A 144179-nucleotide genomic window follows, 5' to 3' on the forward strand; every position below is an offset into this window, starting at 1 on the left:
GCGGTAGTGTGGGCATCAGCCAGTGGCCGACACCCGCACTCCAGAGGTTAATGTCAGGGCTACAATTAGGTCTGAATGTTGTTTGAAAAAGGGGTTGTTTTTAGATCTGCCTGTTTTCCTAATGTGCCTAAGAGGATTCTAGTATAGACTTTGGCCTCCACATCGAAGAGTGCAATTAGGCACTAATTGGAGGGATCCAATCTATTGTCCTTCTTAAGTAACGGATGCAAAATAGAACTAGGGCAAGAGTCTGGCATCCGTGCCAAACGGAATGAGGTGTTAAATACTACAAATACTAAATTCACTCAGATATCTATGTATGATTTGAGTAGTGAGCCTGAGATGCTGCTGAGGCTGGAGCCATTAAATCCTAGGTGCCTTGACGACTGTCAATTTTGTGTTCTTAACAGTTATTAATTAATTAATTAGAGACTGAGAAACCATCTGCGTTAGTAATAGGGTAGTTCTTGTGGCTATGTAATTATACATCTCTATACATGTTCTAATGTGAACAGTGCTGTTTCTATGTTTCACCCATTATAAATGCCTATCCTATTTTTATCCACCCAATTGTTGATGTTATCTAGACTGTTTCCTATTGCCAAAATTTGTCCGATCTCTGTCACAAAAGATTGTTTATTAACACTGCTCAGAGTATTTTCCTTTCTTTTCCAATAGCATTTTATTATGACTTCTTCTGAGATGCAGCAAGTTGGACAAACACCTCTGGGCTGTTATCATTCTTTTTATGTAGTATCTGTAAGCTCATAAATTCGGACCTAAGTCCCTTTAATGTAGGTGTATACCATTCTTTCTTTGAATAGCATGTGTTCTTTTGTGAATAATTTTGGTTCATATTATTGTTCAGAGTGTCAGTAATTTAAAGGCACAAAGACACATGGAATCCGCGATATAATCAAAACCTTCCAGTAATTCAATATTTCTGGTTAAGTACTGCCACTCTTTTAGTTTTACTGGACTCCTGGAGCTCCACTTTAACCTCTTCAATTGACCTAAACCTTCCATGATTTCTACAATGTCAATACACTTGACCTTATAAAGCTGGAAATCTTAGGTTGATAGCAGATGGTAGTGGTTACTTCCATTTTCCAGCAAAATAATAAAGTTTGCACAGGTAGAAATAACAGTTCACAAACAAATGTGTAACCCAGAGTAAACCATCTTCCATGTGAGTGGTGTGGATTCAAAAGAAGATTTGAATTTACCACAACCTGCTAAGAAGGAAAGGGTAAAAGGGTTGAGCTTGGTGATCCATGGCCCTTCTGAGTCACGCCTATCTTCCAGTTGATTGACTACAGTTACAAAGGGTTGTAGATCATTGGTTCTGCCTAGTAGATTGAGATTACAATCACCAGTTACTATCACTTCACAGCAAGAATACAGATAAAGTCCTCAATCATCTTAAAAAAATTTTTTTTTACTTTTATGATCATCATTATGTAGGTTCAACTAAACAATGAATAAGAGAATAGAAACCTTTGTATGGAAAAAGGCTTACATAATGTGTATAAAAAATATTTACAAATTTATAAATGTACAAGTTCCATCAACTTATAACGGCTACAGGCTCCCAGGGAGGCGGGAGGGCGCATGTGAATCTGCAGCATCTCATGCCACGAACAGATGTACCCTGGGTAAGTGACATTTTCCGTTCGATGGCATGTGTAGCTGCAGATACACATGCTGTGCATAGACTAGTAAGCAGTTATCTCCCCAAAAGCGGTGGGTTGGCCTGTAGGAGTTGAAGTTGTTTGGAATAATGTTCGTAATACAGCCTGTCCTACTGTGGCTTGTTGTGCTGTTAACACATCTACACAGTAATGTTTTGTGACTGTATGAGGCGTACACCATGTGGCTGCCTTACAGATTTCTGTCATAGGTATATTTCCGAGAAAAGCCATTGTGGCACCTTTCTTCCTAGTGGAGTGCGCCTTTGGCATAATAGGCAGATCTCTTTTTGCTTTAATATAGCAGGTCTGAATACATTTCACTATTCATCTGGCAATGCCTTGGTTGGATATTGGATTTCCTGCATGAGGTTTTTGAAAGGCTACAAACAATTGTTTTGTTCTATCAATGTAATACATTAATGCTCTTTTGATGTCTAGCGTATGTAAGGCTCTTTCTGCTACTGAGTCTGGTTGTGGGAAAAAGACTGGGAGTTCCACTGTTTGGTTTAGGTAGAACGGTGATATAACTTTTGGTAAGAACTTTGGATTTGTCCGGAGAACTACTTTATGTTTATGTATTTGTATAAAGGGTTCTTGTATAGTGAATGCTTGAATTTCACTTACCCTTCTAAGAGATGTGATAGCTATTAGGAAGGCTACTTTCCAGGTTAAGTATTGCATCTCACAAGAGTGCATGGGTTCAAATGGTGGACCCATGAGTCGTGTTAATACAATATTGAGGTTCCACGAGGGAACTGGTGGTGTTCTTGGGGGTATGATTCTCTTATGACCCTCAATAAATGCTTTGATGACTGGGATTCTAAAGAGTGATGTTGAATGTGTAATCTGCAGATAGACAGATATTGCTGTGAGATGTATTTTGATAGAAGAAAAGGCTAGGTTTGATTTTTGCAAGTGTAATAGATAGCTTACGATGTTTTTTGCAGAAGCGTGTAGTGGTTGAATTTGATTATGATGGCAATAATAAACAAATCTTTTCTATTTGTTTGTGTAACAATGTCTTGTAGTAGGTGTAGGAGGCTGGCCTGGTTTGTAGTGAGCACCAAGGGGTACTTACACTCTGCACCAGGTCCAGGTATCCCTTATTAGTGTAGATGAGGTGTTCTAGCAGCTTAGGCTGATAGAAAAGGGTAGCTTAGCAGAGCAGCTTAGGCGGAACTAGGAGACATGCAAAGCTCCCACTATACCACTGGTGTCATATGCACAATATCATAAGAAAACACAATACACAGATATACTAAAAATAAAGGTACTTTATTTTTATGACAATATGCCAAAAGTATCTCAGTGAGTACCCTCAGTATGAGGATAGCAAATATACACAAGATATATGTACACAATACTAAAAATATGCAGTAATAGCAATAGGAAGTAATGCAAGCAATGTACAGTCACAATACATTGCAATGAGAGCACACAGGTATAGGGGCAACCCAAACCATATACTCCAAAAGTGGAATGTGAACCACAAATGGACCCCAAACCTATGTGAGCTTGTAGAGGGTCACTGGGACTGTAAGAAAACAGTGAGGGTTAGAAAAATAGCCCAACCCAAGACCCTGAAAAGTAGATGTAAAGTGCACCTATATTCCCCAGAGAGCACAGAAGTCGTGATAGGGGAATTCTGCAAGGAAGACCAACACCAGCAATGCAACAAAGGTGGATTTCCGGGTGAGAGTACCTGTGGAACAAGGGGACCAAGTCCAAGTGTCGCGACAAAGTCGAGATTGGGCAGATGCCCAGGAAATGCCAGCTGAGGATGCAAAGAAGCTGCCACCGGATGGTAGAAGCTGTGGATTCTGCAAGAACGAAGAGGACTAGGAACTTCCCCTTTGGAGGATGGATGTCCCACGTTGTGAAGAAGCTTGCAGAGGTGTTCCCACGCAAAAAGACCGCAAACAAGCCTTGCTAGCTGCAAGGGTCGCGGTTAGGGTTTTTGGATGCTGTTGTGGCCCAGGAGGGACCAGGATGTCGCCAATTGCGTGAGGAGACAGAGGGGGCGCCCAGCAAGACAGGGAGCCCTCACAGAAGCAGGCAGCACCCGCAGAAGTGCCGGAACAGGCACTACGAAGAAGAGTGAACTGGAGCTCACCCGAAGTCACAAAAGGAGATCCCACGACACCGGAGGACAACTCAGGAGGTTGTGCACTGCAGGTTAGAGTGTCGGAGACCCAGGCTTGGCTGTGCACAAAGGAAATCCTGGAAGAGTGCACAGGAGCCAGAGCAGCTGCAAATCACGCGGTACCCAGCAATGCAATCTAGCGTGGGGAGGCAAGGACTTACCTCCACCAAACTTGGACTGAAGAGTCACTGGACTGTGGGAGTCACTTGGACAGAGTTGCTGAGTTCCAGGGACCACGCTCGTCGTGCTGAGAGGGGACCCAGAGGACCGGTGATGCAGTTCTTTTGGTGCCTGTGGTTGCAGGGGGAGGATTCCGTCGTCCCACGGGAGATTTCTTCGGAGCTTCTAGTGCAGAGAGGAGGCAGACTACCCCCACAGCATGCACCACTAGGAAAACAGTTGAGAAGGCAGCAGGATCAGCAATACAAGGTTGCAGTAGTCTTTGCTACTTTGTTGCAGTTTTGCAGGCTTCCTGAGCAGTCAGTGGTTGATTCCGTGGCAGAAGGTGAAGAGAGAGACGCAGAGGAACTCTGATGAGCTCTTGCATTCGTTATCCAAAGAATTCCCCAAAGTAGAGACCCTAAATAGATAGAAAAGGAGGTTTGGCTACCTAGGAAGGAGGATAGGCTAGCAACACAGGTAAGAGCCTATCAGAAGGAGTCTCTGACGTCATCTGCTGGCACTGGCCACTCAGAGCAGTCCAGTGTGCCAGCAGCACCTCTGTTTCCAAGATGGCAGAGGTCTGGAGCACACTGGAGGAGCTCTGGTCACCTCCCCTGGGAGGTGCAGGTCAGGGGAGTGGTCACTCCCCTTTCCTTTGTCCAGTTTCGCGCCAGAGCAGGGCTGGGGGAATTCCTGAACCGGTGTAGACTGGCTTATGCAGAGATGGGCACCATCTGTGCCCATCAAAGCATTTCCAGAGGCTGGGGGAGGCTACTCCTCCCCAGCCCTGACACCTTTTTCCAAAGGGAGAGGGTGTAACACCCTCTCTCTGAGGAAGTCCTTTGTTCTGCCTTCTTGGGCCAAGCCTGGCTGGATGCCAGGAGGGCAGAAACCGGTCTGATGGGTTGGTAGCAGCAGCAGCTGCAGTGAAACCCCGGGAAAGGTAGTTTGGCAGTACCCGGGTCTGTGCTAGAGACTCGGGGGACCATGGAATTGTCTACCCAATGCCAGAATGGCATTGGGGAGACAATTCCATGATCTTAGACATGTTACATGGCCATGTTCGGAGTTACCATTGTGACGCTATACCTATGTATAGTGCACGCGTGTAATGGTGTCCCCGCACTCACAAAGTTAGTGCCAGGGTACCCACACACTAAGTAACTTAGCACCCAACCTTTACCAGGTAAAGGTTAGACATATAGGTGACTTATAAGTTACTTAAGTGCAGTGGTAAATGGCTGTGAAATAACGTGGACGTTATTTCACTCAGGCTGCAGTGGAAGGCCTGTGTAAGAATTGTCAGAGCTCCCTATTGGTGGCAAAAGAAATGCTGCAGCCCATAGGGATCTCCTGGAACCCCAATACCCTGGGTACCTCAGTACCATATACTAGGGAATTATAAGGGTGTTCCAGTATGCCAATGTGAATTGGTGAAATTGGTCACTAGCCTGTTAGTGACAATTTGGAAAGCAAAGAGAGAGCATAACCACTGAGGTTCTGGTTAGCAGAGCCTCAGTGAGACAGTTAGTCATCACACAGCGAACACATACAGGGCACACTTATGAGCACTGGGGTCCTGGCTGGCAGGGTCCCAGTGACACATACAACTAAAACAACATATATACAGTGAAATATGGGGGTAACATGCCAGGCAAGATGGTACTTTCCTACAGAAGGTTTTCTAGCTTGCTTAATGACCTCCATACATTCTTGTGTAAGGTCTAAATGTCCAAACTCTAAGACTTCAGGAGCCAGATTGCTAGATTGAGCAATGCTGGATTCGGGTGTCTGATCTGTTGCTTGTGTTGAGTTAACAGATCTGGTTTGTTTGGTAGTTTGATATGAGGTACTACTGACAGTAGTAGCAGTGTTGTGTACCATATGGCTGGCGAGCCCAGGTTGGTGCTATTAGTATTAGTTTGAGTCTGTTTTGACTCAATTTGTTTACAAGATAAGGAAGGAGTGGGAGAGGGGTTAAAGCGTAGGCAAATATCCCTGACCAACTCATCCATAACGCATTGCCCTTGGACTGAGGGTGTGGATACCTGGACGCGAAGTTTTGGCATTTTGCGTTTTCTTTTTTTGCGAATAGGTGTATTTCTGGTATTCCCCAGCGTAGAAAGTAAGTTTGTAGTATCTGGGGATGAATTTACCATTCGTGTGTTTGTTGGTGATCTCGACTGAGATTGTCAGCCAACTGGTTTTGAATTCCTGGGATATACTGTGCTATTAGGCGAATGTGATTGTGAATCACCCAATGCCAAATCTTTTGTGCTTAGAGACACAGTTGTGATGAGTGTGTCCCTCCCTGTTTATTTAGGTAATACATTGTTGTCATGTTGTCTGTTTTGACAAGAATGTGTTTGTGGGCTATTAGTGGTTGAAATGCTTTCAATGCTAGAAACACTGCTAACAGCTCTAGATGATTTATATGCAGTTGCCTTTGTTGAACGTCCCATTGTCCCTGTATACTGTGCTGGTTGAGGTGTGCTCCCCACCCTATCATGGAAGCATCTGTTGTGATCACGTATTGAGGCACTGGGTCTTGGAATGGCCGCCCTTGGTTTAAATTTATAGGATTCCACAATTGAAGCGAGGAGTGTGTTTGGCGGTCTATCAACACTAGATCTTGAAGTTGACCCTGTGCTTGTGTCCATTGTGTTGCTAGGCATTGTTGTAAGGGACGCATGTGTAGTCTTGCGTTTGGGACAATGGCTATGCATTTCCAGTTCATATTTTTACATGTTACTAATTTCAAGCATGAAATAAGAATATAGGGCATACCTTGATTCCAAAACTTGCAGGAAAAATATCCCCCTAACTCTCCAGACTAAAATGGAGAAATAATGTGAATGGTGGTCTTAATCCATAAGAACCTCCTTGGTGTTTAAGGCATGGTGGTATCAGCAGCTAGTCTGAAAGGGGTCTCTGCCAGAGTAAAGTAACATTCCCAACAGGCCCCTTTACACAAAAACCTTGGGAAAATTGCATTCATAGTTTTTAGATTCTGTAGATGGAACGAGATGTGATTTCCATTATGTGCCTACTTGTTCTATTCATACATTTTCTAAACATTACATACATTTCATAAACATAAAGAACTAACAAATGCTTGTAGAAAAATAAACAGATTTAATTTGTTTGCACATTACTTTCATTATATTGAAATTGTGTATCTAAAATAAACAGAGCGTTGTCATGTGTTTTCTTTCAAATAAATGTTAATACTGTACAAAACATAGAAGAGGCATACAAAAATAATGCATATTAACAGCAAATTCAAAACTTTTTGGTTTTTTTTCTAAAAACAAACTCATTTTCAAAACCCCATCTTTTCAAAAATGTCATCTATATCATCTTTGTCAATGCTACATTCAATTCCTATCTTTTTACTACTCCCCGTCTTATAAGGCTTTACAAGAAGTTTTCCAGTTTCCGGAACAGATTTGGTAGGACTTAATGATTCCACTGTTTCAGTGACCCTGTATGGAACAGTTCTATTTTCTGGCTGAAAATGTTCAGGAATACCTTTGTAGTTTTTCTTTGTGGATATTTTAATGTCTTGTGCAGATTTCAGTCTGGACGGCTTACGAATAGCATTATTCCACTTAAATCGCATTTGTATGCATTTCAGTGTTCTCGAAGTAGACTGTTTGGATGCTACAGTCCCAGTGTCATGGAGAAGGTATCGACAGACTGATGCTTTGATACACCGCAGTTTCTTTTTCCGACTTAAAAAAAAAGGTTGGAATATATTATAATTAGCAACTAGAATTATTAATTATACAAATCACAGACCAATCAGACAAAAACAAGCATAGGTTTATGAACAATACTTTTAAAGAATCAATTTTCACAATGAAGTTCCAAAGACACCACCGCCCCCCATTAAACCTGAGCAGAAGCACTATTTTCACCAGTTCTACCACCACCTCTCACTTGAGTCCCATTTTGACTAACAGCTTTTTTTTTTTTTTTTTTAACATCCCTCAGTCACCCAGATGAGTCGACCATTTTGAGAGAACAGCAAGCTGTAGCATCCTTTGGCATGAAGGTCAAGGGTGGCTTATCCATGAGGACATTATGGATCTACCATTCCTTCCATCCCCCTGACAGTCTCAGGGGTCAAAATATAAATAGTTATTTTTCCCTTATGTATCACAGAGTTGTCCAAGACTTCAAAATGTATGTGTTCTGTTGAGTCATTTCATGGAACCATCAACAAGTCTCCGTAATTAATACTTTTGTCCAGGGTTTTTTTTTTTTTTTGACCGGTTCTGAGATTCTGATTCTTTGATCCTTCATGGGTGGTTCAGATGCAGAACGGCAGATTACATGCAAGATTTAAAGTGTAGGCTTCCAACTGAAATACTTTTTCTAAAACAATTCAGATCTTTCAACAACCAGCCCCTCTTGACCTTACATTAAATAGGTTTTACTGGGTAGTATTTTTTCACCAATACATTTGGTTCTCAGTCACATCTTACTAGCCAATGCAAAATATTGCATTTATGTTTTCAGTTGAAGGAGTTCTACAACTGCTTGGTTTATCCAAAGTCCGATGTAGTTCCATTTACAAAATCAACCAAATTTTTATATAAGCCTTCCAAACAAAAGCATCATGCCAGACTTACCTGTATCCTAGGGATTCCACATGACTCAATCGTTTACTTTTTAAATATCTGTTTCCTAGAAAGAGGACTTTTGATTTGAGCTTTCTGCTACGGCACCATTTCACAGCAGTTTGGAGTTCTAATGATAATTCCTTGAAAGATTCCACTCTCTGAATCTTCGGTACGAAAGATGTAATAGATTCCCTAGAATCAGATTTCAAACAGGCTGATGAAGAAACAACAAATGATTTGGCTCTGTATTTTTTCGACAAATAAATCTTTACTGCAGGTGTGGCTTCCTAAAAAATGAACAAAGTAAAAATAAAACATTTTCACTACAAAAACAAACCGCAATAAAATACATTTTAGTGCAGATATTCTATTGGTATTAGTAAATAATATTCATAAACTTCTACCAAGATATTTGTGCACGAAAAAACAATGCATGTATTCAATTGGTATGTTAAATATGTATTTCTTTTAATTCATAGAGTTGTGAGCGAACTGTTGCTTCTCTTTCAAAGTCATAAGGCAGTAGTAAAACATTTTACTTAAGAAAAACACACAACAGAAGCCACTGGTCTCAAAGGCAAAGAGGGACCTGCAGATATTACTTCTTAAACGTGAAAAGGCTACAAAACCCCTCGATTAGGCCAAGTAAATGTCAACTTCAAGCAGCACCATCGCGGCAGGGCAAAGACGAGAGGGAGGTGGATGTTTCAATGGCTAACTATAAGCAGGCTGATCGGTCAACCAGACTACAGGAAGCAGAACTAAGGAGCAAAAACCATCCACGTGAAGTCGCTAACTTGTCTTGAAACACGTGCCTGTGTTTAACTTCCCCATTACACTGAAACTGAAAAACATCCATTGTGATGTGTTTTTCTACTGTTCCACTAGATGTAACAATCGTTTAATAACTATTTATTATTTTCAACATGTAACAAAGCGTTCCCCAACAATGAGGTAACATCGGTACAGCTTGTGTCGGATCAGAGTATAGAATTTCAAGTCAAATAACAACAGTATCACATCAGTAATCCACGTTATGTCCACCACCCAACCTAAATCTTACATTGTTTTGGGGTGCAGCCCCTTGCATCATAAATCAGCTTCCCCTGGCGCACAAACAAGCCGCCTTCCTTCCTCAAGACAGCCAATGCAGAGGGGTTCTGGCCTCTTCCAGGCACGGGCAGTGTCTTGATTGGCCACCAAGAAGGCCATGCCTATGAAACTTCTTTCGGCCCTCAGCCCAGCTTCCTCCAGGAGACCCAGCAGGGCCATCTGCAGACCTAAATCTTCGTAGCCCAGCACCTCAGAGATCTTCTGCCTCACTGCATCTCAGAAGTCAGCCAGGACCAAACTATATTAAAAAAATAAGTGGCAGAGAGAGCGCATCTTCTACACGCAGTCTGAGCAGCAAGGCCCATCCTCTGCAGTTGTTGGGGTAGGGAGATATGTCATGCAGAGGTAGTGGATTTGAACCTTCCGAAGTCGTGAAGAGATTACCAGCTCTCTCCGGGCCAAGCATGCCTCCCTCCAATCATCGTCATCCATCTCACCCACCCAGTTCTCCCACATGTGCCACAGGAGGAGGAAGCAGTCAGGTGCATTGACCATGAGGCTGTAGTAAAGGACAGCGATGGCTCCCTTGCCCAATCTTCCCATCAACGGTTTAGCCTCCAAAGGACTGTATTTGGGGATTTGGCTATCTACCACGATGTGGGCCAGCAGGGCATGACACAGTTAAAGGTAACAAAAAAAACTTCATGTGGGAGAGGCAGCATTGGTCCTTCAGCTCGTGAAATGACATCAGCGACACCCTTCGGCAAACATTCTTCAGATAAGTAATCTCTTTTGTGCCACCGGGCGAACCCACACAGACCCATAAGCTGCTGGAGCCAGGTACCCTGCCGCAGGAGCGTCTTTCCAGTGAGGCGACCATTCCAGTAAGCTCTCCAGCAGAGCTATGTCACTTGGATTCAGGAGGGAACAGCAAGAGATATAGGATTAGCGTAAAGCAGGCAGAGAAGACGATCGAGACCCATGATATGTAACTCAACACGATATGCGGGGTCATCCCAGTCACCTGTGGACCACTCATTAAATCGGGACCGGATGTGCAGCACAACAGTATCCGTAAATATCTGTCATTCCAAGGCCCCCATCATACGTGGACTTTCTTGCAGTCCATGAAGTTGTCCTCCTGCCCAAAATAAGGAAGTCATTCTAGGGGTGAGTGAGTGAAACCACTGCCGAAGGATCGGGTGAGGGACGTTTGACAAAACAGAGATGGCCAGAGAGACATATCATTTTAAATAAGGCAATGTGCCCCATCAGATTAAGAGGCAGGTGACTCCACTTCCGCAAATCCCAGCCCAAGGCCGACATGAAGGACCTAAAATTGAGGTACCATACCAGGTCTGGAAGAGAGGAAACGTGGATTCCAAAGTATTTGAAGAAGAAACACGGTATTGGCTCCGTGGGGCATCACGCATGGTCAGCCGCTTCTCTGGCCACCGGTACCAGTAGTGACTTGCACATATTAATCTGCAGACCAGAGGCCTCCCCATACAGATGGAGGATTTGAAGGTATCAGGGGCCTGAAGACTGGGAGGGCCGATGACAAAGAGCAGAAAATCATCCGTCTAGAGGGCAAGGGGGTCCTCAACACCACCTTCTCACTGCCATCCTTGAATGAGAGAATCGCATCTAAGCAGACGGGCAAGGGGCTCTATTACAAGAGCAAACAATAATGGAGACAAAATTAATCCCTGATGAGTCAGGAAGGACCGGGAGAGGACCCCATGTACACAGACCTCTGCTGTAGGGGCATTATATGGAAGACCCACAAGACTAGGGAAGGACGATTCAAAGCCAGCTGCTACAGTACAGCCTACAGAAACATCCACAAAATTGTGTTAAACAATTTTTGAAAATCAATGGGGAGGAGAACCAAGGAGCCTCCTAAGTGGCTTGATTGAAGGAGGGCCAGTTGCACTCTCCGTAAACAGTGGTGGGTACTCCTACGAGGCATAATGCCACATTGGTCCGGATGTATTAAGTAATGCAATGCGCGACCCGATCAAGTCGCAAGGACCTTCACAAATATCTTGATGCTGACATTGATGAGTGAGATCAGTCTGTATGAGAAGCATCAGTCTGAGGGCTGGTAGACATTCGGTATAACACAATGGTGGCGTTATCTAAGCAAGAGGCAAAAGATCCACGTTTCAACACTTCAGTAGAGAGGGCCAACAGATAGGGTATCAGATGGCTACAACAGAGTTTAAAACGCTCAATGGAGAACCTGTCAGGGCCAGAGGTTTTGCCTGATTAGAGAAAGACAAGTCTATCTCTTCTGCCATAAGGGGCTGGTTGAGTTCAAGAGCCAAGGACGTGAGGATGGAGTGGAGGATATCTCGAATCAGCGGCGACTCAACCTCTTGTGGAGAGCTCCATATAGAGGCTTTGATAGTTGCCCGCCACTTATAAGGTCCTGGCAGAGGGCACCGAGCCACAGTTCATTTTAAAGAAGTGCTGAAGTTCCTCCTGCACAAAATCGGCACACCCTAGAGCCATCAGGTGTCATGCATTGAAATTCCACTTCGGACGGAGGGTGCATAATCAGATATACTACACAGCAGAATCTGGACGGACTGGAGTGATGGGAGATCGCATGCCGGGAGCCAGATTTGATCAATTCTTGATTCCGTTTTATGAGCCGCAGAAGCGTGCATGTAGCTCCACCAGGAAGGATTCCACGAATGCCAGGCGTCACAGAGACTCCTGGAGTTCGCCAAGGAGAAAAGGTAGGCGTAGTGTGCCATTCAACCCGGGCGGGGCGTCAGAAATATCCTGTGCAGATCAGAGACTTCATTTACCATTGGGTACTGTTAATCTGTCTACCTGATGTACACTGTGGTCACTGCGACTACCCCCGTAAAGTTGGTTTGTATGAAAATGAAAAATAAAGGTTTTCAAAAAGAAATGAAAAGCCTATGCTTTATCACTATTTTTCTAACTTTATCAAATACATTGTAATAAAGGTTTATTATTGTAACTATCTGCTATCATAACTGTGCCTTTTTGGTTAACAGCTTTTCCCTTGTTTAGCCTTGTCTTGTGGTTCTTCAAGCTGATGCTTTTTTACAGAGTCTCTCTTCAAATTGTTGCATTATTCTTTGTTGAGCCATACAAATATCATCCTTGCCTGAACAATTTGCTCATGTATTAATATCAGAGTTAAGGAAGACTTTAGACCTATTTAGGTATTTGCATTAGAGGCGTGTGACAAATCCCCTATTACTAATCTAAAAAGTGGATCCCATCACCCATGTACATTGTAGTTGGTTGTCAATTTGGTTCAGCTCTTCAAAAATCATCAATTCTTTGAGTTTGTCCTATTTATATTCCATATTGATAATCCATAACTTGTTTCAGACCAGACCTTTCCTAATTGATGAAGTCTCCGAAGTGTGTCTCTTTACAAATACCTACATGAAGGATTCTGCATAACGTGTTCATGTTTGACTCCATCACTGTACCTGATAACTGTAAAAAGATAATCTCACTGACTCTGAAGTCATTGTCAAAGATAAGAAATATTAATTGCAACAAAAATACATGGCTCTATTACCCACACCTATCACAGACAAAAAGTGGTACATACCTTGAAGATACAGGAGACTTTGAGAAAATGAAATACAACTAAAATGGCAAACGAAGAAGCTATATTGTTAAATCATTAATGTAGACCTCCTTTCCTCTTAAAGCAGTGGGGACAGCAGAATGGATTTTGTTAAAACGTAACATTAAAGCTAACAAGCTGTTTTACTGTAACTGATACATCTCATTATTTATATTACTTTAAATCAATTAGATATTTTAGAGAGTTTTGCAATTTCCACTGAGTTAACATTCAATTCTTTTCAGAAGCACATGATTTGCTCCCTCATTACAAGGTCTCAGGAGATCAAAGATACCTGAAGTATAGAGAGAACTGATCTACTTCTACATTGCCTTACAAAATTTGAGTACTATTAACAGGCTACATTGCACACTATCCTCTGCTGCAGTTCGTCCTTGGACCGTTAGATTGATATCCTTCTTCATATGTGCTTCAGATTTTGAAATATTTATTCAGTTAACTCTGCCCTATATCACTTAGTTTTTGCTACTTTAAAAAGGGTGGCTTTAAAGATTGTCCTATGCCCCTAAATGGATTTTGTTATTGCCTAAATAAGGGGTATGTGGAGGCTGCACTTTCTTCATGGTGAGGACAAGCAGAGAAAGAAAGTAATGGTTAAGAGGTGCTTTCTCAACTTTAGCACCAGTTCAAAGTTTTCCAAAGTTACTATGTAGGTAGTGATTAGATCGGAATATCACTCCCACCACAAGAATTTGGGGGAGGGGAGGGTGTTTGAAAAATAAATACATATACAACAGAATCTAGTTGCTGGTTTGTTGCAGTGGTGTCTTGGTGACAGAATTATTTTGCATCATTTACACAAATGTGGTTAGAGAGCGGTACTTAAGGTTAATTAAGCATTTGGTCTTCTGTCTCAGTGAACTGATACTATTGGGTGGACCGGGCATAGTTCCCTGCAAGATAGTAACAAGAGTCTTGCATCCGAGAGGCATGCCAAATACAAAAGATGGCTACTCAAATGTTCATAATGCTAAATGTACAGGGTCTTATATTGTGTCAAATGTAAAACTACTGTGCAGTGACTAAGGAGTTTGATGACAGACCTACTATCTAAGTCCCACCTTTTCGAAGGAGATTGGTGCGGATAAAGCATAAAATTCTTAGAAGTCCACTTTCCTCTTCATTTACTTTCAAGTCCTCTGATGTAGTTACCCCGATCAGTCACAAGAAAAACTTTCCGCTAACTAAGGTCTTTAGATATGGGTAACCGACTGGGTTTAAAGTGTGCTCAAAGGTCATGGAAATCACAAGCTGACCTCTACAATCTCACTAAATGGCACCCACTGAGGATACTGCAAAGGTGGTTGAGAGAGGAGAATTGAATAAGTTGACTCCAGCTTTAAAGAGACCCATTATGGCAAGGAAGGGTGAACCTGAACAGAGAGCGCACAAACTGGAAGATTAAAATAAGCAGTGAGGATCCCTCATCAGTTTATAGATGCTTGAGAAAAGTATGGGCCACTTAAAATCAACCTTTACTCAAGATGCTAAGTATAAGTTATTATAAACTAAGCAACTACATTAAGATAGGAAAAAGCTTTGACAGTGATTAGTCTGTAAGATAAGTATTATGTCAAATTGAGAAAAATAGAAATTTTAGGGGTAATTTCCTTTACTCGAAAAACATAAGCTTAAAGGTCTTTACTGAGAATTATTCTAACTTACATGGGAGAACTTAGATCCTGCTTTGCAGAAGCATCATCGTGCGCGAATGCCTTCTCAAAGCTCAAAACAGACAAAGAGAAGGATTTGCCCATGTCTATAGGGAGGCTCTCTGGGCAATCGTGTCCTTTCTCACCAATGACGCCATGGTTTCAAACGCTTTTACTATATCCTTCGACAAAAGAAAGTCTCACTATTTTCATCCAAATATCTAGAGTTTAAAATTATTGCCAACAGCAGGGCTGAGTCACTCAAGTCACAAATAAATTCATGATTTCTTAACCTGGAAAGCGTCCTTCAGTTTGTATTTCATACCACCCAATTGGCCTGCTAAATTGTGTTATCAAATCATTTGCAGAAACCATTGCTGCCTATCTGAAGAGGATTCTTTCAAATCGCTCAGTAACAATTCAGTCATGCTTTATCAGAAACAGATAGGCACACACTAATAGCCAGGAAACTGTTTATGTCATTAAATTTGGTAAGCAAACCTGGTCAACAGCTTCTCTGCTTGGAGCAGAGAAGGTGTTTGACAAGACTAAATTACTTCCTGTCACTCGTTTCTCAAAAATCTTGATTTGGTCCTGATCTTTCCCATTTCATGCAAGTCAATTTTGTGGGCCAAGAATGTGTTTGAATCAAATACCTTTCTTCCTTAACGTGCCAACTGGTGAGACTGGCCAAAGCTGCTGACCGTACAGTCTCTTTTTTTTTTTTTTTTTTACTAATATTGGGACAGATGGCTTGTAGAACTGTAATGAATTAAACATGAATGGTTTGAAAACTGCAACAGTTCTACAAAACTAGCCAATTACAGAATATTTATGCTTAGCAACTTAAGAAATTCTCATTCCTTTCAATTAGTGGACCTGAGCTAGTTCAGAAGGGCTCTGATCAAAAATCAAACATCCAGGGCCATAAACTTCTCAGAACCATCGGGAGCTACCCAGCCACCTGTAAAAAATCATTTTTCTGGGACAAGCAGTTTGTCATATTTTCAGTTATATTCCAGGCTAAATACCCCAATGCTGTAGAAAAAATTACAATTTCCACGCATGATCTCCGCTTTATATCAATATCTATAAGGATTTTCAAAGACGGTGCAAACTGAAGCTTGGTTAGGTGGCATGAACGGTGACATGTCTATATCTTCTGAATAGCTGCAGACGACCAATAGTTTATATGGGCGAATAAAAAGCTGATGGTCTTCAACTCTTACAAAATAAAAGGCAACTTGGTGGCTTTATGGTACCAGACACCAGATGTTATACTCATGTACCGCTACTGAATCTTCCCTTACAGCAGAGCAAAAAATGATAACCAATGGATAGACATTTAACACAGATATCTATCTGACCCATTTCCTAATCTCTACTTCCCCACGAAGCAAAGGTCTGGGTTTGTGGAACTGCTTGCTTCCAAGCCCACTCTCTGGTTTTGGTCTAAGAAATTAAAGCACAAAACAGCACCTCCTTCCTGCACCCCCCCCCAACACTCTTCACCACAGATTTAAGAAGGATGGCCAATTATATACAGATTACCCAAAGAATCTCCTCCTTGCACAAAGGAGTTTAGGTTGCCTAAAACAGCCTCAATTCAATATTTCCAAATGGGACACTGAATCTTTCAAAAAGAAATTAAATAATAGGATTAAGGAAACTCACAAACACAATGAATGGATGGCATTCCTAGAGAACACTGCTACCCAGAATCAAAGTGTTACGGTGCACTTGTTTTAGCAGCTCCTACCCAAAACTTCAATTTCAGTACTGTATAAAACTCCAACCTGTCCCCATTATCCCTTTTATACAAATATATGGCAAATTTGTCATGTGATTGGCAGAAATACCCGAAATTTCTCTAGTTATAACATTTACTCTCAGCTATGAAATCCAATATTTGCATATGACAAATAGAATGCAAGAGATTGGTTTTTCAAAGGTATCTAACTGGCGAGAGAAAGGGCAAACGTGTGGAGTGGCTCCCCATTTAAGGATAAAGTCTGCAAATAAATTACTAAGATTTGAACTGTATTATTTTTCTGCCATATCTACGTAACTCATTAACAGCATAATGTTATTCTGAATATACGGGAGGTGCGAACATACTGCTTCAATGTGGTTGAGTAAAATGCACTCCTTTTTGGGCTAGTTTGTGCTGCCACACTTTGTATGTGGTGTTGGTCTTGCTGAAGTCTCAAATCTTAAAACTCAAAACTCAGAACTCAAGGTCCACTTCTTGAGAAAATATCAACCTTAGTTGGAGAATATGAGAGCACAGATTAACATTCCCATCTAAATAGCTATAAGTGGAGAGAGTCCTTAGGGAGGAGTAATATCAGGTTGGGCTCAGGGTCAGCTATCAAGAGTGTGAATGGGGTGGGGGGGAACATGCAGAGGCAAGGGGGGGCAGGGAGACTTCAGGATTTAGAGACAGGAATGCCAGTGAGGTGTAAGGGAGTAGCCGTTTCTAAGGTAATCCCTGAACTATAGAACAGCATTTGGATAGTCAGGTGGGGCAAGCCCTATATCGGTCAGCGGGTCTGTAGGAGAGGAAAGGGGGATGGGATGGGTGAGAGAGGAAACATAGGGGAAAATAGGGGGAGGGGGGGAGACAAGAAGGAAATGGAGAGAACAATTTAGACATCACCTCCACCACCCGATGAGGAGTAAAGAGTGGGACACCCTCCAGGAAGTAGGAATTATCACTGATGAAAGATGCCCAGGTTTGTGTGAAGTGTCAACTGATCTTGCAGGGCACATATGACCCGTTCATGGGCCACAGTGCGCATCATTGCAACTGTTTTTTCCTCTGGGGCCAGAGGGGTAGTGGACCTCCAGTGTCTTAGAATACAAGTCTTAGCCGTTGCGAGAGCCATATGTAGAAGATGGTGATGAGGCTGTGACAACTCACGAGTGTCTTCAAAGTCATGGAGGAGAATAAGCAAAGGCAATAAGGAAATCCGTATGGGCATCACAGTTCCTAGTGTGGTTCCGACTTCCTCCCAAAAGGAAGGAACAGAGGGGCATTCGCAAAGGATGTGCGCAATGTCACAGCGAGTAGCCGTGCACCACCTGCATTTCACATGCGGCAGCAGTACCACCCTATGTAGCTTCACTGGCATCCAGTGCCAATCGTGTAATGTTTTAAACTGGCAGAATTTGAATTGTGCTTCCTGTAAGCCTCTATCCAGTGCCTCCAGGAGGTCCATCCAGTCCTTCGCCTACATGTTTATTTGTAGGCGGGTGAGCCACTAAGTGCGATGGCTGTCGAGAAGAGGTTTTGAAAAAAGTTGGCTGGTAAGAACTCCGTAAAGACCCAACATAGCCCCCTTGAAGCGGCCCCATATCATAAGATAGGACACCACTGGTGAGGAAGCAAGAGTCCTGGGGTAAGTCTCAAGGCAACAACACAGGCAGTGCAGTAGCTGCAGGTGTCTCCGTTTTTGCTGAGAAAGGAAACCATATTCCTCCTGTAAGCGCTCAACAGTTTTAAACCGGTCCTCAGTAAGAAGTTGATCAAGAGTCTAAAGACCAGTAGTTCTCCACAGTGGCCAGTTGAGGACTGAACCGCCAATTAGTAGACTAGCATTACCCCACAGGCTTAGGGAAGGCTGGGGTGGGTCTCTAGAAGTGTGTGCGCCCTACGCCAGGCTATCTGCATGGCTTGGATCATGGGGTTAATGAGTTGAGGCCGGGGTGGGCTGTCCTCATATAGGACGCAGAGGCCCTGGCAAGTCGGGTTGGACAGTAGATGTCGTTCAGTGGTGACCGTCTGTGGAGGGTCTGGCACCACAGGAAGCAAAAAACGCCAGCTCGGATAAGTAAGGCTAAAGCATAATGTTCCACTAATGGGGCCCCTAAGCCTCCACTGGTGCAAACCTCATGTCGACTAAACTCACCCACTCCTCCAATAAAGGTAGGGTCACTGCTAACCCAAGCAATCCCATGGGTTGTTTTTAGTTTTTCGGTTTGAGCACTAAGGGCCATATGTATTAAGCAATTTTGCAGTTGCAAACCCTACAATTCGCAAAAGTAGAGGGTTTGTGACTGCAAAAAAGATTTTTTGTGTTCACTCAACCCATTTTGCAATTCAGTGAAGGCAGACTGAATCGCAAATGGGTTCAGAAATTGATACAGACTTGCAATTTGGAAGTGGTGTGTTTAGGATGTTCACCTTAAATTGTGATTTGATATCAGATGTATCAATGGCTTGCACCTGCAATTACGGTTGCAAGCCATTAAAATGTTACCGACTGAGCTAGTAACATTCACAAACAGACCTTGGGGATGAGTTTCTCTGTGAATGACGAACAAAGTATGTTAGGACCACTGTCAAATTTGGAACAATTAAAAAAAATAAATGTAAAAAAAAAAAAAATTATTATTTTTTTTTTTTTCAGTCCGTTTTCTCGTGTGGAAATAGGGCTACATTAGAAAAAACAAAAGTATAAATCCAATTACATTATGGTGGTCTGCTGTCCCTAGTGTGCACTATCCCTGTGATGGCCTTCAATCAGAAGAATTAGCAATTTGAAATATCCCTCATTAATAGTCATGCGGTAGGTTGGATTTCTACCCACTTTGAATGAGAATTTGGTGAATCGACCTATTAGTACGTAGGTTGGTTTGCAAAATCAGTATTGATTCACAAAGTCTGTGAGAAATATGCAACCCCTTTTTGTGAATCAGTTCTTAGAAGATCTAGCCCTAAATTATGTTCCTCTTGGGTTTATTTTTGCTTACAGTGGTGCCCTTTGGGCCAGGGTTCCCAGCAGCTGTCTCTGCCTCAAACTAACTTATCTTCTGCTAAATGTGTGTTTTAGAATCACAATTACAGGATTATAGGATATCAGACCATGCAACTAAGCTACAGAAGTACATTTCTAGAATCTTGAAACATTGTTTGTGACTAGACTATAGATATATTCCATCTGGGGGCACGAGTTGGTGAGGCAAAAACAAGTCAACTTTGTGAAGGTTTCCAGCTCTAAGCAGGAAGGCACATGACAAGGTTCTCTGATCTCTTAAAATCAAGGCTGTACAACTGTAGAATCTATCACCTCTGGCGAGCTAACCTCAGTTATCGCCCAGAGAATACTGAAGACTCTCATAGTTGTGGATAGATTTCCAATCTTCTACAAGAAGCCACACCTCAGTGTCACACCTTGGACTTACTATGAAATTCAAAGAGTCATTAGGATACCAATTGAGCCTAAATCAAAATCAAATAAAATCAAATCAATGTTAAGTGCAGCTACTCACCCCTAAGGGTCTCAAGGCGCTGAGGGAGCTGCAGCTGAAGAGCCAGGTTTTAAGGTTCTTCCTGAAGTGATGCAGCGAGTATGTTGCCTGCGGGGCCGGGGCAGGGTGTTCCAACTCTCTGCCCAGAGGAAGGCAAAGGATCTTTCACCAGCCAAGGTCTTCTGTATGCAGGGTACAGTGGTTAGTGCTTATTGAGTGGAGCGGTCTGGTTAGGGCTGATGTAGGGGGGGGAAATGGAGGGTATTGTATACATGTACGAGAAGTTAATCTTTTTCTCGAAAAGAAGACACTGAAGGTCTCTTAGATGACTGGAGATGTGTTTGCAGTGGGTCATGTCCAGTATGAGCCTGGCAGATGCGTTTTGGATGCGCTGCAGTTTCTTCAGGTTCTTTGGGGTGGTGCCGGTGTAGAGGGTATTGCCAATGGCGAGTCTGCTGGTAACCAGGGTGTGGGTCATGGTTCTGCGGCAGTTCTTTGGGATCCATGCCTAATCCAATCTTTTTGGTTGTGGTGCTTATTTCAGACACTATTTTCAATGAGGAATGTTAAAAGGGCCATAGATTTGACACATCCAAAATGGCACCTACATCCAATGCCATCTGTAGTAGGGAGCGGTTTATAAAACTCATGGACCTGTGTTGGACTTCCTTCCATAGTTTGCTATCAAAGCACTGAGACAGCAAATTTAGGGCAACATTTGGGGTGTGCAGAGTCCACAGACTTGAAAAAAAGAGTGAGAATAATAGTCTGTGTACCAACACATTTAGGTGCAGGTACAAATTATGTCTTCATAAAAATGTCCACTGAGGTGTGGACTGGCAACAGAGCTTAATATTTTAATTACAAAGCAGGTGGGGGATATTGTGGGCTATCCCACTTAGGCCAGGAAGTGCTCAGCATGCCCCCTTCCCTTTCAAATTTATTTTGCTTGACACACAGACCATGTCTTGTAATGGCGACTGAAAAAGAATGTTCTCTCGCAGCCAGCCAGCCAGCCAGTCAGTCAGTCTTGTAGTCCCTGGTTGCTATTTTGAGCCCCCTGGGACTAGAATGGATGATGGTATGTTGTCCAAAGAGGTTTCTTGTTTGTGATGTTTGACTTCACAAAATGTGCTCAAACTCCAGTTCAAGGAGAGTTCAGACTAAAGGTTCAGATATCTCTAACTTCTTGGCACATTTTGTAAGGCTACGTTCTTAAACTCTTAAACACATTTTCACCAAACCAAGCAACAGTACTAGCAGTACAAAGCAAAAGGTCCCAATGGGAGTTAAAAGCTAAAAAGTAACTTTCTTTTAACACCCTCTTTATTATCCTACCTTCCACCTCAACCCCAGCCACTCCATCCTCCCCACCTCCTGCACAACATATCAGCACAAATCCTGCTTTGCCAAATCCAATTGAACTTTTTTTTTGTAAAGTTTGGTCCACATTCAATTGAATGGCATGCAAACACAGAGTATTTGTGATAATCCAATGTCTATAAACAAGCTGTTTGTTGACCATGGGAGAGGACAGTAGTTATGCTCAAAACCACTAATGAGATGTGAAGATCAAGGAGGTGGGCTCTCATTTTAACCCTAGCTTCTGAAATAAGGATCGATAAGTCTACTAGTCAGGTATCCTACAGGCAAATGTTTTGAATAATTAGTTAAGAATACGGTTGGCTGATGTAGAAAGTCAATTTCAGAAAATTTGCAAAATGTTTGATATTCACCTAAAATGTCCAATTAAAGTTCAACTACTCTTAAGCATCCATTGCATGAATAAATTTAGTACAACACCAAGATAATAGTTTGAATATAGCATAACGAGACTGCCGATCTGAAATTGTATTCACTATTCCTCAGTTTAGCAAATGGAGGAGCTGTGGGGTCAGTGTGGGTAATGATGGGTACAGTAAAGAGGATAGAGGAAAGGGGTCTTAGATATGTCATGGATGCTCCGAGCTGCTTCTTACAATGTTCCTATTGTTGCATTACACCCTTGAAAAGGATGCCTTTCACATAACAGAAATAGCAAAAGAATTTTAGTAAGTTGTATTTATAGTAAAGGCTACTTTAAAAATCACAGTTTTTTGTAGAGCTCACTTTTTTTTAAGTCTTCAAAGCTATTTGGATAGTTAAATAAGTAGCTACTTTTTATTCATGGTTAGTGTTGTTGTTTGCAATGGTGTTCCAACCGTTTTGTGGCAAACTTGCGTAGGGTGTAGGCTGTTTTCTCCGTTTATAAACACACAAACATTTTTTAACTTTTCATTCAAAAATAAAATAGACTTTCTGTAATACCTTCTTGTACAAACATTGTGAGTACAAACCTGTGTGGGATTCAGCTGACGCTTTTTGCACAATGACTTTATATCAAACTCTGGCAATTTCTCTGCAAAAGACAATATGGTAAGTATATTATTTTGAGTAACAGATTACAATTTAGAAATTACATCTGTTAGAGGCAATCCAAGAGGGCCTATGTCATAAAGCACTGAGTGGATCACTTTCTGGCATGCTGTGGTAAGGGTGGATACACATTGTAAGGCTTTCTCTTGGGGTTGCGGAGCAGTCAGAGGTTAGTTTGAAATATTTACTGTGGTTATTGTTATTTATCAGTGATATTGTAAAGCCACAAAACTGTGACTGAACGACCAAGGACTCCCTTTTAGAATTAGACTCTCTTAAGGTAATGGAATATGCCTTGACTGCATGAACCAAGCAGTGTAATGGGGTTAGAAAGTCAAAAGCAGCCTTACACTTTAAATAAACTTAATTGTGTGTGTGTTTGGGGGTTAGAGAAACCATCCTGCTCCTAAGTGGCTATTATCGGAGCTTTGAAGTGTTTCCATCCCTGGTCTCTGGCACAGTACTTGGGAGCCCAGTGGATGGCCAAGGCTGTGCTGGGGTATGCTGGAATTGGTGGTGAGATTGTTGGTGTACCAGAGAAGACCCTGGATTGTGAAACTCTTTCCCTTTAAAGAATAGAGATAAATTTGGTGGTATGTGCACTAGGTCAACTGGAAGGCGCCATCCTGGAGGTCACAGAACTGTGGGACAGAGCTGCCACTGGAGCAACAATGTAGTAGGATTAAGGGTGCTGCCAGTACTGAAACAAGGAGTACTCACTACATGCTTGGCATTTCACCCCGGGTCAAGGATGGCCATGGAAACAGGCAGAGCTGGAGAGCAGGCTCAGAAGGCCTTGCAGAGCATTGCAGGATGTAAAAGCCCTGGTAAGCCCCCTTGCAGAGTTATCTGTGTCGACAGGATCACCTGCAGTCTATCTGCTATGTCCATAATAATATGGGCTTAGCAAAAGGGTAACCAGCATCTACTCTAAATCTACAAAGCAACTGACAAAGGCTTTCTCATTTTGTACTTAGTAAAGAGATCTTTGGCTCACCCACTGGACACAACCTCACTCCAGTGGACAAACAAAGTAAGTTCCACTTTTGGGCAAACTGCCAACCTGGATGTACAGCAGTCCTTTGAGGGTTCAAGGGTTTTTATTATTTTGCAAGAATAGTTAAAATAATTGCAAATCGTACATTTATTATGCAATGTGAGCAAACACAAGCTAAAAATCAATGAATATAAAAAGAAGAAAAGTACAAAGGAGTTAAAATAAGACAACTACAATAAAAAAAAAATTTTTTAAAACGAGTCACTTATTCTCAAGGAGGAAAGGAGGGAGCTATGGGATCTTTGAAGTGGCAATAAAATAATTCAATAAAGATCATATCAGATTCTATATGCACTGATCTGGCCACAAGGCAGCAAATACAAGTTAACAACCGATGGGAGGTCCCTTCTAAATCCTAAAATGCAAATGCTGTGCAGTAGAAATCCCATCAACTGTCCCAACTATAGCTACAAAGTGGGACTCCCTCGTGAGATTCTAAGTGCAAGTGAAGATGTACAAGTAAACATCAAGGGGGAGTTTCGTCCTAGAATCTACAGTGCAAAAACTATACAGTGAAAATCCCATTGTTCATATAAGCTGTGGCTGCTAAAGGGTGGTCCCACTTTTTTGATCTCATGAGGAAATTCAGTGCAGTATTAGTATCCCTCATAATTTCGAAAATACAAATGCAGTACAGTGCCACTTCCTTCGTAGTTACAAGTGTGGTCATTAACCCCCACTGTCTAGGATAAAATGGAATAGGCAGCATAATTTGAAAAACTCATTCCATGAATTCTGTGATCTTTGCTCAATCCAGGAAGCGTGGAAGAAGCGTGCAGCCGGGGGACCTGCTAAGTCCACGATCTTACATTATTCAGCAGTGCTGATGCAGCCTTCATAGATTTTACAGATCTGGCTAATTGGCTCTATTCCCTTTCAAAGCACTCTTCACCCGCATCTTACAGGCACTTGTTTTCTATTGCCTGAAGATGGTTAGAAGCCTTTAGTGTCTAGGGGAAGGAAAGAAAGGGGCATAGGCAAAAAGCATGTAGCAGAGTTTTTTGTGGTACCACGTCCCCTGCTGTCCATTCAGTATTCTTCAGAGCACTCCCTTTCGTGGTCCTAAAAGGCTTGGAACTAGAACAAAGGGTTGTGATGTGGATCTCGTTTTTATACATCATTTCTAATCAGGGGGTGTGCAAAACTGGTCTCCACCTGTAGAACACGTCTGGGGTAGTTCTTCTTTTAAGAGTCCTTTCCAGGGTGTTTGCCAGATGCAGCCTTTGCGTACAGTGAGACTTCTCACCATAGGGAGCCTTGGGAATGTCTCCATCTTGAAGCAACCAAAACAGAGGCACAAAAGAGGTGTGCGGTTTTTGCCCTGGCTGTCTTCAGTCCAACTGATGCAGTTATCAGGGAAAGACAAAAGGGCAGGCCTCACCAATCCATGTACCCACCACTCACAAGAGTCTGCAGTCTTGCCCCCTCACTCATGCCATCCCACAAAAGGCAGTGCTCATGAAGCCTAATCAGCTAACCAAAAGGGTTATAGAATTTCTAAAGGCAGCTCTATCTCCACTACTCACTTCAGTGTCTGGGACTCTTAACTAGCTACAGGAATGCCTGCGATTGTCTGGGTATTTAGCCCCCCACTCCAACTTGTGCTAGGCAAGGCCAAGAGCATCCAAACTGAATCCCACTGTCTTTCATTACTCCGAGCATGATCATAGAGGTGGACCTTTACGAGTAAGCCTCAACCAGAATGCCCAACATAAAATATGCTATAGTCACACAGGTAATTATCTTAACCACGGTGTGCTGCAGCCACCGCCACCGCCACCTTAAGCACTATACTCACTAAAGGGGGAGGTGCCCACTCTTAGTACTGAGGGTATACCTGGTGAACTCCTCCAGCTCACAAGACAGGTCCAGGGCCTTTCAAAGCCATGGACAGGCTTTTGCCTCTCTGCACATGCCTAGTTTCGAGTGACTCCAGAGGCAAAATAAAAATAAAATGTGTATACTAAATATATAAGCAGTTGGGCACCAAGGGCGGGGACTTGCACTCATATACTATGCATGGGACATAGCCTTCTTAACAGGGAGTAATGTTTAGCCTTGATCCACTGCTGTAGCGAGGAAGTCACACTTACTGACCTAATAAATATACTACGGATCAATGAAGGGTGAAAACTGAAAGATGGCCTGCACTACACGTGCATAATATCTTCATATCTAGAATTAAAGAATATTCTGGCATCGCAAAAAAAGAAGAAGTACTTTAAAAAAGACAACAGACGTCACTGGTATAGAAGATGGGAAATGTTTATGCATGCATTCCAGGATAAGGAACTGAAAATGATTTTAGATTTAGTAGAGAAAGTGTGGGCAGTGATAACATATATCTAGACATTAACTGTGTGTAAACTAGAGAAGAACTGCAATGAAGTGCAACAACGCCATCAGGCAGGAGTTCTCAGATATATAAAGGCAAAATGTGGTTGATACTTTCATAAAAGTAAGCAGGAATGCCAGAGTCAAATAAAAACAACTTAGCCATCTGCATCACATCCGCTATATATGAAACAAATGAGGTTCAGCAAGACATATGCCCCATGTGTAATGTAGAGGAAGCAAACAACTGTCATGTCCTATAGGGACATGCTGAGGTGAAAAGATCTTTAAGTCAAGACAGAACTTTGTAGCAAAGATAAGGTTGTTAGATGGCACACCAGAGATGTGGCAGAGTATGGCCAAACATTCCCCTTTCTTCTTTCAACTGGCTAGGTTTTGGGTCTGTCGTTGAGGCACAGGAGAGATTGTCCCTTAAAACTAGGCACTCTGGCACTTTCCATATGAAATACAAAACTGATTTGAACTTTAATTGTCCATACTCCTCTGGTAACTTCACACAGGAGTTAAAATCATATGATATGCAACTGAAATTGCAGTACAACTGAAATACTGTGTGCATCTATGAACTAAACTAGAAATATTGAAAACTACAATGGTTAAATGGAATGGGAGACCAAATGAGAACTGATGCACAGCTCCCCAAATGGCAGGCACTCATGAATATGGTTGAAGTAAATGAGTGATAAATCCAACACTACAATGGTCATAATTCAGTTAGAAACCAGAAAGATTAGGTCTGAGTCTCACAACAGGCAAACTACTGGATCTTTGACTGTAGCCACACAGCCCTCTTTCAAAGCCAAAAGTGCCCAATAACATAAGAATACAGGAAGAGAGACATGGAAGACCAGGATTACTGCACTGGGGTACACTCCTGAGTCATTTATTGAGACCATGTGACTATGGACCTATTTAAAGAAATCCTTTAGTTGGACGTGGCAAATGAAGGGTGCTGATTAACTGTTGTAGATACTAGGTACACAATAGGAAATATGTAGCATGCATATCCCACTGCGTCATTGGGAAGGATTATAAAAATTGTGTCTGTGACTAAAGTCAGACCATTGCTTTCCTGGGAGAAGTGCGACTTGGTAGCAGAGGGAGATTACTGCTAATAAGGTTAAAGACAAAACTGTATTTAGTTTGCAGTGCAACTTTACATAATGATGTCATTTGTATGAGGCAGCAAGCAAACACGTGTTTCACGTCTTAAATATGCAATTCACAACATTGCTTTAAACGGTGAATGCTCCCTTCTTTACTTACTTTAAATATACAATTGAGAAAATTTAGTTTCTAAAGGTACAGGCTTACCTTTTGGGCCAATGTATATGTTTTGAGTAGTTAAGCCATGTGAAGTTCATTGGACAGGTGAAGGGATGAAGCTGCCCTGTGGTGGGATGCAGGGCGGTGCATGATGAGAATGTTTAAACCATGTGAACTTTGTAGGGAACTTTGCAGATGCCCCCACCACTTTTTGCTCATTTTTAGAACTACTAGATGGTGCTTTTCAACTCTGACAGTGCACTGAGGACTGCTAATCAGACCTCAGTGCCAGTGCTCTTTCCTTAAAACAAAGAGTGTCTCATTTTTTCTCAATTGGCACAGGACTTTAAGACCCCTATAAGTTCTTAGTAAATGGTACCCCTGGTACCTAGGGCATGGGTACTAAGGAGGGTTCCTAAGGGCTGCAGTATAACTTATGCCACCGAAGGGACTCGCGCACCAACTGCACACAGCCTACCATCGCAGACTGCGTGTCAGGGTGCAAAAACTGAGTGAAAACACAACATGGCACACAGATTGTATGCCATGCCAAAGTCACTGCATGCATTATATGTAGGTCACCCATACAGCAGGCGGCATTGTAATACATGTGAGGACAAGAGGACCAAAGGTGTTCCTACGTCTCAATGTGAGAACATTGTGAGCAATGTAAGAACTGAGCCCCCTTGTTGGTTCCCCCAGACTAGCTCCCCAGTTCCTGCTTGCAGCCTCTTTCTGACCTGATCGATCTCCATTGAAGTAAATTGGACATCCTACGCCATAACACACCTCTTCACCTGAATGCCCCAGAACCCCCCCCCCCCCAAGCCCCTCCTTCCCCCTCCCAAGGTGACCTGTTCGGAGTGGCCTTGGGTCTTGCCCCATGATCACTTCAAGTCCAGAAGAACAGTGAAGTCACTGCGAAGTGAACAAATGCAGCATGTTTCTTTCCCATAGGAAAACATTGGGGCATCCGATGCTGAAAAACACCTCTGCAACCAGACACAACAGTGCCTCCCGAAGTGACTTGTTAGTACTGCCTTGGACCTTATCTTACCCCATACTTACCTTACCGCCAGAAGACTAGTGCTGCAGCATATGTTTCTTCCCCATAAGATAAAATTACCGTTCCAGAAATTGCATGGGCAACATTTGAAAAGTGTAAAAATGTATCTCTCTAAAAGTACTTAGCAGATTCTGATGATCTTGGTATATGAATTCATATAAAAATAGGTGTTACTTTTATAAATTGGTGCCGGATTTCTTCACTGAATGTGTGTCTTGCTAACCAGCTGTGTGTGTGGAATAAATGCTTAACACTGTCCTCTAGTAAGCCTAACTGCTTGTCCACACTATCACAAAAGAGAGCTTTTAGGGGTATTTTTTTTTAACCTGTCAGCCATTTAGGGTTGCCCTGGACTATCTGCATAGCGCCCCCTTACATTGGTACATTACACAGATTGCCAGCTTCCTACAAAGTTCTTTGCACAGATATGATGGTATGTAGATGCCGGGGACATGCCGGGCAGAGGGTTGCATGCAGTGAATGGTTACACCAGGTGAAGTACATTAAACAACAGAATGAGATGTAGATGCCGATGCTCAAGCTGCATTCTGTGAATAGTTATACCACATGGACATTGGACCGATGTTGTGATACAGATGTCGAGGTTAGCCATAGAAGCTGTGAATGATTACACCATATGAAGTTCACTGGACAAATGATGGGGTACAGATGCTGGAAAGGGGACACGCTGCGTGCTGCTAATGGTTACATCAAGTGAAGGACAGTGGACAGATGACAGAGTACAGATGCAAGGGTTTGTGTTGTATTCAGTCACCACATCGAGTACGATGGAGTGATGATAGGATGGGAATGTCGGGATGTGCTGCACACATTCCCTTGACTTTGCTTTAAAAGTTAGCCTCAAAGAGTAATAGAAGTTCGATTTTGTAGGAAATGTAAATGTTAAACTTCACTCATGGTCATGTAAATGAAGCATCTGTCTTAAGAGATCTTTCTCACTACTCAGCTGTACAGATAAACTGGTGTCTGGTACACAGTGGTATTACAAGTTTTGCATGTCACAAACCCAGCGCTCACTCATACTGAATATTACATTATGGTCTGGCAAGAAGTATACCTCCTCTGCACAGTTAGTCTGCGCGTCCTGGTTATTGGAATGCCCTTCCTTTCCTAACACTTCCTAGCAACATAAGAGATGTTTATGTGTTAATCCTACATTTAATAAGAAGGCAAGACATAGCACAATCCATGTTGCGATGGATGGATAAAATCAGTTGCTCGGTTTTTATAGTTAGGGCCATGTGTTCAAAGGAAATGGATTATTTGGTTTGTTAAAAACTTTGGCGTAGTTTGAAAAATCTTCACAATACTTTCCCAAAAAAACAAAAAAAAAAGTCTCCTCCACCTCTGCGCCTTCCTGGAAAGGACCAAGGTGATGCTTCAAGCGGGGGCTGAGAATTATTTTTTGGTGAGGGGGTTCCAAAATGTGTTTACTTCAAGTGGGGGCTAAGAATGTGTGTGTTGGGGGGGGGGGGGGACTTTTGCACCCACCGTGCATATCTGCTTTTTGTGATCTGGTGTAAATAGTTTTGATAAATTAAGATTTGCAATTTATGTATATTACACACACACACACACAGGTTGCCAGTAGGCAGTTATAGTTTCAACATAGTTCCATAGGAAATGTTTTTTTGTTACTTGCCTATAACTTTGGTGCAGTTTTACGAATCTACACACAATTTTCACAATTTGTATGACAGACGGTTCAGCTGCTGTGTAGAAAGTTTTGAGGTGACTCGCCAAGCGGGGGCTCAGGAAAAGGGGATGGGCTCTCAAAATACTTTTTCCCCATGCAATTTCCCATAAAGATTTTGAACACGGCTACAGCCTGAACTGCTGGACAGAATTACACCAAGTTTGGCAGAAATGTAGGTCTTGGTTCAGAAACTGACTTTTTGTTATTTGGTGTAAATCCTTTCAGTAGTTTTTAAGATAATTAAGGAAAAACTAATTTGTATATCTAGAGGCGCAAACACTCTGCGAATCCGACAGATCTCATGAAGAGATCTGATTGGCTGTCAACACTTCAACCAGGAAGTGTTGGCAGCCATTTTGGGACTCCGATTCAGCTGAGTCCCAAACAAAAAGTTAAAAATAAATAAAAAGGGGAGGACAGGAATACCCTGACCACCTAGGTCTTGTGCGGAGGTCACCCAGGGGTCCCGCCTGGGCCAAAAAGCATTCAGTGAAAATTTATAAAAAAATACAGTCTTCTGAGCTTTTTTAAAATAAGTAAATAAATATATATAGATATATACACACACAGATATATATCTATCAAAAACAGTCATCATATTTTTGCGAGTTAGTCACCCCAGGGCACGAGAGTTTTAGTTATTTGAAATAACTAACTGTAACAGCTGAATTTCTATGGTTTTGTGAGGGTGCCGTTTGATTAATCTTAATAAGAAAGCAAATTCACTTCAGTTCCTTCCTGTAAGGTCTTGGATTGACCGTCAAGCAGGGCCTGTAGGAAGTTGGCTCTGTATGCACTATTTCAAAGTAAGGAATAGTATGCACAGAGTCCAAGGGTACCCCTTAGAGGTAAGATAGTGGCAAAGAGATAATACTAATGCTCTATTTTGTGGCAGTGTGGTCGAGCAGTAGGCTTATCAAAGGAGTAGTGTTAAGCATTTGTTGTACACACACAAGCAATAAATGAGGAACACACACTCAGAGACAATTCCAGGCCAATAGGTTTTTGTATAGAAAAATATCTTTTCTTAGTTTATTTAGGTTCAAGATTTACATGTAATACTTCAAATGAAAGGTATTGCAGGTAGGTACTTTAGGAACTTTGAATAATCAAAATAGCATACACAGTTTTCATATAAATCACATATAGCTATTTTAAAACTAGACACACTGCAATTTTCAACAGTTCCTGGGGGGAGTAAGAGTTAGTTAGTTTTTGCAGGTAAGTAAACCACCTACGGGGTTCAAGTTTGGGTCAAAGGTAGCCCACCGTTGGGGGTTCAGAGCAACCCCAAAGTTACCACACCGGCAGCTCAGGGCCGGTCAGGTGCAGAGGTCAAAGTGGTGCCCAAAACACATAGGCTTCAATGGAGAAGGGGGTGCCCCGGTTCCAGTCTGCCAGCAGGTAAGTACCCGCGTCTTCGGAGGGCAGACCAGGGTGGTTTTGTAGGGCACCGGGGGGGACACAAGTTAGCACAGAAAGTACACCCTCAGCAGCACGGGGGCGGCAGGGTGCAAACACACGTCGGGTTTCCAATGTAAATCAATGGGAGACCAAGGGGTCTCTTCAGCGATGCAGGCAGGCACGGGGGGGGCTCCTCGGGGTAGCCACCACCTGGGCAAGGGAGAGGGCCTCCTGGGGGTCACTCCTGCACTGGAGTTCCGATCTTTCAGGTCGTGGGGGCTGCGGGTGCAGAGTCTTTTCCAGGCGTCGGGATCTAGGAGTCAGGCAGTCTCGGTCAGGGGGAGCCTCGGGATTCCCTCTGCAGGCGTCGCTGTGGGGGCTCAGGGGGGGCAACTCTGGCTACTCACAGTCTCGTAGTCGCCGGGGAGTCCTCCCTGAAGTGTTGTTTCTCCACAAGTCGAGCCGGGGGCGTCGGGTGCAGAGTTGCAATTCTCACGCTTCCGGCGGGAAACGCAGTTGTCTTGAAGTTGCTTCTTTGGAAACAAAGTTGCAGTCTTGGGTGAACAGAGCCGCTGTCCTCTGGAGTTTCTTGGTCCTTCTAGAGCAGGGCAGTCCTCTGAGGATTCAGAGGTCGCTGGTCCTGGGGAAAGCGTCGCTGGAGCAGTGTCTTTTCGAAGTGGGGAGACAGGCCGGTAGAGCTGGGGCCAAAGCAGTTGGTGTCTCCGTCTTCTTCTGCAGGGTTTTTCAGCTTAGCAGTCCTCTTCTTCTTAGGTTGCAGGAATCTGAGTTCCTTGGTTCTGGGGAGCCCCTAAATACTGAATTTAGGGGGTTGTTTAGGTCTGGGAGGGCAGTAGCCAATGGCTACTGTCCTTGAGGGTGGCTACACCCTCTTTGTGCTTCCTCCCTGAGGGGAGGGGGGCACATCCCTAATCCTATTGGGGGAATCCTCCATCTGCAAGATGGAGGATTTCTAAAAGTCAGACTCACCTCAGCTCAGGACACCTTAGGGGCTGTCCTGACTGGCCAGTGACTCCTCCTTGTTTTTCTCATTATCTCTCCTGGACTTGCCGCCAAAAGTGGGGGCTGTGTCCAGGGGGCGGGCATCTCCACTAGCTGGAGTGCCCTGGGGCCTTGTAACACGAAGCCTGAGCCTTTGAAGCGCGCTGCTAGGTGTTACAGTTCCTGCAGGGGGGAGGTGTGAAGCACCTCCACCCAGAGCAGGCTTTCTTTCTGTCCTCAGAGAGCACAAAGGCTCTCATCGCATGGGGTCAGAAACTCGTCTCTCAGTAGAAGGCTGGCACAGACCAGTCAGTCCTGCACTGAACAATTGGGTAAAATACAGGGGGGCTCTCTAAGATGCCCTCTGTGTGTATTTTGTAATAAATCCAACACTGGCATCAGTGTGGGTTTATTATTCTGAGAAGTTTGATACCAAACTTCCCAGTATTCAGTGTAGCCATTATGGAGCTGTGGAGTTCGTTTTTTAAGACTCCCAGGCCATATACTCTTATGGCTACCCTGCACTTACAATGTCTAAGGTTTTGCTTAGACACTGTAGGGGCATAGTGCTCATGCACCTATGCCCTCACCTGTGGTATAGTGCACTCTGCCTTAGGGCTGTAAGGCCTGCTAGAGGGGGGACTTACCTATGCCACAGGCAGTGTGAGGTTGGCATGGCACCCTGAGGGGAGTGCCATGTCGACTTAGTCATTTTCTCCCCACCAGCACACACAAGCTGGCAAGCAGTGTGTCTGTGCTGAGTGAGGGGTCCCTAGGGTGGCATAAGACATGCTTCAACCCTTAGAGACCTTCCCTGGCATCAGGGCCCTTGGTACCAGGGGTACCAGTTACAAGGGACTTACATGGGTGCCAGGGTTGTGCCAATTGTGGAGACAATGTTACATTTTAGGTGAAAGAACACTGGTGCTGGGGCCTGATTAGCAGGGTCCCAGCACACTTCTCAGTAAAGTCAGCATCAGTATCAGGCAAAAGGTGGGGGGTAACTGCAACAGGGAGCCATTTCTTTACAGGGCCCAAGAACAAAAAAGGGAGGGGAGCAGGTGTCCCAAAAGCAACTTTCCCCATGCATATTCCATAGACTTGTTTAGGCAGCGCAACTGCAAAAACTCCTGAATAGAATTATAGCAAATACGGCAGAAATCTAAATCTTGCCACGCAGATTGTGATTTTTGCAATTTGGTGTAAATCCGTTCTGTAGTCTTTGAGAAATTGAAGTTAAAAAAAACAATTGTATTTCTGGACAGTTGGATCCGAGGGACTCTCGCAAGAGTCCCTCAAAACCATTTTTTTTTTTTTAAACATAGAACCTGCTAATTGGCCCAAAGAGCTTTTTCCCCCTTGGGCCAATTTGCTCCCCCAGGGGTCAGAATCAAGCGGGAGCGAGAGCTCCGACTGGCTGCCAGTAACATGAGAAAAATACTGCTGGCAGCCATTACAAAAATCTGGGATTTAGTCCCGCCCTGAAGTAAAAAAATAAAAAAGATAACATAAGGGGGAAGGGTTGGATATACCGCTACCCTAGGACCTGTGTTGGGGTCCCACAGGGAGGCCCAAAAAAAAAGAAAAAGAAAAAAGAAAAAAAAACACACAGAGATGGCAGCCTGCCATTAAATAATAATTTGGGAAGGGGAGGCTTGAGTAGACCACCCTTTTCCCATACTAGACCTGAGGGGCCCCTTCGCCTGGGACAGAAATGTAACAAAATGGGTAGGAGGGCCCCCTTTCCTATGCCTTTCTAGGCTCTGGGGACACCATCCCCTGGGATCCCTTTTTTTGTTTTGTTTAAATAAGGAGGGGCAGCGTGGTGGCCCATTCCAGAGCCTTTAAAGGCCCTATTACCTCGGGCTGATTGGTTAAAAACTTGGGGAGGGCGGTCGCATACCCCCTCCCAAACCACTGTAGGTCCCAGGGACCCTACACCCATTTTAAGCCTACTCAGCCCCCATCCCTGAGCCTTTAAAGGCACTGAGAAATCCACCTCACGGGCCAGCTAATTTATTGTGTCCCCGGGAGCCCATCCCTGGGTCTCTGTAGTTTCCCTGCCTGCACCAACAGGTGTATGGTAAACATCTGTTTGCTCCAGTATTTTTTTCAATCTCCTGACAAATGGAGCAAGTAAGCAAGTCTGCTCCCAGACCACCAGAGGTTTCAAAATGCTCCTGCCTGCTGGGATCAGACTTCTGTTTCGTTTCCCTGCCTGCAGGAAATCGAACAGATATTTCTCCCACCCAGGGGACTGGGCATAAATAGCTGCTTCAGGGGCCCAGTGACCACCCCCAACCTTAAACCATAACCCCTCCCCTGTCCCCTTTTGCTTGGTGGGCACCAATTTAAAATAAAGAAGGGCCCCAGGGGATGGGGTTCCAGAGCCTAATAAGGCTTGGGGAGGAAGCCACATCCCCTTCCCTTAATTATGTACTTTGGACTGGGAAAATCAGGTCCTCGGGCCCAATAAGGCTCAGGCAGGGGGGCAGCTGACGGCCTCGTATTTTTTTAATCCAATTCCACCCTTGGCGAGGCGGTCCCCGGGGGCCAAGAACGCTCGGGAGAGAGGTGGGGGCACACACTCCCTCTGTTTAATTATGGAATTTGACCACGGCGTATTGAGTCCCTGGGCCCTAATAAGTCTCGGGTAAGGGGTCCCACCCCATCCTTTAAATAGTTTTTTTTTTTTAAAAGCCCCAAGGAATGGGGTTTCCACAATCCGAAGACCCACGTACGCTGCTCCACCCTGCTGGGAGGCTACCTAGCTATCTGTCGGGAGGTGGGCCAGCAACCCGTGGTAAACTAAGGCCATGCGCAACGAGGGCTTGTTTTACATCTGGTAGCAAAATATTAGAAATTCACCAGTTATAGGTAGCACAGCCTGCTATAACTTGCCCCCGTCATGCACTCCATATAACCTCACATATTACATCATTTATGACATGTAATAGGACACCATTTATGACATCAATGAGGACATTTCAAATGACACCATTGCTGACATCTCTGATAGGTCATAAGCAGTGCATGGTGAGGTGAAAGTTATTGTTAGCTGTGCTAACTATAATTGGTGAATTTCTGTGCAATGACAATAGCCCATATACTTAGACTATGCTTTCATGGGCATGGCAAACAGACTACAGATGGTGGTCTATTAATTATGTTCCTTGTAAACAGAAATTCAAATAAACATTGGGGGAGTCGGGAAAATAACAAGTATAGTAAATGTACTTGGGTATCATACTGTACCTGTGGGATACTGCTAAGAGCGCTGGCAGGAACAAAATAACAGCTACAACCACTGCCTCAAATGAGCTCCTGTTAGAATAATCTCAGAAAAGTGACTGATCTTGGGAACAGTGCTTCACCCTGGTGTGGCTCTCTGGCTGTCTCCTGACACCTATTCATGTGGGTCACATTAGCATTACAACTTCTCAAAACATGACAGGAAAGACAACTTACTACGTGTTTGGTAAGTCTCAGATGGGTCTGTAAACATGAAGATATAAGCAAATAATTCACACTAAAGAAATGTGTACAAAAATGTGTGGCAGCAAAACATATCAGAATTGCAAGAACACCTTAACGTAAACTAAATAAAAACAAGCATTGGCAAAGCAAATAGATCTGGCCTTGAGGAACTATTTCCTTTGTCATTGGTTTTAGTTACGTGGTACAGCATCCCCAAAGATGTGTTGCATGGCTAAGGATTTTTTTAAAAAGTTTTTTGTCTGCTTTTTTTTCTTTTTAGTTACCAATCTGAGTTGGATCAGTAATTAAAACATTTTTTTTTTTTTAAATGTCAAAAGATTTATATTTTTATGCATGTAGACGAAAGCAACACGGGGGTCATGGGTGGTTGGCGTAAGCAACACAGGAGATGAGGGGTACAACACATTATGTGGGTGGAAGCAACAACAAAGCGTGGGTAGGAGAATAGGGGGGGGGTCACACGGGGTCTAAGTGGGTGGATCAAATGGGCAATGTGGAGCTGGAAGAGAGAAAGCATACAGGCAAGAAGGCAAAGGGACAGAGTGGTGGAGTGGAAAAGTGGCACACGTGGGAAACGGTGAGAAAACACATGCATTCATGCAGAGTGCTTACAGAGTGCTTAAAACACAAAGAAAAAAGTAGCACCCGAAAAAAATGTGTTCATGCTTGGGGGGGGACAAAAACAAGAAGGGGAAGGAAAGCCAAAATGTGATTAAGAAATAAGCAGATGACAGCAACAATTAAGCTAATCAACTGTAAACAATGGGTGGCTCTACGTCCATTGTAAGATAACAATGTGTTTTGCAACAGAAAGTACTTTCGCTGTCTTACGCAAGACCTAGACATACACTTCCTCACCTATATTCTTTCGCTTCTTCCATACTGGCTTTCCGACATCCAAACTCTGGTTGACAGGTCTATTTTTTGTTTTTACTTTTGTTCGGACTGCAGGAGCTGAAGTAAACCCAGGCTTGGAAAGAAGCTCTGCACCTGGAAATAGTTTATTTAGTAGTCCAGTGACGCCTTTTCGCACAGGTATCTTGGGGGTCAACCGCCGAGGCACAACCTCCGAAAAAGCTGGGCCGAGGAAGTCTATGATATTTAGTGGAAAGGTAAATCCTTTAAAGTATGGCATCTGTTGCACCATGGACACGTCTTGCAGTAAACCATATAGTGGTTCGTAGATGGGAATGAGGCTTTTCAAAATACCTCTGAAAAGAATCCTGAAAAGGTAAATAAAATCCTTATAACCATAAAATACAATTATGACATTTATCACCTATATTTGAACTAACTTTGATTATCACCCATGCACCCGAACTGAACCTGACTGTTACTAAGGACATTCGCCACATAGATCTCAAAGTCTTGAGCAAACAGAATAGTGTGCAATCCTGAGATAAAGGAAGGCAAACAAGTAGCAGTCGATATCCTAATGAAAGTAACCTATCAAAAAAGTATAGAGAGGGAGCTGTGTCTTGAGCTGCCTAGAGGACATCACCTTGCTGGTGGATGTGGAATTTAAGAATCACATGTATGCTCCCAACTAGGAACAGCAACGGAGTGGATGGAGTCCTTTAAGCAGAGTCTTGGGGATTCTGTAGCTTATATGAAACACTCAAACTAGACCAAAAACGACAGCCAGCAGCAGCTAGCTCAATTCATTGAGTGGCTATAATATGCTCTAGCTCCAACAAGTGATAATAACAAATGCCTTCTTGGTAGACTGTGTTATAAGATTATAGTGCTGTGGAGAGAAAAAGCCTTTAGAAGTAGAATTGGGCATACAGAGCTAGAAAGGCCTCATGACCACTTCACCAATCTAGGATACCAAACTGAAGAAATGAGTATGGTTTACCCTATTTTCTAATATTTTCACACAATATCTGACATCACCCAAACACGTTCCCGATTAAAAAAATCTTTCTTTAAAATCATTTTGAAAACATCCACCAAGAAGGTGCTGAAATCTCAGGAAAAAAAAAACCTGGCCGAGATCTAAATCACAAAGTGACACAAAATATATATTTTCCCAGAACCATTAAATTTTCTATGTAACAACATTTAACAACCTTGACACATACCTTCTACAAGTAGGAGCATGCAAAGTTATGGTGACAGCTTGTGACTGTCCATTTAATAATCTGTGCACTTTTAAGCTAAGGCTTAAATAATGCCCATATTGGATTAAGAACACAATGGATTCCTACCAGATGTGCAGATATTTCGAATACTTCCAACAATTATTTCATCGAGACAATCATTGCTGTTTGCCATCTGTTACAATACTCAAAATCCATGATAACATCTAGTTATTAAGTACAACAGATTGTTGGAAAATAAATTGTGGTTTAAAGATGTGTATGTTAGGGCCTAAAGTGCGAGAGTGAGCCCACAATGATTATGTCTTGACAATAGGTCAGGATACAATCTCAAAATGTTGACGCAAAACCAGAGCAGCAGTAAGGTTTGAGCATGCTGCAGTCATAAAGGACAATTCTAATGGCTAGCCTGCACCCAACTCAGTCCATTGAGAGAGTACAACTATACAAAAACAGGTGAGGTTTGGCAATACAATACTCTGCACTGATGCTCTGCTTGCGACATATTCTTGCCTTCTGGATATCTTCCTTCATCCCCTCTTAGCAAATATTCCTTCCAACAATGCTAAAGAAGTGTGTTAGACATTATATACTATTGATTCAAAGAATATGAATGTGACTGATACAAACCATAATCTACTGAGCAATCCTAACACAACAAGGTTAAGTACTATGTATTCACCAAGACACAGATGTTGAACAGTCAAGCTGAATTATCAAATTAAGGATAATTAAATATTTTATGAAAATTACAATAAATACCCAAGGAGTACACCAATATAAACTTGCAGTATTGAATGCTAAACATGTTTCTCTGTCCATCTCTCCCTCCCACAACTTGACCAGAAAGGACTAGGATGGTATAGCCTAGTCATTTGACTGCTACCTTGACAAGATTGGTCGCAAAACGTTGTTGTAACATAAAAAACAAAATGGAATGGGGATCAAGAGGACGGGCTGGGTGTTTATTGCATGTCATGGGTGTTAAAAGAAGCTCTGAAAATATTGCATAGGCACAGGTAGGTGATGTCATTAGGACTAATGGGGTCACTGTACACTAGTCCCAGTTAAATCAGATCAATCTGCAATACTTGTAAGTTACACAAACAGTTACATCTATCCAAGTACCATCAAAGTGCAATTACTGTGTGGCTTGGTTTGAAAGGTCTTAATGTTTAGAATGTACTACCCTCTCTAATTTAGAATCTTGGCATTATTAACATGGCAACCACTGGAGGCCCTTTGGGCCCAGGCAGAGCAGTGCAGCACTGTCACTCTAATAACTAGATTAGTGTCACTGCTACATTCAAAGTCGACAAGGGCTACAAATGTCAAAAATATTCCCAAAACTGAGCCTTCCAAGCACTTCATTCAATGGAGGCTGAATGCTAATATTTCATGCTTCTCCACAGAGCATTCATAAATCCATATGCCCAACAAAGCACCTCAGAGCCATTTGAATCCATGCTACAATGTGATCTTTTGCTCCGTTCCCAGGTAGGCAAAAACTTCATCCCAACATTGAAATTACTTGAATCTCACTTTGAAAATTAGGCTAAAGAGAATAACTGGCTACTAAGCTACCTTTAGGCAAGGGACCAGCATCATATTAATAGAAAGCAAAGAACTTAAGAACCTAATACAAGACCCCAGCTCCCCCAAGAACATTATAAGAAGTGGTCCTGGGAGATGCATTCGGCCACACAAAAGACAGAACCGGTCAGCAAGTTTCTACCTTTATTATTTGCAGAATGGTATCTTTTAGGTACACACTGCAACATCATTGAAGAACTCGGCCCAAACAAGTCAGTGCTTAGTAATTCCGTAGATAAGCACTGGATGAAAACGGACCTATGCTGCTGGGTGCGATCCTGAACATCTCTGTGGTTAATGTTCACGGAGTGGCCAGACTGAACCAGTGACAGTCGGTAAAGAAAGTGGGCTGTGAGGATCCCTCAGATTAACTCCTGGATCTCTGGTAATAATAATAATTTCACAGGTCAAAACTTTTTTTTTTTTAACCAAAACAAACAACTCAAACTATGTCCACTGTGCATCACTACACCTATGTGGGTAGGCTTAATGCCTTCCTGTGGTACGCTGGAATTGATCAGAGAGATTTGTGCCTTTTTCATCTTTCACAGACATTGCCAAAATGACACTGTCAGGCACAGCAGGCTTTTTGGCACTAGCCACTACAAATCATTCAAAGGTCTTCAGTTTAGTACAGCTGCTCAAAAAATAAATGGTAGCAGAGGCAGAACAGCAGGCTCTGTAAACCGATTTTGTTGTTAAGTTCTCTAGTGAACTACCTTGCCCTGCTTCATGACAACAAAATGTCACACATGCAATTAGAAAGCACAATCCCCAAAGAATTGTACCAGAGGAGATATACCTGTTGTCCTTTGAAGAAGTCAACATTTGGGAGCCAGTTTTCTGTTGTGAAGGAAATGCGGACTCAGTAAGAAATCAATATTGTTCTAGCCACCTTGACTAAAACATCCATTAGAAAAACATGGCATGGCATGACAAACTGGGAGGATAGAGCACAAGGAGCTTATTACCTACAGGATCAAAATAGTGAATCAGTTACATCCAATCATCGCCGAGCCAAATCCTGAGTTTCACAAAAGGTTTCTCCAAATTTTTATATCACCAAAGTGACTGATCGTCCAAACATTTGAGGAAGAAGATCAAGGAAAATAAAAAAAAAAATTAAAAAAAGATTTAGATGGCGAAAGGACTCTAAAAAATGTCTTCTTTTGCCATAGGGTAGAAACAAAATCTTCAGTAACCAACAGAATACACTTGACATTAAGGCTTCCAAAGTATTCACTGGCACAATCTTTTCCATCTTCAGATGCTGTTGCACTTAGGGGACCCTTCATTCTCAAAGGTGTCAATGACTATGATTTTAACCAAAGAAGCTTCAGTCGGTGCCCAGTATCGATTTAAATTGATAAACTTAAAATAATCTGAAAAGTTGACGCCTGGAGTAACCCAGTTCCTACAAGTACTGCTATGTGAACACCAGTTCCAGGGTTAAGCAATTTGGCCAATCGTTACAGCTACTGTCAAATAGTTTGCTCTAAAGCCCTCTCTATTAACAATTACCCCAACCTATCGATCCCAGTAGCTCAAGCCACAATACACCAACAAGAACATCCTTAAGAAGTGTGTCAGGAAGCTGGGAGCTTAACTTATTCCAGAAGGTCACACTAATCCACCCAACATCTTGTATCCCATGGCATCACAGGTTTCAAAATCCCTGATCTGATAACCTAGATGGCCCCACTAATAAAGCACCTTTTGGCTCCCAAGACCTAAAAACACATTTAATGAATATAGCAGAAAGAGACTATTTGCCTTTTCACCACAACTTCACATATCCATAAATTCTTACAGGTGACCTCGAGAAGAGCTATGAACACCTGCAGATCACTAGATTCAAAGCAATGGCCTCTATATACCTAGATATAGTGACACAGCAGAAAAGGGATACCAGAGCCATCTAGCATTCATAACAATAGGCCTGTTTTAAAACACAGACACAACATATTCTACATAATTTCATACCATCATTATTCCACCACACGCATTTCAGTCTTTTCAAATGTAGCTCTTTATTTTGTCTATTCAGCTTCTGACAGCAAAGGCAACTACTTTGTTTCCTGTGAACAAGAAAATCTCTACGTTACTCAATTAGCCTTTACCTGAAAATACTCATTCTGACACCACAAAACCCGTAGAATAGGTGTGGTCCCTCTGCAGTACTTATAGGTCTAAGGAATGTTTAATTTTCCATTGCACCTTCCCTTCCTGTCTTTGCCTTTAGTGCAGAACATGCAACATCTTAGTTGATCTCTTCAGAGATGTATTCTATGTCGGGGTTCCAAGTGATTATGACATTTAAAAAGGCAGGAAACTGAAAAAGACATCTGAAATATTAATGCCATGAGTCATGTGTACATATGGTGCAATCCTTTCAGGGGGCCCGGGTTCTCAATATTTTAATTCCACTGTGTGCACAAAAGGTTGTCAAAAATACTGAAACTAATGTCAATGTGCCTATTTTGATTACTTTAGTATTTGAGGCACTTCTCCATCTGGAGTTTCCAACAGTTTGTTGTTAAACCTCACAGTTGGACTCTTTAAGGTCTGAGCATTCTGAACCAGGTCTGCTACTACTTGCTACGGACAGGTTTGTCTGCAACCTCACATACGTGTCATTTAGTGCATAATTAAGACGCATATTGAGCTCTCCAAGGACCTACGGATCTAGTACGTCCTTACCAGTGCCTTACTTAACCTGGCCAACGTTACTAGAATCTACAAAAAAGAAGAATACAGCCCATCAAGCTATACTGGATCCTGCACCTTACCAATCAATTCAGTGGTAAACAGACATGCTGATACATCTCAGAAGAACCCAGCATGCATAATCACAAATGTAATAAGTTATAATAAAAGGATTCAGTGTGGTAAAATATAACACGTGCATATAGCAGAGATTCCATTGAGAAGTATGGCTCAAAAGCATTTTAAGTCATTCCCTTGGATCTGAAATCAACCTAAGCTATTTAAAGCGGTATTTAAAAAAGGCCTGAGCATTCCTTACCAAATATTATAGTTATTCCCTTAAAGAGTCGATGGTGAAATATGAGCCAAAGTCAGATGATTACATCCATTCATATACGAACTAGGACGTAGATGTAGGATGATACAGGATGAAACACCAGGTGAAAGATTTTGAGACTCAATTTAGAAATGGTGGTGATATTATAACCTATTTTAGAACAGAAACATCGAATTCACCATTGGAATCCACTCTACAAAGTTATGGCCAGTTAGGAAAAAAGCCTGTGCTCGAATGGCAGTGTTTCAAAAAATATTAAATCAGTTATAAACATGTCTTAAATATAGTCAATAATAGAAAACCTGCCACTGACCACAGTTTTGATATTACCCCTACACATTCAGGTGATCAAAAGATGAGTGATTTTATTGATAGGGTCGATGTTCATGTGGAAAGTGTGGTTACACCTAGAAAGTGTTTTGACCAAGTATATTTATTGTTGACTGAGAACTACCAAGGTCTTAAAATGTGCTAAAACATATCATGGCAATCGGACATGCTTTTTGCACCGTATACAACCTGTGGGGCAGCATCAGTACCAAAACAGAAAGCAGAGGGTTTGTGCAAAACAAACTTGTGTTATGGACAACCATTTCACAACAATTGTCAAATATACTAAATTCCATCTATCCTTCCTCTGCAAGACCTCTAGCATTTGCCCTAACCAACCACGGAATTGAGATGCCCAAATTAATGGCGTGAATTGTATTGACCCAGCATTCCAAAAGCTAATCTGGCTACGACACCCTGCACAAAGTCAAACAGCGACCTAGAAACTTGAAGTATGGGTATACATTAAAGTAACTGTAAAAGCACTGTACCAGCTGGCCCTTTGTGGAGTTTCACTGAACCAATGAAGGACAAGCAGAAGCGGTCTACAGAGACACTTGCCCTGGCCCATTACCAGCCTATATGAATGTAATTCACCAACCAAAGTTCAAGTAGCAGAAACACAGGAACCAGTGTCTAGGAGTAACATGTCATGGCTCTGGAAAGCATAAATTAACCCTGATATCTGTCCCAAATCAACTGAACTTTAAACGAAATCGGAATAATCCAGCACATCTCAGGATTTGCTTCTGAAGTTAGGTATGAAACAATTTTGTGTGTGTGCCTTGTGAAGAAGTTATTACTTTGTTTAAGGGGTGAAGGGAGTGAGCTACTCTATTTTCAAGCTTCATCTAGAATCTCTTTTGAGGAATGGCTGACTAACAGTTTGTTGACAGGAAAGGCGTAGATCACGCAATTGGTCTGAATATAAAAGTGAAAAGACACAGTAGACCTAAAGGTTTGTAACTTGTACAGCGCTTGTCTTCGACGCTGAAGGGGCAGAGGGACGTTCAGAACAGAAGATAAGCAATATGTTTTTTGGAACATGTAACATATTGACTGACGGGGAGAGCATTCCTACTTCAGATCTCATGCTCTAGGAAGAAGGAGATGCAATGCTGCTGCATTCTGTTATGCTAAAGGCGGCTGTGGTGTTTCTGGAGACACATTACATGTGTTATGTTGGTACATGCATTTGTTAGCCAAAAGTAAGTTTGGACACAATTGCACCGATCTGGCTTATTGCCAATTCATGCCAAACTTAATAGGTCTTATGTAAAAATTAAAGACATTCTAAAACGAAAAAGGATACTGAAAAGCTTTACAACAAGAGTCCAGAAGCCGCAGGAACAGTTTGCAGCCACCCAAGATCTTCACTGCCACAAACTCGATCAAAGGTTGGCTAGGAACTGAGAAGATTTCGGTATTTCCCAAATCTTTTTTACTGAATAGAAAGAAACAAACACACATGGGTCAAATTTACAGAGCACTTTTTCAAGGCACCAATAAATAAAAAATAAAAAAAACACAAGCTGTGTGCATAATTCTAAGCACTGATACTTACTTTGGGAACAACTCAACGAAGTCTTGAATTGAACCTTCTAAATTCATTCTTGTCAAACGATTCAAGCATTGCTGGACCTGATAAAGAAAAGATGCAGAAATTGGAGGGGTTCGGAAAGACCTCTGAAAAAAATGATACAATCAAGAAAAAAACATGGGTAATCTAATGCTGTCAGTTTTTACTTACTAGGTCACCTTTACTTCAAGAAAAACAAAGGTGAAATAGCAGGAAATGCCTGGGCCAGATACATTCTAACTCTACATGTAACAGATGGAATGTGCATACTGCACATGCAAAAATGTATTAAAATGTAGGCAACAAAGCACAAATACAGGGCTCGTGGGCTGCACTGTTATAAGAGTTCAACTTTATGGTCACTGGCGCAAGGCCAGTGGGAATTCCATCAGGACTAAGGAGGGGGCACTTAGGAGAGCACCACCAGCACTCGTTTCCTGAACTCAGCGACTAAGAAGTTCAGAGATGAGTGTATTAATCAGGGCCTAAGCTAACATATGTCTTCATTTTTAAGACATTCGAATGTAACTGGGGTCTGCTCATGGAAGACAATTACCCTTCTGTGGGCCTGGAACGGTTATGGCATGCCCTCTGTGTTCACTGGTGTAGACCAGTAATCCTAACCTGCGATCTGTAACACCTACTTGGGGTTCTGTGGCTGTTTAGAAAATTAAATAATAGCAATTTAATTAAGTATGTTTAAATAAGAAAAAGGCAAACTTGAAACATTTTAAACAAATGCCAAAATGTGATACTACCTTACTGCATATCATTTTGACTGAAATAAAACTACATTTTTTAAACAACCCAACATTTCGATTAATACAATTTAGATTTTTGGAAAAGTGTTGGTTTGTGATTTGAATAAACTATTTCATAATGTGTTCATTTGTGTGAGTCACACACCACTGATCTAGACTAATAAATTCAACACAGAAAGGCGACCACACTCTGTGGCCAATCCGTAAGTGAAATGCCTTTGTTTTTATACTAAAATTGAATCTCTCGGAAAAAAGATACCTGATCCAATTCCCCATATTACACAACCAACCAGGGTGATGCATCTGTGCATCCGAGCAAGAGGAATCAATTTAATTTTAAAGGTGGTAATAATCTAATCATTAAACAAAGAAAGGAAAGGCTGTACGTAGTTTTAAGAAGATGACAAGAGACAAGCAGGCTCACGCTAAACCGGTGACTAGGGCCTAAGTATACAAAAGCAGAAAGATGACTTGTGTCCCCCTTTGTGCAACAATGATGTGCACCACTGTTGGAAGAGTTATGCAAGGTTGTTTTCCTCTACCTCAAAGTGTTCTCCTACTTGCACTATATTTCACTTTATGGCGCAATACCACAGTCCAGGTAGAGGACAACAAAATAAACACACTTCAGTGAGTCTTGGGTCTACGAAAGGAAACTGCATAAGCAAGAGGCTAGGAGGAAATTAACAAAGCAGATAGGCCTGGAGGTACACCTCTTTCATAACTTCTGAAGTAAGCGTGAATGTAGCGTGTATTAGACTTTATATATTAAACAAAACATTTTTTAAATTACCTGGAACTTACGGGAGGAAAAAAAAAAGCCACACACACAAGGTGCACGCAGATATGGAATAGTTGTACCTTAGACTGCTTCCTCATATGAACACATCATATCATCTAATGGATGGGCACAGGTGCCAAGGTACTGGCACCTTTGCAATATTTCTAAGGGAACAAGAAGTGTACATCCTGTTTTACCATTGTATTTAATTCAAACTGAGGTGAGGGACAGGGTTTTCGTCTTGAGTAAGGCAGTTGGGTGCAGTGTTAAAAAATTAGGCATTTTTGATACAATGCATACTATTACAAATAAAAATCGTCTCGGATAGAAAACCAAAAAAAAAAAAAAAAAAATCTAGTTTCCCCTCACACTCCAAGGCTCCGGAGGTAAGGGTCGGTTACTGTCACTACTGTCCAATGACACATACACAGATTTTAATTTCCCTTAAAAAGACTTTTTGAAAGAATACAGATTTTTGAATGGGTAACAGTTCAGCATCAGCCTCCATCCTCAAACCCATGTGTTCCGGATGTCAAAATGACTTTGGCAATGGACAGAACCTTAAATCGGTCCACATGAAAAACGGTGCTTTTCTGAATCTGGGTACAGGTTTCAAGAAAAGACGAGAGCAGAGAGTGACACGCCTAGCTGAAAAACTGGGTCCTCTCACGCACAGACATTAGCAGTAGCAACATCCAAATACAACACAGGTTAAAGTGGTGGGCAGCAACTAAGCAGAATTACAAAAGTCCGGTCATATGTGTAAAGGTCAATCAAACCTACATAACGGTTAGTCAGACAGTCATTTTACTAAAATAGCAAAACAATCGAACATATCAGGAAAAATAATTGAAGAAATACAGGTGGAACTTTACAACTCAACTAGAACATACTTTTACGGTTTTTCCTATTCACCCGCATTACTAGCAGTAGGCCTTGCAGGATTCCAGGTGTACTACTGTGATGTATCCCAAGGGCTCTTATTCCTGCTGTGGGGAGTTTTCATAGTGGAGAACTCCCCACAAGAGGAATGGAGCCTCTAGAACAAATGCACATTTTCTTTGTCTGCAGGGAAAATATTTTTGCACCAAGCAAATCTGGGGGGGACCTGTTTCTACTCCCGTCCATTTCCAGAGTGAGAAAAGGCCAGAAACTACTTTGGGAATGCCCACAAATGTACATCATGATGTGTGTGCGCAACTTTCAAGGCAAGCCAGGCTTTGGAACACCCCCTTCCCATTCCTTGTGTGGGATTTACTACTGTGGATTTCTTCACACTCATGCGGGAGAAAGACAGTAGTAAACGCACTGATGGCCACTAGCAATCATCTTTATGGATTCCTGGTGGGTGTAAAACTATATTTATGTTTGTGAATTGAGTGCAAGTAAACGAATTAGTTATTAAAAATCATTACAAAATCAGTGTTGTATTATAAAGGGGAACCGTTCTTCTGAAAAGCAAGATCACTAGATATATCGATCCCAAATTAAGCATCTATCAGGGCACAGTCATAAAGAAGCCTGTAAACAGTGGCATGTATTTCTCTTAATACCAGTGCACTGAGTCACCACGAAATTACTGCACCAAAGGAGTTTAATGATTCCAAAACTCCCTGAATCTGTATGATTCATCCTGAACACACTGCAAATAAGGATGATGAAGGCCACGAGTCACAATTGCATACATAAGTAAAGCTTACCTGTTTCAGAGCAAGGTACGTGCTGTGGGACCCCAGCGGATTGTGGTTTATGTACAGAATGGACCCCAGGACCTTCACTTCAGATGCCAAAACTTTGCTCCTAAGCAGTGCACACACTACGTGACATCCTTTGGTAATGGCTCCAACATAGTTTCCTAGGTGGGAAAAAGGAAGCCAGGATCAGTTTCAACATATGAGTACATACAATCTGCCCACGTGTTTTCTGACTTAATACACATCAGAAATGTACCCCACGCAGCCAATAACAGACAGTACCGTATATGATAACTCCCGCAGCAGCACAAATACCTCACGCTACAGTTATCAGCCAAGGACGTACAAAGAATGGTGGTGGGCATGCCCATGGTTAGAATTAAAACGTTTGGGAATCTAACATGGGCCTAACTTGGGAAGAAAGACCTAGGGCAATTAACCATGCAAACTGATTCACTAAGACAACATGATCAAACTTAATAAGGAAAATAATGGAGAGAGAGAGAGATCGAAGGTGGTCAGAGGCAGATATGATCAATCATGTTCACAAGGACAACAATCTATGATGAATTTCTAATCACATCCTAGGATGTAAATGGTAACTGTCCAGCGAAGGTATTTGCACTTCTCTTGTTGAAGGGTGTCTTTGTAAGCACGAAAGAGGCAATGGACACAGACCGTGCTTGAAATTGGCACACCCGCCAGCAAGAGTCAGAACATGATCTTTTTCCTCAATTAGCTACAATGGTTCTACAAATATTATTAAACTGATAGATGGACTGTTTGTTACTCAGATCTTTTCATGAAACTATACTGCTACCATCGTGGTCCGACCTGCACTACATAAATGCATTTAAAAACAGATAAATAAATACAAAACTATACTAGGAGTTGCTCTACAATTTGTGTTAGGAAACCAGGACGGCAAAACTTGTAGAAACCAGGTCGCAGATTGGCAGATCTCGATAAAAAGGATATTCCTAAAAAAATAGAATCACTGCACCTGAAAATACAGCTTACTCTGCCAAAATGGAGCTACTTGCAAATTAGTCTTGACCCTGCTTCAATGGGAACAGTCCAGTCCAGACTACAGAGTAAGGTGCTCCCTGGACCAGAATGCAAGCAACCCAGGACCGGTTTCACCCTACTTAGGGTCAATTATAGTTTTGTTCCAGTGACAGTGTACACAGGACCCATGTCTGCGCATACCTCTTCTTCTTAGGGCAACACACTAAAGATTACAAAGTTAGGATGGGTCTCTTGCTCACTATGCCACTGGAACCAAGCTACACCCGAATGAAGAGCCCCAATCAGGGCAAAACTGGTCTTGATTTGCTTGTGTTCATTTCCGGAGAGGACTTGGCAGTTCAGGCTGCACTGTTCCTACTGGCACCTTGGGGATATTCTAAAAGGTGAGGAATCTGAGCTTAAAAGTATCCATTAAAAGGGCAAAATCAGAGCAAGTTTCCCTTGTGCACACTGCAAACGGTGGGCATAGAATGGCATACAAGGTGTAGGAGCACAATCTGCAAGGAAAGAACTCATGGTGTCTATGAGGAGCAAAGTATGTATGGAGCAAGAAGAAAGGGAGATACAGAATATGCATGTGTTGTCTACAAGGTTAAATTGTTCCATGTATGGGTGGGTGCACCCAAGCTGTCATGTGACACCATGTCATACGGAAGATCAATAGGAACACCTGGCTTTTTTATCACTTTGTATTATCAGATTTTTAGTTCCACCTTTCAAATTGTTAATATGAGTAAGTCAGGACTGACTGCAAGTCAACATTCAACACACAAAGTCCAGGGGCCTGATTACAACCTTGGCGGATGGGACACTCCAGCTCAAACGTAATGATATCCCGCCCACCATTTTACAAGTTCTATAGGCTATAATGGAACTTGTAATACGACGGATGGGATATCCTTCATGTTTACTTGCCTATTTTCTACTGGAGGGATGAGAGGGATTTGAAAGGGCGGAAGTAGGTTAGCCTGGTAAGCCTGGGTAGAAGGGTGTGCATATAGAGGATCTAGCAGCAGGAGAGAGGTGAATGGCTGGTGAAAGGGCAGGATGCAGTGGCTTCAAGAGCCTGCCTGCAAGTGTGCCTGTGTTGTGTGACACCACTGGCAAGTTTGGACTGTTTGGTCAAGCGGTATGAAAGCTGGAAGTTTAAATCTCACACTTGCAGTTATAAAGCAAAGCTGCAGGATCCAGAATGCAAAGTGCCTAAGATAAAAAGTCAGGATCTACTAAAGTTGTTGCACAAGACACCTGGTTACTTGCAAGCTATCAATTGCTTCTTTCCCAAAACAATGCAACTCGGCAATAATACTCTTTGCAAGACCATACCCAAAGAACATTTAATTTGGGTCTGGTGACTCATATACTCAAGTTCCACTTGACCATGCTTTACTTTGTTTTCCAAAAAATATAAATAAAAAGTAAAGTCAAACAGATTTCAAAGAAACATTCAACAAATAAAAGTAAAGAGTTCTGAGAATTACAAATACATTAATACTAGAATGAACCCCACTAGGTAAACAATAAGTGCAGTAAGCACTAATCATAAATAGGCCAATTTTCTATTTATTTCACCTGCTGCTGTCATGTCTTAGTGATGTTTGAACAGGAAAATTCAAGTACAATACAAAGTCTCTTTATTTCAGCTGTAAGCCATAAAAGCAGCATAACGACAATCAAATCATAAATACAAAATTAACTAAACCTATTTACAACTTGAATAAAATTCACTGGTTTTAAGTTAAAATTCCTCATCAGTAAAATTCCTTCTACAACAAGGTAAATATCCTCTACAACAAAATTAGCTTCGTCTATTGAATTTCGATAAATGGATCAAACGGAAGGCAATTAATCGCTGAAGTTAACAGGCATTTGGAACCATTTGAAAACTGTCAGCTAGTTTCCAGGGCATGACGGATTACAGTCACCAAAGAAGGAAATCTCCTTTATTCTCAAGGTCCAAGCCCATCGTAAGCACTGGGAGACTGCGAACACAACATTTTCACTTGTGCCACTTGTTAAAATCCTGGGCATCTCCCAGTGGTTCTGAGTGCCAAAAAGCCTGCACAAGGGACCAATCCACTTTCTCCAGGGCTTCAAATATTTAGGGCAAAAGAAAACAAAATGTGCCATAGTCTCGTTTTCCAGTGGGCAATATGTGCAAATACTGCTCTCTTGACCACCAGTTTGCCATTTAACAGTGACGGAATTCAACGGAAGAATACCTGTAGGAGGCTGGACTGGCTTGTAGTGAGTACCAAGGGGTACTTACACCTTGCACCAGGCCCAGTTATCCCTTATTAGTGTATAGGGTGTCTAGCAGCATAGGCTGATAGATAATGGTAGCTTAGCAGAGCAGCTTAGGCTGAACTAGGCGACAAGTGAAACTCCTACAGTACCACTAGTGTCATATGCACAATATCATAAGGAAACACAATACACAGATATACTAAAAATAAAGGTACTTTATTTTTATGACAATATGCCAAAAGTATCTCAGTGAGTACCCTCAGTATGGGGATAGCAAATATACACAAGATATATGTACACAATACCAAAATATGCAGTAATAGTATTAGAAAACAGTGCAAACAATGTATAGTTACAATAGGATGCAATGGGGACACATAGGGATAGGGGCAACACAAACCATATACTCCAAAAGTGGAATGCGAACCACGAATGGACCCCAAAGCTATGTGACGTTGTAAAGGGTCGCTGGGACTATTAGAAAATAGTAAGGGTTAGGAAAATCGCCCACCCCAAGACCCTGAAAAGTGAGTGCAAAGTGCACTAAAGTTCCCCAGAGGACATAGAAGTCGTGATAGGGGAATTCTGCAGGAAAGACACAAACCAACAATGCAACAACGATGGATTTCCAGTCGAGGGTACCTGTGGAACAAGGGGACCAAGTCCAAAAGTCACAAGCAAGTCGGAGATGGGCAGATGCCCAGGAAATGCCAGCTGTGGGTGCAAAGAAGCTGCTACTGGGCAGTAGAAGCTGAGGTTTCTGCAGGAACGACAAGGGCTAGAGACTTCCCCTTTGGAGGATGGATCCCCCACGCCGTGGAGAGTCGTGCAGAAGTGTTTTCCCACCGAAAGACCGCCAACAAGCCTTGCTAGCTGCAAATCGTGCGGTTGGTGTTTTTGGATGCTGCTGTGGCCCAGGAGGGACCAGGATGTCGCCAATTGCGTCTGGGGACAGAGGGGGCGTCAAGCAAGACAAGGAGCCCTCTCAGCAGCAGGCAGCACCCGCAGAAGTGCCAGAAACAGGCACTATGAGGATGCGTGAAACGGTGCTCACCCGAAGTCGCACAAAGGAGTCCCACGTCGCCGGAGGACAACTTAGGAGGTCGTGCAATGCAGGTTAGAGTGCCGTGGACCCAGGCTGGACTGTGCACAAAGGATTTCCGCCGGAAGTGCACGGAGGCCGGAGTAGCTGCAAAAGTCGCAGTTACCAGCAATGCAGTCTGGTGTGGGGAGGCAAGGGACTTACCTCCACCAAACTTGGACTGAAGAGTCACTGGACTGTGGGAGTCACTTGGACAGAGTTGCTGGATTCAAGGGACCTCGCTCGTCGTGCTGAGAGGAGACCCAGGATACCGGTGATGCAGTTCTTTGGTGCCTGCGGTTGCAGGGGCGACGATTCCGTCGACCCACTGGAGATTTCTTTGGAGCTTCTAGTGCAGAGAGGAGGCAGACTACCCCCACAGCATGCACCACCAGGAAAACAGTTGAGAAGGCGGCAGGATCAGCGTTACAGAGTTGCAGTAGTCGTCTTTGCTACTTTGTTGCAGTTTTGCAGGCTTCCAGCGCGGTCAGCAGTCGATTCCTTGGCAGAAGGTGAAGAGAGAGATGCAGAGGAACTCGGATGAGCTCTTGCATTCGTTATCTAAGGAATCCCAAGAGACAGAGACCCTAAATAGCCAGAAAAGAGGGTTTGGCTACCTAGGAGAGAGGATAGGCTAGCAACACCTGAAGGAGCCTATCAGAAGGAGTCTCTGACGTCACCTGATGGCACTGGCCACTCAGAGCAGTCCAGTGTTCCAGCAGCACCTCTGTTTCCAAGATGGCAGAGGTCTGGAGCACACTGGAGGAGCTCTGGACACCTCCCAGGGGAGGTGCAGGTCAGGAGAGTGGTCACTCCCCTTTCCTTTGTCCAGTTTCGCGCCAGAGCAGGGCTGAGGGGTCCCTGAACCGGTGTAGACTGGCTTATGCAGAAATGGGCACCATGTGTGCCCATTAAAGCATTTCCAGAGGCTGGGGGAGGCTACTCCTCCCCTGCCTTCATGCCATTTTCCAAAGGGAGAGGGTGTAACACCCTCTCTCAGAGGAAGTCCTTTGTTCTGCCATCCTGGGCCAAGCCTGGCTGGACCCCAGGAGGGCAGAAACCTGTCTGAGGGGTTGGGAGCAGCAGCAGCTGCAGTGAAACCCCGGGAAAGGCAGTTTGGCAGTACCAGGGTCTGTGCTACAGACCACTGGGATCATGGGATTGTGCCAACTATGCCAGGATGGCATAGAGGGGGCAATTCCAAGATCATAGACATGTTACATGGCCATATTCGGAGTTACCATTGTGAGGCTACATATAGATAGTGACCTATATGTAGTGCACGCGTGTAATGGTGTCCCCGCACTCACAAAGTCCGGGGAATTGGCCCTGAACAATGTGGGGGCACCTTGGCTAGTGCCAGGGTGCCCTCACACTAAGTAACTTTGCACCTAACCTTTACCAGGTAAAGGTTAGACATATAGGTGACTTATAAGTTACTTAAGTGCAGTGTAAAATGGCTGTGAAATAACGTGGACATTATTTCACTCAGGCTGCAGTGGCAGGCCTGTGTAAGAATTGTCAGAGCTCCTTATGGGTGGCAAAAGAAATGCTGCAGCCCATAGGGATCTCCTGGAACCCCAATACCCTAGGTACCTCAGTACCATATACTAGGGAATTATAAGGGTGTTCCAGTAAGCCAATGTAAATTGGTAAAATTGGTCACTAGCCTGTTAGTGACAATTTGTAAAGAGAGAGCATAACCACTGAGGTTCTGGTTAGCAGAGCCTCAGTGGGACAGTAAGGCATCACACAGGCAACACATACCTATAGGCCACAAACTTATGAGCACTGGGGTCCTGGCTAGCAGGGTCCCAGTGACACATAACAAACATACTGAAAACATAGGGTTTTCACTATGAGCACAGGGCCCTGGCTAGCAGAATCCCAGTGAGACAGTGAAAACACGCTGACATACACTCACAAACAGGCCAAAAGTGGGGGTAACAAGGCTAGAAAGAGGCTACTTTCTCACAATACCCGCCTACATTTTATATACAGATGTTTAGCCTGGGATGGATGTGTTCTAGCCAGATATTGTTGAAACTTGGGATAGCACTTATGATTTAAAAATTGCTTCGCTCTATTGCCCACTGTCTGATCACACCAAAGCTGGGAAAATACGTCTTCCCAGTATAATTGCCTTAAGCTCTGTAATGCGCCTTTAGTTATTTCCTGGGGGAAGCCCATACCGCCTCCATTTTAATCCACTTACACAGATTCTTAACATGCTTGAGCCATGGAGTGGAAGTATCTTTGTCTATCGTGAGTAATTCGTATAAGTGCTCAAATCTTCAGAGGTCCATACAATACAATAACTGCTTTAGTGAGATTACCCAATGAATTTGATTGAGAGCCAAATCAAATCTGAGGGGTGCGAGTGGGGTGCGTGTGGGTAAGCTTAGCAGTGATCGAATTAAATTACTTTCAATCAGGGTTAGCCTCTGACAAATATAATATCCCCAGGGCTCAGCACCATATGTTGCCGCTGTCACTGCTGCATCGTTGTACACCTTAAGAGCAGGTGAAAGTGGCCACTCCATAGAAGTCTTGTATTTCCTCCCTACTGTCACTGTCTGCTGCTGGAGGTTAGTAATACTTTTCTCAATTTGAGGGGCCCACATATGGTTGTCCGCCAACCTTACCCCCACATAGCGAAACTGCCTAACCTGTTCAATGGAGACTCCCCTACGGCCATCTTTCCCCTGAATGATTTGTGCGGATTTAATAACAAACTTTGATTTGTCAGGGTTTATTTCAAGACCCCTGCTCGCACAAAATGCTGCAAACATATCTAGTTCTATTTGGAGGCCCATCGGAGTTCTTGCCATCAGAAGGGTGTCGTCAGCAAACATTAAAATAGGTACAGGGACTTCGGCTAACTTGGGAGCATCATGATTACAGTGGGCTAGCAGGTCAACTGCACCATTAGTGTAGAGGCTGAACAGGGTAGGTGCCAAAATGCACCCCTGTTTAACCCCTCTCACTACAGGAATTGATGCAGTGAGATCACCACCACCCCCTGAATTCCACCTCACCCTTGCAAAGGTATCCCAGTGTAGTAATCTTAGTATCCCGAGTGGATCACAATCTAGACCATAAGATTCCAAGGCCCTCCAAAGCTGCTTCCTTGGGACCAGGTCAAATGCCACCCTCAAATCGATGAAGGCGACATAGAGATGGTCTTGTTTGAAGGTTATATATTTTTAACAAAATATTTTATACCTAAATACTTGATCAAAGGTACTGACCTCTTTCTTAAAACCAGCCTGCCAATCTACTTACTGATGTTCAGTAATCCAAGAGTGCAACCTGGCCAGGTCTGGTCTACAGAAGACCGTTTGACTGATATTGATCAGACTTATCGGTCTGTACTTTCCTGGCATGTCTCTGTCACCCTTTTTGTAAAATCTGCACTATTATTGCTCCCCACCACATGAGGGGGATGCCATCTCCCCTCACAATGGCATTATTCAGGGCATTTAAATACAGTACCCAGATATCTGGGTGAGACAAATAGAAATCTCCAGGGATACTATCAAGGCCTCAAAGGTAAAACTGACCAACGGCGTTCTATGAACAACCTCTTCCTTGTCCAGGTGGGAAGTGTCACTTCAGCCCTTATAAATTAGTGTCTGCACCGTATCACAGGGCCATTCTGGGTAAAGCTCCTCAAAGTGCTTTACCCAGCTCTCAGGCTGAATTACTGGGTTGAAGCTTTTTATTGATAGTGTGCTTTCCATCAGCCACTAATTTCCAAAATAGTTTGGTGTTCCTCTCTTGCAGGGCATTTGTTAAACTTGCCCACTACTCAGCCTCCCAATGCCTTTTGGCATCTCTTAACGGTGTTTTATAGAGGCCCATTGTGGCTCTTATCTCGGCCATAGTCCCCTTTTTTATAGCAACTAACAGCAAAGATATGGCAGAATGACACATTTTTGAAAACCAACTCAGTATTTTGTTAGTACCAGCCCCTCTATACCTTACTACCATAAAGAGAAGTCTCATTTGTTCCATCAGTTCTCAATGAATCAAAACAAAACTGTCAATAACCATACTTTAGATTGAGGCTTGGACCTTTGTGTCATTTGCCACTGCTGTCCATTTTATGCTCCTCCTATTATTTGTTACCTCTATCAGGCCTCGAAAAATCATAAAAATGTTACTATACCTGCAGGTCGAGTAGCTTGAATAATCTACACGACCTAACTGTGATTTACTTGACCCGGAAATGGGTCTCAAATTGTGTGATCCTAGGCCAATATTGTATTTTACAATCCCCTTTTTCTTCATTTTCACATGAGTGCACCTTCAAATATGTGAGTTCCACATTTCTGATGTAAAAACAAAAATCCTCTTTTGTTTGATTAAGTACACTAAATGTTTGCTCCATGTATAATAAATCTAGCCCACATATGTGGTACACATAACCCATGCATGACTTGCCTCTTGGTTTGCGATCAGGGAAGGAGTGTTTCTCAGTTTATGTCTAAACATTCACTTTTAATAGATATATTACTAAAGCATGATGTGGTAGCGCACTGTCATTTACAGACATTAAATTTCCAAGAAATGTCCAAAACCCTTCCCACTAACTTGCAGCTTTACTGATAAAACTATATATATATATATATAGTGTATTAACAATAATCTATGAAAACTGTGTTTCAGAAAACATATATCATTTGCACATCACCAAGAAAAGTGTTCTGACTTTTTTCATCCTATTAAAAAAAAAAAATCATCACACAAGTATTAAATAAAATGGTCTTTCACAGCTACTGAAATATATTTTGAAATGTTTGTAAAGTTCACTTAGTTATATAAATAGTGTGTGTTAGGAAAAACCTGATACCAAAAGCCTTTCACTTCACATAGGTCAGACTGTTCACCTTACAAAATCCTGGAACTCTGCAGCCACAAGGAGAAGTATTTGCATTGCAAGAAGACAAACTGACTTTTGACCTCTGTCTCTGAACACACAGCAAATGCCACAACAATGAGATTTAAAAGCATCTTAATTGCTAATTCAGTTTCTGACTGAACAGAACACCTGCTCTTTGTCCACTTCCTTAAAAATAGCTCAACCTTATAAAATAAAACTCGCCATAGCGAGTGGTCGATAGATTTTCGAGCCCCGTCTATATTACTATCCTTTATCCATATAGTCATTCTGCTGCTTCTAAACATGGTATCTACAAAAACAGAGCATAGAGCTTGATGGTCACTGTCAGCTTTTGGAACCACAGTCATATCTAAAAGAGAGGGCCAGAGCATTTGGTCTACGAAGATATAGTCAAGGTGACTCATGAAAGAGCCTCTCTTAAATGTGGGTAAGGCTGGGGTATCTGACCTTGAGCTCCCATTCACCAGCCTCAACCGCAGAAAATGACCAAGTTCTTTAATTTGGCTGCCACCTAGTGGACCTCATCTCAGCCTGAACAGGCCCTGATCTGCATAAATGGTCCTTCTCGAAGGCATGTCAGTGGTAACTTTCCCACATCCTGTTTGATATGAGTATTGCAGTCCCCCTGTCATAATTACCCAGGTACCCCAATACAAATGGGTCAGCCTATCCGCTATGTGCTCCACTATAGCTAATTGTGTGTTTATAGGGGGAGGTCTAATGTAGATGTTCACAATAGCTATATACTTAATCCCTGTTTGGCTGTCAATCTTAAGTTCGACAGCCAATACGTCAATGGTCTTAAAGGGAATTGCCTTACCTGCTGGAAATAGGTCCTGCTTGAGCCAAATTACCAGGCCACCTGAGACGCGTCCCTGAGAATGAAGGTGCTGCGTGTACATTAACACCCTGGGTGCCTGGGACGAGCTGATCTCGCACTCAGCTAGCACTCCCCCATGGACCTCCCACCCACACGCCCGTCAGGGGTGGAAGAGGAATCGCTTCCCTTCCGCCCCGGACTCCACTCAAACCCCTTTAGCAATCTGATGACATCAGAGCGCTCACAGCGCGCCAACGTCATCAAATGGTGCCGGGGACGCGCCTGAAGCCATTTGCTTCCAGCACGTTTGGAGGAAGCCACAAAGGAAACAGGGATTATCTTCATTATAATGTTTTCAGGCAGCGACCCTTTACGCAAGGGTCGCTGCCCTGGGGGCAAGATTTTTAAAAATGTTTTAGCCCCCCGGGGCTAGATCAGCCATGTTTTCGGTCGATCTCGCCACAGGGGCGGGGGGTCAAAACCCACTAGGCCATAGGGATTGTGTTGTGTGTTTATTGTGTCTTGGGAGGGCACACCTTGGGCAAGGGTCTCACCCCCCCCCCCCCAAAAGGGGCACATCAGTGATGGCCATTTCTGCACCCCAGCAAGGGTCACCGCCCAAAGGGGGCAGTGAACTGTTGGCCATTTCTGGCTCCCTTCGAGCAGATCAGCCTATTTTTCTTTTAAACCCATGTGCCCCCAAAGGGGGTAGAATCCACAGTCACCAGGGATATTGTGTGTGTGTGTTTGGTGTAGGGGAGGGGAGACAGAACTGTTGCCCATTTCTGCCCCTCTGGGGGGCAGATCGGCCTATTTTTTTGTAGGCCCATCTGCCCCAAGGGGGGGGCAGAATCCACTTAGTCACCAGGGATTTTGTGTGTATGTGTTTTGTGTGGGGGGGGCGGCCCCTTTAGTAAGTGTCACCCACCCAAAGGGGGCACATTACTGATGGCTATTTCTGCCCCCCTTAGGACCAGATCGGCCTACTTTTTTAGGCCCATCTGCCCCCAAGCGGGCAGAAGCCACCAAGACGCCAGGGATTTTTTTTTTCCCTTTTATTTTTTTCTTATTGGGGAGCAGCCCCTTTGACATGGGTCACCCCCCAAAGGGGGCACAGAACTGTTGGCCATTTCTGCCCCTCTTGGGGGCAGATTGGCCTATTTTTTTGTAGGGGCAGAATACACTTAGGTACCATGGAAAATGTCTAAATGCTTGGTGGCGGGGTGTTTGTCAACTGGCGAAGGTTTTGCATTTCTGATTATAACAGTTTATTTCTTCTTTTTGTTCTAGTGCAAAGCTTTTGCTTCCTTTGCTGTGGCTCCTTGAGGTTTTGGCAGTGGTTGACCTGCGTTTTGCATAGTTGCATGTTTTAGGTAAGTAAAAACAATTTACTCCAAAGGAGTATTGTTGCCATGCATGAATGACATGTTTGTAGGTGGTGTACTAAATGCAGGATTGTGTGTGAAATTGCCCTTATATTTGTACACAATAATATTTGTGTTGTCTTATGTCTAATTTGCTTTACTTTTTTTTTCTTTTTTAGTGGGATTTCATTGGTGATTGCGGTGTCTGTGCAGAGTAGTTGCTGGTGAGTCTAGCTTTTTCAGGCAAGTGAGTGGTATAGTTTTTGAGTACATAACTCTTTGTGATAAAGCCACACTTTGTTTATTACTTATTTTAGACAGTGCTGGTTGTTGTTGGCGCATTTGTCAAGTTACACTTCTTAGAAAGGATCATGGCTAGCCGCAGAGTGACCGCTCAGTAGTTTGCTGGCATGCTTTGTGAGTCATCTTCTGACCATCATTATGGAACTGACTCTGCATCTGAGGCACAGGAGGAAGTGAGAGATTCTGGCAGTGAGTTTTCTGTTCAAGAGGAATCTTCTGATGAGGAAGCCACTCTCAGTGCAGATGAAGGGCCTGTTTTTAGAGGAGGACACTGATGTGCCAATAGTGCAGCAGCCTGGGGCTGAAAGGTTTCCCACTGGAAGACCTCAACTCTGGGTTGCCCCAAACATGGAGCAGCAACAGTTGTCTGCCTTTACTGGTCTCCCAGGTAGTAGAGTGAATGCAGAAAACTTTTTGCCTGTCAATTTCTTTCAGTTGTTTATGGACGATGTATTTTTGAGACAGTTGAGCAGACTAATATGTATGCGGAGCAGTATTTGAGGGACAGCGCTGCCAGACTTAGGCCTCAGTCTAAAGCTACCCAGTGGATTCCCACAAATCTGGAAGAGTTGAAAAAGTTCTTAGGTTTGACTTTTTTGGTGGGGTTGATGAGGAAGCCATCACTGGCTTCTTAGTGGTCTACTCGTCCCTTGATTGCAACGGCTATATTTCCTACAACCATGACTCGTAATTGGCATTTGCTTCTTCTTGGGATGCTGCATTTTGTTGACAATGCTTTAGCCTTGCCACGAGATCACCCCGATTGCAACGGTCTATTTAAGATTAGGTCTGTCCTTGATCATTTTGTACATCGGTTTTCAGTGGTGTATGTTCCAGGCAAAGAAATAAGTGTGGACGAGTCTTTGGTTCTGTTCAAGGGGAGTTTGTTTTTTAAGCAGTACATTCCCAGCAAGAGGGCACGGTATGGAATTAAGATATATATGCTGTCCGAAAGTAGTACAGGATATGTTTATAATTTCCGGGTCTACACTGGTAGGGATTCCAGTATTGACCCCCCTTGTTGTCCGCCCACTTTTGGAGTTAGTGCTAAAATCGTGTGGGAACTTGGTAGACGACTGTTGAACAAAATGTCACCATTTGTACGTAGATAACTTCCACATTGGAGTTCAGTTGTTCAAGGAATTGTTCAGAGTGGACACTGTTGCTTGTGGCACTATCTGTTCTAACCCGAAAGACTATCCACAAGAACTTGTCTGTTTAAAAAAAAAAAAAAACGTGAGAGGACAGTGCAGTGCCTTGCATAATAATGAGCTGCTAGCTCTGAAATTTGCAGACAGGAGAGATATGTACATGAAAACTACCATCCATGATGAGAGTACTTCTCCTGTGACTGTTTGCGGTCAGGTTGCTGAAGTACGCAAACCTGCATGCATTTTGGACTACAATAAGCACATGGATGGTGTTGATAGAGTAGATCAGAGGATGGAACCTTACACTGCTCTTCACAAGTCTTATGTGTGGTATGAAAAGTTTGCCATCCATTTGTTTCATTTGGCAACTTTTAATGCTTTTATTGTGTTCACGTATTATTTGCCTGAGTCAAGGAGGAAATTTGTTAAATTTCAGAAGTCAGTGATAGAGCGCCTTATTGTGGTGGAACAGGCAAGAGTTCCTAGAGTAGCAGTGGTGGAGGATGTGGCTAGATTGAAAGATCGCCACTATCCTAATCACATTCCTCCCACTCCCAAAAGAGATTTGCCCACTAAGAAATGTAGTCTGTGCCCGAAAAAGTATCCAGAGGGAGAGCCAGATGTACTATCCAGATTGTCCTTCAAAGCCTGGGGTGTGTGTGGCTGGCTGTTTCAGGAGTTACCACACACAGAAGAATTACTGGTAACTACCGTGAGCATAATCTGCTGTTTTATATTTTCATATGTTCAGTTTCACAGTTGGCATTACTGTCATGTATTCAGTTAGAGCTTTTGTGTTTGTAGTTTTGTACCTATTATAATTAGTGGTTTCCTTGTTGTTTAAAAACAACAAAAAAAGTGATGGCGGTGTGCGTGGAGTGGCGCTTGGCTGGCAGTGTGCGTGTGGTGGCGCTTGGCAGGCAGTGCCAGCCAAACGCCAGTTCACACACTCCCTTCAGCTGGTGTGATTGCTTTATCAGGCAAGTGGGCATATGAAAGTGATGGGCCCTTAAATGGCACTGTCTGTTTATGCGAGTGTTTGTAATGTGCTGGGCCCGCGGCTGGCGGCGAGAATGGTCTTGTGCATGTCATGTATGAAAGGTGTGTGAATGCACTGTAAAGTGCTTGGTGCCAGCTCATGAGCTGTGAGTCACTGGTTCAGTTTTTTGGCCTTTCAGTTATGAACAGTGCATTTCATTTTTGTGAAATTTTATCTACTGAACCATCGCTCACCCTCTTGCTAAATCCAACCAGTATTTGTGGTAAAAAATGACAAACCCTGCTCCGCTGTTATCATGCTAGGTGACTCTGGTGGGACCCAGATGATGAAGCATGCCACCAACTTGGTTGGTGGGCGAGGGTGCTTTTTAACATGACTAAGTGCGTTTCTTTTCACAATTTTAATGTTTAGAACATCACAGAAGTAAGTGGACACATCAAAATTATATATTACAAAACTACATGTGTTTTGGGGGGGGGCCTACGTCTTTGGTCCGGGGTGCGGCCTTCATCAAGGGAAACCTACAAAATCCAGACATTTTTTAGAACTAGACACCCGGAGGAGTCCAGGATCCCCCAAAATCTTCTTAACCAGACTCCTCTGCAAACCTCAAAATGTGCTTAAAAAAGCATATTTTCCTCACTTTTCTATGTAGCATCACTGCTCCAGCACATATTTCTTTCCACCTAGCTTTCCCCTCAGTCTCCCAAGTAAAATGATACCTCACTTGTGTGGGTCCCCAAAGCAGAGTCAGCCTAAAGATGTATAAAAGAAAAATATGTGCTTATCAACCCACTGTGCTATCCCCTTAATCGCTACAGCTTTTTGGCCTTTTTCTGTTGCAGGCACCTGGGCCACCCACACAAGTGAGGTATAATTTCTAATCGGCAGACCGAGGGGAACATTGAGTGGTATAAAATTTGTACTGGCACGGAGATCCGACGAAAAAAAAAGTGTGGAAAATGTGATTTTTTTAAGCTATATTTGAGGTTTGCAGAGGAGTCTGGGTAAGAAAATGTTGGGGATCCATGCAAGCCACACCTCCCTGGACTCCTTCGGGTGACTAGTTTTCAAAAATGTCTAGGTTTGATAGGTTTCCCTAGATGACCGCCGCACTTGGGACCAAAAACGCAGGTGCCCCCCTCCCCCCCACCATGCAAAAACAGGTAGTTTTGTAATAGATCATTTTGACGTGTCCACATTGTGTTTTGGGGCATTTCCTGTTGCGGGCACTAGGCCTACCCACACAAGTGAGGTACTATTTTTATCAAGAGACTTGGGGGAACACTGGGTGGAAGGAAATTTGTAACTCCTCTTAAATTCCAGAACTTTCCATCACTGAAATGTGTTTTTTTTTTGCCAAATTATGAGGTTTGCAAAGGATTCTGGGTAACAGAACCTGGTGGGAGCCCCACAAGTTACCCTATTCTGAAATCCCCTAGGCGTCTAGTTTTTAGAAATTTCCAGGTTTGGTAGGTTTTCCTAGGTGCCGACTGAGCTAGAGGCCAAAATCCACAGCTACTCACTTTGTGATGTGTCCACGTTGTGTTTTGGGGCATTTCCTGTTGCGGGCACTCGGCCTACCCACACAAGTGAGGTACCACTTATCAGGAGACCCCAGAATTTTCCGTCAACCGAAATGTGCGAAAAAGGTGTTTATGTTGCCAAATTTTGACATTTGCAAATGATTCTAGGTAACAGAACCTGGTGAGAGCCCCACAACTCACCCCATCCTGGATTCTCCTAGGTGTCTTGTTATTTAAAAAAATGCACGGGTTTGGTAGGTTTCCCTAGGTGCCGGCTGAGCTAGAGGCCAAAATCCACAGCTAGGCACTTTCCAAAAAAAGACGTCAGATTTCAATGTAAAAATGTGATGTGTCCATGTTGCTTTTTCTGTCGCGGGCATTAGGCCTACTCACACAAGTCAAGTACCCTTTTTATCGGGGGACCTGGGGAACACAGAGTAGAGGAAGAAGTGTTATTGCGCCTTGTCTTCCTCTACATTTTTTCCTTCCAAATGTAAGCCAGGGTGTAAAAATTACATCTATTTGAGAAATGCCCTATAATTCACATGCTAGTATGGGGACCCGGGAATTCAGAGATGTGCAAATAACCACTGCTTCTCAACACCTTATCTAGTGCACATTTTGGAAATACAAATGTTTCCTTAATAACTATTTTTGACTCTATATTTTACCAAATAAATTGCTGTATACCCGGGATACAATGAAAACCCATTGAAAGGTGCACCTCATTTATTGGCTTTGGGTACCTATAAATCCCCGCAACCAGAAGTCCAGCAGGTGTAGGTATATTGCTTTTGAAAATCTGACATGGCAGGAAAAAGTTACATAGTAAAACGTGGAGAGAAATGCCTGTTTTTTTATCTCAATTTCAATATTTTTGTATTTCAGCTGTTATTCTTTGTAGAAAAACCTTGTAGGATCTACACAAATGACCCTTTGCTGAATTCAGAATTGTGTCTACTTTTGAGAAATGTTTAGCTTTCCGGGATCCAGCATTGGTTTCACACCCATTTCTATCACTAACTGGAAGAAGGCTAAAAGCTAGAAAAAATGGGGTATGTCCCATTAAAATGCCAAAATGGTGTTGAAAAATGTGGTATTCTGATTCAAGTCTGCCTGTCCCTGAAAGCTGGGAAGATAGCGATGTTAGCACTGCAAACCCTTTGTTGGTGCCATTTTCAGGGAAAAAAACACAAGCCTTCCTCTGCAGACCTTTTTTTAAACTACATTTTCGCAATATTTTGGCTAATTTCTTGGTCTCCTTCAGGGGAACTCACAAACTCTGGGCACCTCTTGAATCCCTAGGATGTTAAAAAGAAGAAAAAAGAAAAAAAAAGAAAAAAAAGACGACGCAAATTTGGCGTGGGTAGCTTATGTGGACAAAAAGGTATGAAGGTCTAAACACAAACTACCCAATAGTAAAAAAAAGGCCTGCCACCTGAGGGGGAAAAGGCCTGGCAGTGAAGGGGTTAAAAAACAGATACCCTTGTCTGTGCACTGAATGCGTTGCCCAAGTTTCTTGTTACATAATTATATGGTGCTGATCTATAAAATTACACCATTCAGGATCACCCAGCTGTGCTCTAATACTCGCCACATTACATGATAGTAACAATTAGGTCATCATTGTACACTCCCACAACCGTCTCAGCTTAGAAACCTCTCTTTAGTTAACAAAAGCTCGTGGGGGTTCTCTTGGTGATTTAGTTTACCCCCCACCCCAACCTTCAAAGGGGCCAAGCAGGTGCAATTTTATCTAACTTGTCGGTGGTGGGGATGTTAACACCCAACTTGACCAACTGTGACTCGTCCAGCCAGTCCATGTCTGACCAAACTTTCACAGTTTCAAAATTTGTGCAAGGGGTATGATGAAATGATGTACCTTTGTACGCATTTCTGTCCATACATTTCTGGGTCAGTGAACGGGATGTTTAAATTTACCCTTATCTGAGATGCCATTTGAGGCCTAAATCTGAGTTTGAGGGATATTAGACCATCTACGTAATCTTGATTCACGAACTTTAGCCCTATGCAATCGTGGTCAGGGTCTGGGCCTCTGATCAGGGAAGCATATCTTATTTCCTCTCATATCACCGATCTACATCGCCTACTTTTCCTAATCCAATGTACTGCTTTACTAATAGGACAGTCTTGAGATTCTCTATCATCCTGGGTCAATTATGGGACATTTGTGAAGTATAACTCCTGCTGCCTTACCAGCTCCATGGGACTTTATGGCCTCCCTTGGCTTCTTGCCCATCAAAACCCCTTTGCCTAGTACTCCCTCTAGAAATCAGATTTGTTCCCCCAATTGATTTAGTGCAGGAGGATGGCTCTGTCCCTGCTCTTATTGACTGAGATGCTCTGACCACGCTATTGTTATGTCTTTGTGCACGCCTATTTAACTTCTCGTATTTTTGTCCTGTTGAAAAGTTTGTGACGGGAGCACTGTGGGCTGTGCATCATCCTCTGAGGAGATATTCTTTTTAGGTGCACAGATATCAACAGGAATTATAAATAAATGCTCAAATAACATACAGACACAACTTTGCCTGCTCCTGAAACTTAGGAGGCAGACTACGCACACCCACATAGAAGCCAGAGTAGAACTGGGAATTATCCCAGCTAATTAATGCCAGCGATAGTTTTTGGGACGACCAGCCAAAGAAGGGGCTGCTCATCCAGCCAAGATTTTCTAATGAACAGGTCCCAAGACAACAGATGTGGTCAGCAGTGGCAGTATAAGAGATGCACCTCTCTTTTCCTTCTTTTCAGGGAGAGAAGAGGTTGTGGTAGACCATCAAGACAAAGAAGTTTGCTGTTCAACCATTGGGGAGAAAAATTACCAAGTTACAATCAGCAGATCCAGATTTTAAAGCTGTTTTTGGTAGCTGAAATACTCTTCAGCGATAAAATCAGTTATAAACTTGGAGGAATGTAATGGTTGGCTAATCTCCAAACACTTAAAACAGGTGGTGTTCCATCTCTTTGTAGATGTTTCACATCAGGGAGACTGAGCAGTGCCACTGGAGCTCAAAGACGCATAAGGTAGTGGTTCTGATTTGAGAGTGTCATCAATTTCATCAGGTTCAGTTGGCCGGCAAGACACATTTATTCTCCTGTCTATCATCTGGATGGTCTTTCTCCCCACTGTGTTTCACAAAACTGTTTTAACTGGAAGCTTCCTTTTTTGGATGTCCAGGAGGGGTCTGGATGATCATTTTTTATGGACAACAAGTTGTTCATATTGGGCCCTAAAGACAATTAAGATATACTGTTTGCTTCTCCTGTGCCATTTGCAGAGAGGCTTCTTTTATGCAGACAGGGTGCCTTGCTCAAAGGAGGCTAGGACGGAGCTAAAGTGTTCGCTCAGTCACATGGAGGCCTTTATTGTGGTGAAGATGTTCCATTATTAAATGCAGTGCTGTGTTCTTCTAAAGATGTACTATTCCTTCTTCTCCTTTCCACCCAACCCTTCTCCTTGTTGCTTCTTTCCCTCCCACTCACCCCTTCTCCATGTGACTGTCCAGTCCTTTCTCCCCTCCATATCAACGTTGCTTGCTCGTATCTACACCCCATCCTCGCTTCCTTGTTTTCCTGTCTCACCTGCCCGTAAAAGTGCTAAGACAGCGCCAGCGCTATCTTAGCATCACAGTGCTTCTTTTTATTACTTTACTTTTAGTCATGCTGCACGGACATACTGCTATGCTATGGCTACAATACCCTGGGAAACCCAGTAGCTGTCGCATATGCAAGACCTATTGGCTTTGCCAATGCTTTTTTTCACTATTCCAGCAGTCACATTAAGTGTGTAGAGGTATGTATGTGCATGATGCTTTTGGAGAACAAAGTTATTTACATACACAGAACATGTATGCATCTCACCCCTCTTATAACTCACAGACAGCGCAACCAAAGTGTTCTGTTGGTGCTCTACGAAACACAAAAATAAATAGATGCGCTTCTGGAGTATTGTGCCATCTTTAAGTTCCAAAGAAGCTCTAATGGCTGTCTGTCCATGGCTAAAAAGACAGTTCGGTATTCTTTGCTGTTTTACAGACAAGCAAGTTGTGCGGAAGTGCATGCACTGTTCAGATCAATAATTTTTTTTTTTTTTTTTTTTAATATATGCTATTAAAGGGGAGGAGCCAAGATGGCGGCCAAGACGGACGCCTGAAGCGTGCGCTCCGTCTAGGGCTCGCCTAATTCATCCTGAAGGGCACCCCCAGGGCCCATATTAGCGCACCGGGAGCGGAGGAATACCCGGGGCGGGACGAGGAACGGAGCAGGGGCCGGTCACTGCCTCGGGGGCGGCCGCTGTGCCCGGAGTACCGAGCAGGGGCTGTGCGCCGCCTCGGGCGTGGCTGCGGCGCCCGGAGCGTCGATCGGGGGCCGGTCGCTGATCCGAGCGAGCCTGCGGCACTGTGGGCAGCTTGCACGGCCGGGGGTCGCGAGTCGCGGACCCCGATCTAGACGCGGCTGCAAGGGAGCAGAGCGGTGCCGCTAGATCTGACCTCGGCCCCGCCCGGCATCGCCCGAGAGGCTGTGGGGGCCGAGGGCGTGGCCGCCTGCCAGTGCCCCGCTAACTGAGGATAAACCAGCGGGTACAGAGGATCGGAAGTGGCGCTCGGCGCTATAATAACAAAAATAGGTGGGGAAAAAAATAATAAAAAATAAAAAAAGTTGGAATAGTGGAAAAAAAATAAAAAAATAAAAATAATAAACAATAAAACAAAATCATTCAGAGAGGGGCTAAGACGGGAGCCCAAGTCAGGACCACAACACTGCAGCGCTGCAACGCAACGTGCAGCGACGTTGGGAGAAGGTGCCCCCGCGCTGAGCTGACTGGACACCCCAACCTGCGTTCTAAGTGTACCACGGAATACGAGCAGTGGAGGGAGCCGGGAACGCTGAAGCAGAAAAACACACTGAGGTGAGGAGGCGGCCTGCTGGGGGACACTGGAAACACTCGAGGGGGTCGCTCTATGACTCCGACGGTCAACTCGCGTCCTTAAAAGGGTGACGTGCAGCACTTAAGCCCAGGAGGTGGCCCAGGACCAGAGTGCACCACAGGGGCCCCACAGACCTCACCTTGACAGTCGGCTCCACACTGGCGTTTGGCCCGGACCGAGAGAGCGTGGGCCAGACGGGAAATCGGCCGTCCTCTGTTCCCCGTGGACCTACACCAGCATTCACGGGAGCCGACGCGGCCCCCGCCTGAGGGCCAGACGTCCGCTCCCCTGCTTGGTTCCGCCCTGGTGTGCGCCCCGCCTCCGGTCGCGCCCCCTCTCCCCTCCGGGAGCACTGTTGCCGCCGGGCCCCATTGGAATTCCTGGGAGCATGGGCACCCCATTACTGCCCAAATAGCAAGCACCCCCAATAGGGGTACTACAAACAGGCCAGGAGCGACAACGCTGAGACCGGTGGAAGATACGACGGTCGCCGCACCGCGTAGAGAGCACACAGCCACACGCACTGGCCATTTAAAGTAAATAATAAGCTCCTACCTGGCTCCACAAGTCAGTCCTGCACCCCAAGAGGTAAAAGCACACCGAGTGCAGCAGACAAAAGCCCAGTCCGCCAAGCTGTCAGCACTAAACTGAGCGTTTCAGCACATCACAAGGTAATCCCTGGACAGCTATAATGGCCGGCAGAGCCAAGTCATCAAAGAACTCGGACCGCAATACCCCTGGAGCGACACCCAAGGACCAGCAGTCCAACCCGTCCCTACAGTCTTTAGAAAACACCCTCATGTCGCATTCTGCCCAGTTTGAGAAAGTACTACAGGCGATTATAGACACAAAATCCTCTCTGGAAAACAGAATAGATGCGGTTTCACAAGACCTGAACCTTCTGCGTGTGGACCACCGAAACCTAGCTGAAAGAGTGAAAACGGCCGAAGAAGAACTCACCGTCCTAACCCCGATGGCTCAGGGCAACCTCAAACAGATTCAGCGCTTAGACGCAGAAATGAAAGTGCTCAGGAGGAGGTCGGAAGAAATGGAAAGCAAGGCGCGCCGCAACAACGTACGATTCCTGGGATTTCCAGAAAGTATGCGGCAGTCGGAATCGGAAATTCCCCTCGAGCAATGGCTCATCAAGGAGGTGCTAAATGGTGTTCCATCCAAGTTCTTCTCCGTGGAGCGGGCGTATAGAATTCCGGGCAGACCCCCGGCCCCCGGCCAACCGCCTAGACCACTGATCGTTAGATTCCTAAACCACAGAGACCGGGACGCAATATTACAACAATTCCGCAACAGAGGCCCATTTAAATACGAGGATTCGACTGTCAATGCATACCCGGACTTCACACAGGAGGTGCAAAATCAACGCAACTTCTATGTTAAAATAAAACAACGCTTGCGTGAACACAACATAAAGTACGCCTTGCTATTTCCCGCGAAACTAAGGGTGGTAGCGGAGGACCGCATCCACATATTTACCACCCCGGAGGATGCTTGGACATGGCTGCACGCCAAGGGTCTCGCTCGCCCGCGGGTAGAAGCGGAAGGTGATGAGGACTGGCAAACCCCTGCCACAAAGAGGCGGTCCAAGAGGCGGGCTAGGGGCCAACCCGACGACCAGCAAGCAGCAGAAGAAAGAGCAAGAGTGCTCAAAGAGACGCCCTTACATATACAAAGCAATTTCGCGACCGCTAGGAAGCCCCCTGAGATGAACTCAGACTCTGATACGGCCAGCTCCACATCCACAATAACAGGAGAATTGGGTGGCCCGCGGGTCACCCCCAGGTCAGCAGATGAACTCTAGCCACACACATCTACTTCGCTGACCCGCTGGCCCCAGCGCAATTTGCATTCGGGGAGATGCCGGGATATCGGGGGCGCCTCCGGGGCCCGGGTGACACCCGCTGCCAACAACGAGTAACTTTGGTATAATTGTGGGGGGCGATTGGCACTGGGGCGGAGGGCGGAATAGATCCACACCCCGGGGGAACCCAATGTTATTAGCAGACTAAGTCTGCAGAAAGATGTGAGCCCCTTATAAGAGCCACACCAGGTAGATATGATAACTCCATTATGGAAATCCAATCGGATAAGGGTTATTTCAAATGTTTATGGGTTCAGTTGTTTCACACAAGTAGTAAGTAGTGTTGGGGATTTATTTGTGGTGGGTGGGGTCAGTAGTTCAGTAAAAATGCACGCGCCGGAATCACTCAAAACACAAAGCGTACAGCTGCACCTGCTATTCTTCACAAATAGCACTGTCAGAGGGGCAGTGACCAGATGGGCCAACCCTAAGGGTCGGTGCTCAAGAATAGAGAATTATCCCTAAATCCCCGCATGGCGCCTAATGGGAGATATAACAAAACCCAGTATATCATAGTAACATGGAATGTAAGGGGCCTGGGAGCATTGAGCAAGCGGACCAGAGTATACGCACGCCTCAGGCGACTAGGAGTGCACATAGCCATCCTGCAAGAGACGCATATGCTCGAGGCGGACTTACGAGAGCTGCGCGCGAAATGGGGCGGTCAAATGATAGGCACTGCGTACTCGGCCTTCGCGAGAGGGGTACTGGTCTGGATAGCAGCGGGAGTTCCATTCCTCTTGTCGGCACATAAAATAGATCAAGGAGGCAGATATGTGGTAGTGGAGGGCAGCCTGGATGGCAGACAATTAGCAGTAGTCGGTATATACGCCCCAAATGGCGGGGCTGCGGGTTTCCTGGACACCCTAACACCCACTCTACTGTCCAACCCAATGGTACCGGCCCTTTGGGGCGGGGACTTCAATAGCACACCTACCGTAACATTGGATAGATCCCATACTCAAGTGTGCTTGAAGGCAAATAGGAAAACCCCCGGCCCCCTACAGATTTGGGCAAGAGATATGGGTTTGCACGACATATGGCGTCTGGGGCACCCACAGCAGAGGGAATACTCATTCTACTCAGTTCCACATAACACCCATACTAGAATAGATATAATATGGGGCACCCGGGATATAGGAGCACTAGTCAGCGAGTCAGAATACCTAGCGAAGACACTGTCGGATCATGCACCACTGAGAGTAACACTGAATTGGGGTAGGGCACGCCAGGCGATTCCCACTTGGCGGCTCCAAGTGGAAGCGCTACAAGATCAGGCATTCGCCGAAACATTGAAATCTACCATAAGTCAGTACTGGGAGACAAACGTCATGACAGCAATAACTCGGGCGAATGAGTGGGACGCTCACAAAGTAGTGGTCCGAGGAGTATGCATATCCTCCACATGGGGAGTTAGACGCACCTTGCAGGCGGAAATTGGCAAACTAGAGAAGGAGCTCAGAACAGCAGAAACAGCAGCAGCGCTAGGTGAAATCCCCCACACTGATTTAAAGGATAAGCGCCCAAAATACAACGAAGCCGACAGCAAACTCCGCTGTCACGATTATAACTATCATCTAATGAGGCTCCAAACAGAAGGGGATAGATCGAGCAGAATGCTAGCGTGGCTGCTCCGAGAGGACAGACAGCATTCCCCAATAGGGGCCATACGTGTGGGTCCACAAGTAATGGTCACCACACAAACTGAGATAAACGAGGCGTTTAGAGATTACTACTCACACTTATATACTAAACGCACCTCATGCACTGCTCCACAACTTGAGGCCTTCCTTTCTGGCTCTCTCCTGCCGCAGCTGTCACCAACAGACAGGGAAATAATTGAAGCCCCCATGACAATGGGTGAAATAGAACTAGCCCTAGCACAGATGCCCAGAAATAAAGCGCCTGGAACAGATGGGCTCCCGTCGGAATATTATACCACCTATTTACCCTGCCTAAAGTCTCACCTGTTGAAGGTGTTTATAGAAGCATGGACTAACGAATGCCTGCCTGCTTCCCAGAGAGAAGCTATGATAGTGGTGCTCCCCAAACAGGGTCGCGACCCCACTGATGTTAAATCCTACAGACCACTATCGCTTCTAAACGTAGACTGCAAAATATTAGGCAAAATATTAGCAAATAGATTAGCTCCCCTTATGCACACCTTGGTGCACGCTGACCCGAATGGCTTTATACCAAGGCATAACACCTTCCTAAATATCCGCAGACTACTGAGCATAATAGGAGGCACTCCCCCAGACGCATATGATGAAATGGTGCTCTCACTGGACATTGAAAAGGCATTCGACACCCTCGAGTGGGACTTCCTCCTGGCCACTATGACCTGCATGGGGATTGGCCCCAATTATATACGCTGGATCCGTACATTGTACTCCAGCCCACAAGCAAGGGTGAAGACGGGCGGAGTGATTTCCGACAGCTTCTCGATCTCCCGGGGCACGAGACAGGGTTGCCCCCTATCCCCGCTACTGTTCGCTTTAGCAATGGAACCACTAGCGGCAAGAGTGCGCCTCATGGAACGTGATTGGGGAATACTCAGGAACGGGTTCCACCACACGATCTCGCTATATGCAGATGATGCTCTAATATATATCCGGAAAAGCCGTGAGGCTGCTCCCTTAGTAATATCCTTACTGGCCGAGTTTGGGGGTCTATCAGGCTTAGTTGTGAACTGGGAAAAGTCATGTGCGTTCCCTTTAGTAAAGTGGCCACCCGAAAGACCGGGCCCGCCTCCGTTGGGGCGACTAAAATGGTGCCCGGAGACGTTCAAATACCTAGGGATAAATGTATACCATGACACAGAAGATCTCAGAGATGGAAACCTGGGGAGGGCACTGTCCTCCATAAAAGGCTCAATGCAATTTTGGAATAAACTACCGCTCTCGCCGCCAGGCAAGGTGGCGATCGCGAACATGCTAATTCTACCCAGGCTGTTATACTACTTTGCGGCTTTGCCAGTAATCATCCCCAAAAGCTTCTTTGGCAACTTAAACACAGCCCTGCTGCAGCTCATCTGGGGCGGAGGCAGAGCACGCGTGGCTCTGGCCACACTACAGCGCCCAGTGGACCTGGGTGGTCTGGGAGCCCCCAATCTCAAATACTACTATGCGGCCGCACAACTGCAGTGGGTTCAGAATTGGCTCCATAGACCAACGCTGGTAGAGTACGTGTGCTTGGAGCCCTGGTTGAAGGGGACCCCCCTGCTAAAATGGCTGTCATCCAAACGCTATAGGGCAGAGCCCGTGAGCCCACTGTTAGCAGTGGCGCATACGTGTTGGGCTAAATACGTGCAAAGAGGAGGCGATAAGCTTCCCTACTCCCCACACATACCACTGGTCCACCTCCCGGGGTGGAATGCACCCGGCACGCAGGCGCCGCTGGCTTGGATAGAGGCAGGCGTGCAGACAGTAGGCGACTGCTTCGAAGATGGTAAATTAATGTCATTCGAGGCCCTGCACGCCCTCACGGAGGTGAAGCCAGGCCAATTCCTGACATACCACGCTATATGCCACGCAATTAAAAAAACGTGGGGGGCAAACACCTCAGAACCAGAGACCTCCCCGGTAATTCATCATCTTCTACAATACAATGCTCAAATAAAAATAATATCAAGCCTGTATAAAGTCCTCAATAAACCCCCCGAGCCACATGCGGAGAAAGCCCGGGAGTGATGGAATGCCGTCCTCCCTGACCCGATCCTACAATCCGATTGGCCGAAAGCCCTGTACGGGGCGTGTCTAGGAATCCCAGATTCAGGTACACCCAGTTCAACTTTACACATCAAACCTACTTGTCCCCTGCCAGGTTAAAGCGAATGTTCCCCGAATCTGAACCGGCATGCCCCAGATGTAAAGCGCCGTTAGCACACTTCTATCACATGGTATGGGAGTGTCCTCATATACAAAAAGCCTGGACAGAGGTGATACAGGAGATCTCCGAAATAACGGGGCTTGCATTGACAGTAGATCCTAAGTCCTGTTTATTGGGGCTGAGGCTAAGACCTAAAAAACAAAGACACCTGCACAAATTTGTAGACCTAGCCTGTTTAATGTATAAAAGATTGATAGCAATGCATTGGAAAGCACCCACAACTCCCGATCAGAAAACCTGGCACAGCTTAACATTACGCTGGACTCGCACGGAACACCGGGTACTACAGAAACTGACACAAGAGGGGCAACACCACACAGGGAGCACCACCTGGGAAGCATTGGTAACAAAGCTAGAGGCGAAAAACGATGACAAGCCCCCCTGATCTAGAGAGCACACAATAGGAACAAGCGCAATATGATTTCCCCCGCACACCCTATCACAGTAGTGCAACTCTAAGCGCGGCCAAACATGATAGATCAGCACCGCCCACCCCCCTCTCCCTTTGGCAGTGATAACCCACTAGATTAACCGCACTCGAATATCTACAACACAAAGGATAAAACTCCGCCTTTGTCTTCATCCGATATCACCATTCCAAGCAGGACCAACAATAGGTGAAAAGCGTCACAGGCTCAACAGAAAATGGCACATACTGGTCACGCGCGAATACCCCCTCAGACATTTATTTAATACACGCTAAAGCTTTTAGCAATTGCAGCAAGCAATGATACTGAAGGAATGGTAGTGTTCCGAGACGCGTCCAATGGGTGGGGGTTTGGGGTAGTTAAAGGGTTTCAACGCTGATAAATGTTCTAGCTGATCCTGATGCAGATAACTGCACAAATTGTATCACATATTTGAAATATAAAAAACCAATAAAGAGATTTAACAAAAAAAAATATATGCTATTAAAAATGGCATTACAGGTGTTAGACCTGGCAGCTTTAGTATGGTCATCCCCCAACTTTTTGCCTGCCTCCCTCCATTTCTCTGACACTGTTTCTGCTGGTTTTAGGGCTCTGCACACTTTACCAATCAATCAATAATGTGTTAAGCGCGCTACTCACCCGGTAGGGTCTCAAGGAGCTGGGGGTGCTGACCAGTGCTAAAGTGCATGTGCTCCCCCCCCCCCCCCCAAAACATGGTAACATTGGCTCCTACCCAAATTACATATTTAATTTACCTCAGAGTCCCTAGTAAAGAGCACTACATGTGCCCAGGGCCTCTAAATTAAATGCTACTAGTGGGCCTGCAGCACTGGTTGTGTCACCCACATAAGTAGCCCCTTAACCATGTCTCAGACCTGCCATTGCAAGGCATGTGTGTGCAGTTTCAGTGCCATCTTGACTTGGCATTTGAAACTTCTTGCTAAGCCTTAAACTCCACTTTTTCTACATATACGTCACACCTAAGGTAGGCCCTGGGTAACCCATAGGGCAGCATGCTATGTAAGTAAAAGGCAGGACATGTACTCTTGTGTTTTACAGTGGAAAAACTCACAAATTTGATTTCCACTGTTGTGAGGCCCACTGCTTTTATAGACTAGCATTGGATCCGCCCTTATATACTGTGAAGTGGTAGATTCAGATCTGGAAGGGGTAGCCCTGTCATGTTTAGTATGGCCAGAATGGTAATAGAAAATCTGCTTACCGGTGAAGTTGGATTTCATATTACTATTGTAGACATTCCACTGTTAGAGTGGGCATTCTCTGCACCTACTGCCATCTGTGCCTTACAGCCTGCCTCCAATCCACGTCTGGTCTGTGCTGGTTGACAGCTCCTTTTGTGCATTCCACCCAGACAGCCATAAACACAGGACGCTCATTCAAATCAGCATTCTGAATAGGTCTCCCTGGGCAGGAAGGGTGGAGGGGCTCTCTCTTACACTTCAAAGGCCAGTGGCCTGTCCTCACACAAAGGACTGATAACCTCTACAGGGACCCTGACAAACAGGACTGGAAGGGAACCTTGTGCACTTCAAAACCACTCTTTGAAGTGTCCCCCCACTTCAAAGGCATTTTTGGGTGGATATATATATTGCAAAAGAAGGTTGTCCTCTGTGAATGCACACTCCCAAAAGGTTATATAATCGGGAAGGGATGAACCCAGAAACACGTGTCCAGAGATGAATGAAAATATAATAATGCCACAAATAATGAAAATCTCAAAAGAATTCACTGTAAGTTGCTGGCTTTGCCATATTCCCTAATATATAACCTGTTGGGAGTGCGCTTTCATAGAGGACAACCCTTGTTTGCATTGAATCACCAGCCAGTCCAGCCGGGAAGGCAGCACCACTGCATGTAGGAGCAGGCCTGTGTGACTTAACCCCTACAGTGCCTTGGACGAGGTGATCTCGCCCAAGGCACCGGTTCCCGGGTGCCTTGGACGAGATCATCTCGTCCTGCACCCGGGAACCGGGGGGAGCGCTAGCGCTCCGCCCATGTGCCCCCCACCCACACCCCCCGGTCGTGGATGGAAGGGGAATCCCTTCCACCCCTGACCCCTCCATCCCCCCGTGACGTCAGCGCGCATTGCACGCTGATTGTCAGAGAGGCCTCCTCCTTCGCGCTGTAAGCTGAGCTTCCAGCGCGCTCGGAAGAGAAATGTAAAGCATTTCTCTTCCGATCACGTTGAGGAGGCTGGGAGAGGCTTCAAAGGGAAGGAAATGTATTTCCTTCCCTTTGAAGTCTCTCTCAGCGTTTCAAAAGCCAGATTGCAAAGCAATCCGGCTTTTGAAACGCCCACTAGACACCAGGGATTTTATTTTTATATGGAAATTGACATAAGGGAGCGACCCCTTGGGCAAGGGTCGCTCCCGGGGGGCATTTGTTTTGGAAGGCCTTTTCTGCCCCACCTGGGGGCAGTTCGGCCTATTATTAGGCCGATCTGCCCCCAGGGGGGGCAGAAACCTCTGGTCACCAGGGATCTTTTTTTTTTTTTCCCCCTCTTTTAAAGGTGGGAATTTATTTAGACCATTTCTGCCCCCCTTGGGGGCAAATCGGCCGCAAGGTGGGCAGAAACAACTAGGCACCAGGGATCTTTTTTTTTGTGCCAATGTCACGCAGGGGGAGCGACCCCGTAGGCAAGGGTCGCTCCCCGGGGGTGTTGGGGGGGGGGGGGGGCATATTTATTTTAGGCCATTTCTGCCCCCCCTGGGGCCGGCTGAGCTAGAGGCCAAAATCCACGGATAGGCACTTTGTAAAAACCACCTCTGTTTTCTGTGAAAAAATGTGATGTGTCCACGTTGTGTTTTGGGCCATTTCCTTTCCCGGGCACTAGGCCTACCCACACAAGGTATCATTTTTAATCGGGAGACTTGGAGGAACGTTGGGTGAAAGGAAATTTGTGGCTCCTCTCAGATTCCAGAACTTTCTGTCACCGAAATGTGAGGAAAATGTGTTTTTTTATCCAAATTTTGAAGTTTGCAAAGGATTCTGGGTAACAGAAGCTGGTCAGAGCCCCACAAGTCACCCCATCTTGGATTCCCCTAGGTCTCTGGTTTTCAAAAATGCACAGGTTTGGTGGGTTTCCCTGGGTGCCGTCTGAGCTAGAGACCAAAATCTACAGGTAGGCACTTTGCAAAAAACACCTGTTTTCTGTCAAAAAATGGGATGTGTCCACGTTGTGTTTTGGGGCATTTCCTGTTGCAGGCGCTAGGCCTACCCACACAAGTGAGGTATCATTTTTATCGGGAGACTTGGGGGAACATAGAATAGCAAAACAAGTGTTATTTCTCCTTGCCTTTCTCTACATTTTTTCCTTCCAAATATAAGAGAGTGTGTAAAAAAGATGTCTATTTGAGAAATGCCCTGTAATTCACATGCTAGTATGGGCACCCCGGAATTCAGAGATGTGCAAATAACCACTGCTCCTCAACACCTTATCTTGTGCCCATTTTGGAAATACAAAGGTTTTCTTGATAGCTATTTTTCACTCTTTATAGTTCAGCAAATGAATTGCTGTATACCTGGTATAGAATGAAAACAGACTGCAGGGTGCAGCTCATTTATTGGCTCTGCGTACCTAGGGTTCTTGATGAACCTACAAGCCCTATATATCCCCGCAACCAGAAGAGTCCAGCAGACGTAATGGTATATTGCTTTCAAAAATCTGAAATTACAGGAAAAAGTTACGGAGTAAAACGTAGAGAAAAATTGCTTTTTTTTCACCTCAATTTCAATATTATTTTTTTTTCAGTTATTTTCTGTAGGAAACCCTTGTAGGATCTACACAAATTACCCCTTGCTGAATTCAGAATGTTGTCTACTTTTCAGAAATGTTTAGGTTACTGGGATCCAGCATTGGTTTCACGCCCATTTCTGTCACTGACTGGAAGGAGGCTGAAAGCACAAAAAATCATAAAAATGGGGTATGTCCCAGTAAAATGCCAAAATTGTGTTGACAAAATTGGGTTTTCTGATTCAAGTCTGCCTGTTCCTGAAAGCTGGGAAGCTGGCGATTTTAGCACCGCAAACCCTCTGTTGATGCCATTTTCAGGGGAAAAACCACAAGCCTTCTTCTGCAGACACTTTTTCCCATTTTTTTGAAAAAAAAACACAACTTTTTCGCTGTATTTTGGCTAATTTCTTTGCCTCCTTCAGGGGAACCCACAGAGTCTGGGTACCTCTAGAATCCCTAGGATGTAGGAAAAAAAGGACGCAAATTTGCCTTGGCTAGCTTATGTGGACAAAAAGTTATGAGGGCCTAAGCGCGAACTGCCCCAAATAGCCAAAAAAATGCCTGGCACAGGAGGGGGGAAAAGGCCTGGCAGCGAAGGGGTTAATGGACTGTCACATTTTGAGCAGCATGTTGGGACACTTTCAGCAAACCCGGTGATTGTACGTTGAATCTGCCTACTTTAGGTAATAAACTCTGTTTTTCTTATTTCGCTTGGCTCCAGCAACCCACTTGGGAAAAAATTATAAAATGTTCAGGACTACCTTTACCAGAATGCACTTTTCAACTCACTTTAGAGGCACACTGGGGCAGAACTGGTATTTAACACAGTAATCAGGTGCCTGCAATCAAAACCAGCTGAGCAGCCATGAACTAGGTCTTTGAACAAGGGAGGAGATGTCTGGAACGCTTTCAGCACTGGCTGCACCTACTCAGGTGCAACACTACAGACTACATTTCTACATATTCAAACAACTAAGTACTGCATATGCCTATGTTGATAAATATTTTTTTTAGATTATGTGTATATTTCTAGTTATGTATAGTTTCTTTAGCAAATATGTATCGCTACTATGTCCTAACAATAAAATACACACACAATCTTTAAACCTGTTTGACTAAGTATATTTTACCCATGGTTCTAATTATGTATTGTATGTGCATAGGTGTGTGTATTCATGAGTGTTTGTATGTGTGTGTGTATGTATATATATGTACATATGTATGTATGTATGTATGTGTATATGTGTATATGTTGTTTCTGTGCTTGGCATGTTCGTGGGCCATTTCATGGCTCCTGGGTGGGTTGTTATACTACATATCTATGAATTCCTGCTCTCATCTTATCACACTTATCTACCCATCATCATATGTCATGTCTATCAAACTATCCTCCTTTCTCACTCTGACTCATCCCAAATCCTTTCTACTACTTTATTCTCCTAAATAACTCTGCCTAAGCTCTTCCCTCCGCTTCCACATCTAACTCACCAAACCTCACTCTACTGCCGTGACCTCCCATACAACCCTACTAAATTCTCTGGCATTTATCTCACCCTGCTACTATGCTCTCCCTAACCCTTCCACATACTCTTCCCTCCTCCATCCCCCTTTACTCATCCCAAGCCTTTGGGTTGAGTAAATTAAGGATATACTCCCAATTAACACTTCTGGATTTCTTTCCTCCTCCACCCCTCCATTGCTCCAGTCAATCTAACTAACAAACTATCATATCCGCGGCTCAAATTAATTCATAATAATACTAAAGCTGTACTCATTATTTCCCGATACTAATCCATCACTAACTCTTGTTGGGTTCCAGAGTAGCGTGCTACACACCGAAAAGCGCTTTGACGCCTCGTCAGGGGTAGTAAGCGCTATATAAATACGATTACAATACAATACAATGTCCAGAGATTAATGAAAACATAAGGCCAGGAATAATGAAAATGTCAAAAGAATTCACTGTAAGTTGCTGGCTTTGCCATATTCCCTAATAGATAACCTGTTTGGAGTGCGCTTTCATATGTTCTCTGACCCCCAACAAATCAGATACTTATGGATCTACACCTGGACTCTGTCAGAGGGACTGCCTGGTTGCCTAAAGGACTCATCTGGCCTGCTCTGCTGAGGACTGCTGGTCTGCTTGTTGCCCTGCTGCCAGCTGGCCTCTGACTCTGCTGGAAGGACTCTGCCTTCCCCCAAAGTGCTCTCCAAGGGTTTGGATTGAGCTTGCCCCCTGTTCTGAAGTCTCAGGGCCACAAAGAATTGAACAAAAAGAATAAAATCCCCATGCGTTGGAAAATCAATGCAATGCCTGCAGAAATCAACGCAGCGCCTGCCTCGCAGCTGAAATTTCACCCTACCGCTTACCGGATTGATGCAGCGCCTGCTCCTTCTACCAGTGCATCAAGAATTTTCAACATATTATCCCTGGGTGTGAAACTATCCCTGCATCGCAGTGAGGAACCAAGGCTGCACTCTTGAAAATCAATGCATCACCTTGCAACGTGGAAAGAAACAACGCATCGTCTGTGCTGCACCGGAAAATCCGACGCAGTTCCTTATTCAACGCATCTCCTCCTCTGCTGCCCCAGTGCACCGTTCATTTTTACTCATCCCAGGTGTGTTACAAGGATATGACCGCTGATTCTTAAGGATTGAGACTCACTTAAACCTTTAAAAAGAGTTCTCAAGAAGTGCATATTGGATTTTTGTTCTATTTATCTTATTTTATTCAGATAAATAGTATCTATGTTTCTAAACCTGTTTGGTTTATTTTTGTGGTGTTTCACTGTTCTACTGTATGGGTTATTGCACAAATACTTTACACACTGGCTTCTAAGTTAAGCATGACTGTTCTGTGCCAAACTACCAGAGGATGAGCACAGGATAATTTGGATTGTGTTTTGACTTACCCCAACGAAGACTGTGGACCGTACTTGGACAAGGGTGTATACCACTGCCAACTAGACACCCACTTTCTAACAACGATGTTGCTCAAATTATTGAGTTCTTAAAAACTATTCAGCAAATGTGTGGAGAAAATTACCTATATTTATGTTGCACTCAAGTCATGGCAGTGTGCAGGTTAAATAACTGAGCTATCGGCCTAAAAAGCACTAGTGCTGCATTGGGAGCATGGCGGTGTCCTTTCTGGTACTTGTGCCCCTACTGGCCCATCTTGTGTATGGCACCAACAGTGTGGGGCCAGGATTCAATTCTGCCCCCCTAGGATTCAACACAATGCTCCAGTCATCGCTTCATCTGAGTGATATCTGGCCAGGTTAAAAATCGATCCACTGCCCAAGAGAGCACAAGGGATGTCTAGTGCCTCACCATTTTTGAAGGGCACAAGGTATATGCACTGACAGCAGGATTTAACAATTATCAATACCAATCAATATACGGGGTGGTAGCTCAGTGGGTTGAAATCTATCTGTTGGACCACACCACTTCTTAATATTTGCTGCCGGTCTTTCATCTTTTCGAGAGAAATAATAGGAGCGTCTTTGGATAATTAAAGCACCTACTATACAAGTGTCAAGAGGCAATTAATAACATGGTGTGTGCTGTATAAACAGACACCATAAAATACGGACTGCCAAATTGGTGATTTGTTAATTACTTGTAATCTTCAATAAATTACTTGTTTCTAATACTTTCTCTGGTATCTCAGTTATTTAACTTCTCCTTATTGTCTCAGCAAAATCCACACAATAATTCATTACAATCAAACAGCATAACACCCAATATACCTTACCATCCAATGACAGGCCATACCATACTACACAAAGACAGGCCATAAAATATTATAAAACAGGCCATACCACACCTTAATAAACAATGAAATACCATACCAAACAATACAATGCCAGGCCATACCATACCATACAATACAATGACAGGCCATGTCATACCAAACAATGACAGGCAATATCATACCATACAATGACATTCTATATCATAAAATATGATATCCTTCAATGACTGGCCACACTATAACATACTATTCAATGACAGACACATCATATCATACAATGGCAAGCCTTACCATGACATACTATATGTAACAAAAACACTGACATACCCAAAAGATATTTCATAGGTAAGACCTACTGCTTTTGCCAATGCTTGATTGGCGATGATGCTGTGTACAGTGCCATGTCAGTGAGTGCTGGATGTGAGAATGTATAATGTTATAGGTCTATACTTTTCTTCAGAAAGGGTGAACTTTATGTTACCAAGAAGAACAAAGACTAATTCCAGATCAAAGTATTTTTCTGGCCAAATTGAGACTCCTGCCACTCTACTCATCTTCAAGGCAAACCATCGTTTTTTGCCCACCTTAGATTAGCCCCCAAGTAATTAAAAGTGGCTGAGATTAATTCAAGCATTCCATCTTTTTTGTATACATCAGAGCACAATCTAAATGCAAAGGGTATGCCCAGGTATCCACCCTGTGCTCGCAGTGCCACTGGAACAACGCTACACCCAACTGGAGATCCCCAACCACAGCAAAACCGGTATTGGGTTGTTTCTGGTCCAGCTCAGGGAGGCCCTGGTCCAGTAATTCGGGCTGGACTGTTGCTAATGGAGGAGTGCCAAAGGCAATTTATATATGGCTGGGTCCAAATAAAGGCGGCATAGTGTGCAAAATAACGATGGTTTGGGGTGCAGCCCTAAGTAATTAGCTGTAGCTGGGATTAGTTTAACCATTCCACCTATCAATTTTGTATATACTTAATTACAAACAAGTACTGGCAATGCCAATAGCTTGGCAATCTCGTTTAAAAAGGAACACTAACTGGCTTTGCCAATACTTGTTTTCAAAATTGTTACATCTTACAAGCAATGCAATGGCTTTTTTTTCATTGAAAGACCCCAATCTCTGGAGTGAACAATGTTTACTTACATTTTGCATAACTAAATCTGTAAAGGAGTCACTAAACTTCCCAACTAAAAAAAGGACATTTACGCCGTTTGGCTTAGATCAAAAGTGATCTGTTTGTAAAGAATGTGCTACTCCCCATTCTTCTATCACTTTGCTTTTCCTGTGACTATCTCTTGTTCACTATGTCTGTCGCTACTTCTCTGTCACTCTCTCTACCCGTCATATTTTGTTGTTTTTTGTATTTTCCTAACATTCTTTTGTTTCTGCCTATCTTTGGCTGTCGTTCTACCTTTCTGTCATTATCTCATAGTTATTCTAAATTTATCTGTCATAACTTCGCTATAGCACAGTTTTTTCCAATTACTGTTTGTGTTGCTATCATACTGCACTTTCATTCGCACCACCGTTAATCAGGGTCTAATCAAAAAGACACACTACAGGCTGTATTGTAGGGCAGTTAACAACCGAATGCCATGTAAACGTGCCTCGTTACTTCACACCAAGTAAATCAAAGTTAAAGGTTGTTATATCACTTTCGGGGGATACTTAAGATATAATATTTAGTAGCAGTACTCCTAAACACCGGAAAGCCTGCGAAGTACCCAGCACTCTAGCACGTGAACTATCGGGCTCTTTGTCTGGCTCACCGTACCAATGACGTCACTCGACGGCACGGTCACCAAGCAGTGGATCGCGGGTTTCGGTACCTCCACCCGGTTCCAAGGTTCAACTTGCGCTACAAGCGCGTCCATCTTGGTAGCGCCGCGTGGTGTCATGGTGTGGGTGGGGTTTAAAGCAATGAGGCGGAGTCATGCAACGTGAAATGGTTTTCTTCAGCGTTTGGGTCTTAACTCGTTTCAGTCCCATAGAAAGAGGACACGGCCTTATTGGAATTGTGAGTGCTGTACGGCCATTCTGTTAAGATTAAATTCGGTGTAACAGAGTGGGAATGGCATTAATATTGGAATTTGGGTACTATGATGAGACAGTCCGTTTCATTTTCCCAGTAGGCGAGATTAAGCGCTTCTGTCGGACCACGTTCTCATAGCGCCATGTTATACTCCTGAGAGAGCGTAGTTCATATAATCTATAGTAGCATAAAATGTTTATGAACTAATGTGTGACACTGCCGCATAGAAACTATAATAAATAGCAATTTTGCTGAAACGTGCACTTGAATTGTGACCACGAAGAGTGGCCACCAATGTATACGCATACTAATAATGATGATAAAAATGTGAATGTTATGTTCAATTAAGCTTGTATTAACCTTTGCATTATTAAATCTGTATTGAAATTTCATAGGCCTTAAATTAGCATGAGCTGCAGCTTAGCTGCTCGGCTCTCATATTAAATGCATTTTTCTATTTTTCAGTGTGCTGACTCACAAGGGGCCATGACCCCGCAATGTTCTTTTTCTTCAACTTGGAAGACGAATGTAACCATGTTAAATCCGTTCCCAGGCGCATATTCTGTGCTCTGGAATAAATGTTATAATATTGTTGAAACAGTGTAGATTAATGTAATGTACAAGGTCATTCAAACCGGGGACGACAAAGGAACTGCTGACCAAAAGATGTACAAAGAATTACAAAGGGATGAAGTAACACCGGATGTGTCACCTCTGAAGACGTCAATTACGAAGACCAATCAAAGACTTGTAAACCAATATGGGGTGAAGATTGGGATTACCTAATGTCAAATTTAATAGGTTAAAAATAGTGGGGTATAGCAAGTGTCCAATAGAATTTTGGGGGAATGTACTACGAAAAAGGGATAAAAACCCATGTCACAGAAAGGTCAAGAGCGCGAGTTAGGAAATGCTATTGATTTTATCCAGAAACTTTTTCACTTTGATCGGTGACTTGAGATTTATTAAAAACCATCCTCACCCATAGACTTCCCATTTACACTTTTCCTCCTTATGAGGGAAGGTCCCTTTTGTCCCCAAGAGCTGAGTTCTGACTGATGGTGATTTGACTGATGTCCTGAAGACGAAGTCTGAACCTATGTGCTGACCTAATCTTTGGAGGGTAATTATGACAACACATTTATAATTTGTCTGTTTGCTTTTCCTTTCGAGGTACCAACTGCTTACTTTTGACAGAGACCTTAGCTAGATGTTTTCCAAATTGGTGTTCTAAATTGTTTTGCATGAAGCCCAACATGCGAATGCTAATCAGTGGTTAGGACAGGTGTTCACCAAACTGACGCAAATAGACAAACGACCGAGACTATGCTTTGTTGAACTGATGCGATATCGACACTGCTAAACTTGATCTATGTTCACGCCGTGTTATGTTGTGATGTTTGTGATTCTCGCGTTAATGAAATCTTATCACAGTTGCCATATTGTGACTATGCTATTATGTTTCTTGGTGTTGAGGTTAACTCTTTTGCTCGTAGATTGTAACTAATAGAGAATAAAATTCATAAAATTCTATTAAACTAGTGTGGTTATTCATGGCTGCTAGGTCATGGTAGCGTAGTTGAGTTGATTAATGACTTTGACTAAAGTGAAATGTATTGTTATGATAAATATTGATGACATTATTGATATATTGATTGATATATTGATTAGCTATCTCGTCCTACAGTGTCTCTCAACTGGGTCAAAAGATTCATTGGCCTAAAACGAGTCCTGATGGGAAATAAATTATCATAAAGGGACGCGTTGGCAGTTCTGGTAGCCGAGCGACGGTTTGGGGCCCTAGGACGGAGAATCATTGTTTAAATTGTTTTTCTGAGATAATGCAAATTGGAGGTATGATGTGTTTCTAAATTCACCTTGACTTTCCCGGGATCTCGGAGCCTGCCTAAGTGAGTTGGGAATGTTCTCGGCGTCATAGCATGTGTGGTATATGGTTTTTGCGCTTGCTCAGCTTATGCCTTTTTGCAGGTGATTGTGAAATCTGTGTGCATCTAGGCCAGGTAAATGTTGTTTTAGTAGGAGTGGGCGTACTCCACAGTATGAGAGTAGGGAAGTAGGTGTACTTCATATGAGTGTGGCGCTTTATGCTCAAAATTATCCACGTGGTTGGTTGTTTTGTACGGATCCGTCGTGGTCTAAGACTCCGGAGTATATTGACAAGTGTAGGAGACACTTGGGTTTATGTTGTAATCTGTGCGGTTTTATAGGTCAATCGGGCGTGGTTGACAAGTCGAGTTCGAGTCAAATTGTATCTGTGAAACCTTCGATGGAGATTTGGCAAGTTCTAAAGTGCACTAGGACGAACCATTGACAAGTCGAGAGTAGGATTTGCGGGTCAAATCTTGCTTGCGTACGCGGGAATTGAGAAGGGGAGAGTAGCGGCAGAGGCTTCAAGTGAAATCTCTGTAAAATTCTGAAGCAAATGTGTTACCCTTCCTGTAGTAAGCCGGCAGATTTGTATTGTTGTTAAAGGTGCTCGCAGTAATTTTGCATTAGTTTTGTGTGAATCCAGTGAGGGGCGGACGAGCCGCAAGACTTTGTCAGCTGCAGTGTGTGAGTGTGACGTCAGTGGTGCCGCACTGAGATAGGTCATTTGTCGAGAGGGGTCGCGCACGGATTGGCTGCCGTCCGTGAGAGGCAATAGGTTGAGAAAGGTGGGTGAAGAGTGTCCTGGGAATTAAAGTCACTTTCTGTTTAATACAAATAAGAGAAAAACGCAAAGATTAATTTTGTCAAGGCTTTTAAGAGTGCTCTAAAAGGAGATGTATACATTATGGCGACTGAAGGGGAGCCTACTCCGCCTGAGGGGACTCCAGCTTACATAGTTATGGAGGAAAAAGGTGTCGCGCCTTGTTTATGGATGAAACAGAGGCGCAAATTAACAGAAAAAGAGGGAAGTTTAGCGTTCCCAGAACATGGGACGTTCAATACGAAGGTGCTAGAGAATTTAAGGTGGATGTTGAGTACGCAGAAACCACCTCCAAGGCATCTCAGTATGAGGCTTTAGCGATTTGGGATCTAATGGCTCTTAAACATAGACAAGAAAAATTCCAGAGAAGATTAAAAAGGGCAGAAAAGTCTTATGCAGAAGCTAGGTGGGATAATGAGAACAAAATGTGGAGACGGGGAATAGTTGATGGATTGAAATTGTTCCCAGCGATTACACAGGGAGAAGAGACGCAGGGAAAGAAAGCGACCTGTAAAACAGACAAAGACTCTAGTAAACCTAAAGAAACTAAGAGACCCTGGGAAGAGGAAGATGACTCAGACGATGAAGAGTTTATGGATCGAATATTACATGATCGCCCGCCACCTTATGCGGCAAGCGACAATGTCCCGAGCACTAGTACGGGTCCTGGGAACCAGACGCAGGAGAAGGGAGTTACTGCTACGGTTCAGACTAGTGATACGGCTTTGATACAGAATGGTGTCAGTGTACCCACTGCGCCAGACATGCAGACACAGTTGCAACCTCCACCGCAGATACAGAGAATCTATCCAGACGTCCCGGTACTAGAGACTACTAGAAATCTGATAGTGCCGCCAGATCCGATATATACAAAATCAAGGTTAGTATAGATTGAGTCAACTCTGCAATTGCTGCCCCAGCCACAGCCAAAACTGATACCGGGGTATAATCCAGTAGCAGGTCCTCCGTTAATACCTGCCCCTGCCACAGAGGATCAAACCTTTGGAGTCGCTGCTCCACGAAGTTTGGGACTGAGTCAGACACCTGCTGCAATATCGTTGCCAATTACTGTTGGTCCACCAGTGCCATTATATGCACAAGGTAAGCCTGGTGTATGTGATCAGGGAGTGATGACCCAAGATGTGCTAAGAGGAGGGTCCATAGGAAACCTTCAGTTAATGGCCCCAGGAGAACGAGTGGTCGAAAAACCAAGGTCTTTAATAGACCTTAGCCCAGTTGAAGCACCATTCGATGCAATGAGACATGCAGTACTAGGGGTGCTTACCCCACAGATAATAAGTACGAACGCTTCAAAATCGCCAATGATGCAAGCAGGGAACATTTCACTGCAAGGTTTTACAATACAACAGTTGAATGAATGGCTAGAGAAGAGCTATGCTTCACAAAAGTCTACAGTGACTGCTGTAGAACCGGAAAAGATAGGGAGTGATGAATACCTGAACTTTGTGAGACTGGGAGTGGAAGCTGCTGAACTAGTGGACGTAACAATGAGGGTAAACAGATTAGAGGCCTACACGGAAGCAGAACTGAGATATCTGTGTCCTAAGATTACTAAAGAGGTAGGCAAGGTGCATCAGAGATTAGCGAACCTGGCAGACAAGTACCACATTGATATTGAAAACACTAAACATTTGAAAATAAGTTACAGGTTAGACTTTGATTCAAAAGACTTTGAGCCAATGAGGTCTGCTGGAAAGAAAGCGCATTTAAAAGAAATACTGCAAAGTGCACAAATCTGGGGAGCGTTAGAAAAGTGGGAAGGCAGATGGGCAAAGAAAAGAGATAAGGAGAAAAGTGACAGTCCAGGGTCGAGTCAGACTAAAGCTTCACCCGATACGGAATCGGTAAAAATACTACCCATGAGAGAAACAGCTGGTGGTGTTTTAATTCATGTGCCGTGGTCCAGAGGAGACATCCTATCTTTTACAAATGATTATCCCAGGTTGAGGGAGAAACCAATCGAGTGGTACCAACAAACAGATAGGTTTGTGAAACTTGCAAAGTGTCTCTGGGAAGACATGAATACCCTGTTTTAGATCATTGTTCCGCCTGACTTGTGGCTTGAGTGCAAGAGAGGGGTAGACTGGCCGACGAAGGAGCAGGCAAGGGATAAGGTGACCGGAGCACCTTCTGAAGAGGTGATGAAGTACTATCATAAGGTGATTGAGTTTTTAAAGCAGAAAGTGTCACCGAAGGTGACCGACTGGCAGAAAATCGACCGGACCTCACAGGAGGTTAAGGAATCTATACATGCTTACTATGAGAGGTTGTTAAAGGCATTCAAACATTATAGTGGTACTGAGACCATTGAGCCGAAAGACATGAACCATCTCGTGTTTAGATTTGTTGAAGGGTTGAGACCAGAGGTTAGCCAGATGATTAAGAATCATTTGATTTGTTGGCAAGCAAAGCCGATTGATGAGGTGTTGCAGTATGCGAAATACTGTAGTGATGACATTGAGCTGAAGCAGAAAAAGTTAAATGAGAAAGTGATGGTGATGCAGATACGGGCTGCACAGGCTGGTATGCAGGGAAATGGAGTTCAACAGATGATACAGCAGCAACCGCAAGTGAACGGTGTGTTTCAGGCACAACCGAGAGGTCGAGGTCGAGGTTTTGTGAATCGCGGTCTGGAACTGAATACTGTTGTGGTTCAAAATGACGCCCAAGGGATGAAAAGGATGTCCCCATGTCACGCGTGCGGGGGTGTGGGGCATTGGAAGTGGGAATGTCCGAATGTGGTGCAGGATGGTGTCATTCAACAAAGCACTAATGTCGGTACAATGCAAAATATGAGAGGCCCGAAATCGAGAAATCAAAACCCGAATTTTCAAAATAACATGGTACAGATGCAAGGGGCACAGCCCATGCAGCAAATGCAAATGCCGCGCGTTCAGCCAGCGCAAATGCAGCAAGCACAACAGCAGATTCCCATGCTACCTAGACAGTAAATGCAATTACCAATAGCTCCGATGGGACAGCAACAGGTGATGCTTCCTCAGCAGGTCACAGGTCAGGTGATGAGTCAAAATAATACAGTACAACAGTTCCCATTGCGAGGTGAAGATGGAATGAATGAGGAGTGGTCGGATGAGAGCTCAGATAGCAAAGAGTGCAGGCTTGCAGCGTCCCTAGCAGTAGATCCGAGGGGACCCTATGTAGAGGGAAAGGTAATGGGTCACAAAGTTTCATTCTTGGTTGATACCGGAGCTACACGCTCTACAGTCAGAAGTGCAGAGGTTCCGAAATTACCACTTTCGGGGCGTACCATAAGGGTGGTCGGAGTAGCTAACCAGTACTTGACAAATCCAATTACAGATCCAGTACAGGTTGAGATCAGCAACTTTCAGGGACTGCATAAGTTTGTAGTCTGTGATTCAAGTCCGGTATCCCTACTGGTAAGAGACTTACTATGCAAGGCAAAATGTTCGATTACATATTCTAATGGTGGAATCGAAGTACAGACAAACAGTGATGATGAAGGGGATGATGGTCAGTTCTCAGAGTTAGAGACACGAACTGCAAATGAAGATTACCCCATGATTACATTGTTCCGATGCTTACAGGGATTGACCTACCTGCTGAGTTACAGGGAACGGTGACAGAGAAAGTGTGGGATTTGACAGGAAAAGAAGTGGGTTTGATAAAAGGTGTAGAACCAGTTAAAGTACAAGTGAAGCCAAATACAGTGTTTCCCCAGGTGCCACAATATCACATGGCACAAGATGTTCTTATTCAAGTGTCGCAAATAATTGCAGACTTTCTGAAACAGGGAGTTCTGAAGGAAGTGTTGAGCAGCCCATGTAATTCACCGATCATGGGTCTGAAAAAGCCTTGTGGGAACGTTCGAATTGTGCAGGACTTAAGAAAAATAAACAAGATTGTGGTAAAATGTTACCCCATCGTACCCAATCCAGCAGTGATCATGTTTCAGGTTCCATGTGATGCTAAAAGGTTCACCGTTGTAGATCTGTCACAAGCTTTCTTTTCGATACCTCTTCACGAGGACAGCCAGTTTTTATTCAGTTTAAAATTCCTGGATAAGGTGTACAGTTGGTGCAGAATTCCTCAAGGGTTTTCTGAGTCACCGTCCATCTTCAATCAGATACTGAAAAAGGACTTAGAATCCATAGTGCTGCCATTTAACTCGACTCTAGTGCAGTACATTGATGACTTGCTGATTGCATCTAAGACAAGGGATAACTGTAAGTATGACACAATTGCCTTACTGAATCATTTGGGAAAGAATGGACATAAAGTGTCACCAAAGAAGTTGCAATACTGCCAGAAAGAAGTAAAATACTTAGGACACTTAGTTGAAAGAGGGTCCAGGAGAATATCGAAAGAAAGAATAACAGCCATTTTGCAAATGAAACCCCCAACAACAAAGAGAGATGTCAATATGTTTTTGGGAATGGTGGGCTACTGTCGCCAGTGGATACCCAACTTCTTGATTATCTCAAAACCATTGATAAAGCTGACAGGCAAAGAGATCAAGGATGAGCCGTATACCATAGCTTTGTCCAAGGAAGAGCTTGAGTCATTCATGGAATTGAGAGAGTGCATGTGCAGAGCACCAGCTTTGAGTATGCCTGATTTCACGAAGCCTTTCCTACTGTTTTGTCATGAACGTGATGCTTGTTCTTTGTCTGTCTTGACACAGGTCCATGGAGGTGCAAATCGCCCTGTAGCATATTTTTCAGCTACCTTGGACCCCGTCGCAGCAGCCTTACCGGGTTGTTTGCGCGCAGTTGCAGCAGTTGGTCAGAACCTTTCGCAGTGTGAAGGCATAGTCATGGGATATCCCCTAACAGTAATGGTTCCGCATTCAGTTGAAATTTTGTTGACTCGAACCAAAACTCCGTACATGACAAATGCTCGTCTTACCAAGTATGAGACAATTATATTGGGGTCACCTAATGTTTCACTGAAACGATGTACTGTGTTGAACCCGGCAACTCTACTTCCTGCTGAGAATACGGAAGTCAATAATGAAGAAGAAATTGAGCACGACTGTCTTGAGGTACAGAGCTATATACCAAGTCACGACCTGATATTCAAGATACCCAGTTAAAAGAAAATAACTGTATTATGTTTGTTGATGGATCCTGTTTGAGAGACTCAGTCGGAATGCTGAGAGCCGGTTACGCTGTATGTACCATAGCTGGTATCATTGAAGCTTCCTGGCTCGAGAAAGTGCATTCCGCACAAGTGGCAGAGCTAATTGCCCTTACTAAGGCATGCCATGCCGCTGAAAATCTGCAGGTCACTATCTATACTGACAGCAGATACGGATTTGGAATTGTACATGACTTTGGCCAATTATGGTCACAGAGAGGTTTCATGACCTCTTCTGGTTCTCCTGTGAAAAATGGCAAACAAATCAAAGACTTGTTACATGCGATTCAGTTACCTCTTGAAATTGCCGTGGTGAAATGCAATGCTTATGTTAAATCACAAGACTTTGTGTCCATGGGAAACGGCTATGCAGATCAAGTCGCAAGGTTTTGCGCATTGAACTGTATATCGTTCAAGGATCAGTGGGAATTGTTACCACAAACCGAAAATGACACATGCTTAAACCTTGCATTAAGGGTTGTTGATACCCTAAATGAGCTAAAGACACTACAGGGTCGTGCTAGCAAAGAGGAAAAACGCTCCTGGCAAAGAATGCAATGTGTACAGAGGGCTGACGACTTGTGGGTCTCAGAGGAGGGGAAATTGGTTTTGCCAAACAGTCTTCTGTCACAATTCGCTAGGCTCTACCATGGACAGGCCCATCTTGGGAGAGATGCAATGATCAGGTCATTCAAAATCGATTGGTTTAACCCAAAGTTCAGACATGCCGCAGAGGTTACCTGTCACAGGTGCATTATCTGTCAACAGATGAATGCCAGAAAAGGGACTGTGGTAACTTTGAGCCACATTGGGAGAGCTGGCGGTCCATTTAGCAAGATGCAAATGGATTTCATTGAAATGCCTGTTTGTGGAGGATTGAAGTACGTGTTGGTGATTGTGTGTGTTTTCAGTCACTGGATTGAAGCTTACCCCACACGTAGAAATGACAGCCTCACAGTTGCAAAGCTGCTGCTTAGGGAACTAGTACCCAGGTTCGGGTTTCCGGTCTCTATAGAATCAGATAGGGGCAGACACTTCGACAATGAGGTGATTAAACTCTTGTGTGCCGCATTAGACATTGAACAGAAGCTGCACTGTAGCTACCGCCCGAAGCATCAGGATTAGTAGAGCAAATTAATGGTACCTTGAAATCAAGAATGGCAAAGATGTGCGCAGCTACCAATATGAAGTGGCCAGATGCATTACCCCTAGTGCTGATGTCAATGAGGAACACCCCTGATAAGAAGTCAGGACTATCACCACACGAAATCCTAATGGGTAGAGCTATGAGGTTACCCGCAGTACCTGCAAATGCTCTAGTGAATATCACGGATAATATGGTGTTGGACTACTGCAAATGCTTGGCTGATGTGATTCGCTCTTTCTCTCACCAGGTAGAAGCTAACACATTGCCACTGATTGGTGATCAAGGTCACACCCTACAAGCTGGTGACTGGGTGGTTGTCAAGAAGCACGTGAGAAAGTCGTGTTTGGAGCCGCGCTTCAAGGGGCCATATCAAGTGACAACAACTACTGCTGTGAAATGTGCAGGCGTTCCAAATTGGATACATGCCAGTCACACGAAAAAGGTAACGTGTCCAACTGATGAGGAACTTGAAATTTCCGGCACAACAGCTGCAGAGAGGGAAGTCTCAGGGCCAGAAATCAGCCAAGAGGGAACTGAGACTGTAGGAGAGCCCACTGAGAACAGCCTAGTCCCTCATACAGTAAACGAGTTTGAGAGAGGTGACAGTGTGCCTATCTCAGTAGAGGCAGCAGGAGAACTAAATCAAGGAGAGGTTCTCCCAGAAATAGACGGATACGGGTTAGAACTTGAACCCGTTACAGATCAAGAAGAAGAAGAAGAAGAAGGGGAAATAATAGAAAGAGACCAAAGTACTCCGGCATCCCCTGAGCCAGTTGCAGGTCCATCAAGAGAAACCACCATATTACAAGAGGAGGGTGCTGTTCAGCGTCCTGAAAAAGCAAATCGGAAGAAGACGTATAAAGGAGATAATTGGCCAGAGAAACAAGCTGCAAAAGCAAGAAGCGTACCAGGTGAAACAATAACAAAAGAGACTGATACATCTCGAGTAGATGATCTGAGTGAAGGAGAATTGCAAGGTGAACGCAGACTGAAAAGAAAGAGAACTGCAAATAGAAGGTACGCAGGACCTGAATGGGCATATGCAACAACATCTGAATGGCAACAAGAATTTTTAGCATTCTGTTTTGATCGAGAAGTACCAGGCCAATACTACGGTACCTGAAGTAGTTCAAGAAAGAGACTTTGTTAAAAGATCGAAAACTGAAAAAAACTAAAGAAAAAGACTTATAAATTACCGGATAAGACACTGATAACCTGATTTGACTTTGAGAAACCTGATTATGATAAGCTGCTAACCTGATTTGACAAAGGGGTCCTGGAGTGAGTGAAACACTGTAAATATACGCAGAAAGAAAGAGACTTTTGCATCAGAAAAAAACAAAGAAGAAAAAGGAGTTTTATATCGTCCTCAAATTGTTTGTTGTTCTGCTATCTGATTATTTACAGACATGGCTTATAATAGAGGTAGTAACAAGAAGATTAAGGTGTGTGGTTGGTTGAGTCTTATAATAGGTATTGTGTGTGCGATAATAATTGTGGGAGTGATTGTGGGAATGCCATGGTTGGATAAGAAAGCAACTAACACTGCTTCAAAACCTGAGACTACAACACTAACACCGTGGGAAAGGTTTGAGCAGGATGCAAGCCACTTGCATGAGGGAACTAATTCAAAGGGGGAACTTTCTACTAATGTCTTCTATCGCTTGCTGAATGAGTACGTTGAGACTATGGATGCGAAAAACTGTTATGTGTGTACAAAGATTCCTTCATCAGTGCAAGAAGGGGTCACCTATCACAGCCTCCCGCTGACCTACGGAATAAGCTGTAGCTTGCTATTAACCAGATTCTATAATCAAGAGCATGTGCAATACTTTTATTAAAATCTGGATGTTGTGTTTTCTTTTGTGCCTGTGATTGAGTTTTTGAACAAGTTAGCTAAAGAGCATAGTATAAAAATAGTTTGGGGTTTCTTTGAGCCAACGCTTACATTTGGGACAGCTTATGCACACCGCAACAATCTGACCTGTTTATTGACACCTGTAGAGAAAAGCTTCTTAGATCATACTGATGACAGATGCAAAGCATTAAAAGAAAGATTAGAAAAGGGGCTAGAGAAACGCACATATGCAAATGATTATGCTTACACCGCAATCAAGACACAAGGCAAATTAGCTATAGATGCATTACATGTAGGGAGGCTTTGTATATATAGGCCAAAATCTGAGCAGGACAATTTATTTGTGGGAACAAGTGAATGCAGGCATGTGTTTTTGTTTCAGAGTAAATGGACATTCATGTTAAATGGACAGGATCCAGCGATCCCTGGGATCTATTACATCTGTGGACTTAATGCTTATTACCGTCTTCCTAAGGGATGGTATGGGACATGTTATTTGGGAATAGTTTTCCCAAATATTTACCAGATTGATGACTTAAAGCAAATACCTAAAACGTCTGAATTACAACATACTAGACAAAAACGAGAATCAGTGGCTGCTGTCATTGGTGACATATTTGGAGCCATAATCCCTTCAGTAGGGGTTACCTTAAAATCCATGAAGATTCAAAGGTTGTCTACTATTGTGGATAACATGCTGACAAATTTTACAGGGGCAATACTCCTTATGGATACTGAACTTGCTGCGGAAAGAGCTATGACTCTTCAAAATCGGCTTGCTTTAGACATTCTTTTAGCAAAGAGTGGCGGAGTCTGCAAGATGCTCAACGAGCGTCATTGCTGCTCATTTATACCGGACAATAGTAAAAAGATTAGAGGTATGCTTACTAACCTAACTAGAGATAGTGCAGATTTGAAGGATTTGAAGGAACCTGGAGTGTGGGAGAAATTCGGAAAGGGAGTTGCCAGAGTGGGGAGTTGGTTTAGCAATATTTGGAATGGGGTACTTGCAAAAATATTAGGGAGTCTATTAATTGTTTTGGCCTGTCTATTAGGATTATGGGGAGCATGCAAAATAAATGATAAAGTTAAAAGAAATTGGACAAAGAGAACCAGAAAAAATGAAGAAAGTGAAAGGGAGAAAATGTTCAACGAAATTTGGGAAAGTTCACAAAAAGGACAAGATGTTGAAATGCGCATTATGCGTAAGGTGAAAAATTTAAAGTAAAAGGTCAAAGGTGAAAGGGTTGTGTGATGACGAACGTCATCAGAAGAGGGACTGAGAGAGCGTAGTTTATATAATCTCTATTAGCATAAAATGTTTATGAACTAATGTGTGACACTGCCGCATAGAAACTATAATAAATAGCAATTTTGCTTAAACGTGCACTTGAATTGTGACCACGAAGAGTGGCCACTAATGTATACGCATACTAATAATGATGACAAAAATGTTTATGTTATGTTCAATTAAGCTTGTATTAACCTTTGCATTATTAAATCTGTATTGAAATTTCATAGGCCTTAAGTTAGAATGAGCTGCAGCTTAGCTGCTCGGCTCTCATATTAAATGCATTTTTCTATTTTTCAGTGTGCTGACTCACAAGGGGCCATGACCCCGCAATGTTCTTTTTCTTCGACTTGGAAGACGAATGTAACCATGTTAAATCCGTTCCCAGGCGCATCTTCTGTGCTCTGGAATAAATGTTATAATATTATTGAAACAGTGTAGATTAATGTAATGTACAAGGTCATTCAAACCGGGGATGACAAAGGAACTGCTGACCAATAGATGTACAAAGAATTACAAAGGGATGAAGTAACACCGGATGTGCCACCTCTGAAGACGTCAATTACGAAGACCAATCAAAGACTTGTAAACCAATATGGGGTGAAGATTGGGATTACCTAATGTCAAATTTAATAGGTTAAAGATAGTGGGGTATAGCAAGTGTCCAATAGAATTTTGGGGGAACGTACTACGAAAAAGGCATAAAAACCCATGTCACAGAAAGGTCAAGAGCGCGAGTTAGGAAATGCTATTGATTTTATCCAGAAGCTTTGTCACTCTGATCGGTGACTTGAGATTTATTAAAAACCATCCTCACCCATAGACTTCCCATTTACACTTTTCCTCCTTATGAGGGAAGTGCCCTTATGTCCCCAAGAGCTGAGTTCTGACTGATGGCAATTTGACTGATGTCCTGAAGACGAAGACTGAACCTATGTGCTGACCTAATCTTTGGAGGGTAATTATGACAACACATTTGTAATTTGTCTGTTTGCTTTACCTTTCTAGGTACCAACTGCTTACTTTTGACAGAGACCTTAGCTAGATTTTTTCCAAATTGGTGTTCTAAATAGTTTTGCATGAAGCCCAACATGTGAGTGCTAATTAGTGGTTAGGACAGGTGTTCACCAAACTGACGCAAATAGACAAACGACCAAGACTATGCTTTGTTGAACTGATGCGATATCGACACTCTGCTAAACTTGATCTATGTTCACACCGTGTTATGTTCTGATGTTTGTGATTCTCGCGTTGATGAAATCTTATCACAGTTGCCATATCGTGACTATGCTATTATGTTTCTTGGTGTTGAGGTTAACTCTTTTTCTCGTAGATTGTAACTAATAGGGAATAAAATTCATAAAATTCTATTAAACTAGTGTGGTTATTCATGGCTGCAAGGTAATGGTAGCATCGTTGAGTTGATTAATGACTTTGACTAAAGTGAAATGTATTGTTATGATAAATATTGATGACATTATTGATATATTGATTGATATATTGATTAGCTATCTCGTCCTACGGTGTCTCTCAACTGGGTCAAAAGGTTAATTGGCCTAAAACGAGTCCTGATGTGAAATAAATTATCATAAAGGGACGCGTTAGCACTCCCGTACATTAAAGATTTTATGGACTCGTGGTCGGCAGAAAAGGCGGTGTTACTCTTGAGGGAGGACAGTTTGTTTTCTGCTAAATAAAGTGTAATTATTTAGATATAGGGCATGAACAAGCTGGGAATGGGGTCCGTTGGTGGCATCCGAGGATGTCTACCCCTGTGGTTATTCGGGCGGGTGATACTAGCGAGGCAGTGGGGGAAGATAATTGATCACTTTAGACTCGGGCGGGGCTACGGTGACAGTTTTTGTAACTGTCATCTAGGTTGGTCTCCTTTCATCGCAGGTTGTAGAGTCCAGTTGGACTCATACTAGAGTTTCACTATGACGGTCAGTTGTAGTAAGCATAATGCTGTGTCTTTGTCAGAACTGCTAACGCATCCCTTTCTAGTTATTTTATTCACTCTGGGACTCGTTTTAGGCCAATGAATCTTTTGACCCTGATTGAAGACACCTTAGGACGAGATAACTGATCAACATGTCAATCAATATGTCAATAACGTCATCAATAAGACTCAGAAACCACCATGACCTTTCAGTCATGAATAACCATACCAGTTTAGTATGATTTTGTGATATTTATTCCCTATTGATTACAATTCTACTAGCAGGTTTATTAGTCCCCGAACCATGAAAAACATCAGCATTGTCGAATATGAATTCAGTACGGCAAAGATCAGGAATATTAGAACATAGCACAACGTCAACATAGGTTAACCTTAGCAGAGTATCATTAGTGTATTGATCAACAAAGCATTGATTCAGTAATTTGTCCATTTGTCTATTTGCGTCCGTTTTAGTGAACCCCTTAACTAACCACGAATAAGCATTGGCATGTTGGGCTTCATGCAAAACAATTTAGTAACACCAATTTAGAAAACATCTATCTATGGTCTCTGTCAAAAGAAGCAGTTGGTACCTAGAAAGGAAAGGCAAACAGACAATTACAATTTAAACATCATATAGTTACCCTCCGTATTGGGTCAGCATACAGATTCGGTCTTCGTCCTCAGGACAGCAGATGATTCGCCATCGGACAGGGAATTCAGCAAAATGGGTAAAAAGGGACACTTCCCTCATAAGGAGGAAAAGTATATAACGGGCAAGGTAAGGCAAGGATGGTTTGAAGAACCAAACAGCAAAGTCTCTATGCAGAGTGACAAAGTGTCTGGCTCATAGCAAAAGTTTGCAACGGCATCTCCTAATGGCTCCTTGTGTCATAGGTTTTTATCCCTTTTCTGTTGTACAGTCCCCTAATTTTCGATTGGATGGGGTCAATACCCCACTATCTCCATCCAATGGGTTTACAATGACTTCATCAAAATTGTCACCCCATAACAGTTCTCACGTAGGTCCATTGTTTGTACCGGTTTAAGAGACCTTGTACCTGTTCTAGTCTACAGTTTTGCATTCGGCAAAAATGTTTCACTGAGCAAGTCGAATTTCATGGGAACGGATCTACTACGGTTACATTCATCCTTTAGCTTTGGAAAAATATGAGTAAACGTCCTTCAGCAAGTCAGCACACTGCACGTTAGAAAAACACATTTAATATGAAACCGGGCAGCTAGGCCTCAACTCATGCTAACTAAAGCCTAATGATTTATTAGCAAAACCTTAACATATAACTTTTAATATTAGTTTAAAACTATACTTTAACATATCATCTTTTCATTATTAGTCAGTTTCATTAGTCATTGTATATATTGACGGCAACTCCCCGTGGGCACATTTCAAGCGCACGTTTAGCAAAAACACATTAATACATTTTCTATGCAGCATTATTACGCATTAGTTCATAAACATTTTATGTTAATTTTAAGTATAAGACTACGCTCTCTCACTACCTTTAGTAGTATGAGGGCCTAGGGCCCTGAACACTAAACTGGTGACAGGAGCTAACTAGTTTTTGCCCCAAGGCAGGCCCAGTGACGTTGTTAGGACACTTAGTTGCAGCAGTATAGCATGTTTGAGTGTAAGTTAATATGGCATAAATCAAAGGCAGTAAGGGAGGCTGTGAAAATATTATTTGAGGCAGGTAGGGAAGATTTATTGCAACCTGATGTCCTCTCTCAGGCATGGGGAGGACTGACTCGCCCGAAGCTTTCCTCTGCTAGCAGGGTGGCCCCCACAGTGTTAGCATGCTCCCTCACTAAAGCGAAAGTTAAAGTAAGGGGGGCATTCGGTGACAGGGAAAAAGATTTGAGAGAGCGGAGGCAATCATTGCAACTGTATGCAGGTTCTCACAGTGGGGGCGGCTGTAAAGGTGAAGAAAGGCCGAGGGAGGGCACGTGCGTGTCGGCAAGGTGTGAAGTGTTCTGAAAGTATGATGCACTGGGCCTCTGACGCGGGTGTTTCCTTAAAGCTGGTTAGAGCCGCTTCAGCGCTGCCTTTGCGGAAGCGAGGGCATAAAGACAGGTGGCAGCAGTGTGCTCACCTAACGTAGAAGATGTGAGCACATGTGATTTGAAGGTGTGGAAAGTGAGTTAGGACTAGCTCTTTCCCTCAGTCGGGTGCGGTCGGGCCGGAATCATAGCTAGCAAAGGCAGATTACAATAACAATAGAGCAGAGTATTTTCACAACTGGTGGGGAGACAAGAAACATCAAAGTATGTGTTAGCAAATACACCCATCATGAATATCAATGAAAGGGAGATAGGAGCAACTCTGAGGAGGTAAATGGGCAGTTAAGGCATGCAGATTGTCAAAATGCTAGGAGGGAGCAGGGTCAAAGGAGCCTTCGGTTAAAGGAGGCAGCAGGCTCATATCAGTCAGGATTAAATAGTGGTGGTAAAGGTAGATAGGTGTGGGTGAATGAGGGATCAGATAACATCAGCACGCATGTGGAACAGTTACAGCCAGGCCCCAGGAACACCTTTCCCACAGCTTGGGGTGACCTGATGAGCAACGTTGGGATGATACCACAGGACTTACAGAGCTATGGTAAGCAGACTACTGGGAGGTTGGTAGCGACCTTCATTAAATGGCCCAAAGAGAGGGATAGGTCTACAGCAACTTTCCTGATATCAAGGGATGGACTTTCTGTGTCGCAATCCGTGCTTCCTTCTAATATTAATTGTAGCAGTTATGATGGGGGAGAAGCCTGGTGTGTGTGGTGTTATGAAGGATATGGAAATGGAATGTGAACTTGACTATGAGGGGGGGAGATGAGGAACTAGAAGAAGGGGAAATTCCACATTGGCAAGAGGTGGGCAGCAAAAAGGAAGCGAGGAGGACAGGCTAATGTCCCCTGTATTAGTGTCGTTCCACAGGAAGGGTCTACAAGAGAAAAGATTAAGACCAAGGTGCCCAGAGAATCTGGGAGGCGGAGGGAGCGCACAGGACACGTGCAACAGAAGCAACGGTTGCAACCAGGTGAGGGCCAGTGGTGGAAAGGTTGGGATTTTAGTCATGCAATGAGGGCAAAAAGTGTAGACTTTGGGGTAGGCACAGTGGGAGTAGATAAAGGTGTGGGTACAGAAGCTGGGAGTGGAGAATCAGAACAATGCCCCTATAAATTGAGTGAATACGATGCAGCGAAAAAGAAAGACAAAGGTACTCTGGCGGGTGGGGTAGAGGGGACAACTAAAGATGGTATTACACCTCAAGTGAAGGACTGCTAAGCAAGACTGTAAACCTGAAGAGGTTAAAGGGGCAAAGACAAAACAACTATTTTTAGAAGGCTTCCCTACATGGGTGTGCCTATGCCTTTGTGAGCTCATTTGTCTAATGCAACAAAGGAAAAAATTGGGAAAGGGAGTTTGTGGACGTTTATAAATTGCTGCACAGGGAACTGCAGGAGAAAGAGGGATCTAGGCAAGAAGCTTGGGAGTTGGCTAAGAAGCCAAGTGTTCCAACTAATATAGATTAATGGACATCAGCGTTTTTCTTATACACCAGTGTCTATTGTGAAAAATTCCCAGAAAGATCAGTGTAAATTTTTAAATACATGGATACCATTAGGAAGGCACACACAGAGTTTGGGGGATATGCGTGGCTACATTACAATGAGGATTGTTATGAAACCTGATAAACCTTGGGGAGAGGTGGATAATGAGCTGTGGGTGCAATGGATGTATCCACAAAGGCCACCGCCCACAATGCATACAGCCAGTGGTCTGGCTGTTCCTTACTGGCCTTTTCAGGGGGAAATGCACCCCAGCGGGGGTGGGCAGTTGGAATAAAGGGCAATCCGTCCATTAAGAATAAGGATAGGAGGATTATAGATACCCATTAGTAGCACATATAAGGCCTCATTCCGACCCTGGCGGTACAAGACCGCCAGGGCCGGGGGCAACGGAAGCACCGCCAACAGGCTGGCGGTGCTTCATTGCCCATTCTGACTGCGGCGTTAAAGCCGCGGTCAGAAAAGGGAATCCGGCAGTTTCCCGCCGGATTTCCCCTGCTTGGGCAGAACCTCCATGGCGAGATTCCGACCCCCTTCCCGCCATCCTGTTCCTGGCGGTTTTTACCGCCAGGAACAGGATGGCGGGAACGGGTGTCGTGGGGCCCCTGGGGGCCCCTGCACTGCCCATGCCACTGGCATGGGCAGTGCAGGGGCCCCCTAACAGGGCCCCAGGGAGATTTTCACTGTCTGCATTGCAGACAGTGAAAATCGCGACGGGTGCAACTGCACCCGTCGCACCCCTGCAACACCGCCGGCTCCATTCGGAGACGGCCTCTGTGTTGCAGGGCCTTTCCCGCTGGGCCGGCGGGCGCTCCCTTGGCGGGCGACCGCCGGCCCAGCGGGAAAGTCAGAATGGCCTCCGCGGTCTTCTGACCGCGGAGCGGCCATTTGGCGGTTCCCGCCAGGCGGGCGGCGTCCGCCGCCCGCCATGCTCAGAATGACCCTCATAATGTCCTTTGAACTGCAAGGACCTCACAAGTCTTTTGAATTTTTTGTCATTGACCATATAGGAATTGATCCAAGGGGGGGTAACAGGGAGTTGGCGTTAAGGTGGAAAGAGGCCTGGGAGGAGCCAAGATGGCCGCCGGGAAGGACGCTTAATTAAAGCGCTCCATCTCGGGCTCGCCAAAAACAATCGCGGGGCGCTCCCGGGACGCCATTATCTAAAAGCGTAGACGGGGTTTGCTCCGCGGAGCCCTGCTCCCCACCATCGGAGCCGACTGAAGCTGGGCGGCTGCAGGGCTTGGCGGGCGGAAAATTGGAAGCCTCGGAGGAGCCGTGGCCGCCATCTTTGCCGAAGCAGCGCTCCGAGACCCAACCTGCAGGACCCAATGTACGGTGGATGCGGGGTGGCGGAGGGCGATCGCACAGAGGTAGGGTGGACCTAGACCTGGGCCCTGCTCCCGACTCGCTCCCCCTTCCTCATGATAGTTCCCCCCCCGCTCGGGCGGAGGGGGAGCGGACGCTGTGGCCCCGCTGCCTGAATCCCTGGAGTGTGCCCCCCAACACCTGTGTGTGAGGCGCGCCCCCAGAGAGGACACAGGGGGCGCAAGAAACACTCGCAATCACAACCTGCGGGGCACACAAGGGACCGGACCGGGCCTGGAACTGGCTTATGGCGTGCGCGCCGTTTCATCGTAAGAGCACCCGGCAGCGGCGGTAATCCCGCGAGCACTCGGAGCTCGTTCAACGCGCGCCCACAGGGGGGATACCCCTCCACCTCACCAGAGGATCAAATGTCCAGAACCTGTTGTCGACGGGGGAACTGGTAAAAGCAACGTGGGTCTGCCCCCCCCTTTTCTTCTGCCCATGCTGGTCGGCTGGCCCGTGGCAGTGGGGACCCTGCCCGCCCAGGCCAAAGCCCACCTCGGAGGTCACCAGGGGGGCTGAGGTACCAGAAATTGGAGCACCCATCGGCGGTGGCCCGTGAGGGCGTGTTACCCCTGACCGGCCTACCCGGAGAACGCAGGTGACTGCATGGGTGCGCGTGAAACGAGAATACACAAACAGCGAGGCGCGGGTGCGCCACCAGCAAAGTCATCCGCCCAGTTGCACCCAGTGGTGCAGTACATCTACCCAAAGAGTGCTTAAAAATTAGGAAAAATGGCCGGGAAGTCCAAATCAGCGAAAAGCCAGGATCGAAGCACACACGGACCAGCATCCGGCGACCAACAACTTATACCAACCTTACAGTCACTGGAAAGCACACTCCAGGCCCACTCCTCACAATTCGAGAAAGTGCTACAGGCAATTATGGACACTAAATCCTCACTGGAGAGCAGGATAGACACAGTATCGCAAGACCTGAATCTACTCAGAGTAGACCATCGCAAACTATCTGAAAAAGTGAAGTCAACGGAAGAGGCGCTAAATGAACTGACTCCCACAGTAGCGGACAACCAAAAACAAATTCTCCGCCTAGACGCAGAAGTAAAGACACTGCTGAGAAGAGCAGAGGAGGCAGAGGGCAGATCCCGCCGTAATAACGTACGGTTCCTGGGAATCCCTGAAAAATCACTGGATCAAAACTCAGAACTATTGCTGGAACACTGGCTAAGTAAAGAGGTTCTGAATGGGGCCCCATCAAAGTACTTCTCGGTGGAAAGAGCGCACAGGATTCCGGGACGTCCCCCGGTTCTGGGCCAACCCCCAAGACCTTTGATAGCCAGGTTCCTGAACTTTAGAGACCGCAATGCCATACTGCAGCAGTTCCGCAACAAAGGCCCATTCAGATACGAGGACTCAGTTGTCAGCGCCTTACCAGACTTCACCCAAGAGGTGCAAAAACAACGCAACTCCTACGTCAAAATAAAGCAGCGCCTTCGTGAACATGACATAAAATACGCACTACTATTCCCTGCCAAACTAAGAGTGTCAACAGATGAACGCACTCACGTGTTCACCTCTCCGGAGGATGCCTGGACGTGGATCCACGCCAAGGGGCTCGCCCGCCCCCAAGAAACGGATGGCACTGACGAGGACTGGTCAGTATCCTCTTCGCGGAAACGCACTAGGAGGCACACCAGGGGACAACCCACGGAGAAACAGGCCGCAGAGGAGAGAGCCAAGGTCCTGAAAGAAACCCCCCTGCTGACGCAGAACTCCTTTGAGACCCTCAGGACGCATCCTGAGGAAGGCTCAGAGTCGGACTCAATCAGCTCGGACTCTACACTAACAGATGTGCTAAAAGGCCCAGAGTTTACCCCCAGAACCGCAGATGCACTCTGAGAGAATATCGCTGAGTCACCCCCCTGCCGGAACTGGCCGCCACAACTGAGGAGCAGAGCGGGACATTGCGTGCGCCACTGGATGTGGGCGACTACCGCATCTGAACCTATGTATCTTTTTTTTACTTGAAAACTGCTTCCACACACAGATTGCGCACAGCTGGCGGCGATGGCACTCGGGGGGGAGAGTACAGGTCACCCCGGGGGCGCCCCAAACCATTTGCAGACCGGGTCTATGGAAGGATGTGAGCCCCATAACGAGCCGCATCCGGTTGGTAAAATTGCTCCCCTACAGACATCCACATGGACACAGTTTTGCTCGCACTCCAACGGGGTGCACAGTTTATTACAAGTTCATAGTTGGGGAAGGGAACCAGTTGGGGAGGGAAGGGGGGCAATAGTTAGTTTGTACACTACAGGTCAGTTCATAACACAGGGAACATTGCCCAGACTAATGGGGCGGACCGTAAACGTGCTGGGGGTGGGGGGAACCGGCTGGGTCACAACTGTAGGCAGAGTGCCAGATACACCCTCACAAAATAAAACATGTCTCAATCCACAGTCCACAGCACGCATAAATACGAAATAGTCACCTGGAATGTCAGGGGACTGGGGACTCCGAGCAAAAGGTCCCGGGTGCACGCACGACTCAGGCGCCAGGGTATACACATTGCAATCCTACAAGAGACTCACATGCGAGACCCAGACCTGCAAGAACTGCGGAGCAAATGGGGGGGACAGATAACAGGCACATCTTACTCAACCTTCGCGAGAGGGGTCCTCATATGGATAGCAGGGGGCGTCCCCTTCCTCCAAACATCACACAGGATAGATCTGGAAGGCAGGTACGTGATACTGGAGGGTCGACTTGACGGCAAACAATTATCATTAATAGGGATATATGCCCCTAACAACGCGTCATCCGAATTTCTAAGTACACTCACCCCAGCATTATTGGCGAATCCGGAAGCACCCGCCATATGGGGCGGGGACTTCAATTGTATACCGGACCAGGCGCTGGACAGGTCAAACCCCCCCACACAAACGACAGCCAACAGATACCCCAGATGCCCACTACATGCGTGGGCTAGCGAGATGGGCCTACACGACATATGGCGCGTGAAGCACCCACTACATAGGGAATACTCATTCTACTCAATACCACATAAGGTACATACCAGGATAGATATACTGTGGGGCACCCAGGAAATCTGCACAATCGCCAGCGGGATGGAATATCTAGCTAAAACACTATCGGATCATTCACCTCTCAAAGTAACCCTGAACTGGGGCAGGAGGCGCCAAGCGATCCCTACATGGAGACTTCAGGTGGAAGCCCTCCAGGACCATGCATTCACAGACGCACTGAACACAGCACTAAAACAAGGGAATTAGCCCTTAAAAATGTTAGTAAGGAAGATGTTACTTTCACACAGACCCAGAACGGGGTTCTTAAGGCTAAAATAAATGCTTACTTGAACAAAACAGTTGCAGCTGACTATCAAAGTCATCGATCTGAACATTATGAATATGGCGAAACAACAGGAAAAGTCGTAGCTAGGCAGGTTAGACAAAAGGCTGTTAAGCAGAATATTTTGAATATAACTGATAGTAACGGGCAGAAACATGCAGAGTTAGAAGGAATTCTAGAGGTTTTCAAGGGCTATTATCAGGATTTGTATAGAGAGGATATAATTTACTCTGAACAGCTTCAAAAAGAGGTCAGCGGATTTTTGGGGGAATTAAAAAGCACAAGGCTCTCTCCTGAGGAACAAATTATATTAGATGCACCAATTCAGATTGAAGAGATAATTGGGGCAGTGAGTTCCCTGGCAACAGGGAAAGCCGCTGGGCCGGATGCTATACCACTCGAATTCTATACGTTTTTTTTAGCAGATATAAAAAGGGACATGCATAGTATTTTTTGTATAGCGCAGACAGGTCATGCGCCCCCATCGTGGGAATGCGCAAGTATTATAGTGTTAAAAAAAAAAGATAAATCAGCAGAGCTCCCCAGTTCGTATAGACCTATCTCCTTGTTGAATGTAGACGGAAATATTTTTGCAAAGGTTTTGGCTAGTAGATTGGCAAATGTAATAGTCAGTTTGGTAAGGAAACAACAACATGGATTTATTCCTGGTAGAGATACAATTGATCATATAAGAAGAAGAATATCCATGTTTGATCTTGCAGATTTGCATCAAACAACTCTTGGGCTATTACTTTTAGACGCCATGAAGGCATTTGACCGTGTATCATGGAAGTTTTTATGGGAAACTATGCGGTGGAAGGGCATAGGGAGTGGGTACATTAGAGCCATAAAAGCCTTACATGCAGCTCCAAAAGCTTGAATATGCATCACAGGTTTGGAATCAGGTATATTTCAATTTCAAGGGGGACCAGACAGGGATGTCCCTGCTCCCCCTTGCTCTTTGCTTTATACATTGATTCTTTCTTGCTAAGATTAGAAGAATGGAAAAATATCAAACCTTTATTATTTCATGGAGAAGCATATAAGGTGTTTGCGTATGCTGATGATGTAGCTATAGTGACAAGCAACCTGGAGGAAGCTATTAAGGCAGTAGAAATAGAGGCAAGAGAGTTTGGAAGATACTCTGGATATAAGCTGAATTCTGATAAGACACAGATAGTATGTTCTGAGCATGTTTCGTTAATAGACAGGCGGCTGGTATCTGAAGCGGTGTATCTGGGGGTTAAAATCACTCCTGTGGTTAGTCGTCTGGTGGAAATTAATTTCGTTCCACTGTTAAGCAGAATTAAGAAGGATTTAGATAGAATGCATAATTTGCACTTATCATTAGAGGGTCGCTGCAATGTATTGAAAATGATGGTTCTTGCGAAAATTCTATACTTATTTTGGGCTATTCTCCTCGAGGTTACCAGAAAGTGGCTTAAGAGATTGGAAAAAATGGGGAATAACTTCTTGTGGGGATATGCTAAAACGAGAAGGGCAATGAAGTATATGACACTTCCCAAGGACCGAGGTGGCTGGTCAGTTCTAATTTCACACTGTACTATTATGCTTGTTGTCTTCAACATATGGACGAACTTATAAGGGGAAGCTCCAGAGGAGATGTAGAAGTAAATCAAACCCCTATCTATGTTATGATGGCTGGGGGGAGGCAAGTGGATGGTTATCGAAATTTGAGGAACCAAGCTATTTAAAAAAAATAAAATGTAAGCCTTTCTTAGCCGCCTTCAAGGTTTGGGCTCAGGTATAAAGGAGTATGGGATTGGGAAAGATTACGGTTTACACACCAATTAATTTTTCAGCTATTCCGAATTATATCTTTAGGGATCCCATGCTAGCGTTTTGGCGTTCTAGGGGAATAAATAAAGTTGGAGACTTGTATTGTAAATCTGGATGTAAATCATTTATGGAGTTGCAGTCCCAATACGGTTTACCTAGTACCCATTTCTTTAAGTTTTTGCAAATACGAAACTTTTTTCACTCTCAGAAGTACGATAGGTCAGGAATGACGGAGATTCCAATAGTTGAGGCTGTTAAACGTGGCGCAAAGATTGGCAAGATATATACTTTACTAACTGAGTTACAATCAGATGATATGGTAATATCAGAATGAGCGATGGACTGTACGGTTTGGTTTGGCTGGGGAATGGATGGACCAATCTTTAGTTATGGCTGATACAACACTTCTCTCAGCTAATCTGAAAACCCAGCACTACAAGACTTTGATGGACCTATATTACACACCTGCAAAGTTGAAAAAGTGGGGGAAATCCTCTGGAATTTGTACTCGTTGTGGGGAAGCTGAAGCTGAGATAACGCATATGTTTTATGCATGTCCAATGCTGCGGGGAATTTTGAATGAGATAGAGGTATTCCTCAAGAAGATTACGGGTTGCAATGTTCAGGTAACTGTTATGCTGGTAGTACTTGGGGTTACGGATTCATCTGAAAGTATGGAGCCTGCACTGTATAAAATAAGGCGATTTTTATTTTTAACAATGGCAATATATCGTCTTTGTATTGCTACAGACTGGATTAAAAAAGAACCCCCTACGTTTTAGGGATGGCGTTCTAGATTACTTGCCATCTATAATATTGAATTGAGTCTTTACAAACTAAAGGGTCATAAGAAGAGGCATAGGGGGGAACGGATTTGGGCACCTCTGACTAAATGGCTGGAAAATCAAGACATATTGTAGAGGATGTTAGCTTCTTTGATATGCGATGTATATAACTGTCTTCTTCCAGGCCCTCTTTCTTCTTCCTTGATTCTTTTTTTCGTGGATATATTATGTCTTCTTTTTTTGTATAGTCCTCCCCCTCTGACATTAAATAAAATAAAATAAAAAAAAAAAAAAGGGAAAAAAAGAACACAGCACTAAAACAATATTGGGATCTAAACGCTGGTTCCACAAACCAAAGAGCAGTGGAGTGGGACGCGCACAAAGTAGTGATTCACGGTCACTGTATTTCAACTACATGGGGGGTGAGACGTACACTCCACGCAGAGGTCAGCAAGCTGGAAAAAGAATTAAGAACACTAGAAACTGCAGTAGCCTGCAACGAAAAATCATACACGACATTAAAAGAAGCGCACGCAGAATATGCTGTCGTTGACACTACACTTCGCCAACATGATCACAAATACCACTTGATGCGACTTCAAATGGAAGGTGATAGATCGGATAGGCTACTCACGTGGCTTTTGCGCAAAGATCGGCAGCGCCCCCCTATTGGGGCCATAGAGACAGGCGCAGGTACACCGGCAATTACGCAGGAAGAAATTAACGACACGTTTAGGGAATACTACACAAACTTATACACCAAACGCACTTCATGCACCACCCAACAACTTAGGTCCTTCCTGGCGGGCTCACCCCTGCCCCAGCTCTCACGGGCAGATAGGGACACACTAGAGGCCCCCCTGACATTGGGGGAGCTCAACATGGCCCTCACGCAATTGCCTAGGCATAAAGCACCAGGCGCAGACGGCCTTCCATCAGAATACTACTCTACTTTTGCGACGCGCCTTAACCCACATCTCCTGAAAGTATTCGAAGAGGCATGGGCCAGTGGGACCCTACCCCCAACGCTGAGGGAGGCAATGATAGTGGTCCTCCCCAAACAAGGACGCGACCCCACTGATGTTAAATCTTACAGACCTCTGTCGCTACTAAATTTAGACTGCAAAATACTTGGTAAAATACTGGCCAACAGGTTAGCTCCCTATATGCACATCCTGGTACACGAGGACCAAAACGTAACACTTTTCTTAACATTCGGAGGCTACTGAGCGTGATGGGCGAGACTCTCCCGCATGCATACGAGGAAACAGTGATCTCACTTGATATTGAGAAAGCGTTCGACACATTAGAATGGGATTTCCTGTTTGCCACCATGCAGCAAATGGGCATTGTCCCAAAATTTACACTCTGGGTACGCATATTGTACACCAGACCACAAGCTAGGGTGAAGACGATTGGGGTCATTTCAGGGAGCTTCCCGATTAACAGGGGCACTAGACAGGGATGCCCCCTGTCCCCCCTGCTGTTTGCCTTGGCAATGGAACCACTGGCCACACGCGTCTGAGCAAAGAAGGAGGATTGGGGGGTAATCAGGAACGGGACCTACCACGCCATATCACTATACGCAGATGATGCCCTGATATACATACGAAGGGGGGGAGAGGTGTTGTCCTCAGTGATGTCGCTGCTGTCTGAGTTTGGAGGGATCTCCGGCCTAGTAGTAAACTGGGGAAAATCCTGTATATTCCCATTAGCCAGCTGGCCCTTATCGAAACAAGATAGTGCCCCACAAGGCCGCCTAAAATGGTGCTTTGACACAGCCACAAAGTAGCACTCCATTAGGGGACGCACACGACCTCATCAGCAACACCTCACCCCCCATTGATAATACACCAAACCTCCACGCGCACATACTTCACACAGTATCCACAGGCCAGTATACCTATACCACCTGACACCAGCACCTTAACAGCCGGCGCTTCCCCCCCCGCACAGAATTTAAGTCCTCATCCTGTGTAACTGTGGAGCCTCTCCGCATCAAAATGCGCTAAATATCGGCGTAGGCAATAAATCAAACACACTGGTTAGAACATCCGGATCTGGAAGTGTACAAAGTGTTTTTGTTATTTGTTTATTTCAAATTGTGCGAATTTAAAAGAACTGCCAAAACCACTAATATCCTGTCATTGACAATGCATGTATATGGCACAATGTTTGACTTGTTTCGAAAAATTTAATAAAAATATGTTTTTTTTTTAAAAGGTGGAAAGAGGCCTTATGGATATTACGATTGAGAGCGGTTGTAACAGGTCTCAATACGGACAGGGAACTTGAATATTTTCTTGGTGACTAGGATGAATACGCATAATGATAGTTGTTTGATAGATAGAAGCATCTTAGGTGTCAATAACATTTTCAATATTTATTGTATTGATTAGATGGGTCCAAATGTATTCGTTATAGACAGCATGTATATGATGACTTAGGAGGTCATTACAACCCTGGCAGACGGTGTTAAAGCGGCGGTAAGACCGCAAACAGGCCAGCGGAAATAAAATGGGAATTATGACCGTGGCGGAAACCGCCAACAAAGACAGCCACTTTAACACTCCGACCGCCACGGCGGTACAGACAAACAGCGCGGCGGTCACCGCCAACAGACAGGCGGGAGACAAAGTACCGCCCACAGTATCACAACCTACCAATCCGCCACCTTTTCCGGGGCGGATTCACCGTGGATAAAAACACGGCAGAAACAGCCATTTCAATGGGAAAATGCTCACCTCTACACACTCCACGAGGAAGGAGGACACCATGGAGCCGGAACTCCAAATACTCCCTGCGATAGTCTTCCTGCTCCTGTACGATCATCATCAACGCCGGCGCCAAAGACAACGGTGAGTACTGCACCTACGACATAGGGGAGGCAAAAGTCAGGGACACACACACGCAACACCCCCACCCCCACCCGACCCTCACCCACTACAACACACACACACCAATGCATATCCAAACATAACAGTAACAACCCCAAAACCCCCCGGAAGAATGCAAAGACCAAAGGAAATGAGTACAACCATTGTAATATATCAAAATACAGTAACCAAATATATACAGATATATATACACATTCAACAAAATATACATCACGAGTAGTAGTGCAGGTAATGCACCATTCAATGTCCGTGGACCACTGGGCCCAAAAAGCATGGGACAGGCCCACACACGATACCTGAGCAAAACGGAGAGAATACTGCTGGGGCATCAGATAGAAATACAACAGGCACCTCAGGGGGAAGGGAAGGGGGGGCACCTCAGCCGGATGACAGCACCACGCCAGATCCACGAGGGGGCTCCATGCCCATTGATGTATCCTGGGGAGTGCAAAGCCACAGTCTCTCAAGTCTCTACAGTGGGTGGGTTGCCCACTGCCATATCCTGGGGAGTGCAAAGCCACAGTCTCTCAAGTCTCTACAGTGGGTGGGTTGCCCACTGCCATATCCTGGGGAGTGCAAAGCCACAGTCTCGCAAGTCTCTACAGTGGGTGGGTTGCCCACTGCCATATCCTGGGGAGTGCAAAGCCACAGTCTCTCAAGTCTCTACAGTGGGTGGGTTGCCCACTGCCATCTCCTGAGGAGTGCAAAGCCACAGTCTCTCAAGTCTCTACAGTGGGTGGCTTGCCCACTGCCATATCCTGGGGAGTGCAAAGCCACAGTCTCTCAAGTCTCTACAGTGGGTGGCTTGCCCAACGTTCAATCCGGGGGAATACAAAGCCACAGTTTCTCAAGTCGATAACAGTCTCCACTGGTTCTGGAGGGGGACTGGTGCCCAGAGTGCTTCATCCTGTGAAGGACAGAGGGAGTGGATGCATGTCTCCACTGGTTCTGGAAGGGGACTGGTGGCCAGAGTGCTTCATCCTGTTAAGGACAGACGGAGTGGATGCTGCTCTCCACTGGTTCTGGAGGGGGACTGGTGCCCAGAGTGCTTCATCCAGTTAAGGACAGACGGAGTGGATGCTGCTCTCCACTGGTTCTGGAGGGGGACTGGTGCCCAGAGTGCTTCATCCAGTTAAGGACAGACGGAGTGGATGCTGTTCTCCACTGGTTCTGGAGGGGGACTGGTGCCCAGTGTGCATCTCTGACCCCGTGACGGTCCCAGTTCCGTCACTGCCCCTGCCGCACATGGGCTAGCGGTGCTTGAGTTGGCGGTGCTTGCCCTGTTCAGCGATGCTTGCCATGGCGGTCTTTGCCCTGTTCAGCGGTGCTTGACTTTGCTGTCTCTGACCTGTTCAGCGGTGCATGCCATGGCGGTCTTTGCCCTGTTCAGCGGTGCTTGCCATGGCGGTCTTTGCCCTGTTCAGCGGTGCTTGCCCTGTTCAGCGGTGCTTGCCATGGCGGTCTTTGCCCTGTTCAGCAGTGCTTGACTTTGCTGTCTCTGACCTGTGCAGCGGTGTTTGCCATGGCGGTCCCTCATTGCCCAGGGGGGCTGTGGCTGCCGGGGCCCTCCTGGGCACTGACTCTGGCGGTGGCCTCCTGGCCAGTGATGATGGGACTGCCCTCTTGGGCACTGACTCTGGTGGTTGTCTCCTGGCCAGCTTCTCCGCCGTACTGCTCTCCCAGACTTTGGCGCTTTCTTCTGCCCCTTCCCCACCCTGGGAGGAGTCACAGCTGAGTGGACACTCCCCCCGGGACCCTTGTGAGCGGCTTTGCCGGCTGGAGTCTTCCCCCTATCCCGTCGGGCACTGTCCAACTTCTGGTGCTTCACAGGGGGGGGGGGGGACTGGCTGTGCTTTGGCTCCGTGTCACACTGGCTGCACTGGTGCCCGGTGCACTCCACATACCTCTAACAGGCACCACTGGTACCAGAGATTTTTTGGCTGAGGTGTTAGTACGGGACCTATGAATTGGAGGGGGGGTGGTGGGAAAGAGTTCAAGGTTGCTCAGGAAAAGTTTCTTAGGAACACTGGTACGGGTAGCTGGAGGGGGTCTGGGAGTGGAGGAAGAGGAGGTGGTTGTAGGAGGTGTAACTTTTGATGATTTGGGTGCAGGTGCATGTGCTGGAGGCTGTCGTGAGGTGGATGGATGTTGGGTGTGTGTGTGCCCGCGTTTGTGTACTTTGGGAGGGGTCGTCACAGACACACTGGGAAAGGACACAGGGGATGTGTAAATGGTAGTGGGGGTGGTGAGCGCAGGGGAGCGGGGTGTGTTGGTGGGTGTGCTGGTGCGGGACCTAGTGGCTGTAGTGGTAGTGCATGCAGGTGAGAGTGTAGACGACACTGAGAGGGAGGAGGGAGACGACGAGGAGGGGGACACAGTGGAGGCAGTGGATGTTGCTGTGTCTGTATGTGTGTGATGCTTGTGTGAGTGCCTGTGTGGTGCTTATGTTTGCCTGAGCTTCGCTTGTGTGTTGACCTGTGTGCAGGCTTTTCTGATGGTGTGCTTGGGATAGGCAGAGGTACAGGGGATTGGGTCTGGGTGGAGGAATTTGGAGGTGGGATGCTAGAGACAGGGACAATGGCTGCCATTAGTGCTGAGGCCAGAGATTGCAGGGTTCGATGATGGGCAGCCTGACCAGAATGAATGCCCTCCAGGAATGCATTAGTGTGTTGCAACTCCCTTTCTACACCCTGGATGGCATTCACAATGGTAGACTGCCCAACAGTGAGTGACCTGAGGAGGTCAATGGCCTCCTCACTGAGGGCAGCAGAGGTGATGGGGCAGGGGCTGAGGTGCCTGGGGCGAAGGTGATGCCCACCCTCTTGGGTGAGCGGGCACGGGGCGAAGGCTGAGGGGCTGCTGGGAGGGCAGTGCTGGTAGGGGGGGTGGCGGCTGTACCTGTAGAAGTGGGGGGCACAGATTTTGCTGCCACCACAAGGGAGCTCCCATCGGAGGACGAGTCCATGTCGCTGGTTGCTGATCCGGTGACCGCCGTGAAGCTCCCCTCGCCCTCCGTCCCACTGGTGTATTCAGAGTCCGTGGTGTGGCCCTCTATGGCCATGTGGGATGCAGCTCCATCGTGCTCCGGTGCCACTGTACCTCCGCCTGATGATGCTGATGCACAAAATAACAGGGAGAGCACAAAAAGGGGGGGGGGGGGATGACAGAAGAAAGGCAGGTTGAGTGCATGGCTTACCGCTACTGTTGGCAGACAATACAGACACAGCAGCCCCCTGCACTACGCCGCGCTGTTGGGCTCTACTGATGCAGTTCCTGGGATATGGCCTACATGGCTATGGTGGACATCAGCACACATAGATGACACAGGGGCATGTATACCTGTACTTGGCACTCTACAGAGGTGGGGTGGAGTGCCACATGGCCTGCATTACGGAGGGGTATAGCCTACGGAACTCACCCTGGCCTAGGGAAACCCACAGCCCTCTTCCCCCACCCAGACACCTTCACTGCGCGCAAAGTCAGCTGAATGATGTTGTACTCACCCCCTTGTGTCTCAAGGGCCCATCCAACTCAGGGTAGGCCACCGCCAGGATCCGGAACATCAGGGGGGTCATGGTGCGACGGGCACCCCTCCCACGTTGGGAGGCCATCCCCAGCTGAGCCTCCGCCGTCTTCTTGCTCCAGCGGCGAATGTCCTCCCATCTTTTCCGGCAGTGGGTGCTCCGTCTCTGGTGGACCCCCAGGGTCCGGATGTCCTTGGCGATGGCACGCATAATATCCTTCTTCTGGTGGGCGCTGACCTACATGACATGTACAGGGGAAGAAGAGAAGTCATTACCAACTGCACCGTCGAAGTGAGTGGCCCACATCCCTGCCCTTGCCATGTGGCACATGCATTCACAGTCCTTCATGCTCGCAGAACTCTGTCCCCTTCCTTCTTACAACCAGCCCTCTCCACCCAGGCATAGCCCATACAACTTGCACCCTATGTACTCACCTGTTGGTCTGGAGGACCGTAGAGTAGCGTATACTGGGGGAGGACCCCGTCCACGAGCTTCTCCAACTCCTGTACAGTGAAGGCAGGGGCCCTTTTCCCAGACGCACAAGCCATTGTCTCTTCCAGACCGAGGTCACAGCAGCACTTGCAGTATAGGTCCTCTGCTGTCGAAGATCAGGTATCGATTGATTCAACAGATAGAAAATGGCGGTGACGTCCGCGGCGGTGCGTATCATCACCGCCGGCGCACTTCATCATTGGCTCCTGGGACCAATAGGGTCCAATGTTAACCAATGCAGCATTGCGCAGCGGTCTTCGACCGCCTACCGCGACGGTGTACAACCCCAGCGCAGTTACCTCACATCCCATTGTCCCACTTTAGAGGTCAGGCAGCCGCCATTTCAGAGGCCCACATGGCTTCATTTTCAACTGCGTCACACATACCTAGGCCTGGACTCAACACACATACAGACAACTTTTTGGATTATGTTTCGTGTTCTGTGTAACTGTGGGTACATACCTCTGAGTTGCTTGACTCTGTGGTCGCTGTTGTCCTTCCTAGGCACCGTCAGCTGGGACATGTGAGGAGATGGCGGAATCCTCCGGTGTACCGACCGCTGGTGGACCTGTTGACAATGGAGGAGCGACATTTAATCATCACCTATAGGTTTGACTGTGCCACAATCCAGGAACTGTGTACCCAGTTGGAGCCTGACCTGATGTCAGCAATCCGCCATCCCACAGGAATCCCCCCTCAAGTGCAGGTGCTATCAGTGCTCCATTTCCTTGCAAGTGGGTCTTTTCAAACAACAGTGGCCATGGCATCAGGGATGTCCCAGCCTATGTTTTCCAACGTGTTGTCCAGAGTGTTGTCTGCCCTGCTGAAACAAATGAGGAGCTACATCGTTTTCCCTCAGGTGGAGGATTTGGCTACTGTTAAAGGTGACTTCTATGCCCTTGGACATATCCCTAACATCATAGGTGCCATTGATGGGACCCATGTGGCTTTGGTCCCCCCCCACAGGAGTGAACAGGTGTACAGGAACCGGAAGAGTTATCATTCCATGAATGTACAGATGGTATGTTTGGCAGACCAGTACATCTCCCAGGTAAATGCTATGTTCCCTGGCTCAGTGCATGACGCCTACATCCTGCGGAATAGCAGCATCCCTTATGTGATGGGTCAACTCCAGAGGCACCGTGTGTGGCTATTAGGTGACTCTGGTTACCCCAACCTGTCATGGCTACTGACCCCAGCGAGGAATCCCAGGACCAGGGCAGAGGAACGCTACAATGAGGCCCATGGGCGGACTAGGAGGGTGATCGAACACACCTTCGGCCTCCTGAAGGCCAGGTTCAGGTGCCTCCATATGACAGGTGGTTCCCTATTCTACTCACCAAGGAAGGTGTGCCAGATCATCATTGCCTGCTGTATGCTTCACAATCTTGCTTTGCGACGCCAGGTGCCTTTTCTGCAGGAGGATGGTCCAGATGATGGTGTTGTGGCAGCTGTGGAGCCTGTGGACAGTGATGAGGAGGAAGCAGAGGAAGAAGACATTGACAGCAATATTTCCAGTGACACACAGGTGAGAACACTTTCTTGCCTACTACAAGTACTTTCACACTTCTACCTCTATCCTGTCTGTCAATTTCAAGCAGTATTTGGTAACTGAGTTGTACATTTCCATTACGGTTTCACAGGTGTGGTTACCAATGTGTGTCATCTGCTTGCATCCTTCATGGACTTGTGATGTGTGACATAGGTATGTTGACATTACATTTGAGAACGGATTTTGTCACTGTCATAGCTAATACACATTTTCTAAATCACAGACTGACTCCAGATTGTTTTGTGCTTCAAGGGTGTTTATTGAAGTGCTAATTATTGGAGGGGGTGGTAAAATGGTGAGGGGTGATTGTGGGGGAATGTCAATGGCAGAGTCCAGTCTATTAGTCTCACAGGTGCACTGCCCATATGGGCATAGGAAGTGGAGCTGGGGCAGTTCCAGTATGGACAGGGTTACAAAGTGGGACAGTGGGATGACAATCAGGGTGGTCTCATTTCTTGGTGGGGGTCTTGCTATCGTGCTCTGTCCTGTTCCTGGATCTCAGGGACCGCTTGTGGGGTGGTTCTCCGTCTGCAGGGGGTGGGGTGCTGGTGTGGTGGTCCTGTGGCGGGGCGTCCTGTCCACTAGCGCCGGCGGAGGTGGTGGGCAGTTCATCGTCCATGCTAGTGTCAGGGGCCCCTTGGAGTGCCACGGTGTCCCTCATGGTGTTCTGTATGTCCTTCAGCACCCCTACGATGGTGCCCAGGGCGGAGCTGATGGTTCTGAGTTCCTCCCTGAACCCCAAATACTGTTCCTCCTGCAGGCGCTAGGTCTCCTGAAACTTGGCCAGGACCGTAGCCATCCTGGGAGTGGTGGTATGCTCCCATGATGGAGGAGATGGCCTCGTGGAGAGTGGGTTCCCTCGGCCTGTCCGCCCCCTGTCGCACAGCAGCCCTCCAAGTTCCCCTGTGTTCCTGTGCCTCCGTCCCCTGGACCGTGTGCCCACTACCACTGCCCCCAGGTCCCTGTTGTTGTTGGGGTGGTGGGTTATCCTGGGTTCCCTGTAGTGGTGGACACACAGCTGATTGACGTGTCCTGGAGACGGAGTTATGGGCCCGCTGGGTGAGTGCAGTGCTGGTGTTTCCAGAGGGGGGAAGGTCTGTGTTGGGCTGTGCCTGTGCGAGGGGAACCGACTCTCCCGAGGTCCACGATGGTCTGGGCTGGTCATCTGGATCCAGTTGGCCAGAGCTGCTGTCATCACTGTGGGCCTCTTCTGTGGGTGGGGTAGAGATGTCTGGACCCTCCTGTCTGGTGACATTGGGTAGTGGTCCTGCAGGGGTGTAAACGCATGATTATTGCATCTGTGTGTGTCATGGTGTTCAATGGGTGGGTGAGCGTGTACCCCAGTGCTAGCATTCCTGTGTGGGGGCTTGTGTGATGATGATTGGGGGGGGTGTTATGGGTATGTGCAGTGGGCATGCTTTAGTGAGGGGTGTCCATGCTTTGTTGTGTCATGCAGGGCTTGGTGTTGGGATGGGTGGTTTGTGTTATTAGTACATTAGTGAGGAGTTGGAGTGATAGGGGAGGGGGTGAGGGTGGGGGTGTGTGATAGCATGCAGGTAGGGTGGGGGATATGATAGTTAAGATTTGACTTACCAGTGTCCATTCCTCCACCGACTCCTCCGAGGCCCTCAGGATGCATAATGGTCAAGACCTGCTCCTCCCATGTTGTTAGTTGTGGGGGAGGAGGTGCGGGTCCGCCGCCAGTCCGCTGTACCCCGATGTTGTGCCTGGAGACCACGGAACGCACCTTCCCCCGTAGGTCGTTCCACCTCTTCCTGATGTCGCCCGATTTCTTGGGTTCTGTCCCACTGCGTTGACCCTGTCGACTATTCTTCGCCATAGCTCCATCTTCCTAGCTATGGAGGTGTGCTGCACCTGTGATCCAAATAGCTGTGGCTCTACCCGTACGATTTCCTCCACCATGACCCTGAGCTCCTCCTCGGAGAACCTGGGGTGTCTTTGCCGTGCCATGGGGTGGTGTAGCTGATGTGTGGGGTGGTGTATGTGGTGATGAGTGTGGTGATGTGTAGTGGTGTGTGGTGTTTTGTGCGTTGATGTTGTGTGGGTGATGGTGTTGTGTGCCTCTGTGTGGTGGGGTTGTCTATGCTGTGCTGTCTCTCTGACCTTCGTCAATAATTTTTGGTCGTAGGGGTTTGTGGGTGTGTGTTTATATTGTGTTGGGTGTGTGGGAGTGGTGTTGTATGTGTATCAGGTGTGTGTATTTCGAATTGTCCAATGTGGCAGTGTTTTGGAGATGTGTGTGTATTTTGAGCGCGGCGGTGTGTACCGCCAATGAAATACCGCGGTTGAAAGACCGCCGCGTGGATTCGTGGGTCGTGATAGCATGGGCGTGTTTCTGTTGGCGTGACGGTGGAGGATTTGTTTTCGCCAGTTTATCACTGACCTTTGGTGTGGCGGACTTGTGTGGGTGTCTGAATTTCAGGGGATTCCGAGATGTGGGTCATAATAGCTGTGGCGGATTTCTGCGGCCGCGGCGGTGTATTGGCGGTCTTCTGCACGGCGGTAAGCGCCTTTTAGCGCCAATGTTGTAATGACCCCCTTAATATGCTTTATGTGGACATGTCAAATCTAGATGAATGTGATACTTATTTTTATATGTACTTGTTTTATAGGGATAACTGATACATGATAAGGAAGTATAAGTAATTTATTATTTGAAGTTCTGTATGAAATGTCAAATGATATGTCTATTGCGCATGATACACATGGTCTAATTTTTGTTTTCCATAATTTTGGTATAATTATTATTATGTCAATTTGTGGAGAAAGAACCCAATTTTCTTTCCACACAGAGGTCTTTTAATCTAAACTCCGGAACTCATTATCATTGTGGAATATCACTTAAAAATTATTTTGATATGTAAAATTAACATGCTGTATTTATCTATATTTGAATCTCTCTTTAATCACCTACTAACGTTTTCTAGAGTATTCTCTCTTAATACTAACTACGACTTACGGATCCTCTTCTTTTTTGGGCACTTGATATTTATACCCAATGTATATTTTTTCAGTGGACCTCCCCTTAGTGATATCGCATTATATTCACTTCCAAGATGGGTGCCACTATTATAGTCCTTTCTTTATCTTTATGGTAATCACTGAGTATATTAGCGCGAGATCTCAGGGAATGAGACAAGTGTCCAACCCGTCTCTTATATTTAAGATGTGCAGATGCGGCCGAAGGCGGAAGTGATATCCAGGAGCCCGACGCGTACTCGCGTTCGGGAAGCAGCTTTTTGATTTTGAAGTTCAAGATCGCGTTCATAATTCGGGTGAGTTATTTAGCAAAGGCGGTAAAGTTGTGAGAAGTTTTGAATTTTCTAAGTAACAGTGAATTCTAGTTGGTGCCGATAATACAGTTTAAACCCAAAACTTATATTTGAAAGTGTGTGTTTTGGCTATCTTTGGACATGGTATTTTATATCTGCATTTCTTAATTGTGCTCATAATCGGGTGAGACATTAGGCAAACACAATATATAAAGATACGCTTAGAATTGTGTGTGCAGTAGAGATTTTTGGGTTGTGCTGGCAATACAGCATACACTTAACACTCATATTGGAAGTTAGTGTTTTAGGGCCAGATGTAGCAAATAACCAAATTGCGACTTGCAATTTGCGAGTCCCTGCGACTCGCAAATTGCAAGTCGCAATTTGGTATGCAGAAAGGTGTCTCAGACACCTTCTGCAACTCGCAATGGGGTCGCAAAGACCCACCTCATTAATATTAATGAGGTGGGTCGCAGTTTGCGACCCCATTGCGAGTATGGGCACTCACGGGGATGGTGGCCTTCTGGAGTCAGTAGACCACCATGTCCGTGACTGCTTTTGAATAAAGCAGTTTTTTTTTTCTAAGTGCAGCCCGTTTTCCTTAGAGGAAAACGAGCTGCACTTGGAAAAAAAACCCAAAACCTTTAGTTTCGGATTTTTTCAGGGCAGGTAGTGGTCCATTGGACCACTGCCTGCTCTGAATTATTATTTTTTTTTCCAGTCACAAAGGGGAAGGGGTCCCATGGGGACCCCTTCCCGTTTGCGACTGGGTTACCATCCACTTCAAGTAGATGGTAACTGCGATTCCATTTGCGACCGCTTTCGCGGTCGCAAATGGAATTGAATTGCATTGCGAGTCACAAATAGGAAGGGAACACCCCTTCCTCTTTGAGAGTCGGAAATGCATTTTGCGAGTCAGATCCGACTCGCAAAATGCATTTCTGCATTGCAAAGAGGCTTTTGTGCCTCGCAAACGGTGTTTTTCGCTGTTTGCGAGGCGCAAACTCTTTACTACATCTGGCCCTTAGTTATTTTCAGATAAGTGTCATAATTATTTTAGTGCTCTGTGAGTTTCATGGGGTGTGGTCTCAGGGATTATGGTGTAGTTAGAGTTTGATGTTTTAAAATGGCAAGCCACTTAGCTGGTGTTTGTACTTGTTCAACAGAAGATACCAACATCAGGACAGGCATGCTTGATAAGCAGAATATATTTGGGCATACTAACAAGGAGTATTTACGTTGAAGTACGGAATTTTGTACTTTTAGGTAAGATTCTGGGCTTATTTTTATATATATTAGGATATTAGAGGTATTACTATGCATATGGATCACTAAATGATAAGGAAGGTGTGTGATTCAGTGAGATTTAGAATCTCTATATTGAATATAATTCATTATTTTCACACTTGTGCACTAATAACATGCTTTTAATCATCAACATGATGCACAAAGGTCATGAGCAAATAGTGTATCATAGTGTAATACGGGGCACTAACACACTTGAGGATGCATGTGTCTGAATATTTCTAACAATTATCTATCCCACCTCTTGGTCAATCGGTGGTGGTTTCTTTATATCATTGCATAACCAGGATGATGGTTCTAGCTCAAATTAACAGGAATTTATACAATTGCAGCCCTGACGAAGTGATTGGGAAATTCCCGGACGAAATAGGTGTTGGCTGTTAGGTTGGATGTGAGGTCGGAATCGGCATTGATGACACAAGCATATGATACAAATGGAGAACGTTAATGAATATCGACTGACGAAATGTGGACTTTGATTTTTGGTCATGTAATAAGATTGGAGCAACACACATGACAGTTTTCTTTAATCTTCATGGAACTGGACTTGGACATTGATACTCAATTTTAGGATATTGAAATATGTATTGAAGTTTATTTTATTTTCTCCAGAAAAACATGGAATATTGGTTTTTTTCTATAATACTGCCTCCAGAGTACTTTGTTTTCAAATTTTGTCAAATTATGTTATTGTAACAAGTGCCTCTTGTGGTTAATAATTGTTCCAGACAGTGCTCTTTATTTTGTTTCCACACGCTTTTCTGTGACCCCCACTCTGCCGCAGGAGAGGGCGGGGACGGAACAACAGGGAGTGTTGTAAGGGACAGAGGACATTAACATTGTGCCTTATTTTACACTTTCTGGTTTGTGGCCAGGAGCGACCGGACAGAGTTTTACGTTTTTTTTTTTTTTAGATGACCTGGTCATTTTTTTTGCAGTTTTATTTAGCGCTAACTGGACCCGAAGGTACTGACTCTTTACATGAGCACCAGTTACGTTACACAAGAACACATTCATGTTTTTAAGGCACAGAGAGATTAAGGGCCATATGTACGAACACATTTTCCCCTTGACACAGAATGGGAAAAACCCTTTGCTACATCTGGCCCTAAGTGATTTTTTTTCCCAGCATCACAGGATGCTGAGCGAGGCTGAGACTCGAACCTAGTCACCCTCTGAAATATCCCCCACCTGCCCTCCTGTTCAACACCCCACCCACCCCTCCCTTTCAACACCCTCACCCACCTTCCCGTTCACCACCCCAACCTCCCCTCCTGTTCACCACCCCCACCCGATTGCCAAAGACAATAGCTCCCATAAACAAGACCTATTGACTTTGCCAGTGCTTATTTGGCACTTTAGGGTAGTTCATGCTTATGGCTTCATAACCTTTTTTTCTCACATGAGGTATCTACGCCAAATTTGTGTTCTTTTTTCAAACATCCTGGGGATTGTAAAGGTACCCAGGGTTTGTGAATTCCCCTGGAGTTTTTCTGAGAAAAATGGGGAAAAAGATAAAAGTGTCTGCTTTTTTCGCTAAGAATGGCATCCACAAACAGTTTGCCGTACTAAAGTCACCATCTTCCCAGCTTTCAGGAACATGCAGAGCTGAATCCAAAAACCTAATTCTGTACCACAATGTTAGCATTTTCCTAAGAGGTAGCCTATTTTCCCTATTTTTTGTGCGGTCAACCTACTTACAGTTTGGGGTGGAAACCAAAGTGAAACCCATAGGTGATCCAGAAAAGCTATAGACACCTGAAAAGTGTACAAAATTCCAAAGTGAGCAAGAAGTCATATGAGTAGATCCCTCAAGGTTTACCCAAGGAAAAGAACTGTTGAAATAAAGAGATATTGAAAATAAGAGGCATTTGTGACAACATTTTAATCTGTAACTTTTTGTCACAATGGCCAATTGACAGAAGCAATATACCATTAAGTCTGCTAGACCCTTCTGGTTGCGGGGACATATCGGGTTTGTAGGTTCTGCAAGAACCCAATGTACCAAGAGCCAGTAACTGAGCTGCACCGTAAAAATGTTTTTTCATTGAGTACCAAGTATAGACCAACTCTTACAGCAAAATAGGCAGAGTGAAAAATGGGCATCAAGGAAACATATGTATTTATGAAATGGGCACAAGATATAGAGTTTAGGAGCAGTGGGTATTTCTGCATCTCTGAATTTGTGGGTATCTATACTAGGATATGAATTGGAGGGTGTTTTTCTAAATGTTATTTTTCTTATATACTGGGTTGCATTTGAAACGCACACAGCAGTGAAATCCTAAAGGTAATAACAAATGTTCTACTATTCTATGCTCCCAAAAATCTCACAATAAAAATGGTACCCCACTTGTGTGTGTAGGCCTAGTGCCCGCGGCTGGAAACAGACCAAAACATAACATGGACGCAGCTCATTTTTCCACCAAAAACTGGCCCTTTTTCCCTAATGTGAGTAGCTCAAGATTATGGACCCTATCTCACCCAGCACCTAAGGAAACCGAGCCAACCTGTACATTTTTTAAAACTAGATATCTAAGGGTATTCAAGGTGGGCTGACTTGCATAGCTCACACCACGTTTGTTTCCCCAGAATCTGTTGCAAACCTCAAACTTTCACTAAAAAATAAATTTTCCTCACATTTCTGTGATAAAAAGTTCGGTAATCTGAGGGGAGCCACAAACTTCCTTCCACCCAGCATTTCCCCAGGTCTCCCAATAAAAATGGTACCTCACTGGTGTGGGTACGCCTAATGCCCGCAGCAGGAAACGGCCCAAAACGCAACATGGACGCAGCACATTTTTCCACAGAAAACTGACGCTTTTTAGGTTTCAGCTCCGGATGGTGCGCATGCGCCATCTCGATTCCAAGACTGCTGTATCTACATTGTGGGCTTCAGTCAGCCAACAGCCTTCCCATTTTCTGGCACCATCGTTGATTGTTTGCAGCATCCCCATTTGTGAAGGGCATGGATACGTCATGCCTTTTCCAGTGTTTACGTCTCCCCAATAGCCAACTACTGCTAACATATGCAGCAGCCATTTCTTAAGTATTGTTTCCGGACTACTTTTTCAGTTTTCAGTGTGTTCAGCTGATGGAAAGGTAGCTTGTGGCAGTGTTGTCGTTCATAGGCTCTATCAGATCAGTTTTTTTCCCCACCACCTTGTGTACCGTGTTCTGTGTATAATGTTTGATTCTTACACGTTTACCCTGCGATTGCTCCTAAAATACAACAAACATCCGAATGACTGCGACCAACTGGCCTGGAACTTGCAGTCCCAGCGAAAAAGTGAATATTGAAAATCCGTCACAGAGCCTGAATTACTTATTGCCAGAATGACTAATTGCCATGTCTGGTTGACCTTTCAGACTTGCAAATGTTTGTTTCATAGTGACTAGGGCTCATGTTAGTTTTGTTCTCGGTGGATCCTTCCATTATGTCACTGTGTTACAGAGAGTGTAATTGAACACTTGCTGGCATTAACACTCAAGCACGGCCTTACTTATAAATAAGCTGCATCTTTTCTCTTTGTCCCGGAGAAGTTGCAAAGCGAAAATCTGAATGCTGTGTAAAACCTAGAACTTCCTATTTAGAGGTGATGGAGTTTTACCTTGGCAACAGCTTTGGCATCACAATTAATGGACACATCTTTCACTCCTTTAAATGAATCTCTCCTCTGTAAAAAAGGTTTCTTATTCCGAGACCGACCTTTAAGATTTAGGGCTGAAACACAGAGGGTGCAATATTAATGTGAGCACACACTTTCTCCTAGTATATGCAAGCATGTTCAGCGAAAGCACAAGATGTAAATACATGTTTTTGTCTGTGACTGTTTTGCTAATACCACAACAATTTATTTCTGACTATGATAACAATAAATAGGCCAGCAGTGCAAAAGCTTTGGGGATGGAGAAAGAGCATGTTTATTATGGAGCTAATGGTTATGGGGCCAAACCTATGCACAGATGCCTGGGTACATGTGAGAGTAATGAATGCAAAGCATAATTTATGTATACATGTACGTGTAACTTACAACCTTCTGTCACGTCGCATTCATTTCAGTGAGATTCAAGCTGATGTACTCGTTGTGAAACTTATCTGATCATGTTTTTGTTATGCATAAACAAGGATGATTTGGCCCCATTTTTCCAAAACTTACAATTGCGTAATGCATATTACAAATGCATTACACATGTGCAGAGAACAGAAAATGCAGCATTTTTAAAGCTGTTCCACTTAACTAACAATTTCTGAAAAGCTATTATTTAAGTCATATTAAAACTAGACTGACAGTGGCATTTTACCATAATTTGCCATTCAAATCAGCTGCAACTCCATTCACAAGCCTCTCGAAGTACCACAAAAATCGGAGCTTGAGCTACTGCCGAGACCTGTTGGCTTTGCCAGTGCTTGTTTTCCAATGTGGGTAGCTTGAGATTTTGGACCCTAACTCAGTCAGCACCTAGGGAAACCTATCCAACAGGTACATTTTTGAAAACTAGACACCTATGGGTATGCAAGGTGGGCTGACTTGCGTGGCTCACTTCATGTTTTTGACCCAGAATCTCTTGCAAACCTCAAACTTTGACTAAAAAACACAGTTTCCTCACATTTCTGTGGTGGAAAGTTCTGGAATCCGAGGGGAACCACAAACTTTCTTACACCTGGCATTCCCCCATGTCTCCCAATAAAAATTGTATGCCACTTGTGTGGGTAGGACTAGTTCCCACAACAGGAAACAACCTAAAACGCAACATGGACGCAGCAAATGTTTCCAGCGAAAACTGACCCTTTATTTCCAAAGTGGGTAGCTTGAGGTTTTGGAACGTAGCTCAGCTGGCACCTAGTGAAACCTAACCAGTCTGTACATTTTTGAAACCTAGACATCTAGGGTTATCCAAGGTGTGCTTACTTGTGTAGCTCACACCACAGTTTCTCACCCGGAATCCCTTGTAAACCTCAAACTTTGACTAAAAAATGCATTTTCCTCACATTTCTGTGATGGAAAATTCTTGAATCTGCAGAGAGCCACAGACTTCCTTCTACCCAGCATTGCCCCAGTTCTCCCAGTAAAAATGGTACCTAGTGCCCACGACAGGAAAGGCCCCAAAACATATTGTGGTGACAATGATAACTAAGGTGGGTGTACTAATTAGTCATGGAATCGGGAACCATGTAGGGAATCCTACCAAACCTAGACATTTCTGAAAAGTAGATATCAAGGGACGTCTAGGGAGATATTGCTAGTGTGGATCCCCCAAAGTGTTCTTCCACAGAATACCCTGTAAAGGTGAAACGTTGAATAAAAACACTGGTTTTCTTTGTATTTCTGTGATGTAAACTATGGCAATATGCATTCTCATTTTCAGAAATGTCTGGGTTTGGTAGGTTTCCCTATATGGCCACTGAGCTCGGAACCAAAAACACAGATGCCCCCTTACAAAACCAAGTTGTTTTGTGATAGATAATTTTGATGTCTCCACAATACTTTTTTGGGCCTTCTCTGTCATAGTCACTTGCCCACCCACATAGTAAAAGGCATGATTTTCTCAGGATACTTGGTGGAATGCTGGGTGGTAGGAAATTTGTGGCTGCCCGCAGATTCCAGGACTCTTCCTCAAAGAAATGCAAGTAAATTTGTGTTTTTTAGGCAAAGTTTGAGCTTTGCAGGGGATCTGGGTAAAAACAACTGCTAAGAGCCATGCAAGTCATGCACCCCAGGACTCACCTGGTTGTCTAGTTTAAAAAAATGTGCAGGTTTGCCTAAGTGCCAGCTGAGCTAGGGCCCAAAATCCGCCCTGAGTGCGGAGCTAAAGAAACTACCTGTAAATGCCCTTTGTAAATTCCCAGTCGTAAACTTAGACGTTTGGTCTAAGTTTAGACCAAATGTGGCTAGGTTTACCTTTGTGAATCAGGCCTAAAGAGTTCTTATTAAGGGTCATATTACTGCCACCAGTATAAATCTGATACTAATTTGTTAAAGTTAATCCACCACTCACACTGGTTGGTTTTAGCACCTCCAGAAATTCTGGTTTTAAATCATAAATACTTATCAAAGTTTGTGAATATTGAAACCAAGCCTTCTGAAAGTGAGTCATAAAGTCTTTTCATGGCACCAACCGCTTTACGTTCCATTCACACGCCATTCATGCTTTCATATCACCGGCCATGGGCCCAATCCATCGATCAGTGCACTCACATCAACTTACCGCCACCAGACAAGGGCCCATCACATTCATATGCCATAGGACAGAATAAGTTTGAATACATTTTACCACCTGTCAAATAACCGCCTCCTTCTTCCTTAACATTACTGAACGCATGCGTAGTGAACCTTTTACCCATGACAGCCACATGAGGCTTAGGAAGACATGTCTTTCGTGCACCTTTAGCGTACTCACTCTGCTAAATACAGCTCTTTCTATTTTGTGGGTGCAAGCCGAGGGTGTCTCAGGATGCCTTAAGAGGCTTATTCCTCTACCAGAGCGAGCATATCTACCTTTGAAACTAAGGCAGACATGCTGGGGAATTTTTGCGAAGTTTTCTAACGAGAAAATCATAAACTATGAAGAGAGCAGTAGTTTTTGACACACAGTCCATTAGAACATAGCATGTCACATCCACCGATATGTGGTGTGCTATGACAGTAATCCACTTATCATACAGCAAACTCAGCATCTACTAAGTTCTGATGGAGGATGAACATGGCAAGCAGGACCAAAAATTTACCCATACGTGCCATAGTACTTCAAAGTAAGGGCTGCACTAGTGGGTTTGAATTCATAGGTGAAGATGAAGTCATGGCATGTGTATCTGTTCTACCTTTAATATCTGCCTTTTACCTGTGTAATATCCCTGGAAAGTACACCTACCATGAGCTTTTATTACCCATTCATGTCTCTGTCCTCATCAGAGTCCTGACTGATACTGTATAATTGCCAAGTGAACCTATACTAAAGTCTTACGTCCCTAGCTACTTGAAGCTCAAGAAAACATGTCTTTCATGCACCATTAATGCACTAACTGTGATAAATTTAACTCCTTCCAGTTTGTGGATGCAAGTTGGGGGTGTTCGAGTATGCCCTGCGAGGCCTATTCCTCGAACTGAGCTATCATATGCACTTACTGTGCTAAATCCAACTCCTTCCAGTTTGTGGATGCAAATTAGGGGTGTCCGAGTTTGCCTTGTGAGGCCTGTTCCTCGAACTGACCGAACATGCTGGGGAATACTTCCTAAGGTCTCTAAAGGAAAAAGCCAAACAAATGTCCTGTGGGTCACATTCACTGACACTTCTACTTTTACTCTGAAAGTGTGAACACTCAGTTGCTAACCTGTATCATAGCAACTGGTACTGGAAAATGATACAGGACATAAAGGGGGTCATTCTGAGTTTGACGGGCGGCGGTTGCCGCCCGCCAAACTACCCCCGTCGAAAGACCGCTCCACGGTCAAAAGACCGCGGGGGCCATTTCGACTTTCCCGCTGGGCCGGCGGGCGACCGCCAAAAGGGCACCCGCCGGCCCAGCGGGAACAGCCCTGCAACATAGAAGCCGGCTCCGAATGGAGCCGGCGGTGTTGCAGGGGTGCGACGGGTGCAGTTGCACCCGTCGCGATTTTCACTGTCTGCAAAGCAGACAGTGAAAATCCTGCTGGGGGCCCCTGCACTGCCCATGCCAGTGGCATGGGCAGTGCAGGGGCCCCCAGGGGCCCCACGACACCCGTTCCCGCCATCCTGTTTCTGGTGGTGAAAACCGCCAGAAACAGGCTGGCGGGAAGGGGGTCGGAATCCCCATGGCGGCGCTGCAAGCAGCGCCGCCTTGGAGGATTCCCCCAGCCGGGGGAAATCCGGCAGAAAACCGCCGGACCCGGCTGGGCGACCGCGGCTTCACAGCCGCGGTCGGAATACAAAATGAAGCACCGCCAGCCTGTTGGCGGTGCTTCAGACCGCCAGGGTCAGAATGAGGCCCTAAATCTTGTATGATGATTGTTTTCACATCTTATACTAAAGATGTGAAAACAATCATCATCCAAGTTATTGGTGGTCATTATGAACATGGCGGTCTGGACCACTGCTAGAAATACAGAAACTAAAATTCTGTAGCAGCTTGCATTATGAAGGAGTGGCACATGGATGGTAGGTATCCATGCACAGCCATTTAAAAGGTTTACCCAACAGCAGCGCCACCTCGGTCAATTTCCCAGACGTTTGCTTTGGTATGATACAGCATAAAGCAAATAGGAAAACACAGGCCTGGCTGGTTTGGGCACTGTTGACTGTAAAAATCACTCTCCTGCCTCTTTCCATGCTTTGAGCACACTTTACAACGACAACATGATAGATCCTTTTTGTGTGTTTTAGGAATGCGATCAGCAAAGTGTCACTTCTGCAGCCTTGCCACGTTCTCCAGAAAATATGTGGAGGCTACTGCTTCTGTAGCAGCAGTGAGACTTTCAATCACAGACAACTGAAAGCCAAGGAAAGACATGCGTCTTCCTGTGGTTGTCTGGCGATAAACAACATATGCATTGTATGTTGCCAAATGGATCAGGTGGTTACAGTTTCTTGTATCTAGTTCAAGTTTTACGACTCGCATTGTATGGTTGAAGAACCTGGTTGTTCTTGTCCACTCCGCCCATGTACTTGTTCTAATCAAGTATACAGGTGGGCTTGTGAACTCCAGCCATCTGACCCCAAACCGTGACTGTGGAAGTGCTCTCATCATGAATTTTAGTGAGCAGGTACACATCACGCCTATTGGAGAAGTGGACTGGGAGCAGGTAGTTGAAACATAGTGCTCTGGGATTTCTGGAGCTGCTTGCAAACAAGGTCCTATGGGAATCCTTTGTGGTGACAACGAACTGTAATGCAGGACACAGTGCCAGCTTTGTAGAGCTCACTGAACAGCTCTACTCCTGTGTAGAAATTGTCCACGTAAAGGTTATAACCTTTGTGAAGGTGTGCCGGACAAGTTCCCATACAATCTTTCCTGTGACTCCTAGCGTGCGAGGGCAACCTACAGGGTTTACAATGGAGTCCTTCCCTGTATACACTCTCAAGCTGTACACAGTAGAGCTCTCACACAGCACGGACAGCTTGATACCGTAGTGAGCTCTTTTGCTTGCAATGTACTGCCTGAACAACAACCGCCCTTTGTACAAGATCAAGGACTTATCGACTGCTATATTGTTTCCAGGAATATAAATTGCTAGAAACCTGGCAGACAAATGTTCCACGACAGGCCGAATTTTGAACAACCTGTCATGGTCTGGATGGTCCCGGCGCAATGCAGCAGAATTGTCATTTAAATATCTGCTGTCTCAGACTCTGATTCTGCCTCAGGGCTGTCCTCCATAACCAGAGTAAGGGTTTGAGCAGCAGTCATCCAATGAGACGCCTTCTCTGCTACCGGTTAAACCGTCCTAAAACACTATCCTACGTAGAAGGCAGATATGTTGTTGGGAGTGATGTGTGCAACAGTAAATAACGTTGGTTGTCTTGCCTTATCTTCTTCCCTCAATCAGCAGGTTCTACAAAGACACTGAAAAATACAATACAGACACACTATTACTTCCCCTTGGCACATATTCATAATCACAGCCCTTAGCGCTGGTGGTGCCCAGTGTTACAATTGTTTTTAGCGCTCCCCTCCTATGATCTTCTCTTTGGATTCACTCACTACCACCCAGCAAAAGTGCCACCCATCTCTCCATAGCCCTTCTCGCACTAGTAATGATTTGCTTTACTAATCCACATAAAATACAGATCTGTTCTATGCAACAGGCATATTAAACCTCTGTGCTACTTCATGGCGTCACAACTGCCAGTAAACTGTGATCTCTGTCTCTCAAACAGAAACATAATCACAAGAGTTATCTTGACATTTTTATTGCAGCCTGAAAGTTGTATAACTAACTCTCTCTCTCTCTTTATATATATATATATATATATATATATATATATATATATATATATATATATATGTACCATGCCGTACCAATCCTAGGTATTCACAGCATGTTACTCCAGGTAAAAGGGCGTGCACACCAAGATGATGCTATAAAGAAATGTATTTAGGTTCATGCGTATCGCGTCAGAGCTTCATTACAAGCGTGGAAACAAACCGCCATTACTTTTGAAGGCACATTATCATCACATAGTAAATAGACATAGAAAAAACACTTGTGAAATTGACCCATTACAAACAATAATATCGCAAGTCCTTTTGTAACAAAATATCACCGGATCTAACTTTTTACAATAATTTACACACGCACCTCACATATTCTCTTCAACTAATCCCCAGTTAAGTGTTGAAGCCAAGTGGCATATCATTATACAGAAATCCAATGGCGTTGACCATCATATATGAACTATAAAAGTACATTTTAAACGGAAAAGGGGAGAAAGGTGTAAAAAGGCAAAAATCGTCAAACTGAGCCCATTCATGAACAGCATTCAGTTAATAACATGACAAAGCCAAGTGGCTCATGAACGCGTGTTTGGAAAAGAAAAAGACAATAAAAAAGGAAAAAGTGCAGGGGGGGCAATGGAATAAAGCATGCATTACAATCAAAACTATTTCTTCAAACTCCTAAAATGTAACCTTTTCAAAAATATATACTAACCCACACCCAATTCAAGACAGGTATACTAACATAATCATATTCAAAAATAGATGAGTCATACTGGAAAACTGCTTTCATGGAGGTAAAATACTGCAAAATGCATTGAAAATGGTTCCTCTTAACCACATCAACTGCACCCCAAATGCGCATAAAGTTCTTCATCTATGTTGGGCACTTGCTACCAAGCTTGATTATATATTCAGATTCCATTCTTCTCATGGTCTTCTCCCTGTCTCCCCTTCTTACACTCACAGGTACCCTATCAATTCCAAAAATGTTTAATTTTCAGTACTTTGTTTGTGCTCTCCATGCCAGTGCCTGTTCATGGGGTAAGTGGGGTCCTTGTGTGGAATGGCACTGTAATGCTCGAAAATTCTCTTTTTGACAGGAACAATTGTGCTTCCTACATAGTTTAGGGCACAAAGGCAGACCAAACATAAATCACATAGTAGCTGTTACAATGGAAACACTTATTTATCCTGGCACTTTTTCCTGTGGGCAGAATGTACGATTTGTTGTTAGTACTCTATATACATGCTTTACATCTCCCCCATTTAAATAAACCCAGTTCTTGTATCCAGGTTCCTTTGCCATTTGGGTAAAGTGGCTGTGGACCTAAATAACCTTTAAATAGCTACTTCTCCTATAGTTAATGAGAGGACGTGGTGCAACTAAGCACCCAGTGACCTGATACGATTTTACCAAATGCCAGTGTTTATTCAAAATCCAACTAACATTTTCATATTCACTACTGAATGTTGTGATAAACCGAGTCTTATCAGTGGCTCCATCCTTCTTGCTGTCCCAATTTTAAATTAACAGCAGGCTGTCCCTGGAAATGGCTCTTACCTTATCAAATGCTCCCTTGATAACTATTCTGGGGTAGATATATACATTTATATATATATGTATATATATATATATATATATATATATATATATATATATATATATATATCTTATACAGATATCTCTATATATAGAGATTCTCTCTCTCTCTCTCCCTTTATACACACACACACATATATATATATATATATATATATATATATATATATATATATATATATATAATCTCTCTCTCTCGCGCTCTCTCTCTATATATATATATATATATATATATATATATATATATATATATATATATATATCTTTTATTTATATGTGTGGTTTCCCTGGGGGCCGACCACAGTCCCCAGGGAAACCACACATATATAAAACAAAGTGATATACTCCCAATTAACACTTCTGGATTTCTTTCCTCCTCCACCCCTCCATTACTCCAGTCAATCTAACTAACAAACTCTCATATCCGCGGCTCAAATTAACTCATAATAATACCAAAACTGTACTCATATTTCCCAATACTAATCCATCACTAATTCTTGTTGGGTTCCGGAGTAGCGTGCTACTCGCCAAAAAGCGATTCGACGCCTCGTCAGGGGTAGTAAGCGCTATATAAATACTATTACAATTACAATATATACATGGGTGCAATGGACTGCACACATGTCCACCTTGCCCCCCCTGCTTCTATGGAACACCTACTTAGGAACAGGAAACACACACACACTCAATGAGCATGCAGTCCATTGTGGACCATCGCAATATATGCACTAACATCTTTGCAAAATGTCTGGGCAGCGTGCATGATGTCTACATCTTCCGGCACTCAATAATAAACCAACGCTTCCAGGATGGACAATATGGCAATGGCCTACTTGTAGGTAAGCAAGCATACACTACATAAAACAGACAACACACTAAACATGTGGGACAAACAATACATGCACCACACTACACACACATGGACAGGAAAGCACAGATGCCCATAGAACAACCCAAATGCCACATGCATCAATCCACCGCATTCAATGCACGTCACCCTCACATATATGGCCACATGTAGAAGTCCCTATCACCACCAGACTGTCACTTTTAATGATGCTCTGGTGGAGCAATGCCTTTTCTGCATTAGAAGGTTGTGGCAAGCCACTACATGTGTCCACATGTTGCATGGAAAATACGGCCCTTTCACACATATCTCTTAGTGTGGAAATGGTCAGCAATGGGTTTTGCATTGGCCATGCCACTGTCAAACACCTCACATATTGGCACTGCCCCACATTTAAGACAATTTTGAAACTTGAGGCTGCAACAATAAATAATAGTGGTGGTGACATCACATTTACCTATCAAGAAAAATACATGATACCCTCATTGTGTAAACGTTTCCCATGTGTAATGCATAGTGCAGCACTCATTGAAATAGGACACTGCCATCATTGATAGATCATGTGTAGGAAGGGACACCCCACAGCACAGTAACAATCAAACCAGCATAGCTGTCATCTCTCTACCAAGCTACAAGGGTGCCTACAGTGGACTTTGACAGCTGAACTACTGCTAGAGCACTGGTAGAGGTCAGAAACGCACAACATCAAGGAGACATGGCACATTTGTGGCCTGTACTGGTGATGCAGGGAAGTGCAGAAAAGCCCCTAATGACTTGTCCTGTCCCACAGGTGTTTGTAAACTTGTAATAATCATAGCAATACATCTCAAACAACTATGCCACACTGTGCATAATTCCTACATGCACATATGCATGCTAGCCAGGAAATTGCAACAACTCCTCTTTGTGCAAGAGAGGGCTTCCATGTCCAAGGGGGTGGGATTCATATGCAACGCACAGGGCACACCACCCGTCTCATGGCACACACCACACAAAATAGGTACAGACTTAGCCAACATGACTGTTCTGCAGGTCTTAAGTAATGGGACTAAGGTACAAATATATACAACACCACACATATTCCGCATGGGTGAACTGTCATGCCAGAATACATTGCATAATCACCATGTCCCTGAGGCTCAACCCATGACTGGAAAGCATACCACCACACACCAATACAACCATGCATGCAAACAGGATCATACACAATGCCAGCTACAAGTCAGAATCACCACTCAAATTAAAAACCAGTGCCTGGCCATTTAGCAAGAAACACTAATGCAAGTCTGACACCATTCGTCTCTTCCATTTCAGCAGACCAAGGTTATGGCATCCAGCCATAGCTCATGACCCTATATGGAAACCCACACACAGATGCTGAGAAGGCTTACAATGAAGCACACAAAAGGACCAGGAATGAAGTGAAAAGGACATTTGGCATGCTGAAATCCAGGTTTAGGTGCCTAGGTGTAACTGGAGGAAGTCTATTATATGCCCCAATCCTTGTGTGCAAAATAATACTAGTCTGTGTAATTTTGCACAACATCTATGTACGCACCATTTTTTTCCTGGGACGAACAAGTAGAGATCCCCAGGGAGGAGGAGGAGGACAATGATGCACGACTGCAAGATGGGGATCGACAAAACTGCTGCTGGAGCACGCAGAAGGGACAATATTGTGCACTACTTCTTCAGTTAGAGTCTGTACTTACATCCATAATTGAGCACAATTTCTTAAATAAATCACTTTGACACAGATTTGTCCTGGAGTACTTCTTTTCACCATCACATACCTCATCAACTCACCCACATCTTCGAAAGCATGACGAGGTCACAATAGTGATAAATAAATTAAGGACACGCTCTGGAACAACAAACAACTACTCACAATGCACTACTACATGAATGTGTGGCTGAAATGTGGGCATAGCCTGCTGTACAAATAATGTACATTGCAACACACATCACACAAGTGTGCTTGGTTAACATGTGTCAGCAGCAACACAGGAACAACATGTAGACTGCTGTTCAGATGTTTGGGCTAGGTAGGACAAGAGTAGTCAGTACCAACAGCAGTATGTCTGTGTCTGCTGTGTAACACATCAATGTCTGAATTTCACAATCCAAGGTGACAACTTGCAACATACCCCTCAGTGACACTCACATATATGAATAACAGAGAGTTAAATACAGAGAACAAAACATCTGAATGTCTTGGTCTGTCAGACTCTAACTAGTTAGTATTTTGCATGCATGTCAAGCAATGTCAAAACAACTCACAGTCCCTTGACAAACTGTAAGGGTCAATAAGGACACATACATGTTGAAACTTGCATGTTCTACTCATAGCTGTCAGGTGTATTCACACAATGTAAATACCCTCATAGTCATGCGACAAAGGTTAGAGAATGCAGCTGAGACACTCTTTTACTTAACTCTGACATCCAGTATGTGGAGGTGACCTAAACATTACACATGTGCTGTGGTTGGTGTTCAGTTATGTGTGGGGCTCAGTCATCTTATCTTGCGAACAATGGCAAATATTGTTTAGCCTGTAGAAGAAGCGATGTCCGTTATCAAGGTTGACAAGTATGACTTACAATGAATGAATGAAGGGACAGTGAGGCTAAGGACGATGAGTACCAATGGAAATCTGAAGAAACTTTACCAGCAACATTGAATTTGAAGCATACATCTGGCTTCAATGTGTGTGAATGATCACACATTGTCAAATACTCACTGTACAAAACAACATTGTAGCCATGTAGCACCAGACAAATATTTATGCACATTACGTAGGACGGGACATATCACAGTCACATTGCCAACAACTACAACTGTGTGTTTGGACAGCACAATCACAAGTGTAGCAGAAGCCAGTGGCAAATGACACTATTTGTACCCTGGGTCTTCAGATATGACCCAGTTCCACTATCTACCAATGCCCTGACAATCCTTCAGAGGAACACATCTCACATATATAGACATAGGGGGTCATTCTGACCCTGGCGGTCTTTGACCGCCAGGGTCGCGAATGACGGAAGCACCACCAACAAGCTGGCGGTGCTTCCATGCCCATTCTGACCGAGGCGGTAAAGCCGCGGTCAGAAAACCGGGACCGGCGGTTTCCCGCCGGTTTTCCCCCGGCTGGGCGAATCCGCCAGGGCAGCGCTGCCATGGGGATTCTGACCCCCTTCCCGCCAGCCTGTTTCTGGCGGTTGTCACCGCCAGGAAGAGGCTGGCGGGAACGGGTGTCTTGGGGCCCCTGGGGGCCCCTGCACTGCCCATGCCACTGGCATGGGCAGTGAAGGGGCCCCCTAACAGGGCCCCATGATGCTTTAACTGCACCCGTCGCACCGCCGCAACACCGCCGGCTCCATTCGGAGCCGGCTCCTGTGTTGCGGCCCCCATTCCCGCTGGGCTGGCCAGCGCTAACTTGGTTAGCGCCGGCCGGCCCAGCGGGAATGTCCGAATGCGGGAAGCGGTATTTTGGCCGCATGGCGGCCAAATGCCGGTTCCCGCCTGGCGGGCGGCTACTGCCACCCGCCAGAGTCGGAATGAGGGCCATAGTCATGTCACTCCCTAGAAAATGATGAGACAAGTCCAACACAAACAACCTGTAGGTCCCTAGTACATAATAGTGCAAGGCAGACATCACCAACCTGTAAGTCCCTAGTACAGAATAGGGAAAGGCAGACATCAAAAACCTAAAAGTCAACATTACATAATTAGGCATGGGACTTCAATTGTGCAGTTGGATCTCTGCAGTTGACTGTGCACTGCAGTGCTTAACTTAAACTTAAGGATGCCACCCCCGCCCATGGCCACAGAGGGGGCTACATCCACTCTGTACACAGTCATTGACCCTCCATCGGTACACAGTGAACTGTGCTGAGGGTAAAACAATCATCTCATGGGCACACTAGCAATGGGGCTGTGTCAGTGTATAAAGTGCCACTGGTGCACTGATGAGTAGTCTGCCATAATTGCCTGAGAGCAGCCTTGCCATGCAGTTTATGTGCTAAAAAGGATGCTTTGCAAAACAAAAGGGTGAGTAATTGTGCAGTCAAAGTGTATGTGCTAACAAAAACATCACTACAATAAATCCCACATGTTCCACCTAGGTGGCCCAGACTTGGTGTGGCCTGTAACTTTGTGCATGAACATATGAGAAAAGGCAACATATAACATATGGCATGGTGTCTGTTAAAAAACAACAACTCTGAACATTTAATTACAGTACACATATATCTATATAGGAGAACAAGTTAAACACTGATGTGGGCACACAGCTTTGCTACAATGGTACACAATTATCCATGATGGATTTGTACGTTTGTAGGAGTTACAGCCCTACACACACTGCACTGTGGTATGCATTACAGATCACATATAAAAAACACTTTTCACTCACCAGCATATCACTCACATTACAACCATGGCAAGTCAGTACACCATATCCAAGAAATGATATGCATGGGGAACTGCATGTTACACGTGTTGGATTACATCATGATGTTTGGCTTTTGGGACACACACTAGATTGTCACACACTTGCACTTTCATAGGTCTGGCTTAGTGGATCATAAAGCAGGCAAAGTCACCAGCATCCCTAGGTAAAAATGACTCAATGATATCATGTGCTTGGTCATATTTCACACATGGGTCAGCTATCAGAAGCTGTGTGTTGAAACAAACAGTGGAAATACAGAAAAGACATTGGGGGTCATTACAACCCTGGCGGATGGCGGAGAACCGGCGGTGAGACCGCCAACAAGCTGGCGATCTTACCTAGATGAATTATGACCATGGCGGTTACCGCCATGGTCATCCGCCGGTTCTCCATCCCGCCCGCCAGGGCGGAAACGACCGCCGGGCTGGAGACCTGGGGCTCCAGCCCTGCGGCCGTCAGTATACCGCCGGCGGTATTTGGACCCAGCTACCGCCGTGGATTTCCAGCGGTTTGAACCGCCATGAAATCCATGGCGGTAAGCACTATCAGTGCCAGGGAATTCCTTCCCTGGAACTGATAGGGGTCTCCCCCAGGACTCCCTCCCCTACACCCCCCACCACCACTGCCAACCCCCAAAGGTGGCAGGGCCCCCTCCCCACCCCGACCCCCAACATAACATTACGGACACACACCTGACACACATGCAGGCACCACCAACACACACACGCACACACCCCGACATACATGCCCACAGCCACACACGCACTCATTCCCATACACACAACACCACCGCAAGCATACACACACTCACACACCCCCTCTACATACACACACGCACACCCCCATGCACGCACACAACACACAACACCCCCCACCCCCCTCCCCTAATGGACGATCGACTTACCTGGTCCGTAAATCCTCCGGGAGGGGACGGGAGCCATGGGGGCAGCTCCGCCGACACCGCCACGCCAACAGAACACCGCCACAACGAATCACAGGACGTGATTCGCTGGGCAGTGTTCTGTTGGCGTGGCGGTGGAGCAACCTCCACTTCCCGCCGCCCGCAAGTATGGCTGTTGGCGGCTCTCCATCGGAATAACGACGGAGAGCAGCCAACAGTCATAATACGCCGAGCGGCAAACCGCCTGCACAGGCGGTCTTCCGCACGGCAGTCCCTCGGCGGTCTTGCAAAAAGACCGCCGAGGTCGTATTGACCCCCATTGTGTCAGACCAACCATGGAAGTTCCCTCACATATGAACACTCACAGTACACACATTGTACAGATGTGAAGACATGAATGTATGCAATTGCATCAACACATGCTCATTTTCAAGCAATATCAGTCATCCCATGCATCCCACAGGCAAACATACATATAGAAACACATTTCTGGGTTTGTAGTAATGAGAATACAAAGCATACATACATATTTAGCCATAGCGTTCAATTTGAATGACTCCAGTGCGTGAAATTTGTTGCTGAGTGCCCTGACAGTTATCCCTCTAAAATACATGCATGCCTGTTATGGGTCAAAAAAATGAAGCATTGAGTCATTTTAGCCCACCACATATAAAAAATTACGCATTGCATCTGCGCGCCTAAACTGCGCGTCAGCCATCCTTAAAAAATAGATGCATGGCCGCCATGCGTCATCAAAAACAACATGTCATAAAAATATGACACATACGCCCAGGAAGTGATACAATTGAAGTTCCCTGCTGCACACATGGAAAAGTTCACTTACTTACACTTTCTTTTTACAGTCTTGTCTGTGCTTTGGAGACGTTGTGTGGTGCTTGTGCTGCTGTGAAAAGTGGTCAGTGCTTTCTGTGTTGTGTCACTAAAGTATATTTTTTTGTGTATTTGTCATTTCGTGCTGTTTTGCATCTGAGTATTGTAGGGTGTTTGGCTCTGGGTTAGATACGTTTGTTGGGGTAGTTTGGTGTGCACGTATCTTGCAAGGGAAGGGTCAGGAGGATGACAGCTGATGAGCTGGGAGGGTTTATATGGCTGGTCTGCCACTACCTCCCCAACCTGGTGGGCATGGGTGGCCATGTCATCGTGGGCTACAAAAACTGAGGCACAGAAGTTGTCGTGGGACAAGGTGCTGTTCCAGCTGACACATATCTTTGCAGTAAGGTGGACTGACCATCAGCTGAAGCACTGGTGGGCAGACCTGATCTCCCAGGAACAGGACCTCCTGGATCACCAGGGAACTGAGGTCAGCAGAACTGTTGGTAAGTACACCTTAAATGTTGCTGAATCTTAGTTTGCATATGCATGACTGTAGGCCATAGGAGTTACTCTACCAAGTCATAACAAAGGCCAGGACTGCAAGTAGTGTGTCTGTGCCAACCTGCATCCATGGAAAGGCAGCAATGCACAGTCAAGCTGACGAATAGCACATTCCCGTCTTTGTACCTTGTTTTACGCCTGAATAATTTGAAGTGCACATAATGAAACACATGTGTCATGGTGCAAGGGTACATGTTTACCAGACACTACTGTCTGTATCCATTAAGGACTTGCCTACTGTGATATTTTGCATAGTCATGTGCATGTGATGACAAACATGACGCATGAGTATAGGGAGTCATGGATGCGCGTGTTCCTTGAGTCATGTATGTGCAGAATGGTACAACAAAGTGCTATGCTTGCAATAATTGTCATTGGACTGTCCTCTTCAAAAAGTAAAAAATGTAGTGGTGACATACGTATGGGTCAGGCCAATATCTGTACATGTTTGCGTGGCCTAACAATGTTTGTCAAATTGACACATCATAGGGCTCATTTGATAATTCCCTAACCTGACTCATCTAGGTTAATCAGTTAACATGTGGAATGTGGAACATTTGTCCATGTTGTTCTTTGTTCAACATTCACAGAGCTATGTTTCATGTCACGTTTTGCATGTGGACCTGTCCCGTACACCATAGGTGAGTTGCAAGATTTGCAGACACCGATGCTGCCAGTAAGTGTTACCTTATATGTCTAATGTGTAGTGCAAGGGTTGTGTATGAGGTTGTATGATTTGTGAAATGCCATGTTAAAATAGCATGTGTGGCAATTAGGACACCATTATCCCTCCTTGGATACAGGCAATATGTCTGATGTTATGTCGAGGATGTGGTGTACAAGAAATTGATGCACTGGTGGCAACGTGTGCTGCAAGGGTCTTGTGATTTTTGAAAAAGGTAAATATGCAGACAAATACAGTGGCAGTAAAGACATGTTGCAGAAGTGCTGGCTTGTAAAAATGTATGGATGTTGGCAACATGTTGGTCACAGCACATGTTACTGCACTGTGAGCCAGATGTAGCACACAGTAACACTGGGCATTTTAGGCTTACAGACAATGTGAAGAGGTCACTAAGAGGCATATCAATGAGCCACTTGCACTGCTGGTGCTTAATTTCTTATTACTAAAAAAGTGATTCACCTGTGAGGCAAGGGGCTTGTAGAGAAGCACCATAGTTAGTTGAGTCCTCATTGAAGTTGGAGGCCTTGTTCTGATGAGTGTGGTACATGTCTACAGATCTAAGCTAAATGATAAATGCCGAGGGACATACATGAGCTATCTAGCATGATGAGTGTGACTGAGCATGGTAACATTACTGGTCTATGGGCTAGCATGGTGAAATGTTTAACTGGTACTTAGGAGATGTAACAAGCTTGTGCAATGATAGTGTGCAACATTGGTTAGCCTTCATACCTGAGACATGAACAATTTCTTGAAGATGGTTGTGATGCAGATTTATATTAACTTTGTCCTTGATGATGCTTTTTGTGAGTTGTGGTGGACAACCTGTATTATCTGAGGATGATGTTTCCCTTGCATGCTTGTTCTACCTCTGCCCAACGCAGATTTTGATTACATGTTTCCTCCAAATTTTAGCGGCCACCATGAATCCAGCACAGAAGCGTGCTTTCCTGAAATGAGTGGAACGATACAGCCGCACCCATGCTGTAGAAAAAGGGTACCACAGGATGGCCAGAAGATACACCAATGAGAAAGCATTGGGGTCCTGGTGGGCATTTCCAAATGGAGAACCACACAAACAGGCAGCAACAAGCACCCACTCACCTGGACAGTCAAAGCAAAAGGAGGGGGTGGCTCTGCAGTTTCCACACCGTCAACATCTATATGCCCTACTCCAGCACCATCATCTCACCAGCCTGGATTTAGAAGCTCGGCTCTTACATTTGAGCAGGAAATGCGCAAGGACATGTCAAATCTCAAGTTACGTATGGTGAAATTGGAGGCAAGGGCTGATAAGATGCACAAAATGCTCCAGTACAGCAAAAAGAAAGTTAAGAGGCACTGACTTTGGACCCATGCTTGGTCTTATAACCTTCCCTTCCCCTAGTTTTGAAAGTTCATTGTTATATTGGGTTTTAGATAGGTTGGCATAGGTTAGTTAGCATAGTGTAGGTTTGCTTTAAGACATCGGCCCTCAGTATAACTTTGGCGGAAACTGGCGCCTATCTCCACGGCGACAGCCGCCAACATACCGTCACCGTGGCTACTAGCCACCCACCCACATTATGATCGAAGACTGTATCATGAGCCATGATGCAGCCTGGCGGTGTTTTGCTGGTGGACGCTGCTGCTGGCAGCAGCGCTGTGTCCTGTCTCCTGCCGGAGGACCCCCTGAAAGCAGGTAAGTCGGGTTCTCCGACTGGAGAGGGGGGCGGGGGTGGTGTGTGGGTGGGGAGGTGTGTGTCTGTTTTTGTATGCGTGCATGCGGGTCTGAGTCGCGTTGAATGCGGGCATGAATGACTGAATGTGAGTGTACATGTATGTTGCGTGTTGTGAATGCATGTGTGCGACAATGTATGTTGGTGTGTGTTGCGGTGTGTGGGTATGTATGTGTGCATTAGTGGATCGATGTGGGTATGCATGTGTATATGATTGTGTATGTGTGCGCGTGTGGGTGTGTAAATGTGCGGGGGCAGGAGAGGGAAGGGGAAGGTGGGGGAGGACACAGGGGATGGTGGAAGGGGGCAGGCGAGACCCCTATCAGTGTCAGGGAAGGAATTCCCTGGCACTGATAGTGCCTACCGCCATGGTTTTCGTGGCGGTACGCTTGCCACAAAAACCATGGTGGTAGGTGGGGTCATAATCCTGAGTGTGTGATGGACGTCTGGCTGGAGACCGAAGTCTCCAGCTCAGCGGCCGTTACCACCCTGGCGGATGGAGTGGTACATTGGTGGTTTGGCTTGAGCCAAACCACCATTGTCATAATTTGGGAAAATGTACCGCCAGCCTTTTGGCAGTACCTTTCCCCAAATTAACGCCGACCACCAGGGTCATAATGAGAGCCATAATTT

The 144179-nt window shown here is 44.8% G+C and overlaps 1 protein-coding gene across 1 annotated transcript; it reads right to left on the minus strand.

Moving 5' to 3' along the window:
* Positions 1 to 7111: 7111 nt before the first annotated feature.
* NEPRO (nucleolus and neural progenitor protein) lies at positions 7112 to 83894 on the minus strand. Its single transcript, XM_069205189.1, has 9 exons — positions 83763 to 83894; positions 47895 to 48049; positions 44638 to 44714; positions 44386 to 44517; positions 38738 to 38815; positions 36864 to 37228; positions 22565 to 22626; positions 8634 to 8911; positions 7112 to 7730 (listed from the first exon to the last, which is right to left on the minus strand). The coding sequence occupies exons 1-9, from the start codon at positions 83884 to 83886 to the stop codon at positions 7319 to 7321; spliced, it is 1683 nt and encodes a 560-aa protein (XP_069061290.1). The 5' UTR covers positions 83887 to 83894; the 3' UTR covers positions 7112 to 7318.
* Between the last annotated feature and the right edge of the window lie 60285 nt (positions 83895 to 144179).

This window comes from Pleurodeles waltl, chromosome 8 (assembly GCF_031143425.1).
Source record: "Pleurodeles waltl isolate 20211129_DDA chromosome 8, aPleWal1.hap1.20221129, whole genome shotgun sequence".
NCBI lineage: Eukaryota > Metazoa > Chordata > Amphibia > Caudata > Salamandridae > Pleurodeles > Pleurodeles waltl.

Bases quoted from the DNA above. Each gene is read 5' to 3' on its own strand.
- NEPRO (XM_069205189.1), bottom strand. From the start codon at position 83,886: ATGACACCACGCGGCGCTACCAAGATGGACGCGCTTGTAGCGCAAGTT. The intron at 48,050-83,762 runs GTACGGTGAGCC...TTTCCCACCTAG, and splicing joins GCCGTCGAGTGACGTCATTG to GAAACTATGTTGGAGCCATT. The intron at 44,715-47,894 runs GTAAGCTTTACT...TTTCTTTATCAG, and splicing joins CGTACCTTGCTCTGAAACAG to GTCCAGCAATGCTTGAATCG.